At 40.8% G+C, this 133,855-nt stretch overlaps 1 protein-coding gene across 3 annotated transcripts; it reads right to left on the reverse strand.

The window, feature by feature from the left end:
• Positions 1–2,538: 2,538 nt before the first annotated feature.
• Positions 2,539–102,026, reverse strand: LOC136871778 (NADH dehydrogenase [ubiquinone] iron-sulfur protein 2, mitochondrial). Of its 3 annotated transcripts, XM_067145356.2 has the most exons (9): positions 101,913–102,026; positions 82,933–83,134; positions 59,837–60,024; positions 59,054–59,217; positions 54,889–55,008; positions 48,571–48,700; positions 28,838–28,934; positions 21,761–21,901; positions 2,539–2,717 (listed from the first exon to the last, which is right to left on the reverse strand). In XM_067145356.2, exons 1-9 carry the CDS (start codon positions 101,985–101,987, stop codon positions 2,680–2,682), a joined length of 1,155 nt encoding a protein of 384 aa, XP_067001457.1. In that variant the 5' UTR covers positions 101,988–102,026; the 3' UTR covers positions 2,539–2,679. The 3 variants fall into 3 exon arrangements, with proteins under 3 accessions (XP_067001457.1, XP_067001467.2, XP_068083313.1); XM_067145366.2 differs by lacking the exons at positions 82,933–83,134; positions 101,913–102,026 and adding an exon at positions 80,477–80,615; XM_068227212.1 differs by lacking the exons at positions 82,933–83,134; positions 101,913–102,026 and adding an exon at positions 78,399–78,422.
• Positions 102,027–133,855: the final 31,829 nt, after the last annotated feature.

Genomic DNA, 133,855 nt, shown 5'->3' on the forward strand with positions numbered 1-133,855 from the left:
CTCCTTATCGGCACGCTGGACAGTGGACACTGGCGGAGAGCCGGGCTTCCTCTGAAGCAATACATACATAGCCATGGTACACTGAAAGAATCGTACGCTAAATGGACTCCCGAGCTCAGCTCATTTGAAAATAATACCCACCTGCATTCACTGTCCTCTTCTTACAGGGAGGTTTAAATAATAGATGGATTTATTTTCAGTGTTAAAAAGGTAGTCAAAACATAATTCTAAAGTAGCTAGTAAGTAGGTAGGCTATTAGGTTATACTATTTATTAGTTTAATGAATCTTATTATTATAACTTAGTTGACATTTGACAATTAATTAAACTCGACTCTAGCCTGCCCTATAACTATGAGTCATGCTCATGACCACTCAAAAGTACCTGTTTTATATTGGGAAGAACGGCTCTGTATTGTCTCAGTTCGTATGTCACATCGTTGCACAAGACTTCAATAATATGTGGACAGTAAGTGAGCCGAATGACGCAATAACTTAACCAACAGTATGTTGAATCAGAAAACCAGCGGGCTACTGTAAATCTCGGGTAGCCTATACAAAATATGACGATTTAAAAAATACTCTGCTGATAGAAAAATACAGTACATTTCAAAAATGACTTAGCGAGTTGGATGTGCGGTTAGTATCGCGTAGCTATGTGCTTGCATTCGGGGGATGATAGGTTCTAATCCCACCATCGGCAGCCGTTAAGATGGTTTTCCATAGTTTCCCCATTTTTACACCAGGGACTGTACCTTAATTAAGGCCATGGCTGCTACCTTCCTAATCCAGGACCTTTCCCATCCTGCGTCCCCGGAAACCTTCGATGTATTAGAGTGACTAGCATTTTTTTCTAAGAAAGGAGCTCATAGTATGAAGACCAGATGGCAGCAGCGAACAATGAATCCTGTTGCTGCTGTCTTACCATTACATACTACACAGATGCAGTAGGAGCGGTGACTCTAATGTGCCGTGAATCGGATCACTGTATCGATTCAGTAACGTGAACAGAATCAAATGAATCGAATGTCCCATCACTATTGCATTTTAGGCACTGTGTTGAGTAAATGTTTGAGTGAATATTCTGTTTTATTTTGAAATCACATTCTGAAAAATGACTTTTTTTTCACATGTTTGACCCATTATCTCAGAAACTATACTGGATAGGCAGTTCATTGTTTGCAGAGAGTCACCTTGTGCCATGATACAGCTACTGAACCAGATAAAAGCACTTCACATGTATAGTTTCTGATTTACATATAAATTTAATGACATTTTTTGTAAAAAATTTGGAACTTATTAAACAAATTCATAACTTTACAATCATTTGCTCCAACCATTCCATCCTGGTTCAGTACTTATGAAAAGGGTGAAAATATAAGTAGTAAAAATATCAAAGCTCTAAACTTAATACTTCCTGATATAACGGGGCATCTTTTTTGTCAAATTAACGTTATCAAGATAGGGCTTTCTGACTGCCCTTAAATGTAGTATTATTCTATTGTACTTCTGATTCGAATAAAGAAGAAAAGAACTTGCTTGGTGTTAAGAGAGGATGGTTGCCCGGTTGTACAGTACTTCTTTTTGGAACAATAATCACGACCACCTGCTCCTCTCACAATGAGTGCATTTCTATAGTACAGTCAAAACCATTTATTGCTACATTGATTTTAACGACATGTTGGACATACGGGTGAAATCTAATGGTCCCATCTAAATCCTAAATAAACACCGTATTTAAAAAAATCACTTACTGCGTACACCCTACTACATTACTTATTATGACATATCGTTTAAAACGGCGTAATTTTATCACATTTTCATATAAATGTATCGACTATGATGTTGATTTTTGTTTGTTATGCGTTTGGGGATTGCTGACAACAATGTAAAGCTTATTTTCAAACACTTGTTTTCAGTAGATTGTAGATTACAAATTACAGATCAGTCTGTCTGTTAAATAGTAAAGGCAAGCATCGATGTAAAGATGTCACAAAAGAAAGGGAAAGTGTTTAACAGTGAAGAAAAGTCACGAATAATATAGCGATTAGAAAATAAGGAGACGGACGTCAGCATTGCGGAGGAATTGGGTGGAACACACTCGAAAATTTCTGGAATTTGGAAGGACAGAGAGAAATCTCTTTTATTAGCCAAGACTATGTGCGACATGATTGATTGCTATTCTTTCCTCGCCTTTTATTGTATATATTTTGCTGACATGTTATTGCTGTACGTACTGTGTAAACATTTCAAGAACAATTCCTCTTAGTCCCACTCCACAAATACCGTATTACAGATACAGTAGGGTACTTAAGTCACTATGTTTTTGAAATTTTAACTTTATTATGTTAATTAACCATCTAAGTAATACATACATGTAAATAATGGCATTTTAACAACAACAACAAAGACCGGTTTGTGTGACTATCGCCTATAACGACCGCTAATTGATGGTCCCTTCAGAGTCATTAAAACAGGTTTCGAGTGTACATGGTTATGGAGTCATGTGTTAAAGAATATTAACAATTTTTCAACTTAAGAATATTTATTCAAATTATAAATCTCCCTTACACACAAAAACATGAAATAATACGAACTTCATAGTGACAATAATCAACAATGGTTCATTTACAAAGAAGAACCCAATTTCAGTGAATTCATTTACAGCAAAAATAAATTCCTTAGCGGTCGACACTTCCAAAGACGACATCAAGAGTACCTGAAAAAAGAAAAGAGATAGTTTGCAAGAAGATAATACTTATTAGGTAGTTGTATATAGTGATGGCAATGTGTAGTTTCGTCTCCATTATTATCAATACGTATAGTTTGTCCTACTAACCCGTGACTCACTATGTTGGCTTACAGTGAAGAAGCAAGGAAATTCTACTTTGAAGGCTGTCAAACTCATTTTAATAAGCAAGCAAACAAGTTACCTGTTAGCATATTCCTGTTACTGTTGGTATCGTGTTCATAGCCATGGGATCTCACGTTTCCACATGCTTTAATGTATCAGGCAGATATTCATTTTCAGGTCATTGTAGTGCTCTTTGCTTTATGGTATTTGTTAATTTGTTTACCTACTTTTTTCTTAAAGGAAAGAAAAATTGCTGGGAAAAAAGGAATGAGTGCATTGTATTGTATGTCAGTAGAATAGTAAAGTAAGTTCTGAAACAATGGGTGCTGCATCAGCATTTTCCCATACTTTTGGCAGGGATTAGAATTTTTGCCAAGTCAGCATTTTTGTAGTGTGGGCAAGGTCATTGACCCAAGTCAATGACGTTACCATGATGCCACACCTTACGTACGTGGGCTGGGGCCCTCTCCACTCTCCCAAAACACCTCGGTCCCTAACCTAAGCCAATGAGGTTCATGTCCGTGGTTGCAGGGTAGGTTATGACGTCATCATGACGTGGAGAGGGTTCCTCTCCTCCCTCCCTGGGGCCACCTCCTAGCCCCCTACCAAAAATAGAGGAAGGGAGAGAGACTGCTCTCTCTCGCAGAGGAACACCTCTCAATCCTCGATCAAAAATATTGCCGGCTTCTTTGGCAAGAAGCCAGGCATAGCCACCATCCTTGCGGGAAGTGGCGAAGAGCGCACCTCATCGTTGTGTTTCATTGAGTGGTCGTAGGGTGAAGATGTGAGGGGTAGTAGGAAATAGCTAGTGCGCGTGCACGAGGGAGATTACACAGTACTCTTACAGCAACTTCATGAGTTACTGTAAAAAATGACTATCAGATCGCGCTAAAGACATAACATTGCGCTCCCACGCGGCTAAGAAGAAAAGCAGGGTTGCGCTGCCTAGCAGCTAGTTGCTAAGAGGGCTAACAGAACGCGGACTAGCAGTTAGTGCGCTGTGTTTCCGTTAGGTAGAGCATGCGAGCAAGATGGATGACACGCGCTTATCTAACACCCAATATTACACATTTGTATGTGTTTAGAACCCACGTGGTCTGTTGTTATCTTACCTCATTCATAAATTTAAAATCTAGACGTATTTTATAATGAACAGGACAGTTTAGAGCAGTCCTCATACAATTTGTTGTGTTCTGAACTGAAAAGAACATTATGCTCGTTTAGGGAGTGGAGTGTGATGTGAGGAGGGGGAATGAGGAGCGCGCTTCTTACAGTGCACTATGATGGGCGCGTATTATTTTATACGTACCGGTATGTTTGAAGCTTATGTTCCATTCCCAAGACTTCTCAATAACGTAAGTATAACAGACTTGTCAATGTTAAAAGAAAAAATAACCAAAATAGTATGTGCTCTTTGTGCATGAGTTTAAAGATTTAATTTTTGTAGGCTTCAGCTAATGTGTTTACCTAACCTCACACAGGGCCTTAACTGTCTGCTCTCAGTAAAGCGTAATCGGTTTGATGATATGTAGTTAAGGTTAGAATGTTATTATGACATTATGACCTAACCTTGCCTATAAACACTAACCTAACCTCACAATCTCCCTTTCAAAGTGTACCAATTACTGACTCCTCTTAGAAGTGTCAAACTGGTGAGGTTCATCGACAAAAATAAACATCTAGATGTTCTTTTCTGTTCAGAACACCCGAGATTGTATGCTGACTATTCAAATCTTTTCTGTTCATTACAAAATACATGCAAATTTGAAATTTTCGAACAAGGTAAGACTTTTTTTACAAGTTGCCTTACGTTGCTCCGACACAGATAGGTCTTATTGCGACGATGGGACAGGAATGGGCTCGGAGTGAGAAGGAAGCAGCCGTGGCCTTAATTAAGGTACAGCCCCAGCATTTGCCTCGTGTGAAAATGGGAAACCACGGAAAACCATCATAGGGCTGCCGACAGTGGGGTTCGAACCCACTATCTCCCGAATACTGGATACTGGGCGCACTTAAGCGACTCCAACTATCGAGCTCGGTGGTAAGATAACAACCAACAATGCATGTTCTAAACCCAGAATATAGGTTGTTCGCATTCAAAATTGCCAGGCGTGACGCCATTTTTTTCTCTTCCGCTATTTGCTAGATGATGCGTGCTGTCCGTTCCCTTCCACGCGCAATGCATTCCCCCTACCTCGCACACCTCTTTTCTCCTATGAAGAGGGTGACATAACATGAGGGAATGTGTGTGTTTAAACACACAATATTGGCAGGTGAGCCTACCATCTTGCTCAAATATGCAACCTAGCAGAAGATGCAGAACTATCTGCTTGTCCGATGTGTTAGTCATTTTTTGTATAAACTTTACTCCTTGACTGTTAGAGTGCATTCTATCTTGTTGTGCATGTATGCTACCTCTACGTATGTGCACTAGCCATTTTTAACTCTTAGCCGTTAAGAATAAGCAGAAGAGTCTGTTCCCACACGCGTCCATCAGAGTGCACTGTGAGAAGAGTGCTCCACATTCCCCCTCAACAACCACGCACCACTCCCTCAACGAGCATAATGTTCTTTTCAGTTCAGCACACAACAAATTGTATGAGTAATGTTCTAAAGATTCATGTTAATTATAAAATAGGTCTAGATATTAAATTTACGGATGAAGTAAGATAACACCAGACCACGTGGACTCTAATCACATACAAAGGTTTAATATTGGCGGTTAGGAGTGGCGAAGCGTGCTAGTATCCACTGTTACCACTGGTAAGAGTTTGAAAATATAAAAATCGAATATTCTTTAATATTTGTTCCGGGGTATCTGTGGAACGCAGAGAGGTGAAAGAAGGTGCGGGCTTGAATGGGTCTAACTACAATATCAAGAATTGAATTAAAAGTTTAAAATGTTATATTTCTTTTAGAATATCAAACTTAACAAATTTCCACTGAGTGCACATAACAACATAACAGGAACAATTAGCAATCTTGAAACAAACTTGGAAAAATCCCAGACTAGTGAATTTTTACAGCTTTGGGGCTTCAAACCCTTAGTTTACAAATTCTTATATACCGGATCCAGTTTACAAAATTTTACAAAATCTCTATGCTTAGACAGGGACGGAAATATCCCGATTTAAGAGCACTTGCTCCAGAAGTTACAATATTTAGCCTTCCAGAAGCACCCTCACTATTACAAAACTTTGAAAAGAGCTTACATGCTCTCTATTTCTTACAGCCCACTCAAGGCAACATTAGATCAAAACTTTACACTCTATGGCCGCACAAGGCACAATTTACAAATGGAAATAGTTTTACACAGGGGTATCTAGTACCCAACCTACTGCGTCTTTGCGGAAAAAGAACAGTTTAAATGACTGGCCCGAACACAAACCGAATGGAGGTGTACACTTGCGCTCCAAGATAATGAAATATTAAAACCCTAACAGGGCTCTAGGCCCAATGAAACAGGGGCTAGTCCCAAGCTACTGAGGTGATTCGCATGGAAATAAATTTAATACATTACAGGAAGGAAATAGTTACGAAGTCGTAGTCATCTCAAACCAAGATGAACGGGAGCTCGAAAGGGTAACTCACTCTCTATCCCCGATTTACAGTTAAAGACTTTATGAAGTTTTACATTAGCCAAAAGAAAATTTACATTTTAGAAAAGTTTTGTTACATAGTTAAAAATCTAACCTTCCCCTCGGATAAGTCTGCAGAGGTAGCTACAGAAAAGAGAATTTAGGTGGCCATTACCTGGCTGATGTACTGCCTGCCGAAGAATGAGGCGTCCTGCCTCCTGCCTTAACACACACACTCAGAAAGACGACGATCAAGAGACAAGGAAACTTGAAAAGCCGCAACTTATATACCCTCAGAGAAGGTTCGAGAGGATTCTGGGCTAATCTAGACACACCCTCTCATTTTTATTTTATTTTACACTCAAAACCGAACAAGAAGCCTGTGATAGGCTGAAAATTAATTACAGAAAATTTTCATTGGCCAGATTCAAAACTGGCGGAATGAGACAGAAGTTTTGCAAACCTAGAATTACATAAATAAAACAAATGAAAGTTGAGAAAACCTATAAACACAAAATGTCTTTCAATAACAACTTCCTTTACCTTGCACCAGAGTGCATTGCTATAGTTTTTTTGGTAGTGATATCTGTGGAAAAACGTCCAAACTTCTTGATGTACAGCAAAAACAAAACCAATAGAAATCCAATCAGTTTAGGAAACTTTACAATAACACAATTACTTAATGTTTCAGTAGTGACATCTTCTGATTAAAGTCTCAAGTTTATGTAGTAACAATTTCACATTTTGGTCAATACAGGAGTTCATTACGGCGCTTATTTTGAAAGTGCGGAGTTGAGATGTACCTCCTGGTGCAATATTAATATTTAATATTTTTGTTTCTTCACCTGGATGTGTCACGAGAACTCTACTGCATCAGATTGCCACCGTCAAAGCTGAACGAGAGGCTGTTACCACTCCATGCAGTGGTTATGCCTTGAATCTCTTCTAGCTGGTAGGCAGTATTACTGCGCCCACGCCAAGCAAAGCCCCTCTCCCCTCGAGACTGAGATGTAACCTGTAACGTTCTCCGGTCGTGTTACCACAATGGAAAGTGGAAACAAAAGCTTATTTACAATGTAGGAGCTGAGTTGGTCTGTCCGTTCTTTCCACCGCGCTCAACAGTGCACTGTTATATTATTGTGTTATTGTTTTCTATTATAACACGATATGACATTTCTTGTTAAAGTGTGAATTTATATTTAATTTATGTTAGGTAAGGATAGCCTATAGGACTGCACAACGTATTAAACATTAAAATGATTGCTGTCGCTCCCAATTCGAAAATAAGTGAGTTGGCGGACCCAGAATGTTCATGTATAATAAAAAGCTTAATGAACACGCCATTTACGTTAAGAACTTTCGAAGAAAAGAAAAACGTAATTAAAAAGGTAGACCCACGCCTTCTCTTAAAAATTTAGTCAAGGAATCGAAATGAACAGTACGATATTTTCATGACTCGTGGTACATAAATCTGGACTGGTTATGTGGTTGTACAAAAATGAATAAACTGTACTGTTGGCCATGTATTCTATTTTCCTCAGAAAATAATGCGTGGAATAAAGACGGTGCGGACAATTTAGATAGTTTCAGAGTTTTAAACAGACGCCATGAGGTGTCTCAAGCACACATCAACGCTGTTGTCGATATGATTCAGTTCGGAAGGTCCAGAATAGAGTTCTGTTTGAGTACAACTTACAGAAAGAAAATTGATGAGCATAATGAGCTAGTAAAAAATAACAGGTATGTTGTCAGCACTTTAATAGATACTGTGTGTTTTCTTTCAAAGCAAGGATTACCTTTCAGGAGTCATAGAGACTGAAGAATCTGATAGCAGAGGTAATTAATTACAGGGAGTTACTAGCGGTAATTGCTAAGAAAGATGACGTATTTCGGCACCACTTAGAAACACTTACAGTTTTCTCAGGATTTTCATCTGATATACAAAATGATATTATTGAAGCCATAGCTGCTTTTATGACCAGTGAATTTAAAGACGAGGTTAAGAAAGCAAACGTTATTTCCATTATTTTGGATGAAAGTACAGACATTTCTAACAGAACACAATTCTCGACTGTATTTACATATGTTAGTTCAAAGGTGAAATTCAAAAGAGATTTTTTGAGATTCACTGATGTAAGCGGTGACCGTTCTGGTGTTCCTCTCTCTAAACATCTCTTTGGAGTGTTACAAGAATTTCAGTGTGGTGAAAAGTTAGTAGCAGAAACATTTGGTGGTGCAGCACTGATGGCAGGGCAGCACAGAGGGTTGGAGAAGTTAGTCAAGGATAAATATGACCAGACTATATTTATTCACTGCTTTGGTCACTGGCTCAACTTGATATTACAGCAATCTGTTAACCACATCAAGGAATGCAAAATATTTTTTCAGACCTTGTCCGGCTTACCAGGGGATTTTTCATCAGCCCCTAACCCTCTACTGCATGAATTATTTTTCATTTTCGTTTGGTGAAGAAAATTTCAAGCTTTAGTGTTCAACATACTCTCAGTGTATTAGATGTACCAGCAATTCTTAACTGGGGCTAATAGCTTAACACTCATATATGATGTGGATTGCCATTGTTGAATATATATACGATTTTTCACGATTTTACGCTAAGCTTTTAACATTCAAAGACCGAACATTACTACCTACTGGCCATGGGTACGTACTGCAAGGCGCAAGTACAACTTGCAGAACCGTAGGTCGGTAATGTCTTTGAGGTTGAGCCAGAGGTACTCCTGAAGCCTTTGGTAATGTGATGGGGAGGGCCCACGTAAAATAAACGGTGGTTGGTTCGCGTGGATGTTGACGGGGTGGAAGGAGTACCTTTGGTTGTAGGGCTGTTTTGTCTTATGTTATGTATTTAAAAAAAACAAGGCATCACTGGGATATGTGTTTAATTGATTGTACAGTTTGAAGGTGTGCCGTAAAACTACCTCTGTCTACAATATTCATCCATTTATACTGGTGAAAAGTTATTTGTTGCCTAATGGCAGTAGAGGGCTAAAAGGGCCGCTGTTCTTGACAAAGTAATACAGAGACCATTACCAACAGTAGCGTCTACCCTATGGATATATGTTGGTAGGCTGGTTGAAGTTGTGTCCTCTGTATATACAGATCGCCTTGAATTTTTCAGAGAAATGAAAGATAATGCAGGTGAATGGGATGGTGGAACGAGAATTCAAGTTAAGGGTTATGCAAGACTTTGATTTCTATTTCCTATTCAATTTATTTGCTGAAATACTTCCTCAATCTGATCTTCTATATCAGATCCTTAAGAAGCAAATATGTGATATTGCCAAACAGTGCCTATCAGTCGTTAGTGAAGACCTATGGACGAAATTTTGATTGCATGAAACTTCAAAGTGAACTATCTGTCCTCTACACAAAGCCGGACCTTGTGAAAAGTAATGCAAATGACCTCTACCAATATTTTAACACCAGTGGTCTTAAAAAAGCATATCCAGAAGAAACGAAATTGATTGACCTCATTCTCACCTTGATATTACAGCAATATATTACAGCAATCTGTTAACCACATCAAGGAATGCAAAATATTTTTTCAGACCTTGTACGGGTTAACTGTCGATATCATAAGTAGTATCTTTTAGCCTAGTTTCAAACTACACTGAATTCAAGTTACATAAAAACGACACAGGCCTACTCATTTTGTGATACCTATGTAATGTTGCACTGGTACTGCCTTTTAATGGAAATTTTAAATAAGAGTACATCAGCAACAAGCACTTCTGCTGAAGGAAGCTTCTCTGTCTCAAAAAAGGATACACACCTTCCAAAGGAATTCACAAGTACAGGACAGGCTCTCTGCACTTTCTTTGATTGCGATTGAGAAGAAATTTCTGAGTGATTTAATGAAGAGGCCTAATTTCTACGATGCTATGATAGACATTTTAGATGCCACAATATGCCCGCCGTATTGGCCTGAAGTACAAATAGGAAATACTGAGGTAAGCCTTAAAGCTCCATTAGAAATTAATTTTAGACTTTATGTTTATGAGTGCCATACATTTTGCATGATGTGAACTATTTTCAATTAGTGCATGATCGAGACTGCTACTTTCTATGATGTTGATGCTCACTAGTGTTGAATATATTATGTACCATTTCATCATTTTCAAGTGATGTTATACAAAAGTAATACCAATTATCAAGTCTTTCACTTTTATGAAATGACATCTGTACTGCTCATAAAAATGCTGGGGAGCGAGCGACAATATACTCTGAGAAGGAGTGTGGTAACACTTTTCAAAACATCACGCGTCACCACTGGCATGTCAGCCATCTAGCTCGCATGCTTTACCTAGCGGATAAACAGTGAACTAGCTGCTATAGCGTGATCTGTTAGCCATCTTAGCAACTGGCTGCTAGGCAGCGCAACCCTGCTTTTCTTCTTAGCTGCGTGGGAGTGCTCTGTTGTGTCCCTAGCGCGATCTGATAGTCATTTTTACAGCAACTCACAAAGTCGCCGTAAGAGTACTCTGTAATCTCCCTCTCGCATACGCACTAGCTATTTCCCCCATTACCTTCCACAGCCCCACCCCCACGACCAGTCAATAAAACACGACGACGAAGTGCACTCTTTGGCACTTCCTGCAAGCAAGGTAGAAGCCGGCAATATTTTTGGTCAAGGACCGGGAGGTTAAGTCATAACCTCACCTACGTGAGGTTAAGCAGCCCACGTAGGTGAAGTCTGACTACATGGTGACGTCACTGACTATTTATTTATATATTTCTACGGTACGAGCATTTACAATAAATTTGCGTTACATTGTCATACAGAAAATAAAAAGTGAAGAAAATGTAATAATGCTCAAGATAGAATCAAAAATAGATGGAGAAAAAAAATGTAAAACAAATATGCTGACCTTTCATTGGACATGGGCTGATTCCACTACAGGCCGCCCCTAGATGGGCACGCTAAGGCAATGACGTAAGGTTTCAGATAAGTTGAACTGCATGTTCCCTCTTAGCAGTGATCGTGTGCAGTAGAGTGGACAGTCGCTGTGACGAGGTAGCGTGGACGGTATTGAATAGTGATTCTACGAGTGTAATTCGTAAACTATGGGGGAGCAAAGTGGTGGTGAGGAGTCTTCGGATCCTTCAACCCTCACAGTTGCTCGGGAAGAAACAGTTCAAATGGAACAAGATGCGGATGATAGTTCAAGTGAGAATAGCAGTACATTGAGTAATTCTAATACAACAGATGCGTGTGTGAATAATGAGACTGGTGCTACGGTTTCGAAGACTGAGACGCAGGAACTTTACCCTAGTACTCATTATGGACCCTTCATTATTTTTGTGGAGTCCACGGCATCAGGCAATGTTGGTAACATGCACCCCATGACCTTGGGTAGAATTTTCTATGAGAAAAACATTCCAGGAATTAAATCCGTGGCCCGAAAGGGTCGAAATAGAGTACAAATAGAATTTGTATATGCCGTGCAGGCGAATTCATTTTTGAAACACCCTTTATTAGTTGAGCTTAAGCTCCGGGCATATATACCAAGCTCTAATGTATTGCGTGTAGGAGTTATCAGGGGAGTAGAGAAGATGTTAAATGAGGCTACTATATTAAAACACTTAAAGTCTACAGCAGCCATAAAATCGGTACGGCGTTTGAACCGTAGAATTGTTAACGAGGCAGGAACTCAGTATGTCCCCACGGGATCTATAAAAGTGGTTTTTCGGGCGCAGAAACATCCACAGTATGTGTCATTATATCAGGTACATTTAGAGGTGGAGCCATATGTTTTTGCTCCCATCCTCTGTAAAAAATGCCAACGGTACGGTCACGTTGATAAACATTGCAGGGCAACAAGTCCAAGGTGTGGGAAATGTGCATTGCACCATACTACGGCAAACTGTACAGAAACTTTTCTGCAATGCGTGCATTGTCGCGGCACCCATTTAACTGGAGCCGTTGACTGTCCAGCTCACCAACAGCAAGTCCGTATTAAAAAGATCATGAGCAATCAGAACTTATCTTTCAAGGACGCTGTACAGAAAGTTCAACCTATTGAATATAATGTTGTGGACAATTCCCAAAATTTTCCCCCTTTAACTGGGGAGGAGCCGATTCCTACACAGGAGAATCCCCGTAAGAGAAAATTTACACAAGTAATTTTAAAATCACCTAGACCAGTACCAGCCCCAGGATATGATCGGGATGGTTATTATAATTTGGTTAGAGAGATTCCCCGTACGGAAATGGGTGCTTCACGAGTTACAACTTTTTCCAATGGCGCAAGCCGGAGGATGGAGGTATCGTTGGACGAGCCTGCTGCCACTAGTAGCGCCCCGATGGCACAACCGTTTTCATCATTTCATAGGCAAAGAGAACATCTCCAAAGTGGTCTTTATCAATCTATTCATCAATTGGTGCAATTGTTGGGTGATCACCCAGCGTTCGCTCATAATGTATACCAGTTAAGGGACAAGGTTTGCAGTTTCATTCAATTCTATGATCAGAATCACTCAATAGAACTCTAGAAGTCTCATGAACAAACGTCATGAGCTATTTAAATTAATTCAGGAAACTGTACCTCACTTTTTAGCCATACAAGAAACTTGGTTTGATCTTGCAACTCGCATCGCATATCCTAATTATAAAGTTTTACGTAATGATGGCCCCGGTTATGGTGGGGTTGCCTTTTTGGTTCACTCTTCAGAGACATATAGAATTCATTCGAATATTCAGGCCATACCCCATACATATGTTATAGGATTATATTATATGCATATTTTACTTGTGAACATCTATTGTCCTCCTGACGTTTCCATTAATGAAAGACAATGGGATCAATTTTTTCAACAATTTACTACAGAACCATATGTTTTTATATTTGGGGATTTTAATATTCACCATGCAGCGTGGGGAGGAAATTTGGATACACCTCAAGGTATGCAGTTCCTTAATGCAGTAAATAACCATTCGCTTGCTATTTTGAATGATGGCTCTCCTACGTGATTGACTGCGCCTTCTGCCCCTGCTAGCGCAGTAGATTTAACATTGTGTAGGCGAAGTATGGTGTCTATCACTACATGGCATACTTTAAGTGATACTTATTCCAGTGATCATTTCCCCATTGCTATTTCTTATGGTATAGGCCGACCTATTTCTCCACCGAAGTATACAGTTCACAATAACATGGTTCGTTCCTTGAGGAGATTTAAACCGCACATATATACCTCTTACATTGAGGATGAGTTACAAAAAATACCGGACAATATTTTTTCATATCGAATTTTACTTCAGATTTTAACAGATTATATTAATCTTCACCACCCCATCATTGCCACACCTCCTTTATCTTCTAGGAAACCTATGAATGTTAAATGGTGGGATGCGGAATGTCATTTACTGATTCAAACCCGCAAGGTGCTTTTCCGACAATATAGGCAGCACGCCACATCTGAAAATTATTTCCGGCTCAAACAACACATAGCACAGACTCGCAGAATTTTCCACAAAAAACATCGTGTCGCTTGGAAGAAGTTTATATTGTCCTTCACGCGTCAGGTTTCAATTGCAGCCTTGTGGAATGCCATTAGGGCAATCACAAGAGTTTCGCAACACTCCCCTGCCATGACCATCTCAGGTCAGGTCTTATCCGATTTTCTTGTTCGAGAGACGCCAGATTATGTCGTACCACAGTATATTCATTCACAAGACCCACAAGACGCACGTTTTTCCGTATTGTTACAACCATGCGATTATCAGGAATTAGAGGCAGTTCTACAATCGTGCTCGAATTCATCCCCCAGTCCAGATAATGTATCATATCAAATGCTTAAATTATTACCTCTTAGAGCAAAGAAGGTATTATTAAATATGTACAATGATATTTTTCGCAATTACAGTACCCCAGTTAGTTGGAATGAATTTTTTCTGATTCCTATTCTTAAAAATAAGCAATTACCCACTGAAGCTAATAATTATCGCGGTATAGTACTAGGTTCGTGCCTCCGTAAAGTCTTTTTAAAGATCTTACTTCGAAGAATTATATGGGTATTAGAATACTATAACTTGACGCCTCAATATCAATATGCCTTTTTTAAGGGACGTAGTACATATGATGCATTTAACAGTTTTGTTATAGACTTGTTATTAGCTCGTCACAGAAAATATAGTACCATAGCGGTTTTCCTTGATATACAGCGAGCTTATGATTCCGTACCTTTGAACATATTATGGGAAAAGCTTGCAACTCTTAAGATTCCTGAGGGATTTATTATCATTCTCAGACAACTTCTTACATATAGATCACTGAGATTTAAATCGACACATTATACAATCCAACCCCGGCAGGTAAGTAATGGGTTGCCGCAGGGCGATATTCTGAGTGGTATTCTTTTCGCTCTGTTTATGAAGGACTTCGAAACGGTAATTCTCCGGCATGCTCGAATACAGGCGTATGCTGACGATTTTTTGCTTTATTATACGCATGAGAATTTACAGCTCTGTAGGCAACATATTATTTACACGCTTCACGAAGCCAGAACATGGTTAGAAGCCCATGGGTTAAATCTTTCTATAGCGAAATGTCGAGCGATGATATTTACACATCACCGAACCTATGACCGATCACCACTTTCCTTTGATCAGTATGAAATCCCCGTAGTTAGTCACCATAAATATCTTGGGTTATTTATCGATCAGAAACTTACATGGAAACAACATTTTTTATATTTGCGTTCGAAAAGCGAACGGTATATTCAGGTAATACAAGCTGTAACACATAGGCAATGGGGAGCAGATCCAGTTGTGGCGCTATCTGTGTATAAAACCACTATTAGAGCGATATTGGACTACCGATCACATATTTCTGACTTGGCATCATATACGAACTTGAATACTCTTAACATCTGTCAATATAAAGCAATACGCTCATGTATTGGAGCTTTAAAGTCCACACCTACAAATGCACTGTTGGTAGAATCCTGAGAAGCTCCCTTACATGTGCGTAGAAAAATACTTGCTACGCAATATTTACTCAAGAAATTTTCTCTGACAAGTCATCCTTTAATTCCGAAGTTACAGTTACTCTCGGAGTATTATTCCTTACGGCGTCAGGGTTTGCGACGATTGCCAGTTCTGTATCATGCTTTTACCACATTGAAGTCGAAACAGTATACATTAATACACAGTGTTAACTTAATGCCCTATACCTTACCCTATCCGGTTTCTTATTATAAGCCTCAGATAATATGGCCTACACGTAGTAGCTCTACTAACGTAATTTGTTTGCAGGAGACCGAGATTCGTCCTGTTAAAAGAGTGAAACTTTCCAGTATCCCACAAAGCATAAACATTTTTACAGATGGGGCCAAGAATATTACTGGAGTTGGGGCCGCTTATTATATATCTTCTCTAAATGTTAAAAAAACAATATGGTTTACCTAGTGATTGTTCGATTTTTACTGCGGAGCTATTCGCTATACAGCAAGCTTTACTTTTTGTTCAGCGTCAGGGATATACGCGGGTTACGATCTATAAGGATTCGCTGAGTGCATTACAGTCGTTGGTCTCGTACGAGTTATCCTATAATTGGTATGTATACAATATCAAGAGTCTCCTCTATATGCTTGACAATTTCGGTATTTATATAACATTAGTATGGGTACCAGGACATGTGGGTATCTTAGGAAATGAAAAAATAGATTGTCTTGCAAAACAAGCTTCTCGTCTCCCTGTTCCGAATACTAACAATATTGTTCCTTCTTCTGACTATGTAGTTGTTATCCGACAAGCTGGTCGTCAAGAATGGCAGAATTACTGGCGACAGACTGCACAAGTCAAAGGTAACTTTTATTATCATTTACAACCAACAATTCTGGTTAAACCATGGTTTATGCGAGGATCATATTCTAGACGACATATTATCAACATCATTCGGTTAAGGTTTAATCATGCCCTTACCCCACAATATAGATCTCGTTTCCATTTAACGCAGGATACAAACTGTTCATGTGGTACAAATATTATTAATGGCGACCCCAACCATATCTTATTTTAATGTTCTTTATATGACAACACCCGTAAAACATTTATGACTAATCTCAAGCGACTCAAGCAGGTATTTCCAACCAGTGTTTCTTGTTTGCTCTGTAATCCTACAGTCGAGATTATTAGAGTTCTAAATTTGTTTCTGGATGAAGCCAATGTCGTGTTATATAATTCTGTCCGCTATATATGGTGAGATGTTCTCATGTTTTTGATGGTTCCATTTGAGTGATTCTTCATATCATTAGTGTATTCCTTGAGAGTGCATTTTCGGATTATCAGAATGTGTGACACTATATTATCTGCGCACTTTTTAGTGATAGATTTACACCCTAGTGCTGAAGTGGTCGACTTCGGTTATCTTCGAGATTCGTATTGGCAACCTTTGAAACACAAACTAAGAAACGCTTATCATCGCTCTGCGACATCTGGCGTACACTTTAAGTAGTCGTACTGTTGTTGTTTACACAGCAAAGCCAAACTATAGAATTCATGCTAGGAACACGCTTCGCAACGGGAAATGTTATATAGTATTATATATTGTGTGTGTGACACAGTTGTTTGCTTAAAATAATTAAGGTTTATAAAATTCATATTGATCGATCATATTATCGATTCAGTTCAGATTTAATTTCCATTCAGTTGGCAGTATTAACGGAACCCTTCTTACTTCTTCAACGAGTACAAAAATCTATCACTAACAAGTGCGCAGATAATAGAAGAAGTGTGATTGCAAGAACGGAAGTTTCTCGTATGGGATCAGTGTGCTGTAGCAAACTAGGGTTATTATGTGATTAGTGAAAAATAGTGTTTGTGTAATCTACTTGCAAGATCAAACATAAATTATTGAACAGAAGTTTTCATTTATACTAGTGCTATTACATAAGTAAGGGAGTATTGACTGGGTGAAATGTCGTAGACACAGCCCATAAGCATCAGCAAGCAAGCAAGTTGAACTGCATGTAAGCATGATTTGTTGCTATAGATTCGACTCAGGACCTTTTCGGTAAAGTAAATGTTAAATATGTAATTTTTAATGCCATACGCATGTATATTCAATTATAGGTTAGGTAAATTAGCTTGAAAATGATAGCCTGCACCAGCCATGTGTTTATTATCTTTGCTTTAAACCGAATGAGGGTAATGTGGTAGTTTAGTAGTTATTTTGTGTTTTATGAATGTAAATTTCTTCTGTGCCATGTAGAGATGCAAAATGTATTTTGATGTCAAAGTCTTAGGAATAAGTTGGAGGTCAACTTACTTCTAGAGGTTTGAACGGGGAATTCGGTGTCGAAGACGACTTAGATAAAATGTCAGGATGTGCATGATTATGCATGGGGAATGTATTTCAGGTTGTAGCGAGAGGAGAGTGATATATTTACACCGTTGTAACTCAGAGAGGGTCCTTTATATATGATTTTTTTAAATTCAAATGCGTTCACTTTTGTTCTTCTTTTTTACATTTTTATCTTTATTCTTACACTTTTTACTGATATTTTCTTATTTTTCACATGTTTTCCTTGTTTTTCGTTTCATTTTCTGCTTAAGGACGACACATACACCCAGTCCCCGAGCCAGCGGAAATAACGAATTAAGGTTAAAATCTCCGACTCGGCCGGGAATCGGAATCGAACCCGGGGCTCCTTGAACCAAAGGCCAGCACGTCCAGAGTCTTAGAGGCCATGGGATAGAGACAAGATCCAGACAATGACATCAAATGTACATATTTGTTTTCTCTTTCAGGCTGTGTTTATTTACCATCTGCATATTTTGTCCTGTGTGTGTTATGGTCTGTTGTTTTTATTTGTGTTGTTGATAGCACATACTGATTTTGGATTGTGAGGTTCTGTCCCTCTTCAAATTGTTCTTGGTTTGGACTCATGTTTTAAGCTTAGTGTCTTTTTGGAGGGTATATACCAGTCCCAAGCAAGTGTTTATTGTATTTGTTTACCGATTACCGGGCGAGTTGGCCGTGCGCGTAGAGGCGTGCGGCTGTGAGCTTGCATCCGGGAGATAGTAGGTTCGAATCCCACTATCGGCAGCCCTGAAGATGGTTTTCCGTGGTTTCCCATTTTCACACCAGGCAAATGCTGGGGCTGTACCTTAATTAAGGCCACGGCCGATTCCTTCCAACTCCTCGGCCTTTCCTATCCCATCGTCGCCATAAGACCTATCTGTGTCGGTGCGACGTAAAGCCCCTAGCAAAAAAAAAAAAAAAATGTTTACCGATTAGTTCGGATTTGTTTAAGCAGGCCGAGATGTTCGAATTTATAATTATAATTTCATATTAAGAGCCGATTCAGTATGTGCCATGTGCAGTTTAGCGTATTTGAACCTCCGTCAAAACTCAATAATAATAATAATAATAATAATAATAATAATAATAATAATAATAATAATAATAATAATAATAATAATAATAATAACAACAACAACATTCAGCCAACGAGTCGGACGTCAAAACTCAATAACCTCACCATATTCTACACACTGACTTTGTAATTGGGTTCGAGATCCATGTAAATATTTGGACCAGTGATGGCAATAATAATAATAATTTTGTATGGCTATTTCTAGCCTCCGATGAGGGTGGGCGGCATCGGCCATGTGAAGCCAGATGAGTGTTATTGTGGTGGAGGATAGTGTTATGTGTGGTGTGTGAGTTGCAGGGATGTTGGGGACAGCACAAACACCCAGCCCCCGGGCCAATGGAATTAACCAATGAAGATTAAAATCCCCGACCCGGCCGCGAATGGAACCCGGGACCCTCTGAACCGAAGGCCAGTACGCTGACCATTCAGCCAACAAGTCAGACGTCAAAACTCAATAACCTCACCATATTCTACACAATGACTTTGTAATTGGGTTCGAGATCCATGTAAATATTTGGACCAGTGATGGCAATTTATAATGTAATGCTGTCGATTTATTTTGGGAAGGTACATATTCTAACCTCGGGTTTTATTGGTTTTTATTAACCAATTTTCCACCCATTTATTTCTTCAAGTTCTCATTTACGAATATGTATTCTAGAACTTGTCCTATTATTTTAAGTTGATTTTAGGTAGACCATTTGACCCATACTTTATTTCACCGGAAGCACCACGCAGCATCTCCACTGAGCTAGGCCAAGCAGGGGACAAGGTAATGTACAGTACGTATTTAAACACTCTGTTCAGTAAAAAGAACAGTACCGGTATTTTAAATTTAAGAAATGCGAAGGTTATTTAGTACCGGTATACAAGATATAATGCTATACAGCATTAGGCCCTACACTAATACAGAATAACTAGTGCAGTACAGAATTAGAACATGGCAATCAAGGCACATCTTCATTGACCACACTTGACATGTTTACTGGTTTGAAGAAACTTCTGATCTTTTGCTGTCTTCCTTTGGTATTAATTTCTTTAATAACTAACTCATGCAAATGCCTCAAATGTTCGCAATATACCAGATATGTTTTAATCATTGTTTTCTACAATGTATTTAATGACAATGTTTATATGGTCTTTAATTTCACTAAGTTTTGGCTCAGGGTTAATAATATCACCTGCATCATCCTGGTCATATTCATCCATTTCCGAGCTTTCTGCAGCGATCATATTTTAATTGATCTCCTCCTCTGTATAGTTTACAATATTGTGCTCGTAGCTCAGCTTTATACTGTAATTGAATTTATGTATTATTATTATTATTATTATTATTATTATTATTATTATTATTATTATTATTATTATTATTATTATTATTATTATTATTATTATTACTATTATTATTATTATTATTATTATTATTATTATTATTATTATTATTATTATTATTATTATTATTATTATTATTATTATTATTATTAAACAGCTGTCTGGATTAGCAAAGACTGGATTAATGAGATTCTACTGTATTTAATACAGCTAATCCTTTCTTGATAAATGCTTTATGAATAATGTTGAAAACCGCATCCAAACCGATGGTTCTCGAAATTAGCCTGCACAAACACAGACAGACACCTTCTCAGGTCTCTATTTAATGTACAAAGGGCACTAGGAAAGTTTTGCAATACACAAAAATGGTTGGCTGGACACCCCTGTTATGGGATGAAAAGAGGGGTGAAAACCAGTCTAGAAGACAGCAAGGTGTGACCTTCACACCAGTTGTTACCAAGCAAGTTATGATGTCAGTCTGGTCTAAAGGTGAATATCGCAATTATCCGCTACAACTTTGCTCGTGGATTAACTGTTGACCAGTGCCTGGAGGAAATGACTCCTGTGCTGGGGAAAGACTGACCACATCGGACAACAATTTTCCGCTGGTACAAAGAGTTCCAGAGGAGAAATTTTGGCTTGAAGACCATCTGAATCGGTGACTAAAAAAACATCGAAGCTGTGAGGAAAATGTTGTAGCAAGAGAGGCGGTTGACATATCGGCAGGTAGAAGAGATCCTCCACATCCCTGCACCAGCTACTCATTCAGTTCTACATGACTATCTCCATGTTAGAAAGGTTTGTTCCCTTTGGGTGCCCCATTCACTTTCAGAGGAACAAAGGGCACATCGAGTGAAATGGTGCCGAAAAATGCTAAAACAGTTGAAAATGGGACTTCGCGTAACGTCTATAGCATCGTTACAGGTGACGAAACTTGGCTTTATTATTTACGATGTCTTAACAAAATCCCAGAACAAGGTGTGGCTGTTTGAAGATGAGGGTACTTCTGTGACTGTGCGAAAGTCAAGGTCAGTGAAGAAAAGGAAGATTGCAGTATTCTTCACTAAATGGGGCATCCTGACTCGGGTTGTGCTAGAAACACAAAAGATAGTTATTGCAAAGTGGTACAGTGAGATCTGTCTGCCTCAGGTCATCCAGGCTCTCAAGCAGCTCCGTCCAAGGTCACGGCTCAACACATGGCTCTTACATCACGACAATGCTCCAGCATATCGTGCTAATGTATGGATTTTCTTGCAAGATCAGGATTGACTGTGCTTGATCACCCTTCATACAGTCCTGATCTTGCCCCATGTGACTTCACACTCTTCCCAGAAGTGAAGATGAAGCTGAAAGGGTGGCATTTTGCATCTGACAAGGAGCTTCTAGCAGCATGGGATCAAGAGTGTGAAATTGTAACCGAAGATAAGTGGCAGAGTTGGTTCAGTGACTGGTTTCGACGTATGGAGAAGTGTATTGAGCGTGGTGGATATTATTTTTGAAAAAGTCTAAAGCGTTCACTCACGTTGCAAAACTTTGCGAGTGCCCTTTGTACAGTATAGAAGTGAAAGAAAGCCTCACTACTGCTGTTGTTTAAACACTTACCTATTATAGCTACCACATCCGCCAACATGTGATTCTTGGCCATCATTTGGATTCCTGCCAAATGAATGAAGTCTGGAGCCTTTATCTTGCAACGATAAGGTTTAGTGGAGCCGTCAGATACCAGATACACAGCAAACTCTCCTAGAAAGTGAAAACTGTTCCGTATATAACAAAATTATGCTAAGTTGGACAGCTCATCTTCTCAACATTAGAAGTTGAGAGGGCAGAGGGTAGGTAAATTATTCTAATCGGTGGGCAAACTTACAGGACTCACAGAAGTGCTGAAAACTGTGAATATCGTGGTCTGACATATCTTTTTTAGGCACTCTTATTTTTAACCTATGTCCATCATGGCATCGGTACAATCCTTAGATAGCATCACCAAAGGTTATAACAATGCAAAGAAGCAATGAAAACTGGTCACAGCGCTGTTATGAGACGTACTATTGTACACAGTATGAGAAAAAAGGTAATTTGTCATTGCTTTTCTCACTTAGCTAGCATGACTGGCCCTATGAGAACCACCTTTCACACAACAACGAGCCTCACTAGTGCTCTGAATGAATGTCATCGAGGAGCAGCCCAATTGAAGACCTCCCTGGATTAAGGATCTAACCAACAAATCAGTAATTTTTCAAGAGAGAGGAAGAGAGGGGAAATTATTTTGAGGGTTTATTTCATGTTATACACTACTTGAACCTATTGCTTATGCAAGTGTACAAATAAGTTCATCTATTTAAAACAATAATCTATTGTAATAATTTAAGGTTTTAAAAATAATGTACGAACTGGAAGTGATACAGTGGAAAATGATCTGTAAGTATATCTCACGATTGTATATAATAGAACAGAAATCCGGTGCATGCACTTGAAACAAAAATAATACCAAATAACATTAGAGTAATAATAAAAATAACAACAATAACAATAAAAATGTCAAAAAAAATATTTCAAAATATAGATGTGATTTTGTCTATGGCCTTTATGTAAATGATCTATTAACACCTGGTATGAACCAACACCGTCAACATACCGCCAGGTCAGGAGCAATCCTGCTATCATATGTGACAGTAGACGGTACAACCCGCAACCGTCTGGCCGAGGGTCAAGCGGCTAATACTAAACCTGGCAAACTAAGGATGAACCAACAACTATGGCTGGAGGAGAGGAAATGCCACATAAATTCACTAAAAAGCTGCTGCCTTGTAGATGTGGCAGGGGACTGCTAAAGGCTAAGGGAGATTTCCCTGACAGAAAAAATCCTTTTGTGCTAGGCCCAGCAAGTCAACAGGAGAGTAATTGGTGTCCACTTTCAAAACTACAGTAAAAGGAGCCTCAGATGCAATGAAATTCAGTCCCGAATATGAAAACATCTTCACATACTCTGCTAGGTATGATGGCTGGCAGCCCAATGATAATCAGCAAAAATATACTAAGAGGAAAATCTACATGAGAAAGAATAAAACAAAAGGACCTCATATAAAGGAGAAAGTTTGATATTCTAGGAATGAGTGCGACAAAATAGAAAGGGAAAGGTGTAAAATCATTGAGGAAGGGTTATGAGATCTATTGGCATGGACACGAAAAGGAACCCCGTAATGTCATCAGTAAGAACATTGACATGGTGTCGGATGTAGAACATGTCACTGATATAATACCCAATTTAGCTAACATGGAAAATAGGGAAAGAGGTCCTATCCATAATCCAAGTATATGCCCTTCAATCTGAGTGTACTCAAGAGGAGAAAGACACATTGCTAGATGAACTGGAAGAGCATATTGAAGAGAATAATATCATCATGGTGGGAAATTTGAATGCCCAAGTTGGTGTTGATAGAACAGGGTATGAAACTGTGATTCGTCCAAATGGTTTTGGAAACAGGACTTCGGTTTAAGAAATAACCTAATTAAGAACACCTTTTTCCAGTCATAAAGTAACAAGAAGCAGCTGGGATGGACAGCAGAAATCTTTAATCGATTATATTATCTCTGATAAGGAAGCTGGTTTGTTTATCACTAATGTGAAAGTATTGCCAGGAGAAAGCTTGGACAGCGACCACAGATTACTGATGGCAACCTTTAGAAATATCCCAGTTCAAAATGTGAAGACCAGGGGAAAACCCAAAATAAGGGTGTAGAAATTGGATGAACCTTAAAAAAGGGAAGAATACCAAAGAAGGATCCATGACCAGCTCCTGACAGATGAGATAGAAATGGGAGAAAAGGAATGGACCTGATTCAAGAAAATACTTGTGAGCTCAGCTGTTGATATTGCAGGAAAAACAAGTTGTATACCAAAAGAACAGGAAACTTCTTGGTGGAATGATTCTTTTCAGCAAGCCATAAAAGACAGGGATATGGCAAGACAAGAAGGAGATAAAGAGAACCTAAAAGGCGCAGATAAGGATTACGTAAAACTGAGAGAACTAGAACAGAAGTATAGAGACCTAAAACTCAGAGCAAAGAGAGTAATTAAATGTGAGAAAGAAAAAAATCTGGCTTGAATTTACTGACAAATTTGTAGAAGACTGTAAATGAAATAAGAAAATTCTGTACATAACTGTGAAAAACAAAAGAAATATTCATGTACCAATTAAAGCATTGGAAAGGGATGATGTTATTATAACGGGGAGAGAGGAAAGCATTCCAAAAGAGATGAGAAGGTATTTTTCTTCCTTGTATAATGGAACAGACCCAGCAGAAATCACTCAAGAAGATTTGGATACTGGGAAAAAAGGCTGGAAAAAGGGAATCCCCAATGACTTGGTTTGAGTTGAAAATGCTCTGAATAGTATGAGCAAAAGTGGATCACCTGGTCTTGATTAGGTGAGCTCAGACATGATTAAAGCTGCTGGAACTCATGAACTTCAGTGGCTATTTAGAGTGATCAAAGCTGTGTGGAATGAAGAAAAAATCTTCAAGAAAGGAAATAGATGGATATGTGGCAATTATAGAGGAATCACACTCCTGTGTCATGGACTTAAGTTGATGGAGAAAGTGATAGAGAAAGGACTACAAAAGATCATTGAACCACAGCTTGAGAAAGAACAATACGGGTTTCAATGTAACAGATCAACAACAGATCTCATTTTTGCTGTTAGGATGATAATGGAAAAACACTGAGAAAGGGAAAAATGTCATCTTTATCTTTCAGGACCTAGAAAGAGCCTATGACACCATACTGAGGTATAAACTTTTGGATTGCTTGAGAAAGAGAAATGTTCCAGTAACTCTCATCAGTAAAGTAAAAATGTTGTACAAACACTGCCAGAGCTGTGTAAGAATAGGAAATGGCTATTTGAACTGGTTTGTAACAAGTAAAGTAGTGCAACAAGGCAGCACTTTGTCACCTCTACTAATTATCACAGTGATGGATAAGATAATGAAAAGAGTGAAACAGCACAGCAAGAACAGTGCATTCAAGGCATTTGCAGATGATGTGGTGATTTGGGGAGGTAATGAGGAAGTTCAAGGAAAGATTAATGCTTAGAATTGTCATTTTAAGAAATTTGGACTTAAAATCAGCCTATAAAAAAAAAAATTGTTGTTACGACAGTCAACAGACAAAAGTTAGGAGCAAATATCAAAGTAGACAGACAGAACTTGCAAGAAGTTAACCACTTCCAATACCTCGGTAGTGTCCTGACTGAAGATAACCGATCAAATGCTGAAATCATAAACAGAGTTCAAAGAGGGACAGTCCTTTACTATCAGGTTAGAAGCCTTCTCTGGGACAGCCAGATTCCAATACTAGCCAAACGAACACTTTATCAAGCTTACTTCTTGCCCATAACAACCTTCGGCATTGAAACTTGTATCATCATCACAGGCAGAGATAAAAGTAGACTCCAAACTGCAGAAATGAAATTCCTCCGGACAGTGCAACAAGAAATCAGGGGAGATACGGTCTGCGACGAGATGATTCACCAAGAGATCCAAATAAGAGAATCGTTATGTGATACCATAATCAGATCAAATTGAAATGGTATGGCCATGTAATGAGAATGAATTCTTGCTCAGTAGCTAAGGAATGGTTGGAGAAAACCTTAGACGGCCAAAGACCTAGAGCCAGACCTCGCAGAAGATAGATCGAACAAGTCAAACAAGATCTAGAACATAGAGGAGTGGATTGGAACCAAGTACAGGAAGAAGAATGTTACCAGGCAACAAGGCCATCAATACAAGGAACACCACTTCTTACAGCCAAACAGCCATGTATCATTTGTGTACCAGGAATCATCAAAAGAGGCATTTTGCCTCTTCTTTCTGTTATTATAGGTGGTATACTAAGCATTGGTTTCCCATTGTCTACGATTTGTATCTAAGCAGCAAGAGTTGGGCTAGAGAATGAATGTGTTTGTACCGGAGGTATACCCGCCCTGTACATATAAATTAAGCGCCTTGGATAAGGCCCTCTGTAAAGTAAAGTTTGAAATGACTATTACAAGAAGTTTGAACATTTCTCAACAGATGTCGCTACTATAAACTTATGTTGTGCCCGCTGGAGTGAATATGAAGTATTAAAAATCAAAATAAATTTTGTATGTTAAGGTTTCCTAAACTGGAATGTTACTGTTTGTGTTGTTGATCAAAAGTTTACAACACTTCTATCTCTTCCCGCCAACTTAATATGTTGAGCCAATGAAATATTTTGTACATTTATTTTTTGGCCAATCAAAACCTTCTGGTATTTATTTGACTATCCAATGAGAATTGGGGGGAGGGGGGTGTCGGGCCTTAGCCCAGAGTTTTCTGGAACTTCCCCTATACTATAAAAGCTGGCACTTTTTGGACCAAGTTGTATTTGTGATCGCTCCAATCTACATCTAGTGTGTGTTTGTAAGGGAGCCGGGCGGAGGTCCACCAGCTCAATGTAATGGCAGATCCAGTTTAAAATCTAATTGTCTTTCAAAGCTAGCTCGAGGGGAAAGTTTCGAATCTCTAGTAATGTAACTTCATTTTCTAAAATGTAAATTTCAAACAAGCCGAAAGAATATAACCGAAATCAGGTAATAGAGAGTGATGTACCCTCTCGTATTCCCTCCCAAATTGATTTTGAGGTGACTATGATTTTGTAACCTTTTATATCCTGTAATTTCTGTAATGTAAATATTTTTCTCCATCTACTCACTTCAGTAGTATAGGCTTAGCCTCTGTAACGTTGGGCCATAAGCCCAAATAGGGTTTTATGCATTTAATGTAAATTTCTAGGAGTGCAAGAGTTCGCCTCCTTACCATTTTGGTCCTTGGGCCAGTAATTTAACCTTTTTGTTTTTTTCCAAAGGCCGTGTAAAATGGGTACTTTGTACCCCTGTTTAACTCCATTTATTTCATGTTAAAGATATGAGACTGTTGAGCGTCTAAGATAGTGAATACTGTTTAATTTTGTTAAATGTAGGTTGTGCCTTTGATAGGCCTGGAAAGTGTGAATTTTCAGATATAGATTCCTAAGGGTTAATTGACAGAGCAAAGATGCTCTTACTTTTGGTGTAAAAACTGGGAGATCCGTCTCCTTAACTGTTGATTGAATGGAGCAGTAGTGCTCAAGGAACATTTGCAATTGGGATCTTCAAGCTCAGCTTGTAAAATTATTATTTGATTATTCTAGATTGTATTTCTAGCTCAAGAGCTAAAATTGTACCTGATTTTGTCATTTTATTTGAAAAAAAGGGGGAAAGAAATAAAGCTGCCAATATTAAAGTTTTAATTCAATCTTTTAATTTTTGTATATCCACTCATTCATGCCCGCACCGTCTTACACCTCTGTAAACCACAGTATCCCTGGAACAGTGTTAATAAGTCCTCAATAACATAGCCACATTCGTCCTTCATCATAAGTGAATCTCCCTTTAACAACAAGAAAGCTACTACAAGCATAAGACACGCTTCTAACGATCACCACTGAAAACTGTATATGATTACTGTTAAGTTAGCCTAGCGACTGCGCCAAACACGCGAGCCTAGTTCTCAGCACAGTCAGCTGTATGCAGTGTTTCCGAGTGCATCAAATTCGCAAGCGCACCCTGACTGAATTCAAGCTCCTCGTGTTTGCCTCGGCAAAACGGCAAACAGAGCGCACAGTTGGCATATCTTTATCATGCCACATATGCAAAGCTTTCGTCACTTAAAGTGATATTTATGTGGAAGAGAATTAGGTTTTACGTTATAATATAATATACGGTATTAAAATAAAATTTATATGCCATATAATAATATTATATAGCCATATTCGTTGATCTTTCATTTTAGATGGTATTAGCCCTGCTAACACGGCAAACATAAGACCACCCACACCTGTTGTCAAAATATATAGTTTTATGGAGAAGGGGACTCCTCAAAACTCGATTAGAACGATATGGTCTTAATTGTATAGAACAAACTCGAAGAGCATAATCTCATATGAAATCCCCTATATTAAGTTGCTCTGCAGCCAACTCAGATAGTGTGCCCTGAGTAAGCAGAATTATGGGCTCATGCACCGAAAGACCAGATCAAGAACCAAATAAGAAGAAGAAAAATTGGAAATAGGACATACACTCAGGAAAAGCAGATGACGCTATTAATAATGATACCGTACTGCCTCCGGAAAGGCCTGGTGTACAGTTGACACCCATGGGTGACCTTCACATCTGTGAGAATGGGGTCCCACTTAGGATGAAACCTAGTATTGAAGATGGCACAAACACCTATTCCCCGAGTCAGAAGAATCAACCAATGAATGTACAAGATCCCGATCATCCGAGAATCGAACCTGGGACCGTTCAGCATGCTAACCAGGTAGTCACGGTGCGTATGACGCCACTAAGGAACAAGTACATGATTGGAATTCACAGGGTGCTGAAAAAAGAAGAAAGCCTAAATACTCGTGGAGACGAACCACAGAGGACGACAGTCAATCACAGGGAAATATCTGGAGAGTGAAGAGGCTTGTGAGCAATAGAGAGAGAGAGAGGAGGGGGAGGGAGGACACACATCTTCATGGATGCACTATGTTCCAGAAGGGGCTAAAGAAAATCAAGTCAAGGGAGTCAAGTTTTAAAATAATTTCTGTTTAATGTATCAAAACAAGTTACTTACCTTTCGGATGCTCCACTGCAGTGTAGGTTGCTCCAGGTGGCACAGTAAATCCCTGGGAAAATATTTTGAAGTGATGGATAAGAGCCTCCATAGAACTCTGCAATAGGAAAATGACGTGTTCAGGTGATAACAATTTCTGCGATGTGATAGAAAACATTTGAAAGAGGTAATAATAATAATAATAATAATAATAATAATAATACCCATGTGGGGATTTACCGGTTACCTCCATCGGGCGCGTCCCATTGGAATTGGGGAAGCTCGCTGGCTCTGCCGCCAGCAGAGTCAGAGGGTAGTAGGGAAATAAAATACCACCGTGAAAAAAAAATGGGTCCCTTGCCAGGGTTACGGCGATGACTGGTAAATGACCAGAAGCCAGAAAACATCTTGAGGCAACCTCTAGGGCTAACAACCCTAGTTGTAAAAGGATGGGTACCCGTCCAAAGCAAAGTCAAGTCAAAAAGCATGATGCACTACATTTCAAGAAACATACCCCAGAGGGTAAATCTTCGGATAAATCCCTCGTCGTGAACGCCACGGCGCACGAGTCACGTTCGGATTCTGGGGGAGACTCGACATCATGCAAGAGACGAGTCGGAGCGGTCTCGGTGTATCCCGATGAGTCAAAAACTCAGGCCAAAATCTAAAACCTTTCTAGCAATTTTCAACATAAATTCACTTACACAAACTGGCAAGCTGAAAACCCTCACCAAAGAACTTCACGAAAATCAGATATCCATAATGGCCCTACAGGAAACAAGGTACCCAGATGAAGAGATTTTTGAATCCGAAGGCTACCGATTTTTCAAGAGCAAAGTGCAAAGAGGAATCTTCAATGGAGCTGTGATGCTTGGAACCGCGTTTGCTGTTAGAACCAAGATCCTTAAATCAGTTGCAAATTTCGAACCTGTGAATGACAGATTGTCTATACTCACAATTAAATGCGCGAACAAAACCTACGCCCTAGTTAACGCACATGCTCCTACAAGCGATAAGAACAAGTCTGATCCAGACGAAGTTGATAATTTCTGGGACCTACTGGATGAAAAATTAACCAAAATCCCCAAACACCATGTCAAGCTTCTTTTGGGTGACTTCAATGCCCAACTAGGTCGTGAAAAGAAGTACAAGAAAGTTATAGGAAATTACCCTGCTCACAAAAGAACCAATCCCAACGGCAAAAGACTGGTGTCCATTTGCGAAAATCACAACCTGCAGGTCATGTCGACCCACTGTCACCATCTACCCAGAAAGCAAATGACTTGGCGTTCTCCCGTCCAAGCTCTCGGAGAGTTCCAAATTGATCATGTTGCAATCTCCAGGAGAAACAGCCCTGAGATTATGAATGTGAAGGTAAAGAAAGGCATCAATGTGGCCTCAGATCATTATATGTCTCTTATCAAATTCAAACCAATTCCCGCAAACACAAGGAAGACAACCAAACAGATCACACGCTTCGACAATGATAAACTTCGGCAAAGGGTCGAGGAGTTCCAAGAGAAGGCTAGACCAAAGGACTGTGACTTTAACAACGCCAAAAGTCTCCTTGTTGAGGCCGCCAAAGACGTTGCAGAAATCAAGAGAAGCAAAAAACATGCCTGGTGGAATAGTACCTGCGAATCAGTCCTCCAAGAAAGACTCAATGCGTGGAAACAGTACTACTCTACAAAATCAGAAAATGATTGGGAAACCTACAAAACCCAACATGCCCAAGCAGCTAGGGTGTTCAGAAATGAGAAAAGTAAATACGAAAAATCTCTCATTGAAAAGATAGAACAAAACTTTAGGAAGAATGAAAGCAGAGAGAACTACAGAGCCTTCAAACGCAAACTCACTGGCTATAAACCACCATCTCTATGCTTTGAGCGAAAGGACGGCACACTGGCGACGTCAAATGAAGAAAATTGCAGCATTCTGGCAGATTACTTCAAGAATTTACTTAATTGCTCTAAACCGCAAAGCCCCATCGAGACCAAGGAACCCTTACTCAGGTACCCAGATTCCAGACCACTTGACAGAGATGAAATCAAGCGCCACATTGCCCGTCTCAAAAATAACAAAGCGCCGGGGGAAGACTCAGTAGTAGCAGAACTATGGAAATATGCCCCAGAGGAATCACTTGATATCTTGCAAAAGCAAATAGAAGAAATTTGGAACAAGGAGACCCTACCCGAAGATTGGAAAATAGCTTTGATCCATCCATTACACAAAAAAGGCAGCATGAAGAACATCAACAACTACAGAGGAATATCTTTGCTACCCGTGACTTACAAAATTCTATCACTTGCCATCCTGGAGCATTTGGAAGCACAAGTCGAACATCAAATAGGTGAATACCAAGGAGGGTTCAGAAAAGGTCGCTCAACAGCTGAACAGATCCAAAATCTCAAAACGATCATCAGATATTGTACACTAAGGTCCAAGCAGTGTGTGTCTGTCTTTGTGGACTTTAAGAAAGCGTACGACTCCATTGATCGGGAAGTCCTGCTAAACATCTTAAATGAATTTGGAATTGATTTGAAACTGCTGGCACTAATTAGAGCCACCCTGACCGATACAAAATCCAAGGTGAAGTTCCATGGATGTCTCTCGCATTCCTTTGACATCAAAACAGGAGTCCGACAAGGTGATGGGCTATCCCCGATACTCTTCAACTGTGTTCTTGAAAAGATCATCAGAACCTGGCGGGTGAGATTACAGGAAACCAACTACAGTCCATTGAGAATAGGAACCAAATCCAAGGGGATTGCAACAGACTGCTTAGCATTTGCCGATGATATTGCTGTTCTCTCAAACGACATAGAAACCGCTAGAGCTCAAGTTGAAATTTTAAAGGAAATTGCCGAACAAACTGGTTTGCAGATATCGTTTGAGAAAACAGAAGTAATGACTAACATCAAAGGGGCTCCACCAAAACTCCATACAAAATACGGGGACATCACCCAAGTAGACAAATTCAAATACCTGGGTGAGATCATCATGAAAAATGGACTGGACAAAGAAGCACTTCAGGAGCGAGTACGCAAACTGGAAATAGCCTACCAAACATCCCGCACAATCTACAACAAAAAATGCCTTTCCCAAAACACCAAGATACGTCACTATGAAACAGTTCTGAAGCCAGTAGTTCTATGTGCAGCCGAAACCCTGTCTCTAAATGCCAATAAGGGACTCCTTGAAGAACTGGAGAAAAGAGAACGCAAAATTGTGAGAGGAATCTTGGGATCAAAGTACAGAAATGGAATCCACCAAAAGAGATCCAACAAGGAAGTGTACAGCAAAATAGAGAAAATTACCGACACAATCAGAAAAAGACGGGCACAATTTTACGGTCACCTGAAAAGAATGGACGGAAGAAAGTTAACTAAAGAAGTCTTTCACTTTTTTGATTCAAAACCCAAAACCACAATTCCCTGGTTTAGAAATACCAAAGAAGACCTGCAAATGCTACATATCTCAACTGAAGACCCCTTAACAGAGATCTCTTCCGCAAGAAAATATTGACGAACGGGCTAAACCGAGACGAGCAACCAAAGAGAAGACACGGTGCCCCTTGGACAGAGGAGCGTAAGCAGGCCCACTCACAAAGAATGAGGGAAATTTGGGCTCTAAAGAAGGCTAAGTTCAGTGTCAAATGCAACAAGACTTAACGTGGTCCTTGATGGCCGCAGCGAATTATATATAATAATAATAATACAGAAATCAAAGAAGATATGAAGGAACTACAAATCATGATAGATAATTTAAAAAACAAGACCTACAGAATCAAGACACTCAAAAACATAGACACCAGACTACAGACCAAGATCAACAGACAAACCATGGAAAGAGTGATTTCAGACGAGGAGAGAAAATCAAGATCCAAGTACTGGCTGAGAGAAAATTGAAAAATCCATTGTATAATTGACTAAAGTGGTCCAATGAAGGCCATAAAATTTAAAATAAATAAATAATAATTTTTTTAAAATCTTTCTTTCTTTTTTACTTAATGCATTTGCCATCCAGATTTGGTTTTTCCCTCGGCGCTAGATGAAAGAATCATGAAAATCACAAAACACTGCGAGGAAAACGGCGAAATGAAACAGTTTTTGAAAACAATGTAATATGTGCTGAATCAGGAGTAGTGCTGAAGATGTTGAGGAAAATTGTAAATGTAGATTTGTAAATATTGACTGCAAATATATCATTTATTTTAGTGATGGGTTTGTTTTATGTTAGGTTAATTAAGAATGACAAGGCCTGACGGCCGCTTTCTTTATTGCCAGAGTTGGTTTGTGAATAAATTAGAATCTCCCTGGTAATAATTAAAGTGGTCTTCTAGAGAACTTAAGAAGACTGTAGGTGCCTCTAGTGGTGCATACTGCTGCCACAATCCACCTAGGTAAGTAGCATGACATATATAAAATGATATATTCTTGCTCATTATATATTCTCGCTTAAGTGCCTCTATGTCTGTCCACAATCTGGACTCATTAATATGTGTCAAACCCAAATCATCCCCTTCAGGTACCCACTTGTCCTCAATCTGGACTGTTCCCTACCAGGATGACACCAGTGGAACTATTCGCTGTAGAACTGTGTGACACAATCTGTTACCTCAGCACGAGCGGTACAGTCACATCACCCGTGCAAAAAGGGGTGTTGCAAAATAATATCATCAACAAAATTTGTTATTTACTTGCAACAAAGGTTTATTTTCTTTACAGGACTGGCCGAAACGGTAAAGGCGAACTGGGTTCATGCGGAACGATGTACGTTCAATTCCGCGTCAGGAAGCTGAAAAAGTAAAGGAACGAGAATTCCACTTCTGCAGCTGCACATGACCCTGAGGTTCACTCAGCCTGCATCAAAAATGAGTATTAAGTTAATTCCTGAGGAATAAGGCGGCCAGGTATAGAGTTAACCATGCTATCTCACTTCGACTAACCAGTGTTTACGTAAAGACTGGTTACAAGGAATCGTGGAGCACCATTCTTAATCACTGATTATTTAAGAGCATTTTTAGCTGGCAGTGGAATTACACACTGGCGTGAAGCTTTTCTTGCAAACAGAGAATAATGAACACGCTGTGGTGATTTCATGTTTCTTTAGTTAGGCAAAGGATATTCTTTCCTTGCTGAAAGTATTTATTAGCTACATGGAAGAACAAAAGAGAGAAAGGTCGTAAAAAATTTCCGATTTTAACAGAATTAGTTATCAGGCCCAAAGACGTTATAGGAAATAAAAAGACAGATTGAGTCACCATAAAGCAGAAAGATGAATCATGGAAGAATATAGCAGAAAAACTAAAATATATTGATAGCAGATACAGAATGATTTCTCTGCATTGGAAATTGTGGGTTATTGTGCACCGTTTCCAGAAGAAATTATTTTTCTTCAAAAGGATCGCCTCTCTCCGCTATTATACCTTGGCACCCATTTCCATTCTGTTCCAGATATAACATATCATCTTCAAATTTGGCAGCCATTTTATATTCACTGCTAATCACTGTTTATATTTGATAACCGCATGAACTTGACTGTTAAACTTGTAAGAGGAAAGCAGCAGACAGGCGGGTTTCATACCAAGGTGGTACTCGTAGTAACCTTACGGAGATAATTTTACCATATGTGGAGGAAAGGGAGGAAAGGGAGGAAAGGGAACCAGGGTAGAATGTTATCCAGGAATTAGGTTGAGGCAGATGTTGAGGAAAGTAGAAGAGAGGGAAGAGGGGAAGGAGAAGGTGGTAGTGTTTCACGTTGGTACCGACAACGTAAGGCAAGCTGATATAAGTACCAACATAGTTGGAGATGTGTGGGATCTGGTAAATGCAGCACAGGTGAAGTTTAAGAAAGCGGAGATTGTTATTAGTGGAATACTGTGTAGGAGGGATACTGACTGGAGGGTGATTGGGGATTTAAATGAGACTGTGGAGTGGGTATGTGGGAAAATGGGAGTGAAATTTCTAGATCCTAATGGGTGGGTAGGAGATACGGATCTGCGCTCAGATGGCCTTCACTTAAACTGCAGTGGTACGTATAAGTTAGGAAATTTGTTTGGTAGGGTAATAGGGAGGTACATTCAGGGAAACAGGGTGGCCTAGGGAGTGGTGATAAGGGAACAGGAAGCTGGAAATCAAGTGGGGATGACATAAAATTGTTAGTGTTGAACTGTAGAAGTATTGTAAAGAAAGGAATAGAATTAATTTAATAGATATATATTTACCAGATATTGTAATAGGAGTTGAATCATGGCTGAGAAATGATATAATGGATGCAGAAATTTTCTCACGGCACTGGAGTGTGTATCGTAGAGATAGGATAGGAATGGTGGGAGGGGGAGTATTCATTCTGGTGAACGAAGAATTTCTAAGCTACGAAAAAGTTAAAGATGAGACACATGAAATTCTAGGTTTAAGGCTCATTTCTAAAGATAATAGGCAACTTGATATATTTGGAGTGTACAGACTGGGAAAGGGTAGCACTGACGTGGATTCGGAATTATTTGATAGGATAGTCGGCTATGTGGGAAACGACATGGAAAGAAATGTGATTGTAGTGGGAGATCTGAATTCGCCAGATGTCAATTGGGAAGGAAATGCGAACGACAGGAAGCATGACCAACAAATGGCAAATAAGTTAATATGGGAAGGACAGCTGATTCAGAAAGTGATGGAACCAACCAGAGGGAAATATATCCTGGATGTGGTGCTGATAAAACCAGATGAGCTCTATAGGGAAACTGAAGTAATAGATGGTATTAGTGATCATGAAGCTGTTTTTGTCGTAGTCAAAAATAAATGTGATAGAAAGGAAGGTCTTAAAAGTAGGACTATTAGGCAGTACCATATGGCTGATAAAGCAGGCATGAGGCAGTTTCTAAAAAGTAACTATGATCGGTGGAAAACGGCAAATAAAAATGTAAACAGACTCTGGGATGTGTTTAAAGAAATTGTTGAGGAATGCAAAAACAGGTTTGTACCTTTAAGGAAGGTAAGGAATGGTAAAGACCCACTTTATTATAATAGAGAAATAAAGAGACTAAGAAGGAGGTGCAGACTGGAAAGAAATAGAGTTAGAAATGGCTGTGAAAGTAAGGAGAAATTGAAGGAACTTACTAGAAAATTGAATCTAGCAAAGAAGGCAGCTAAGGATAACATGATGGCAAGCATAATTGGCAGTCATACAAATTTTAGTGAAAAATGGAAGGGTATGTATAGGTATTTTAAGGCAGAAACAGGTTCCAAGAAGGACATTCCAGGAATAATTAATGAACAAGGGGAGTGTGTATGTGAGGATCTTCAAAAGGCAGAAGTATTCAGTCAGCAGTATGTAAAGATTGTTGGTTACAAGGATAATGTCGAGATAGAGGAGGAGACTAAGGCCAATGAAGTATTAAAATTTACATATGATAACAATGACATTTACAATAAGATACAAAAGTTGAAAACTAGAAAAGCGGCTGGAATTGATCAGATTTCTGGGGATATACTAAAGACAATGGGTTGGGATATAGTACCACATCTGAGGTACTTATTTGATTATTGTTTGGTCGGAGGAGCTATACTAGATGAATGGAGAGTTGCTATAATAGCCCCTGTGTATAAAGGAAAGGGTGATAGACATAAAGCTGAAAATTACAGGCCAGTAAGTTTGACATGTGTTGTATGTAAGCTTTGGGAAGGCATTCTTTCTGATTATATTAGACATGTTTGTGAAATTAATAACTGGTTCGATAGAAGGCAGTTCGGTTTTAGGAAAGGTTATTCCACTGAAGCTCAACTTGTAGGATTCCAGCAAGATATAGCAGATATCATGGATTCTGGAGGTCAAATGGACTGTATCGCGATTGACTTGTCTAAAGCATTTGATAGGGTGGATCATGGGAGACTACTGGCAAAAATGAGTGCAATTGGACTAGACAAAAGAGTGACTGAATGGGTTGCTATATTTCTAGAAAATAGATCTCAGAGAATTAGAGTAAGTGAAGCTTTATCTGACCCTGTAATAATTAAGAGGGGAATTCCTCAAGGCAGTATTATCGGACCTTTATGTTTTCTTATATATATATAAATGATATGAGTAAAGGAGTGGAATCGGAGGTAAGGCTTTTTGCGGATGATGTTATTCTGTATAGAGTAATAAATAATTTACAAGATTCTGAGCAACTGCAACGTGACCTCGAAAATGTTGTGAGATGGACAGCAGGCAATAGTATGTTGATAAACGGGGTTAAGTCAGGTTGTGAGTTTCACAAATAGAAAAAGTCCTCTCAGTTTTACTTACTGCGTTGATGGGGTGAAAATTCCTGTTGGGGATCATTGTAAGTATCTAGGTGTTAATATTAGGAAAGACCTTCATTGGGGTAATCACATAAATGGGATTGTAAATAAAGGATACAGATCTCTGCACATGGTTATGAGGGTGTTTAAGGGTTATAGTAAGGATGTAAAGGAGAGGGCATATAAGTCTCTGGTAAGACCCCAACTAGAGTATAGTTCCAGTGTATGGGACCCTCGCCAGGATTACCTGATTCAAGAATTGGAAAAAATCCAAAGAAAAGCAGCTCGATTTGTTCTGGGTGATTTCCGACAAAAGAGTAGCGTTACAAAAATGTTGCAAAGTTTGGGTTGGGAAGAATTGAGAGAAAGAAGAAGAGCTGCTCAACTAAGTGGTATGTTCCGAGCTGTCAGCGGAGAGATGGCGTGGAATGACATTAGTAGACGAATAAGTTTGAGTGGCGTTTATAAAAGTAGGAAAGATCACAATATGAAGATAAAGTTGGAATTCAAGAGGACAAACTGGGGCAAATATTCATTTATAGGAAGGGGAGTTAGGGATTGGAATAACTTACCAAGGGAGACGTTCAATAAATTTCCAATTTCTTTGAAATCATTTAGGAAAAGGCTAGGAAAACAACAGATAGGGAATCTGCCACCTGGGCGACTGCCCTAAATGCAGATCAGTATTGATTGATTGATTGATTGATTGATTGATTGATTGAACAACTACAACAATTATTCTGAATTATTCTGTGTTTCATGGCAAGCTCATTTTAGTGTCAAATTGAATTATATGAAGCATGGGGCAATAGGAACGAACAGGACACAGATTATAGAATATAACAGGGCAAGAAAATTATTCATCAACAAAGGAAAAATACAGCAGTATACAATATGTCCTAAATAAATACATTTTCACGATTAAGTAACTAATGTTTTCAGAAACGTGTGTTTATTGAAAGATATAGGCTTGAACGCCCTGCGGTGTAAGAATAACGTGCATCACCACTGACATTCAGTACGTATTACATCATACACTTATCCTCCATGCTCGCTCAGCTGCTCTCGTTCCTCAACAGCGAGGAGGTGGTGGTGGTGGTGATTATTGTTTTAAGAGGAAGTACAACTAGGCAATCATCCTCTATATAACACTAATCAGATGGAAAAATGGAAGGGATCCGACACTTTGAAAAATGAAGGTATCGGTCAAAGGAAGACAAGGGCCACGAAGGGCGTGAAAATGAAAGACTCCCTATCCCTCGCAAACCTAATAGCGTCGGGGTCGGAAAAGAACAAGAGTTGACCAAGGGAGGTGGGATAGGATAGATAAAAGTGAGGAGCCTGGCACAAGTAAGTGGAAGCAATGCCAGGACTCAGCTGAGGGCCCCATGTTCGCCAACCCACGCTCCAAAGTTCAGGGCCCCTGAGGCCCCTTTTAGTTGCCTCTTACGACAGGCAGGGGATACCGCGGGTGTTATTCTACCGCCCCCCACCCACAGGGGGACAACAGCGGGGAGCAAACTGGCTCAGAAGTTGTTCTGCTCTGATTTGACCTTAGCTGCTTTAACATACAATAACCAGAAATTATGTTCTGCAGCTTAATTTAAACAGGGTTAAGGAAGAATCTTAAATGCTCATTACACTAAACAGGGTTCGTGCTCTTGGCCATTAGTAGCGAGGTTACGGATAGTGGAAGCTTTTAACTTCAGCTTCAACAAACTTACTTACTACTACCAATTTACACTGGATCGCTCGAAACTGGCTAAGAAAATCGCCAGGAGGTGAATCCGGGCCTCTTAGACTTATAAACAGAGTGAATGAGGCACGTCCTAAAAATAATAACATAATAACACAGATCTGGGCTTAATTTAAATGAAACACATTTATTAACATAAATGGGGAAGAAATCAGTTCAAACTGGCATAAAAGAACAAATAAATAGGGATATGGAAAGTCAGTTACTCACATACATGATGTTCAACAATGGTCCATCAAAAAGGAGTGTTACACAATCTCATAATTCCTTTGTATACCTCTAGAAAGCACGGTAGATGAATCTGATTTGCAATAGAATATTTCTCTCACCACACAGGGAGTACAGTGCTTAAGATTAGATTCCAAAGTATTTCTTTCTCGAAATAGGAAAAAAATAATCCCGAGGTAGAAGGTAACAATCTTTTTACATCATCAGAATCTCTACTCTCTTTTCCTTTTTTCTTTTGACAATCCCCACGGAGATTAAATCCCCAATAAAATCAAAGACGCCAGCGATATCAAGACCGGCTGAAAAGAACAATCATAGAACATGAAAGAGTGAAGGAAAGGTTTGCCACAGCAACAAGAAATAAATAAATACGGAGCAGAAAGGTGTAAAACTGAGGTTAAAATCAAAAACAAACAGATAAGTTAGCTAGGAAGGCCAGAAATGAAAGTAAGACAAAATGGGAACAATGATAATAATAAATAACTAGATACTGAAAAGTAGCATAGGCGCAGTAATCACACCACACTCATGCACACACTCAGAGACCAGCATACGAAATATAAAGTACTACAGTACAATGGCACGACACACAACTATAAGAATCCTGCAGCATAAAATACTTCGGTCAATGGCTCGTGAGTTCGATCTGAAAGCACAGATCAGAAACCTGGATTGCGGCAAAAGGGGGTATGGCACACCCAGTCCAAACACACAATGTAAACAACTTACTCGCTGCATAACACGTATTCATATCATGCAGAAAGGCGAACATGAATCGAACAGTATCAGCGACAAAACACAACGTAGAGCAAGAACTCGAGCCAAGACCTCGAAGATAAAGAAAAATTAATGGTCTTCAACCAAATACAGCGAGCAAACCCACAACGCACATGAACAATCTAGCCGATGCCACCTTTCGCTCTTAGCTGAAATGAGCACACATAAGCAGACATGTAAAGGAAGGGAGGTAATGGAAAATAAGTCTGCAACAAGATATAAAAGATATAACACACAAAATGAGAGACCGCCTAAAAAAACAGGCATATATAACTATGGCAAAACGAGAATGATAGGAACAAACATTACCTCAAGAAGAAGTAGTCATAGTTCCAACTCCAAACTCTGAGAGTCGTACAGAATAACATTTTAAAATATTATTTTTTTGCTAGTGGCTTTACATCGCACCGACGTGTCCTTAATTAAGGTACAGCCCCAGCATATGCTTGGTGTGAAAATGGGAAACGACAAAAAACCATCTTCAGGGCTGCCTACAGTGGGATTCAAACCCACTATCTTCCAGATCCAAACTTACAGCTGCGCGCCCCTAAACGCATGGCTAACTCACCCAATTTAAAACATTATAATACCTTCTGTAAGAGATGAAAGCCACATCACAAAACACAGTTTGCATCTTATTTTTCTTTCTCTCAAAGATCACACAACATGCAGATAAGATAGAAAGAATGATTTGGCGATCCCCATGACATGAGCTGTCATCTGTCTAAATAGGGATAAAATACACATCAGGCACAGCATACATGATGCCAAGCAGCCATGACAGTGGTGGTGGTGGTGATTTTTGTTTTAAGAGGAAGTACAACAAGGAATCATCCTCTCTGAACAAATTAGTGGAAAAGAAATTTAAAATATAAAACAAAATTATTTATTCAACAAAGGAATTTTGAAACGCAGTACAAAATAAAACAAAATACAATTATAGAATTAGGCCAAAAAGGTTACTAGTGTATCAAAAGGGAACGTACATTCCCTGAGTAAAAGTACACTTGTAATTTATATACCCTTGATAAGTCCACTGTCGCACATAAAGCGGATGACGAGATCAGCAGTAGTCGCGTCATCAGCTAGTATGCGTTCGAGTGTTTCCTGCAGGCCGAGGGTCTGTCTTAGGCCAGAGAGATCGGCACACTCTGTGAGGATGTGGGCCATGGTGAAGTCGGCACCACAAGAACACACTGGGGGGTCTTCCCTCTTCAGGAGATAAGAGTGCGTGGATCGTAAATGACCTATCCTCAGCCTGCACAGTACTATGGTATCTCTCCGTGAAGGTCGGAAAGAGGACCACCACACGGTAGTTGTCTTCTTAATTGCTCTCAGCTTGTTGGAATTTCGGATATCTAGCCACTCTGATTCCCAGGACGTCAAGATGGTTCGACGTAGCTGAGAACAAATATCCTTAACAGGTACATTGACTGGTCTTGGAGGTAAAAGTACAGCTTCCTTTGCAGCTTCATCCGCAGGCTCGTTTTCCGCAATCCCAACGTGGCTTGGTAGCCACACGAAAGTGATTCTGGTGCCAGCATCCATTAACCTGGCTAGAAGACATGTATCTGCTGTACCAGTGGGTGTTGCAAGAAACGGGTTTCAATAGACTGCAGAGGGCTTAACGAATTGGTACACATAAGAAAGTGGCTTCTTTCGTCACGCAGTGCAAACTGCAGAGCCTCTAAGATGGCGTAAAGCTCTGCAGTATACACGCTACATACTTTAGGAAGCAAGATCTTCGTGCTCATATCATCAATGACTTAAGAGCAACCAACATTATCTCCAATTTTAGAACCATCCGTGAAGATCAGTCTCGCAGCCAGATATTGGTGAACGAAGTCCTGGAAATACCTCCGATAAACAGAGGAATCCGTGTTCACCTTGGGTCCACGGAGCAGATCTAGACGTATATCTGGTCGTGGAATCAACCACGGAGGTACCTCGCTAAGCGTTTGTTCAAGACAACCATCGATATTGATATTCAAATCATGACACAAGCTATCAATCCGAAACCCAACCGGCCGTGTGGCATTCGGCCGGTCTTGGCACCTCTGGTGGTATTGGGTACGATAGATGCATTGATAGCTTGGATGTAGCGGCATTTCACAAATTTTGGCAGCGTACATGAGAAGTAACTGCTGCCTCCTTATCCGTAAAGGTGGAACTCCCGCATCAGTGAGTAAGCTGGGAATGGGGCTAGTACAGAAAGCTCCCGTTGCCAGCCTTACTTCACTATGGTGAATACTGTCTAAAAGGCTCAGCATAGATTTTGATGCTGAGCCATAAGCCGCATTTCCATAGTCTATTCAGGAGAGGACCGTCACCGTGTAAAATCGTAGCAGTATCCCACGGTCAGCCCCCCACGAGGTGCCGCTGAGAAACTTAAGCATGTTCAGTCTCTTCATGCAGGCAACCTTCAACTGATGGATGTGGGGCTGCCACGTTAGTCTCTTATCAAAATGGAGACCCAGGAATCTGCAGGTATCAACCACTGGTAAGACACTGTTTCGCAAGCGGAGCTCTGGTTCGGGATGCACAGGCCGACGTCGACAGAAGTGTACAACTGAGGTTTTCGCTGCTGAAATCGAAAACCATGTTGCAGGGCCCAACTGTCAACTCGGTTAATAGCTTGCTCTAGCTGTCTCTCAGCAAAGGCCACCCTTCCGGACCTGTAATGTAGAGCTAAGTCGTCTACATACAGCGATGGAATGACTGCGGGCCCAGCAGCGGCAACTATGCTGTTGATGGCGATTGCGAACAGCGTGACACTTGGTACAGATCCCTGAGGTACTCCATTTTCCTGGACGTAATATTGAGAAAATGCATTCCCTACTCGGACTCGAAAGGGACGGAGGGACATGAAGTTCTCAATAAAGGTTGGCAAATTTCCCCGAAATCCCCACTGGTGTAGTGTGGAGAGAATCCCATATCGCCAGGTAGTGTCGTAAGCTTCCTCCAGGTCAAAAAACACAGCGATTAGGTGTTCCTTCCGGAGAAAGGCCTCCTGAATGGCGCTCTCTAGTCTCACCAGATGATCAGTGGCAGACCGATGAGAGCGAAACCCACACTGGTAGTTAGAGAAGAGACCTTCCTTTTCCATGGCCCACACAAGACGCCGGTTAACAATCCTTTCAAACAGCTTACAGAGGAAGGCATATTGGCCTATAACTATCCAGGAGTTTTGGATCTTTACCTGGCTTGGAAATTGGTATCACAATTCCCTCACGCCACTGAGATGGAAGTACTCCCTCACTCCATATTCTGTTGAACAGGGTGAGGATATCCTTGAGACATCTGTCACTCAAATGTTTAAGCATTTGATTATGGATTTTGTCCGGTTCATGAGCCGTATCCCTGCATAGCGCGAGGGCACTTCGCAACTCCCACTCCGTGAAGGGCATGTTGTAGGGATGCGAAGCATTGGAGGCGAAAGAGATATGGTGTGCCTCTGCTTCGCGCTTAATTTGTAGAAATGCAGGGTCGTATCTTGCAGAGCTGGATGTATCTCCAAAATGTGACGCGATGTGGTCGGCAATGACAGAAGGAATCGTAACTATATCTCCATTAATGGAGATTCCGGGTACTGAGGGCACATTCTGTACACCGACAATACGGCGGAGTTTCGTCCACACTTGTGATGACAGAGTATGTGCCGTCATAGAAGACACATACTTTTCCCATGAAGCTTTCTTACTTTCTCGAATCAAAAAACTGGCCTTCGCGCGCAGACGCTTGAATGTGATATGATTGGCCATCGTAGGATTCCGACGATAATGCTTAAAAGCCCGTCGGCGATCACGTATTGCTGCTGCAATTTCGTCCGTCCACCGTGGGACCTGTTTCCGGCAACGAATACCGGACGAGGAAGGAATTGTTTCCTCTGCAGCAGCCAAAATTCCCGTAGTAATGGAAGAGACGTGGTCGTCAACAGACTCCAGCATATCATTGGCCATCACTGCGCGTTTTGAAAATTCTGGCCAGTTTGCCCGCCGAAGTAACCAGCGCTTGGGTACTTCGGACTGTCTTTGATTCAAGATAGATAGAATTATCGGGAAGTGGTCACTGTCACAGAGGTCATCGAGTACTTGCCATCGTAGCAGGGGAACTAGCGCACGGCTGCACAACGTGACATCCAGGTGTGAGAATGTGCCATGTGCGCTGCTGAAGTGTGTCAGTTCCCCTGTATTAAGCACGCAAAGATCAAACAGATTGATCAGTCGCTCGAGCATCCTCCCCCTAGCACAGGAAGACAGAGAACCCCATAATGTGTTACGGGCGTTCACATCTCCCAGCATGAGGAAAGGAGGAGGCAACTGAGCGATCAAATCTTGTAGTGCATGCGTTTCAAGATCGTAGTCTGGTGGAAAGTACACATTGCACACCGTTGTCATTACTGGCAATGGAGTGTGAACTGCAACTGCATCTAGCTGAGTACGGAGCGGTACTTCTTCGCTGAAGATGTCGGAGCGAACTAGGGTACAAACGCCCCCAGTTGCCGCGCCATCCACAGCTAATCTATCTTTGGAATAAAGACAATATCCTCTCATAGTCATATCGTGTCCAGGTCTCAAACGAGATTCCTGTAGACAGACTATGGAGGCCGCATAGATGGATATCAATTGACGTAACTCAGCTAGGCGACAGTGATAACTACTGCAATTCCACTGCAATAGTGCCATTGTGTGGATAGGTAGTGTTAGGAAATTAGGACAATTGCTTGCCCTTCTTTCTATCAGCTACCTGCCAATGTCCGCCGTCTTTGTCGGTGTCCGTTATGTCATCGTCACCATCTACAATAATAATGTCTTCAGTCTCCATTGTGTCCCCAGCAGGGGGTGACTTGGAGGCTGAGCCCTCCATAGATGGCGTGATCTCTGATTTTGAATGGTGGGCCTTCTTCCTGGGAGAACTGAGTTCCCCAGAAAGGGATCGAACATGAGACCTTCGGGGCTTCTCGTTTTTACCCGCCGTTTACTTATTCTTTGAAGGAGAACTGGCAGATTGGTTGCCGATCTTCTTCGGGGATGCTGTGATCCCCGATGGGGTTGGAGAAGACTTCTTCTCCAACTTCTTAGGGGAGCACTGTGGCTTCCCTTTCTCCTCCTCCTTGCCCTGTGCTTTGGTAGGAAGGCTGGAAGAAGGTTTTCGAGCCATATTTTTGGAAATTGTTCCCACCCGCACTTGAACTAGAGGACTTTCCAGCCGAAGGTGTCTGAGAAGTGCCCTTTCCAGAATTTTTTGGCGATAACTTGCTTACCGATGCTTTTGTTGGGATTTGTTCTCTCTTTTCTTGGTTACTGGTGCTGTGAGGAACTGTCTGCTTGCTAGTTGATGGTTTCTCCGGAGCGGTTGCTACAAAACTTGTTGGTGTTATTGGTATTTTCGCTGCCTTCTCAGCAAAGGAGACGGAGAATTCTTTAGGGGCCATTGATTTAAATTTCCTCCGGGCAACTGGATAAGATAGTTTATCCAGTGTCTTAATCTCCTGGATCTTCTTTTCTTCCTTGAATAAAGGACAATTCTTGGATTGCAGGGCATGCTCACCTGTGCAGTTTACACACACGGGTGGTGGTGTGCATTCTACACCGGTATGTGCCCCTTTTCCACATTCCCCACAAGTTGCTGAGCCTTGGCAGTGCGGTGATGTGTGACCAAACCGTTGGCAGTTGTAACAGTGCATAGGTGCTGGAATATACGGTCGAACTGTCAGCGTATACATTGAAACTTTAATTCGTTCGGGAAGTGTCTGTTTGTCAAAGGTGAGTATGAAAGCACCTGTGTCGTGAAGATTAGCTCCGACACGCCTCTTGAGCCTCTTGACGTCGGAAACTCCCTGACGTGCAAGGCTTCGGATGAGATCATCATCAGAGGCTTTGACTAAGTCCCTGTGAAAGATGACTCCTCTAATGGAGTTCAGGGACTTGTGCTTTTCCACCTTAACAGGTATTGCTCCGAACATTGTAGCTTCCAGTAACCTCTTACTCTGTACAACCGTAGTAGTCTTGATAAGTACGGAGCCGTCTCGTAGCTTCCGCATCTCATCAATCTCTCCACCAACAATATCCTCCACAGCATTACTGATTAGAAACGGATTTTCTGGAAGGTAGCTCTGTCCATCGACTCTGGGGGCAACCAGGAATCGAGGCAGATTTTCCTCACACGTTTCCCTATTGAACAAATCATCAGCTCTGTTGAAGCATTTACGTTTCTTTGCGGAACAATTTAAAGACGCAGTTTTAAGGTCTGCAGCCTTCGATGAATTAAAACCAAAATCAAACTCAAAAACCATACATGTCCCACGAGTACCCGGGATAAAAGGTCAACCTTCGGCAGAGCCCTGACGTACCGAAGGCAAGGCTATATACTCCAGAGGGCGCCCGGTATCTGGAGGGGGGGTCACTAGGAACTACTCTCCCAGTAGCCATTCATCACCTCGCCATGACCCGAAACTTGTGATTGGGTTGGGCCGCTAAGAACTACTCTCCCAGAAGCCATGCATCACCTCGCCACGACCCGAAACTTGCGATTGGGGGAGGATAAAACCTCCATACTATCCTATTCTACCCGAGGCAGAGAGGTTGGCTGGACAGGAAGAGGAAAGAAATTTAAGAATGTGAGTATAGAAGGGTAGAAATAGTTATGAAATCTAAAGAGCACAGACACCTCTCAGGCAACTCGGGAGACACCTTGTTAGTCTGGCCCTACACCGAGGCCAATCCAGCATGGGTAACCCTGAGCTGGCACAGCTCTCGGGATCAACAAGCACTCAAACCCCCACACCGACGTCAAGGTCATGGTGTCCCTAGAGGGGGGCAGCCATGACAGACATAAGACAGTGCATAAAAATGCAGTATCTGAAGAATATGAAAACAAGACAAGCAGGTTACGAGGTGTAAGTTTGCTTTTCTAAGGACATTCATGGCCTGTACAGGAAAAGCTTTGCTTCACATTTAAATAATACAGAATAATTTATTTTGTATATATCTGAAAAAAGTAAAAAAGTAATCATAGTGGAAAAATGATAAGATCATTTCATTTTAAGGCCCTGCAAATGAACCTTTTTCACAGCTACCTGAAACATATGGTCATACCCTCCATCAGGTTCTGTAACACAGAAAAGTTAATCTTCGCCCATGCAAAAATTATAGGTATCTTAAATTCTTTAACATTGTTGTACTGCTTCTCTCCTTCGTATATAGTCTTGAAAAGGGTTCCCCACAAGTTTTCTATAGGATTAAGGGCTGGAGAAGTGGCTAGCCACTCAATTACTTTAACATCTTCGCACTGAAAACACTTCTCGGTAAACTTGGCACGATGGATTGATGCATTGTCTTCTGGAAAACCCAGGGCTCTATGCTAATCTCCTCTGCAACTGGTAAATGATGGTCTTCAAACGGTTTCTGATAATTTGTGGCTTTCTTGTGGACTGGAGGGGGGGAGGAGTCCAACTTGATTTTCCTCGATAATCGAATCCACTCCATATCATCGGAGACTTTCTCCCTTGATGTCTTCTAAGGTATCTGCTCTTCCTTCCTGAGATCATACCAGTAGTATAACCAACCATCAGGACCCTCCAAACTGAATTGCATTTCATCACTGAAAGATCACACATTTCTTCCAAGTCACACGCTCTCTAGTACAGCTAAATCTATTCTCGTTATGTGTTATCGTCATAAGAGGGTGCTTCTTTTCTTGTATTTCAAAACGTTGTTCTGATTGACCATCCTGGATATTGTAGACTTGTAGACCTTGTGGGAGTCATCATAACATTGTTTTACTAATAACTTGGTCTTTTTGTCTGGGTGTCAACTTCTGTCCCGGTGACTATTTTCCATAGCATGTGTGAGAATGAAGTTGTGTATTTAAGCAGTGAAATCATCGCGGCCTGCTAATAATCGCCAACAGTGCTTTGAAATGTGTGAACAAAAAAGTGAATAATGCTTGCTGTCGTGCTCTGCAAGCTGCTCAGCAAGCCGCTCCCATATCGCTCGCTCGCTCACTAGTGGTAAAGCCTGATCAGACAAGTACAGGGAGTATAATTTAAGACTTCGCACTTCTGGTCACATGCGGCGGGAATCCCCAACCCAGCACCATATGGCTTATGTCCAGTTTGGCGTGATGAGAAGTGTTGACAGCTGACGCAGCAGATCCTTAGCTCTCTCACTCAGTTCGCTAGTAACTATTGGAATTTTAAGGTGTATTATAAGGTTATTATTGCAATGGTTAAGTACACTACAACACAGAGAATATTTTTGGTTGAATTTTATTTGCACAAGAAGAAGAAGAAGAAGAAGAAGAAGAAGAAGAAGAAGAAGAAGAAGAAGAAGAAGAAGAAGAAGAAGAAGAAGAAGAAGAAGAAGCCAGTTAAAATGTACCTCCGAAAATGTTGTAGATAGTTTCCCTGTTCGTCAGTACCATCAAAACGTTACGTGAAACAACTCTTTCACAATTGTCATGGTAGTGGCTCCGTACTTAATAAGAAAAAACAGGGAAGGAGAACAGCTCTCACACAGGAGAGTTTAGAAACGTCTTAAGGAAGCGGCATGATTATGCCTATAGAAACTAAATGAATCTGAACTCACCAGTTAAATACAGTACATGCTCGGGACAAATACATATGTTAATAAGGAAATACAAATAAAGTTCGGATCAACGCTACCATCATGAACACTATTCATTAGCCAACTGCAAAATTACACACGTACCTTCATCTCCGCTCTTGACGGCGGACAGACTTTGGCATCGTCACATCTGACCTCTCCTTCTGGCATACAATTTATACACTGTTGAATAATAGATGCACTCTCACGCATCTCAGCCAAACGAACCAGATACCTGAAACACACCATGGCACAAATTAAGAAGAGTGATTTGATACAAATCGAAGATTTTTTTCTAGATCTAGTTAGCAGACCGGAGATGTCAAACTACTTCTACAGATGTAAACCTCTGCCTAAGCACAATCTCCACACTTGTACTCAAATGAAAACCAATATACCTCAAAGGACCTGTACTTATTCAACATAGCACTGGATGAAGTTATCAGACAATGGAGAACAACAAATGAAAAGATGGTGATACCAAGGATACATACAGGGGACACGAAGGATAACAGGGCACAGGTGAACTGTCTAGCCTTTTGGGATGACATAGCAATAGTAAGCAAGATGGAAGAAGGTGCAAAAGAAAACTGACTTAACAACATGAGCATGATAGTCAGAAGGGTGGGGCTAAGGATCGCCTACGAAAAGACTAAGACTCTGAACACCACTGGGGATTGGAAAACACCAGAAGGCACCATGCAGAAGGTATAAAAATTACCTTGGAGAATATATAGCAGGAAGGAACAGAAGCAGCGATGGCATAAAAGAGAGGTGAAAAAGATGAGGATTACCTACTCTGCGACCAGAGAAGTGGACAATAAAAGAAACATATCAAGAGATGCAAAGCTCAGGCACTACAAAGCAACAGTGAGGAACGTGGTACTATGCGCAGCCGAGATGATAACACTAGAAAGGCATGGGGCAGAACAACTGAAGAAAGAAGAAAGACAAATTCTAAGAAAGATATTGCGACCAAAAAGAGGAGGTGAAAGATGGTAAAGAAAATCAAAAACGCATGGTCATACCCTCCATCAGGTTCTGTAACACAGAAAAGTTTGTACCGAAGCTTTGTACTGAAACATGAGGACTAACTTCGAAGAAATAAGACTCAAAAGAGCAAGATTTTTTGGGCATGTGGTCAGAATGGACACAGAGAGAATGACAAGAAGAGTACGGGAGACAACGGGCAAGGCGAGAAGACTGGACTGAGATGAGGATCAAGGTGGAAGGGCATAGAACTAGAAAAATAAATATGCACGAACCAATATGCCAGAGCTCAATGACAGTGAAAGGTACAGGAATAGGACAGAAAAGCACCAATAGGGGAGGCAAGAGAAGAGGATACTGAAAATATCAGCTGAAGAACAGGAGAGAGTGCGAGAGAGGATGAAGAGGTTCTGGGAGAGGAAGAAAACCTAAACCATGACAAAGCTGCCCGTGGTCCTAGAGAGGCCATAACAAAAGAAGAAGAAGAAGACCTGCACATTTACCTTCTAGCGGAAGCCAGAAAGCCAAATCTTCATCACCACTATCGTTTACCAGTTCCAGCAAGCTAGGTAGGTTATAAATTAGCCTCTTTCAATCTGTTCTGTCAAACCAAAATTGCTGCTCCAGTTTTTTTTGTTTTTTGTTTTTTGCTAGGGGCTTTACGTCGCACCGACACAGATAGGTCTTATGGCGACGATGGGATAGGAAAGGCCTAGGAATTGGAAGGAAGCGGCCGTGGCCTTAATTAAGGTACAGCCCCAGCATTTGCCTGGTGTGGAAATGGGAAACCACGGAAAACCATTTTCAGGGCTGCCCAGTTTTTGCCATCCTGCAGATCTATGGTTTCAGAGACAATACATTCTGCATACTTAGACCCGATATAAAGATCACTAGATAACATTTTATCTTCCTTGAAATTTGTTGCTTTGTTCAGTATTATTTAAACTTGCAGAGCGTAACAATATTTTCCTAGTGAGCAGTTTCATTACTCAATATTATATACCATATATACATTTCTTTCTTTCTTAATCGGTTTACCCTCCAGGATTGCTTTTTTCCCTCGGACTAAGTGAGGGATCCCACCTTTACCGCCTCGAGGGCTGCATCCTGGACCATGAAACTTTGGGTAGGAGGATAAAACTGGGGAGAAGGACCTGTACTTTGCTCAGGCGACCTCACCTGCTATGCTGAACAGGGGCCTTTTGAGGGCAATGGGAAGATTGGAAGAGATAGACAAGGAAGAGGGAAGAAAGTGGCCATACCCTTAAGTTAGATACCATCCTGGCATTTGCCTGGAGGAGAAGTTGGAAACCATGGCAATCCACTTCTAGGATGGCTGAGGAAGGAATCGAACCACCCCACCCTGACCTCTCTACTCAGTTGACCTCCCGAGGCTGAGCGGACCCAGTTCCAGCCATCGTACCACTTTTCAAATTTCATGGCAAAGCCGGGAATCGAACACCAAACTGTATTTTGTAAACGCAAACAATCCCGAAGAACATAAATCGTGAGCAATCATAAGAGTATAACTTTTTCTAAACCCCGTATGGAGTTGTAAATCCTTCTCAGATGTATCTTAGGCATGGTCATCGCTATTATCATTTAATGAAATGATGTAAATCTATTTTGGCTGTTTTTCTACAATTTTCATAATATTGTTTGAATTTTAAAAACCAGAGGCCAACATAATATTAATTGGAAGGTTGAAAACATTCACCTCACATCCTTGCTTTAACTTTCATTTGTCGTTCTGCGTAACTTTATTTTCTTATGGCTCTATGCATGTATTCAAACCATATGTTTACTCTTACAGGAATGAATTAACTGACATTGTCTAAAATGTGGTTAGGATAATTAAATGGGAATATGATTGAGAATAATTTCGCTCTATAAACTACTCTAACTTCTGATCAGTTATGTTACTGTTGTTATTTCAGTCAGTAGCAACGATTGGAAATTAGAAGTAGGGGGGGGGGGGGGGGACATAAAATGTATAGACAATAAAACGTCCCCGGATCCAAGGTATATTGCAGGGGAAGGGGGAGGCCGAAGACATCAAAACTGAAGGAAATTGCTATAAAACGGTAAGTTTTTGGTGCTTTGTGAGCGAATTTCTATAGAGGGTTGACAGTCTACCAACTTAAGTGCAGTAATAATAGTACTATACAATAAGAATTTTACCAAAGGAGCAATAATTACACAGGTATTACAATTAAATAGGAGTACGGCGTGATTATAGAATTTAGTGTTTGACTACACACTAAGTAACAGACACTAGGTAGAACTGAACAGACAATGACTGAGTGAAACTGCCAGATTGACGAAGGCAAGCGGATGGCCTTGGCAAAAATATACCCCCTGCTACCCTTCGTCACAGAATATTGCTCTGCGGGTCTTCATTACTTGCTGTGGCGATGTACAATTTGGTTAGCCGCGATGAACGACATTTTCTGCGTATTTCCGCTAAGTATTTTTAAAAATAATTAAATTATTTAAAGGAAAGAAATAGCTGAAAATACAATAGGGTTTGTACAACTTGCGTTTTTTTAAATAATTCCCAGTTTCAGGCAGCTAAAATGGAATAAGAATTAATTCCCCTTCCCCCTAATCGCTGCTACTGATTTCAGTTATTAGCCTGATTTTATTATTTTTATACACAGTAGTTTATTATTTGACATTTTGGCATATATTAAAATTATTTAAATGATACAGGAGTTATGAGTAAACAGTACAAATAAAAGAGTTAACCACATAAGTCTCCAAGGGCTTTGGGGTATTTAATGGGCAGATGAATTTTATTCTTTTGTTCCACGCTTTGGTTGTTCTGTTAATTGATTAATTAATTTACTAATCAGTACGTTACTGGAGGAATTGGGATTATTTCATTCGTTTTCTTGCTCGGAGAATTTGCTGTCTCATGAGGCTCAAGCTGACAAGGGCACTGTTTGGGTTGAACCAAAGAGTTTTCAATAAAACTTGGTTGAATAATGAATCAACATGTCACTAATTTAATGGTAGTAATCACTTTTCATTAAATCAATGGTTGTGTTATAAAAAATTGCTGAAAGATAGCTAATGAGCAGTTAGTTAATGACTAGGGTTGGAATTCTTATGTAATTACATATTCCATTCATTTACTTCTAGACAACTGAAAATTATAAATGTCAGCAAATTGTGGTTCTGATATGGCAGGGCTCGAAAAACCTCATGCGCCTGGTTCGCCATGATGACTGGAAGTACGAGGCCAGTACCTGGCTTATTCTGACATTGGTATTCCCAATTTCTACCTGGCAGTACATTCGATTTTATGCGGATGGATGAATTTTTTTGAACAAATTATAATATATTTGTTACCTGATCAAATTCAGTTATTCAAAGATATTTAATTCTGTTGAGTTACGAGTGTGCAATTAAAAGGATAAAATAGTACTACCAGTTCTTCTCTTCAAGATGCCAGAAAAGAGCTTTGGTGCAAGATGGAATAAAACACCTAGAAGAAGGGTCTTCAATAGTGAACATAGCATTGAAGTGTTCTCCAGAGTATTTGATACTTTCACTTGGCCAGAAGGGAAGGAACTAGAGAATTTTGGAGAAAAGGAGATTGAAACATTGGTGCAGCATTTTAAGAAACAAGTAGGAGATTCTAACATGAACATTAAAAAAAAAAAAAAGGCAAAGTACTCACAACCTGATCTAGAAAGCCAAGAATAATGGCCGAGAGGATTCTTCGTGCTGACCACACGACACCTTGTAATCTTCAGTCCTTCGGGTTGAGCAGCGGTCGCTTGGTAGTCCAAGACCCATCAGGGCTGTAGTGCCATGGAGTTAGTTGGGTTAGTAAAGTACTCACAAAGTAGAGTCAAAACAACGTTTTTAGGCAAGTTGTATTGTGTCAGTGTTATCTGCATCAAGTGTTCCTTATAAGAGTGTGTGTTAAGTTCAACAATAACAATTTGAGGTAATCAGTGGGATTGGACAGCCTTAATCATTTGATGTTTATTAACATGAATGCCCCATCATGAGAGAATTTTCATCGATCCAAAACAGTGAAAGAAAGATTTTAGTGCGAAGAACAATAATTTCATGTGGCTATTTCTAGCCAGGTACAGCCCTAGTAAGGCAGACCCTCCGATGAGGGTGGGTGGCATTATGCCATGTGTAGGTAACTGCACGTTATTGTGGTGGAGGATAGTATTATGTGTGGTGTGTGACTTGCAGGGCTGTTGGGGACAGCACAAACACCCAGTCCCTGAGCTCAGGGAATTAACCATTTAAGGTTAAAATCTCCGTCCTGGCCGAGAATCGAACCCGGGGCCCTCTGAACTGAAGAGTACGGTGCTGACCATTCAGCCAAGGAGCCGGACATTTCAGCGCTGAAGCTACAAGACAGGTGCATGGACATAAAACACACGCTGCTGCTTTGTAAAACTACACTTATATTACCTTCATTTTCTGTAATATTCATGGGCTGGCCTGTACACTGGATCTGAGAACTGGCGCCTAGGTCAGAAGAACATTTTTTGAGCCCTGTGATATGGTTATACCTGTGTTTCATTTTATATATTTTTACATATTCTTAGTAATATTACATATTTTTACATATTACATGAAGAATGAAACATTTTTATTGATAAAGTTAGCTTTAAAATTCCTTTAAAATAGGGATTTCTATAGCTTTTTTCTGTGAAATACAGTAGGTCCGAGCACATCAACTGCATATAGCAACACTAACCTTTCATTGGTCAGAGTTTCTAACAAACTCAGTGCAGTCTTGAAACGAAATCTAGGTTATTCAAGCTCTCTATCTGTTTGCAAGTTCATTAGTGGCGAACAAGAAGAGCCCCTAGGAGATATTTCACCCAGCTAGTTTTATTTCTTTAATTATGCACCGGTGACTTCCTACGATGTTGAATGGTCCTTTTTAGCCTACAAGAGAATTTTATCGGATCAGTGCCAAAACATCACAATGGAAAAAATGGAGATGTACTTGGTGATACACTGCGAATCATGATAAAAGAAGTTACTGTGCTATTTATGTTACTTAATAGGGGGTTTAAAAACAGTTTCTAGACTAACTTGATTTAGTAACATTTATTCGTTTCATTTTCAGGGCATGAGAGCAACATTGTGTAATATACTCGGCGATTTACAGTGCCTAACATTATTTTTAAATATTTGAAGTATTTTGATTCTGCCTTTCATTTTATTATTTAACACTATCAAAATAAGAAAACAGTAGACTATATAAATTACCTAAAACAACAACGATGACTTTACCATAAAATATGGAGGTATTTAAAATAATATTTTCTCATATCAAACGTATGAGGAAAGGGAGAAGGCCTACAACATGTAATGCCAAGTCCTACTAAAGTCAAGATGAATATCCTATATACTGTAATAAATAATTCTAGAAGCGATTTTAATTCTCACCTGTCGTAGCAGTCGCCTTTGGCGCCAACTGGAACATTGAAATCCAGCTCATCGTATACCTCGTAGGGTTGACTCTTCCGCAGATCCCACTTGATACCTGATCCCCGCAACATCACACCGCTTAAAAAGAGAAGAGTTCAATGAGGAATGTTTTGAAATTGAAAATAAAACATATCTGATGCTGGTAGCCTGTTCCTGTGAAATATTCAAGAAGGAATTGATAGAGCTATCATTACAAGCATTATTGAACTTTTCCATGAAAAGGAAAGCAAGAATTTGTGTATTGTTTTCCGTGACAATTTCTTTTGTGATCAGGGTCACTGCATTTCTATATTTCTCTGGAAATGCTAAAGCACCCGTTCTTCGTGCAGATTTATGAGCCAGGATTGGAGTGGTTAACTTAAGATGGCCGCAAGTATACAGTACGTGTGAGGGTTGCCATACGTCTCGGATTTTACGGGACGGTGCCATATTCGTGTTAAATGTCCCGCGTCCTGGACAGTTCCTACCTGGGACGGCAATTGTCCCATATTTTGAACCTCGAGAGAAATATGCCAGTTTCCACCTCTTTCAAAGAGGATAGATATCTTTACTGCTTGGTTTCTTTATCTGGTGTGAGTTCGTAGATTTTTAAATATTTTTTTTTATTGTTTACAGTTCTCGGGTTGTCTATTCTGGTGAATAAAACGCATAATAGCGGACAGCTACCTTAGGTAGTAGTCCCAGTCCACCACATGTTCGTGTGAAATTGTCAGCTGTGAGAAATATTATGTTCTGTTGACTTGATTAGGTCTGAGCTGTTCATTTCTGTAGTTTTTTCTTCAATGTCATGCAGAGAGTTTTATGAAATGGCTAAGAATGACAAAAAACTGTTAGCAGCACTTCAGAGAAGTGAAAATATATTGAAATGGACTACAAATCATCGAACGTGGACAGTAGCTGACTGGCAAAACATAATGTGGTCTGATGAATCACATTTTTGCCTGCATTCCAATTACGCACGTCGTCGAGTGCACCAAAGGCCATATGAAGCATTTCATCCTGGATATGTATAAGGTGAGGTACAAGCTGTAGGTGGGTCTGTGATGTTTTGGAAAGATTTTTCATATCATGGATTGGGCCCGCTCACCAAGGTGACAACTAACATGAGCCAGCATCTTTATTTAAAGATTCTGGATGAACAGGTGTTGCCTTTCAATCAACATCTGCGTGATGTGTATGCTACTGATACCCCGACTTTTCAAGATGACAACAACAAAATTCATCAACCTGGATGCATTATGTGACGGGATTTATGAACACTCCCCCACCCTATTACCCCTCGATTGGCCTACAAATTCATCTGACTTGAACACCATTGAAAATTTGTGGGACATGTTGGAACAGAGGGTAAAATGCCGACATCAGCTTCCCCACAATTCGGTGGAATTGCGCGATCAAATCCTCAGCGAGTGGCTTAACATGGATGCAACATACCGGCACAACCTTATGCAATCACTTCCTGACCGAATCCAGGTGGTTAACTAGTCCAAAGGCGGAGTTACACGGTATGGAATGATGCTTGTAATGATTTCTCGAGGGGGGATTTATTCTTTGTCCAGTGAGCTTATATATGACGTCTCTTGTAGAAAATTTAATTTCAAGGTCACTTGGTATTCTTCATTTTTTGATAGGACCAACCATTTACCCATTATTTTATTTGATGTAGAGTAAAATTAGCCCAAATTTGGGACATACCCATGTAAAATTCCCCACTACTACGAAACAGTGAAATGTATCAAAATCAAAAGTATCCCTTGCGTGAATGGGGATTTCAAGCTGTATCCTTACCAAATTTCAGCTCAATTGGTCTTGTAGGTTTCGAGCATGTCCGGAACAAACAAACATCACCTCATTTTAAAATAGTATAGATATGGACCAATTGACAAGAATTTCAATCCCATAAGTATTGGTCGGTATTCGAACCACGGTCACATTTGTGAGAACCCAGTGACGTCAACCAAAACCACGCCCCCTGATCTGTTCAAAAGGAAGGTCGATTACGATCACAATCCTGTCCAATATTAGACTTAGTAGACTGTTATGGTCTCTTGTCATCTCTTTTGGAGTCTTCCAAAGGATATCTACAAAGTGGAAGATCCTAAGGGATCAAATTGGAAGCTGTTTCCGTTGTGGTCTTTGTTATTGAGTAAGACTATTTTGGTCTGGCGCAAATGGTACTACCGCCAAAATGTTTTCATTCCTCGCCTGATGGGGGAGGCGGGCCTCTTAGACGGTAACGCCATCTCTCAGGCCAGGAGATTTGTTACGGTGAAGGAGATGCTCGGAGAAGGTGAGGGGGTTGGCAACCGTGGCCTATACTAGGAACTGTCCTGGCATTCGCCTTAGTGCAGGAGAATGGAAAAACGACGGAAAACCATTCTCAGGACAGCTGACGGTTGGAGCCAGCCGTGAGGTCCAGCCCTGTTCTGTCTCCCGAATGCAGAGGCAAAGAGCCACGGGACTCAAACCGGCTAACCACGGTATCAGACCACATAGACTTCACGCCTTAACAATCATAATAGATCACTTTTAAAATGCCTAACAGTGCGGTTCAGCATGTTACTGACCTAGCCACGGCAGGGAGTGTGGCGGAGGGTTAACGGACTAACTAGCCAGCTGGACTTACGCCAGCGACAGAGAGACAGTATTCTATCAACAAACCTACTGATATTTAAATTTAAAAAATGAATATTATTTGTTCTTTTCCTCAACCCAAAATCGAAAAAGAATAAACCTGCCCTGCGTAACCTAGTGTGCATAATCTACCATACAACAACGGAACTCATAGACTCATAAAATTAAATGGGATAAACTACGAGAGGAGTGAAATGTTTAAGTATTTAGGAGTGCTGGTGATGAAAGATAATGACATGAAAGAGGAAATAAAAACGAGGACTGCTGCAGCTAATAGGGCTTACTTAGTTTTACTGAAAGTGCTCAGACCACACAGCCTTAGTAGAAGAGTGAAGCTGACAGTTTATTGAATGGTAATATGACCAGTTAACTTACGGTTCTGAAGCATGGACAATGACTAGAGCAAATGAAGAACTGTTGAACGGATGGGGGATAATAATACTGAGAAGGATTTTTGGTCCAGTGAATGAAGGGGAACAGTGGAGAATAAGGAACGAAAGAGAACTGGAAGAGTTCTATGGACAACCAAAAATTCTATCTGAAACAAAATGTAACAAATTAAGGTGGTTGGTACATGTAGAGAGAATGCCAGATTATAGGTCTGTCAAGAAAATATACAAAGGAAACCCAGGTGACAGAAGATGGAAAAGAAGACCTGGGATGTGGAGGAGGATCTAAGAAAGATGGCAATAAAAAGATGGAGGAAGCGAGCTGAAGATCGTGAAGATTGGGCTACAATTGTCAGAGAGCTCAAGGCCCTGCATAGGCTGTAGCGCCAAGGAGAAAGTAACTACTCACTGTAAAATTTCAATATACAGTATATCACTAATCTCATTTTTTATCCACAAACACTAGAAACCAATATTTGTAACATTAAATGTATCACACACGCAATTAACCAAATCTCTTTATCACTATGATAATACAGAGTTCTTGGAACATCCGTCCACTCGCTAGAGTATCCAACAATGTCCTATTTTTTAACTTTTTTTTTTTTTCAGATATACACCAAATAATTTATTCTGTGTTACTTAAAACACCTGTAAAGAAACATCACATGCTCGAAAGGAAATTCATACCTCTTTCTTTACCAGAAAAAGCAATTACCACTTGAGCAAGTTAGATTTGCAGTTAAAGAAATTGCCAAGAAAGTTTTCTCCTAGCCCTCGTACTTTTTAAAGCTTGTCTATCATAAAGCAAAAACATTTTCTTTCACTCGGAACATTTTTCATTACAATTTTTCTTTTTGCATTGCAGCTTGGTAGGAATTATTTTGCCTCGCTAGAATCATTAATTCAGCGCACAACAAATCGCATTTCTTAATAGCCATGATACCTATTTTCTTTATTAAATATGAAAAATTTTATTCAGAATTCATCCTTGAAAAAGTAACAAATTATATAAAAATGATGGAGCTCTGAAAAACAGTCAACTGAACAAGAAGAGAAAGAGAGAGAAATAAATATATGTTTCACAGATTACTATTTACCTAAATCCATAGTTCAGTGCATCTTCAGCAGAAATGACACCAATGTCTTCAGTACGTGTCCTCCAGATACGATTGGCTGTAAGCACATCCTCCACTTCATCTAGCCTCGCATGGAAGGAGGTAATAAATTGGTATATATCATCAAGCAGACCCAGTGGTATATCCTGAAACATTTCAGATAAGATTGAATGATGGAACTAACTAGTTTAGTCAGGTGGAAAGGTGATGCGCTTTGTAAAAATCATCCCTCATAAATGATATCACAATCTGCCACTGTAAAATGAACCCACAAACAAAATGATCAAAGAAAACTGTACATTCTGGTGTAGTGCACTGTTTATTTTGCTGTGTGTGTGTGTGTGTGTGTGCGCGCGCGCGTGCGCGCGCGTGTGTGTGTGTGTGCGCGCACATTAATCTATACATTACGAATGGAATACACTGTATAAAGAAAAACAGCATGCAGTCGGCTATGCAAAAGCAACAGAAACGTCACATGCTCGAAAGGAGATTCATACCTCTTTCTTTACCAGAAATACCAATTACCACTTGCGCAATTTAGGTTTGCAGTTAAAGAAATTGCCAAGAAAGTTTTCTCCTAGATCTCGTATTTTTAAAGCTTGTCTATCATAATGCAAAAAACACCTTAGTAAGATGTAGGTCAATTATTGTTAGCTGCAAAATGCCATTTTATTTTTATAGCACTCATAATTCAAACTGTGAAGAAATAATTACATTCCCAATCACTTTTTTGACAATGACAGTGTGTCAAGTGAGATGGTATACCTGTGCAACTCCCCCAGGTCTGAAGTAAACCGCATGAACCCTTGCTCCACAGGCTCGTTCATAGAACTCCATCAACTTCTCCCTTTCCTCAAACAGCCAGAAGAAAGGAGTGAGCGCTCCGATGTCCAAAGCGTGACAAGATGTGACTAATAAGTGGTTGAGGATCCTCGTCAGCTCCAGGAACAGAGCTACACAAACAACAGAACATGAATTTATATATGATGATGCTGAATTTAGAATGTTTAACTAGTAGTATTTCTTGTTATATTTTCTTTCCATGGAATTGCTTGTTGTACTCTTGTTGTTATAGGTATTGTTGTTGTTGTTGCTATAGTAGTAGTAGTAGTAGTAGTAGTAGTAGTATAATTATGTTCTAACTTTACTTTATTATCACCTGTAATGTTAAGCTATGCAGTAGTAAGTTCAACCTACAGTATTGTAAGCTGTAGTGTTAAGCACTGGAAATACTTAAGTTGTGTGTGAAATTGTATATGATGATAGTGGATTTAGGTAGTTAAACTAGTCGTATTTCTTTGTAATATTTTCTTTCCATGGAATTGTTTGTTGTACACTTGTTGTTGTTGTTGTTGTTGTTTCTGTTGTTGTTGTTTTTGTTGTTGGGTAAGTATGTTTTAACTTTATTATTACACTACTGTAAGTGACTATTGCTACCGGGATATTTCCAATTGCAAAGTATTTGTTCATAATAATAATAATAATAATAATAATAATAATAATAATAATAATAATAATAACGGTGTATGCCCTCTGGAGAGTCCTGGTGCAGGTCTTTTTCTAGTAGATGGCCCATTAGGTGACCTGCATGTCTGTGAAGATGGGATTATTTCTAATGTTGAATACGCCACACACACCCAGCCCCCAAGCCATTGGAATTAACTAATTAAGGTTAAAATCCCCGACCAGCCGGAAATCGAAGCCGGGACCCTCTGAATCGAAGGCCTGTACACTGACCATTCAGCCAATGAGTCGGACAATAGTAATAATGACTCTCTTAGATTCTACAGAAGGAATAGAATTAATCTTATTATGAACCACCACAATTCCCATTCACTATTAACTTAAAATAACAAACTCCTATTTCTGTCGCTCTTCCCTGACCCTAGTGGGGTTGCAAGTGTGAACTGTGACTAATACATGTGACTTGGTTCTGTTTTACGGCTGGATGCCCTTCCTGGAGGCGCCAACCTTATGAGAAGGAATGTATTCATTTCTATGGTAGTGGGCAGTGTGATGCGTTGTGTATACAGAGTGGTCAGAAACAACGTGAACCAGGTATATGGGCTTTAGAACGTTGGTCATACTGACAGGTACTTTTGGAAAAAAATATGTCGTTATCTCGCGCCGTTGTCATTTTTATCAGATGTTGAAGTTAGCCAATCAGATTGCTTTGCGGGTGATTTCAGATGGGCTATGCGAGGCGGTGTTGGTAAATCCGCACGTGGCTTATGACCGGCTTGAGAGCGCCAATAGAAGAAATAAACTTCTCCAGGGGAGGTACTTGAACAAGGACCTCCATGCTGATAGGCTCGGCCCACAGCAAGCATGCTATGGTGGCACTGGCTGAAACCCACGGTATGTTAGTGATTGTTGCTCATTTCTCGGCATGGCACTGAAGGCCGACCGAGCCACGTGCAGATTTAGCAACAGCACCTCGTAAAGCCCATTTGAATTCGCCCGCGAAGCGATCTCATTAGCTAACTTCACCAGCTGATAAAATGACAACGGTACGAGATATCAACGTAATTTCTTCAAATTACCTACCAGTATGGCCAACCCTCTAAAGCTCATATACTAGGTTCACGTTGTTTCCGACCACCCTGTAGGGGGTGTATCCGAAATGTAACCAATATCAGGATGGTCATCTTTGAAAGTATAGCAGTGCTAGTGGTGCATCTGGGAAGTACAGTATTTCATTTCAAAAAATATATATATATGGTTATGAAGTGTTACGAAACCTCCGAAATAGGTGGTGAGAAGAACCTCAGGTCTCTTTCACACTTACCCGGCTGTTAGATAACCGACATCTGGCCGGCTCCGATAAGAGTGTAAATACTTTTAATGTATGCTCCACAAGCACCCGACAGCACTTGTGTACACGTTGCAGGTTGGAATGGATCGCAATAAATCACTAGCGTTTATGGTCTTGCATATGCGTTTGAAGAAGACGAGAAGAAATAGACTGCAGTGGGTTTGTTTCATCCAATCAATAAGAGAAGAGACTTCTTTGGAGATTAAAGAAATTACGGGAACAAGTTTTTCAACTATTTTAGGATGGGCGTGCAAAACCAAAACCAAAACTTCCATTCAGTGCCGCAACACATCCATCAGAGACTGCAGACAGATGCCGTGCTAGCTGGAAGTGTAATCCTCCACTGATTCACAGCTTCCACTACCCTCACAATACAATCTGGTTTTGCCAGCACCGACAGCCGGTCCGCACAGTGGGAACTGCCAGCTTCCTACCGCAATAACACGGCAGCCGGGTATCGTTCATAGGACAGTGGCTTTCATCGGACAAGTATGAAACGTCTCGTGCACTTCTCTTCCTGACAATCGTGCACCCGGCATCGGTTACCCAACAGCCAGATAGAAGTGAAATAGACCTCAGACGTCAGACAGTGAGTGTGTGACCGTTAGTGGGAGCGAAGCAGGTAGCGGTAGGGACCACGTACAATTGACTGAGACATAATGGGTATATGTGGCAAATGCTTGTTTGCTTCACAAGCAGAGAGCTGTAACATAGTGTAGGGTTACACTGGCTGTTTGTAGCATTTCATAAATTCTGACTCGTCCTTCCTAGACAGTCGGCATTCAGAGAAGTACTCACATCATGTGCTGCCACACTGGGACTCTCTCAGTACCTTCACGATTTATAAGCCCTTGACAGAGTTACAAATTTGTCTATCACAATCCAAGGGCGTTTACAGTGCATGTGTAATCCAGCATTTTATGATCACATTCATTCCTAGAACACATTTTTGCAATGTTGAAGGATGCTCCAAAGCAGAGGTGCTCACGCTGGGCGTTTTGCTCCACGGGCACACCAGCACAGGCGATTAGCGTATGCTATTCAGACACAAGGGCGCCCATACCCGGGGGCAAGGTGGGGCCGCGGCACCCTCTAGCACTCAGGGAAAGGGAAAGCTCTAGTATAGACACGTGTTTTCTTTTCAAGAAAATGACTTACAAGTCAGTATTACGTAAAAGCAGTAGTACCGTCCCCCAACAACAGGCAGGGGATACCGTGGGTTATTCTACCGCAGAGTAGAAGTCGCCATTTATCTTCCAAAATATTAAAATTACTATGTACCCCCAGGTCTGGGCTCTCCTCTAGAAACTGTCATATGGGCGCCCATGTTCAGACACAGTGACGTGGTTACATCACGGGCCGTGAAGGTTGGGCGAACTTCTCCCAGACACTCTTGATTACTGCAACGATACCCGAGTTTGAAATGGAGCCAGAAAATAATGGAAGAAAAAGGGATGAAATCCACGTCATTTTCAGTTTCCTCTATAAGAAATAAGTTATTTATGTTTATTGCAGTTTATGTATTTTGACCGGATACAATAAAGAGTTAGGCCTACAACCTCAAATAGTTTTTGTACTTTATGTAATGAATTACAATTTTCAATATTATATTTTAAGTGGTGTTTTAGAAACATTTATAATATAATACGGAATTAAGCTGTAGCTTGTGGTTGCTTGGGTTTAAATTATCTTATAAACTCACCAACAATCCAATCATGCTTACTGGCGCATGGCTTTTTGTGACGGGAGTGTCCAAGGACAAGTTCGGCTCGCCAGATGCAGGTCTTTTGATTTGTCGCACGTAGGCGACCTGCGCATCGTGATGAGGATGAAATGATGATGAAGACGACACATACACCCAGCCCCCGTGCCAGGGGAATTAACCAATTATGTTTCAAATTACCGACACCACCGAGAATCAAACTCGGGACCCCTGTGACCAAATGCCAGCATGCTAACCATTTAGCCATGGAGCCGGACAACAATATATCTACAAGGTAGATATACAGTATGCCTTCAAATAAATAACCTAACTGATGTTATTCCCAGTAAGAATGATTGGATTGTTGGTGAGTTTATCAGATAGTTTAAATCCAAACAACCACAAGCCGCAGCTTATCCACCTTAACTCCGCATTATATTAGAAATGTTTCTAAAGAACCTCTTAAAAGTTAATAGTGAAAATTTTATTTATTTATTTATTTATTTATTTATTTATTTATTTATTTATTTATTTATTTATTTATTTATTTATTTATTTATTTATTTATTTATTTATTTATTTATTTATTTATTTATTTACATGGCGGGACTCAGACTATGAAGCCTGCTATTATGCCAAACCATATACTGTAATTGTACACCTGTGTAAACAGAACAATATAACTAATTAAAATTAAAAATAAGTTTAATATAATTTACAATTAACGTTAAATGTAATTTAACTGAAATGTAAAGTATCATAATTTGTTTTTTAACATTTTAAAATGAATTTATAGTATTTAGGCTACTATTATTAAAACTATGGCTCGAAAATTGTGAATGTTACTAATCTTACATTTACATTTTATTCATTTGACTTAATCTAACATTTGAGGGTAGGTACTTATTGGAGTAAATTATTCTGAATGTAGGTAAAAGTTCCAGCACATTCTTTTGAATACCGTACCTTTAGGTTGCTTATGTTTCTAATTTCAGCCGGGAGGGAATTCCAGAAACGTATACCGGTAGTCCCCGGTACAAATGAGTTGTTGTACATCCTGCTGTGGTGAATGGGGATGGACAACAGGGATCGTGTTGATGACCTTGCGGGTGTTCTACCTGAGGGAGAGAGGTAGCTGAAATCTATTCTCAGGTAGTCTGGTTTACCTGTTCGCAGTATTTTGTGCAGAAGAAAAACAGCATGGTGCTTACGTCTATCGCATAATCTTAACCAGGACAGCTGATGGAGGAATGGGCTGATGTGGAAATGGAGCGGAACATTTAGAATGAATCGAATGCAGGCATTATGCGCCCGTTGAAGTTTAGAACCAAGTGAATAACTTATGTTATTATAGACTACGTCACCATAATCAAATATTGGTAGTATTAGTCCTTGAACGAGCAGTTTCCTGGTTTTGACAGGAAGAAAGTCCCTCATTTTGTGCAGTGAGTGTAATGAGCCGAATACACGTTGACAAAGTTTTGTTACGTGCTCTGACCAACTTAAATACTTATCAAAAATTATTCCAAGGTTCTTAACGGAGTCTTTCAGTGTTATGGGTGTTTCATTGATCTTGATAACCGGTATATTGATACTTTCTAACTTGGCATGCGTTTTTTTAGATCCTATTATGATGGCTTGCGATTTTAATGGGTTTACCTTCAGGCAGTGGCTACTAGTCCATTCGTTAATGTTAAATAGGCCTTCGTTTAATTTCATGGTTGCTTCTTGTATGTCATTCGGCTTGGTATGAATATAAAATCGGATGTCGTCTGCGTATAAGTGGTATTTACAGTTCGTCAGTTGTTCTGATAGGTCATTCATGCATAGGGAGAACAGAAGCGGTGATAACACCCCACCCTGTGCTACCCCCATCTCAGTATTTAGCCATCTAGACATATTGTCTCCCACTGACACACATTGTTTACGTCCACTGAGATAGGAACGTACCCAGCATATTACATTATTAGAAAATTCCATCGTTTCGAATTTGGCTAGTAAAATGTCTTTGTTTACGCAGTCAAATGCCTTTGTAAGGTCGAGAAGAATTAGAATTGTCATTTGTCCGTTATCCATTGCTAGCTGAATGTCGTTAGTTACTTTTACTAATGCTGTGTTGGTACTGTAATTCGATCTAAAACCTGATTGATAACTATCGAGTAAGTTATGATGTAAGAGATAGTCTGTCATTTGTTTGTGTACTAGTTTTTCCAGTACTTTTCCTAGTACAGGGAGGATACTAACAGGCCGGTAATCGTCAAAGGTTATAGGGGTATTATTTTTCGGCAAGGGTCTGATGATGGCATTTTTTCAGTTCTCAGGAAAGATTCCCGTCATAAGAGAGGTGTTAATAATGTGCGTTATTGTAGGAAGAATGATGTCTAGAATTTTTCTTAAAAGGGACAGGTTTATTCCGTCGTTTCCAGTAGACCCTGATTTTATGTCATTGAGGGCACTCTTTACATCACCTGGCGTCACATGAGAGAAGTAGAATGTTTCTCCACCATGATTTATCTTTGAAGATATTTTGTCAATAGTGGCTCTCTTGGTATTTCCGTTCGTCTGGACGTTTCTTGAGCTAAAATAATTATTCAGATCGTTCAAAGGTACATTACAGTTACTATCCTTTGTCTTTGTTTTATTTAGACCCATGTCGCGGAGAGTTTTCCATACAGCTGCAGAGTTATGTGTATTTAAAACTTCGTACGAGTAGCGTATTTTAGCGTTTCTTATCACCTGCGTTGTTTTATTTCGGAGTCTTTTATATTTCTCAAAATTGTCCTGTGTTGGATATTTCACATAGTAGCTATAGGCTACGTCTCTGTCTTTCATTTGATCACGAATTTCTTGATTGAGCCAAGGGTTAGAGGGTCGCTTTACTCGAGCAGTACGTAATGGGGCACGTCTGTCGTATAAGGTTAAGAGAAGTTCGAATGAGATACTTTGTCGTCAATGCCCTTTATATACTGAACTGTGTGCCATGGTGTGCTCAGAGCGTCCTCAATGAGGGCTTCTTCGTTCAAATTTTTGAAATCTCTGTATGTGATTATCTTAGGCTTGTATTTTGGACACTTCAAAGAGTATGCAGCGTAAATCATATCATGGCGGGAAAGGCCTGGCACAGGCATCTGCCCATGTGACAATATACGGTCTTTATTGTTTACAACGATTAGGTCAAGGAGTGTGTGCGAGGTTGCAACATGGTGTGTGGGTTGTAAGGGCAGAATTGTCATATTAATGGATGCAAACATGCATGTTAGTCGCCTAGTTTCAGTAGTTGCATTTGTCAGGTCAGTGTTAAAATCTCCCATTAAAACCATGTGTTCATATCTGGATATATTAAATCCTGTAGGGCTTCCTCTAGATCCGTTGTTTCCGGTCTTCGGTGGGCGATACACTACATCGAGTACCTAAACACTTCATACCACGAATTTCAATTTCTACGAACAAGAACTCCGGCCTGTGAGAGTATTCACTTGGCGATTTGAATATTACCTTGTATTTCAAATCGTCACGTATGAATATTCCGACTCCGCCTCCAGGCTTTCCTTCTCTATCGTTCCTAATTAAAGTGTATCCACTTATTTTAACCAGTGCTGAAGGGATAGACTGACGCAGCCATGATTCTGAAATCATTATAGCATGCAGATTACAGGTTGAAAATATTTCGGAGAATTCTGAGAAATATCGGACAATGCTCTGTGCATTGACATGTGCTATTTGTAGAGAAGTAGGGTAGGGCGCAAGAATGTCTTTGAGACGGTTAGCGGTATTCTTCGAGGGGGCTGGCACGACGGGGTAATGACCTGCTTGGGACAGTGGTGAAAGAAGGCTGAAATTAGAGACATTTATTTTCTGGTTGCTTAATGCTGCCAACTTGAACGTTAAATTATGACAACTGATAGTAAGAAGTACCTACTACAACTAGCACCTAAATCAACACTACAACTATGTGGAAAATTAACTTAAGTGAACTAAAATAACTATGGCGGGCCTTATATTGCAGAGAGTCTGCTCATGGCTAGTGAATAATGTTCAACTCTGAACGATTAGTAATGGCTATTTTTCGGTTCCCATGTTTTACATATATGATCCCATCTCTAGACCATACGTTCTGGACGGTAAATTTTGCGACTGCGTCCTGAAGAAGTCGGGGTCTTGCTGGAGTAAGGTCCTCGCAGATGGTTTTATTCGAGCCCTTAAGTTTCTTTTTGTTCTCAAACATAGCGTTTCTCTTACGGTATGATACAAACTTGACAATTATAGGTCGCGGACGCCCGTTCTGGTTTTTCCCAACCCTGTGAGTCCTATCAATGTCATCCACGGTAAGACTGACCCCGATTTCTTTCGCAATGTCTAGAACTAAGTTGTCAGTGTTCTCATCCGCAGTTTCAGGTATACCGAACACACGTACTGTCCGCACACTTTATCTTGATGCATTTGTGTACGGGGTGAGGAGTAAGGAGGGAGCTGTCCCGGTATCGATAGTGCTGCCAACTGAATGAAAATGAAATCTGAATTGAATCGAGAATATGATCGATCGATATGAAATTTCTAAACCGTTATCATCTTAAGCCAACAACTATGTCACATACACATTATATAACATTATAAAACATATATCTCAATGCGAATCTTGTTCCTAGCATGAATTCTATACTTTGACTTTGATGTGTAAACAACAACAGTACCAGTACGTAAAGTTTACGCCAGATGTCGCACAACGATGCTTAAGCGATTCATAGTTTGTGTTTCAAAGGTTGCCAGTATGAATCTCGAAGATCGCCGAGGTCGACCGATTCAGCACTAGGATGTAAATGCACCAAGATAAAGTGTGCGGATAGTAGGCACTGCCTTCTTTGATACTGTTCCAGACAGTCAGTTTTATCCTACAGTTCAGTTTTTAGATCACTGATTGTTTTGTCCCGCTCCTCCAGAGCCCTCCTAAGTTTTTCAATTACACTCGTATTAAAATTAATAGTCTCCTTTAATTGATCAACAACTGACTTTGTTACCTGGGCCTGGATAAGGTTGGCAAGCGTGCCAAGTGTCTCCTTGCTGCTCAGCGCTTCTTGTACGGCCTGCTTAACTATGGCTTCCATTGGCACTTGCTTCACCTTGCGTGGCATTATTACATTATTACATTACATACATTGTAAAAAATATATTTGGTGTTGTAGGCCTAACTCTTTAATGTATCCGGCCAAAATACATAGCCTAAACTGCAATGAACATAAATAACTTATTTCTTACAACGTAAATTGAAAATGACGTGGATTTCTGTCCTCTCTCTCATTATTTTCTACCTCCATTTCGTATTCGGGTATCGCCGCAGTGATCGAGACCCGAGAGTGAGCTGGGAAAACTTCGCCCAAACTTCACGGCCTGTGACGTAGCCACAACGTCACTGTGATTGAATAGCATACGCTCATCACATTCTCTTTGCAGTGCTGGGCGCCCGCGGGACGGAATGGCCAGCGTGAGCACCTCTGACAAGGGGGCATTCCCTACTCGTCACCACCGATTTCGCTTAAATTTATAAAACATACAGGGCTTGGCTAGAAATGAAAGTACCCGAAGTGGGAACTCCAGATGGCCAAGCGTATAGAAAATAAAAATAAAAATGTTGACCCAGCTCTTGCACCGTATTAAGAACTTACGTTAACACGCACGCCGAGCAGTTGTTGGCGTAGCGGTAAGAGCTCGGACTAGTAATTCGAAGGTCGTGGGTTCGACTCCCCGTGCGGAGACTGTCCTTTTTCCTTCTCAACTTTTATATTATTCATTTTCCAATTAAGCAAAGAGGTGAATAATTCATTTCATTTATACGCAAAAGCATAGAAAAGATAAAAGAAATTGGGATTTCACTGTCAGACTTTCTTCTATCTGCACCAAAAACCTATTGTTTGTGTACAGTCGCCAGGAGCAACCTTCACTTATCAGGTGAAAACGAATCGAAGCGAAGCGAAAACAAGTTATTTCATTCCTCTCCTCAAACGAGGAGGGGCGGGCCATCAGCTCAACTAGGGAGCTCTTCGGCCTTGTAGAGGAAAGAATTGGTGGAGAATTTATAATCTAGGGGGTGTGTGTCGTACACACCAGAGGGGGAAAAGAGTGAATGAATCTGGCGTAAGGGTACCGTCACAAAAAGCCGGGACCCAGGGCGAAGCCCCCAAAGCACCCCGCGCAGGCAAACCCCTACGAACAGCAGAGGAAGAGGGGACAATTGACTTTATTTAAAACTGATGTATCTCGGGCGCGCATTACAGAAAGTGACATTTATTTACAGATATGTAAATGATGCTGGTAGAAATTGGGTGTAAGGTGGAGGGTAGTATTGTGAGAGAAGGTAGGAAAGGGCGGTAATGTTGGTAATGGAAGTGGCAAGAAGGCGGAGAAGGTCTAGGGTCGGGAGGGGCGGTATGAAGAAATTAGGTTGTGGAGCGGGTAGGGGGACCGCTTGCGGTGGTGGGGTGGGTGGCGGGGCGGGCGGCGGACTACGAGAAGAGGTAAGAGAAGGGGAACGATCGGGGCGGGGTGGGGAGCGAGAAGGCTCCACGCGATAAGTTCGCCCGCGAAAACGGACGCCGGTGGTGATGAGATGGTCGACGTCGGCGGCAGAGGAGAGTTGGAGACGAACCATGAAGGTCGGGCCGCTGGAGTCAAAGATGCGTAGCGGTCGACGGGCAGGGACGCCTGCAAAGGTCAGTTCAGCCAGGATGTCTTGCTCGGTGAAATCAGGTTCCAGGCCACGGATGACACAGCTCGGTGACGAAAGCCGGTGGTGAGCTGGTACGGAGGTGTCTTCAGTGTTGGGGGAGAGTGGCGGAGCTGCGACGGTGGCATCGGCGAAGGGAGCAGGGGGCGGCTGGGAACTAGCAGGTAGGGAGAGTACGGGTGCAGACATGATAGAAGAGGGGTGACTGGACGTAACAGTGCAGGTGGAAGTGGACGGAGCAGAATGGACAGAAGTGGTGATGGTGGTGGTAGTAGTAGTAGTAGTAGTAGTAGTAGTAGTAAACGTGGGTGAGGAGTGAGTAACGGTGGGAGGGATGGTCGGAGAGATGGGGAAGTCAGGAAGGGAAATCATTTGCCGTAGTAGATGCTCCAGCGTAGGGACCGCAGCATAGTCAGCATCATAGAGGCGTATACCGTTTTCGATGATGCCAATCGGTGGCCCTGGTAAGCGGAAGAAGGCGACGACGTCTGGAGAAGGTTGTCCTGATAAACCATCCTGGAGGCGAAGAACCGCTTCAACAAAGGTTCCGCTGCGGCGAATTTCATCACGGATGGAGGTTGGAGAATAAGAGGTGTCCACGCCCTTGATTAGGCACGAGTACATAGTGGAGAGGGGAGGCGACAGCCAACTAGGCGTCTGCCCGTTTGATTTTCCTTGGGCCGACTGGGTAACAGTAGAGATGAGCCCCACCCAGCCGAAAAAAGCGTGGACAGGCGATGTTCGAAGAAATGAAAAAAACGAATCTTACAGCGAAACGACTATTTACGTTTATGGCGCATTCTCCAAGGAGGAGAGATGGCCAATAAAGGAGAAAAAAGAATTATTTCTGTTTGAACACGTCGGGAAAGTTCACAACTGCAAAATTTTCTACAATTATGCGCTCATTAAAAATGACGTCCTTTTGCATATAAATAAATAAATAAATAAATAAATAAATAAATAAATAAATAAAATGAATAAATAAAATAAATCAATAATATAAAAGTTGAGAGGGAAAAAAAGACAGTCTCCACACGGGGAGTAGAACCCATGTCGAATGTCCTTTGAATTAAGTAACCTGTGGCGAATTATTGACTTAAGATTAAATATTTGTTCTGAGCATGATCTTCCTTTCCTGAAACCACCTTGATATTCGCCTAAATGATTGTCTAGTGTTGTTTCTACTCTGTTTAATAAAATCTTGGAAAATATTTTATATGCCACTGCTAATAAAGATATTCCTCTGTAGTTATTAACGTCCTGTTTATTACCTTTTTTGTGGAGTGGATGTATCAAGGCTACTTTCCATTCCTCAGGATTTTTTTTCAGTTTTCCAGATTTCTTCAAAGAGTAATTGTAGCTCATTTGCTATATTTGGCAAGGACCACTTCAAAAGTTCCGCTGTAATAGAATCTTCTCCGCTAGCTTTGTTATTTTTGAGGGTTTTAATTACTTCTTCAATTTCTTTTATAGTTGGTGGTATGTCTTCTTCCAAATTTTCATCAATATCTTGAAATTCTAATTTATGACTTGGTTCAGGACAGTTCAAAAGTTGATAAAAATATCTTGCTAATATCTCACAATTTTCAGTATTGCTTAGTCCAATTCTGCCGTTTTCATCCTTGAAACTAACATTTGTAGTTTGGTAACCCTTTAATTCATTCTTAAAAGTCTGATAAAAGTCACGGGTGTTATTTTTTATAAAGTTTTTGTCCATTTCTATAAGTTTCTCCTTTTGAAAGGCTCGTTTAGTACTTCTGATTATCCTTGCTGTTTCCTTCCTTTGTTGTTTAAACTGATCAAAATCTTCAATTTTCTTTGAGCATTTCCATTTTTTCCATGTTTTAGCCCTCTCTGCTAAAGCTTCTTCACATATTTCATTCCACCATATTTTCCTTTTATTTTTTATTGGCCCAAATGTTTTCTGTGCTGCATAATTAATTGCTTTGGATATTTCTTGCCAGTTGCCTTGTTTAGCCACTTTAATTTCGTCTTGGTAGTTTTTAACTGATTCTTTTGTTATAGTAAGTCTGTCTACATTATATTGTATTAACCTCTGTGGCTTTCTTTGTTCTTTATTAGGTAGGAGTTTGGCTTTAATTTTAGAGAGATAATGGTCAGAATCAAATTCACCATTCCTTACTACTTTCACATTCATAATTTCTTTTGTACTTTTTTGAAACAGCCACATGATCTAACTGAAATTCTCCTAACATTGGGTTTGAAGATATCCATGTTTTAGCTTTTCTGGGGAGTTCTCTAAAGAAGGTTGACATTAGTTTCAGGTGATAGCTTTGACACAAACTGATTAGCCTAATACCATTTGTATTTGTTTTTCTGTGGGCTGGGTAATGTCCTACTACATTTCTAAATTTATTTTCTCTACCTATTTGTGCATTGAAGTCACCTAATAGTAATATGGTGTTCATTTTCGGAATTTTGGATATTTCATTTTCCAAACGAACCCAGAATTCCTCTGTTTTTTGAGGGTTTTTCCTATTGTCTTCATTTATTGGTGCATGGCAATTAACAAGTGTGTACGTTTTGTTTTTGCATTTAATTGATAGGAGAGATATTCTTTCTGAGTTGGATTTAAATTCTGTTACATTTCCTATTATACTTTTATGAATGTAGAAAGCTGTACCAAGTAGTGGCATCCCCTTCATAATTTTGATTGCTGGTTTGCCTTTAAAGATCCTGTAGTTACAAGTGTCTATTACATTTTCATCTAGGAATCTAGTTTCTTGAACTGCCAAAATTTGAATTTTGTTTTTCTCTAGAAGTATTTCTAGTTCTTTTTGTTTACCAGTCTTGAGTAGAGAATTTACATTTAAAGTGCCAAAAAAGAATTCCTTTTTGAATTTTATTTTAGAAGGATCCCAAGGTTGCTCCGACTCAACCGTCCGATTGCAGTTGTTGGGACTCCCCAGAACCTTTAGTGCCAGTGCATTGCGTGACGCAATGGTGGATTTCTCTTTCGAGTTACCACCTGGGGTAGTGCCTTCATTCAGCGGACTTTCCATACTGCAATTGAAATTGTATAAAATACAAAGTGAGGAATTAGATTCCAGGATAAGATCGGATTGTTAGTCCGAAATTTGATTTTTGTTCGTGGTTCACTCCACTAGGCTCTTCCGGTCTCTCCACCGTTCGGAACTAAAGCAGAGTTCCTCTTCCGCCTTCAAGACCCTAGGCAGGGGCCCTTACTGGGTGCTACCACCCGGACCCAGATGGACCCAGGTTTTTTAACGAGGTTGTTACTCCTCCCCCTCCTCACTTCCCCGTCTCTTGATAGACGAGGCCCCGGGCTTGGGACCGGTAATAGCGGAGTCACTTTTTATAATATGTATTCTTGGTAACATGCTGTGCTGTAATCAGTTTATCTATTCTATTCTGTCATGCTGGTTTGTCGTCCAGGTTATATGTGATTATTTCACCTAAATATTTAAATTTTTCTACAATTTTTATTTCTTGCTCTCCCAGCTTAATTTTGTTTGCAAGCGGAAGTTGAGTTAGCATAATTTCTGTTTCTTTAAATGAAATTTTCAAACCAATATTTTGAGCCATTTCATCTAAAGATTTTATTTGTTGTTTTGTTTCCTGAATATCATTGGCCAGAAAAGCTAGATCATCAGCAAATCCTAGACAGTTCAAATGTTATCCTTTTTGAGTTGTTCTTGTATCATTCCCTCATAACGTAGGCCTACTCTAGTGCAGAGTTAAAAAGAAGTGGTGACAATCCGTCACCCTGTCTTAAACCAGTTGTTACCAAGAATGGTTCATAAAGTTCTCCTCTGAACTTAATTTTAGAAATCGTATTAGTTAGAATAATAAGTTCAATTTGATTAGCTTTGGGAGAAGTCCGAAATGTCTTAAAATTTTTAATAATGTTGGTCTGTGGATGGAGTCTTAAGCTTTCTTGAAATCTGTTAATGTTATTGAAAGGGGCTTGTTTTGTTTTCTGTAATATGCCATGACTAGCTTCAAAGTTATTATTTTTTTCAGAGCAGCTTCTCCAAGGTCTGAAGCCTCCCTGGTATTCACCTAACTCTTGATCAAGTTGTTCTTTAATCCGATTACATAGTATCTTGGAGAAAATCTTATATGCGCAGTCAAGGATGGAAAACCTGTACAGTTGTCTAATGAATTGGATTAATTATAACTGTTGTCCATTGTTCTGGGAATTTTTCTGATATCCAAATCTTCTGTAATATCATATGGAGGGATGTTTGAGTTGCACTGCCGGCATATTTCTACATCTCTGCAAAAACTTGGTCTTCTCCACACGCTTTGTAGTTCTTCATTTCTTTAAGCACTGTTATTTTTTGCTGTAGGTGGGTTTATATATTTATGGTTTTGTTTTTATCGCAGTATGTGTATCAGTTAATAAGAGCTTTTCACTTTCTTCACTGTTCAATAGCTTGTTAAATGCTTCCGCCATGATTTCTGCATTTTCCTTATTGTTACATGCTATTTTTCCATCTTTATTTTTCAACAGTAATGTGGAGGGGTTGTATTTTTGCAATTGTTTACCAAAGGCTTTGTAATAATCTTTAGAATTGGTTTTGTAATAATTTTCCTCAATAGAGTTTATTAAATCTTTTTGGTATTTTGATATATTGTATTCTTTTATTAAAACAAACTGTTATTATTATTATTATTATTATTATTATTATTATTATTATTATTATTATTATTATTATTATGGTGGTGGTAATTGTTGTTTTAAGGGGATGTAATGAATTTAGTATCAAAAATCGAAATTTGAATACATTTTTTTTGTAATCTACAATTTTTTGCTAGTTGCTTTACGTCGCACCGACACAGATAGGACTTATGGCGACGATGGGACATGAAAGGGCTAGGAGTGGGAAGGAAGCGGCTGTGGCCTTAATTAAGGTACAGCCCCAGCATTTGCCTGGTGTGAAAATGGGAAACCACGGAAAACCATTTTCAGGGCTGCCGACAGTGGGGTTCGAACCTACTATCTCCCGAATACTGGATACTGGCCGCACTTAAGCGACTGCAGCTATCGAGAATCTACAATTTACAATCTACAATTTACATTTACATTTACAATTTACATTGTATACATTTTATAGTAAGTTATAGAAGACATATATTAGTTCTTAATATTAAAATGTTCAGCTTATTACTACAAAAATAAGACATTTTTGTCGCATAATACCCAATAAATAAACATTTAAATAAGTAATCATTACAATTATAGTTCCATATGTTCCACAATGTGTAATGAACAACTCGTGAAAAAATTATAGCTCCGGGATTAATATATTTTTTGAAAAGGCAAGCATTTATCATATTTGAATAAGGTAACCAAATTTTTAATGCATATATTGAATATTTGAAACCAATTTCAAATTAATTGCATGATTAGAATTCCTGCTATAGCTTTCATGGAAAAAGGGCATAACTGTTAAGTATTTTATAATATTTATTTACATACCTTACATATTTTTTTCATTTATTACATTTATCGGTACACACACTCACAATTTCATACCTTAAATTCAATAACTATGGTTGTAATGGTTTTTCTTTAAATAATAAAGCTTACGTTTCCTATTGCATCCCCACTTAATAGGCAACCATCTTCTCTTAACTAAATAGAAACAAAATTTTAAAAGAAATATACATTATGTTTTCAACGACGGAATTTTGAAAATGAAGGAAAGAAAAACACATGAATGGTTAACAAAAGACCGAATGAAAACGAACATGTCAAAAGGGAACACTCCCTGAGTAACATATTACTTGAAATTAAAATGTACTTAGTTAATCCACTCTCACATATACAGCGAATGACGCGATCAGCAGTATTCTCATCATCGACTAATATGAGTTCGAGTGTTCTCTGCAGGCCAAAGTTCCGTCTTAGTTCATGGAGATAGACGTACTAAGTGAGGAAGTCGTCCACGATGAATGCGGCCCCATATGAACATGCTGGGTGGCCTTCCCTCTTTATAGAAGGTTGCACAGATCTTCTATGACCTAACCTCAGCCTACACGAAACTACGGCCTCTCTCCGTGTAGACCGCAAAGAGGAACGCCACACCACAGTTGTTTTCTTTTTGTTGCGAGCTTAGATAGCCACTCCGATACCCAGGACGCCAAGATTGGTTCGGCGAAGCTGAGATCAAATACCCCTAACAAGTATATTCAAAGGTCTAGGTGATAGAAGTACAGCTCATTTCGCAGCTTGATCCGACAATTCGTTGAACTCATTCGTCACACAAATTACGATTAGTTGAATTTATCAATGTATGTTTATTATACTTTTTGTTGTGTATGATACGTGTTTCAGTTTCAATCTAATTTACCTAATCGCACTAGTGATGTGTAATTATTAGGCATACTTTGATCTGGGGCACCTTGCGATATCTTAATTTAGCAAGAGCACCGTGAAGTGAGAACGTTCTATACCACTCCTCGACGTCCCTATGGGGCAACCACAGCTTCAAAGGCGCGGCGGCACCACACAGGAACCACTATTGTTTTTTAAAAATGTATACTTGGAATTATTTATACAGTTCCATATACTGTACAAATATTTATTCAATAGTTTAATGTTAAATAAAATAATTTAACTATTTGAAATGTATTATGACTTATTGTCTATCTATTATTTTTATTATTTACTGGTATTATTATTAAAATTAACTTGAACTTAGATTTTTTAAATATCAATAGGGTAGACCTATCATAATTTTATCAAAGTGCTTAGAAATAATCTCTTGAAATTAAGCGAATTTAAGTCAGTAGAATCGTCCATAACTCAAAACATTAAACCACTTAGTTAACACTTGCACCACAGAAACGCGATCACCACTGCACTATACATGTCAAAAAAGTGACTGAAGAATGTTAAAACGAAAATCCGTTGATATAGTTCATGCAATACTGAACCTTAGATAACAGAATCTTTCTGGTCAGAGTTCTAAGCTGAAATATTATCACATAGAGGTTTTTCTAGACGCAACGACGCTATGACAAATGTATATTTAAAACACCCTCCAGTCTTAGATGCTGAGTCTTATCCCACTTTTGCAAGATAAACCTCCTTTCCCTCAGCAAGCAGGTCGGGATAGTAGAAAAGATAAACTTATCTCCTATAAATTGAACTTCTGTAACTCGAATTTCCTATATATCTCGAAGGAATTTTCGCTTCGCGACGGAATCCTATATAATTCATGAGTTATACAAGACCAACTCCAATCCTCAGACCGTAATATTAAAAAAACATGGCGGTCGAAGTAGCCGGACTCCTGCTATTGGGTAACACGAAAGTATCACGTACAGATTATACAAACGGCGGTAATTTAACATGATAAATATAACATCATAGGTAAAAATCACCTTTCCAAGTATGAAAACCCTTCGCCGGCAAATACGCGCCACATATAATCAACTAGAATCACATATATTATACTAGAAAAGAGAACAACAACCTGATTGTTTAGAAATTTCAATTAATCAAATAACTTTTTCTCTTTGTATTTCACTTCGCTGGATAGATGAAAATACATTATAAAACTGTTAAAATTATGTTTATAACATCATTTTGAATATTTCAAAATAAAGTGAGGTGCGAAATTCTTCAATGTATTCGCTCTCATGTGAACTATGAAACATAATTTCTTGTCTCAGTTTTGAAGTGGTGGAATTACTTATGTTCAGAAACCAATGAAAGACGAAATAATAATTTTATTGGCTTCACGTCCCACTAACTACCTATTTTACGGTTTTCGAATACGCCGAAGTGCCAGAATTTAGTCCCGCAGGAGTATTTTTACACGCCAGTAAATCTACGGACACGTGGCTGACGTATTTGAGCACTTTCAAATATCACCAGATTGATGCAGGATCGAACCTGCCAACTTGGGGTCAGAAGGCCAGCGCCTTAACAGTCTGAGCCACTCAGCCCAAGTATACCCGAAATGATTATGTTAACCCAATGAACGGCTCTGGTAATGCTAACATAATGTTGACATATGACATAGCAGCACTACTCACAATGATGGTAACCTTAGTAATGAAACGTTCAGACACTAAAGATATAATAGGTGTTTACCCATTAAAGAACATCAAGTGCAAAAACTATTGCCTCTTAACATGGATGTTTAACCATATGGAAGAGCTGCAGTTCGGTGTAGTCTGCTTGAAAACAAACACAGCATGAATCGGAAGTTGTTGGTAGTTTAAAACCCTGCGTGACAAACCCAGCTAATCCCTCCAAGTCACTATTTCTTCTATGTAACAGTATACAGATTGCTCCATCTGTTACACTTATAAGTATTGTTATACTCCAAGATCTAGCCAAACATTTTTGCAGACAAGCACAGATTATTGTAAAATATACTTGCATCTAAAACACTCGACACTTTGAAGCACATAGACACTGACGGAACATTGCCATATGAATTATATTCTATCTAAATTAATCTTTTTCGAGGAACACGAATAAGTTCATCGTTTGGAATTAGGGAAAAATCTTCCCTAACCCTAGACTTATTTTCAAAATGATATATGCACACTATTGTTTGTTATCGACTTCAAAATAATCACGATGTACATTCCTAATCCATTTCTCTCTTAATGTTTTATTCCGTAGAAAACTTAAGAATAGTTGTATGAGAGGCATTGCCGTAGTTCGACTTAAACCTGGTTCACAACACGATCAAAACGAACACATTCTCACATTACTGCGTAAAATAACAGATCCTACGTGACCACTGACTCATATAAATACACTCGCATACTTATATTCTGCATGTAAACTAATATTTATCTTCAACTTCATGAAATTACACCGACTACACACGATAACAACAAACCAAAACTAACCCACATTTCCAACATGTCCGGCTACTCGATTCGCCATCTTTGGATGATCGAGAGTAGCATTAAGGTCTGAGGATTGGAGTCGGTCTTGTGTTATATATTTTCGATAACTCGACGTTCTACTACTCGAATGTTTCGATATCTCGAACTCTATTTCAAGCCCAGGTGTGATTATTTGTCTGTAACTCAAACTATATGGAGAACATTACGTTTATGCGTATTTGATTATCCCAAGACAAAATTAGTTCCTGCAGGAGAAACTTAAATCGCCTCCTTATACAAAATTAAACACACTTTACATTTTAGACAGAGTGTCTGACCAGCCGTATGAACTTTGCGACGTTGATTAGCCATATAACACAGTACCTTTAAAAAAACTCGTTTTGGCCACTTTTTAACCCCCAGCACGTGGTTTACAGTGCGGGGGTATACTCCTCTATTGGCAAGGACGCATAGGTGCGGTTAATCTGTTAAATAATGTTTTTTAATTGGCTTTACACGTCACACCGTCCCATAGCGACGATGGGATAGGAAAGGCCTAGGAATGGGAAGGAAGCGACCGTGGCCTTAATTAAGGTACAGCCCCTTGCTTGGTGTAAAAATGGGAAACCACGGATAAACATCTTCAGGACTGCGGACAGTGGGGCTCGAACCCACTATCTCCCGGACGCAAGTTCACAGCTGCGCGCCCCTAACCGCACGGCCAACTCGCCCGGTAATAATGTTGTTGAGAGCACACGCTTCCCAGAAAAATTTAGGGTGAACAAATATTTTTGAAGAAAATAAACGAGATTCCTACATTCTTAACCAAAAATAAGGGAGATTTAGAACACAGCAAAAGTTCACGAAAAGAAAAAGAAAAAAAGCAATGCAGGTTTGTAAAAAAAAAAAAAAAAAAAAAAAAAATTTTTTAATACTTCAACAAGACCTAAATATATTTTGTAATAGATTTTGCACCGGGCGAGTTGGCCGTGCGCGTAGAGGCGCGCGGTTGTGAGCTTGCATCCGGGAGATAGGGGGTTCGAATCCCACTGTCGGCAGCCCTGAAGATGGCTTTCCGTGGTTTCCCATTTTCACACCAGGCAAATGCTGGGGCTGTACCTTAATTAAGGCCACGGCCGCTTCCTTCCAACTCCTAGGCCATTCCTATCCTATCGTCGCCATAAGACCTATCTGTGTCGGTGCGACGTAAAGCCCCTAGCAAAAAAATAATAATAAATAAATAAAATAGATTTTGCTTCAGACAATGGTTTGCCATCGCGTTTTTTGCAAATTGTACAAATTTGTACAGTTTCGAAAGATATGTACACATATACTTCATTTCCATTTTTGGTGGCGTTTTAACTTCGTCATCACTGCCCATTATTATATTGTAAACTCTTGCCCCTATACGGTTCACTAGTGATGTAGAGCAAATAAAACCACCGAAACCAAATCACACCAAAGCACCACCAGCTGAGCAACACAAAGAAAGAAAGAAAGAAAGAAAGAAAGAAAGAAAGAAAGAAAGAAAGGAAGGAAGGAAGGAAGGAAGGAAGGAAGGAAGGAAGGAAGGAAGTACGTACGTACGCGCTCATTGGTTTAAGAGATAAGGAGGTTTTAACTCATTGGTTGGTCATTTCTAAACGAGATAATCGATAGAAAAAACTCGATACAGAATCAAATACGTATGCTCTCGAACGTTTAAACGAATTTCGACCGCGTGCGCAAAATTTAAATGATTGAATCTGAATGGTTTTACTTGACGAAAAAATACGGGAGAAATTCACCCAAAGAGACAGAAAATACGGGAGCCGGCAGATCGTGAAAAAATAGGGTCAAATACGGGAGATCCTGGGAAATACGGGAGAGTTGGTCACCCTAGGAAAATTACAGATTTATTTCCAAAAATATGAATTTGTAAGTATTCTAAAATAAGAATGTTGCTTTTATTGCAAAATAAAACTTTTAGTGCGATATCGAATAATATTAAAGTTCTAGATCATGCAAAAATAAAGGACAATGTCCAGAATTAGGAAGTAAATAACAGTCCTGCTGATAATTTTTATGGGGCCGTAGTAGTATGTCGATAACTCGAAGTATTTTCAGACTCCGCGGGCATTTTGAGATATCGAGGTTCGACAGTATCTGAGACTGCTACCATTCCAGTCTCGACTCGACTGCATTGCTGAATCGTTTAACTTCAAGGTTGCCTAAGCACAAGGCACCAGTAGACAATAATACGAGGGGGATCAAATATTTTTTTATTTTTTTATTTAAATTCATTCATTGAAAAACACAAGGCAATACAATTTATTTTTCCACATAGTTTCCTGCTTTGGAAATGCATTTTTCCCAGCGTATGGGCAGCTTTTTAATGCCCTCATCGTAAAAAGAACAGGGTTGTGTCACCAGCCAGTTGCGCACGAAGTCTTCCACACTCTCGTCATCTTCAAATCGTTGCCCTCCTAGAACTTCTTTAAGCGGTCCGAACAAATGGAAATCGTAGGGCGATAAGTCCGGACTGTAAGGTGGATGATCCAGTGTAGTCCAGTGCATTTCCTGTAGCTTGGAGACAGTTAGAGCTGCAGTATGGGGCCGCGCATTGTCGTGGAGGAGGATGACCTGTAGAATCGGTTGATCTCGTCTTTTGCGGCGATATGCAACCCTCGTCTTGATCAACAGCTCGCAGTAGTAAGGAGCATTGATTTTGCGTCGCTCATGCAAAAAATCTATCAGCAAAATGCCTCGCCGATCGAAAAAAAAACGGTTCCAAGAACCTTGCCAGCTGACAGTCGAGTCTTGGTTTTCACTGGTCCTACCTCCTCTTTCCTCCGCTACTCCTTACCGGCTTCTTTGGATTTGCGAGTGTAGTGGTGGACCCATGTTTCGTCTCAGGTGACGATCCGACTCAAAAATCATCCCCTTCTTCCGCAAACCTTGCTGTAAGCCTCTGACAGACCTCCGAACGTTTCAACTTCAGATTTTCGGCCCATCTGGAACACACTTTGCGGAACTGTAGGTCGTTTGTGATGATTGCTTGACAGCTCCTATAACTGATTCCGACATGTTCTGCAATTTCTGATACTGTCGCCTGTCGTCAATAATGCCTTTAATCGCACGAATGTTTTCGCTTGCAATGTTGGTCCGAGTACGGCAATCATGTTGTTGACTTTCCACACGTTCTCGTCCTTCCTTGAACTTTTTATGCCACACAAACACATGCGCCCTTGACAATGTTCGATCACAGAAGTGGCAAGTCAATCTCTTGCAAATTTCCTTCGCTGTAACTCCTTCACGAGCAAGACATTTTATAATTATGCGTTGCGCAATGGAGGGGTGCACCTGTTGCTCCGACATCGTGAGCGTTACTGATGAAACGACGGGAAATATCTAACAGCACGCTCTCCCCACTCCTAACGGTCCCACCTAAGCATAGCAGAAGCGCGGGCCAATCCTACCAACTGTTGATGTTCAGGAACAAAAATTCCGTTTATATTTGATCGACCTTCGTAGCAACAGTTTTATTTTGTTTCGTCGCACCGACACAGGTCTCATGTCGACGAAGTAGTAGGAGTAAGAACAATAATAGGTCTTTTTTAATTTGATAGACACTATATGTATTTATTTATTTATTTATTTATTTATTTATTTATTTATTTATTTATTTATTTATTTATTTATTTATTTATTTATTTATTTATGTTGGTGGACTCAGTATCAATGTCTCCACTGACGCTACGCCAGTGATTCACTGAATTCAACTTAAGTTACAACATACTTACTGCGTATGTACTTGCCCCTCCGAGGTACCTCTATGTTCAGCAACTTCTCGATAGCCATGCAGTACCCGTGTTCGTTGCTCATCGCAGACACATAATCTAAACGGTCCATGTAGGGTAATCCCTGCGTGTATGTCTTGTATTCCATGAGCTTCTCCGTGCCACGGTGAAGATGGCCAATGTGTGGGTTAGCACTCACCACAGTCTGAAAGTTATAAAAACACAGTGATTATCGTCCGGCTCCATGGCTAAATGGTTAGCGTGCTGGCCTTTGGCCACAGGGGTCCCGGGTTCGATTCCCGGCAGGGTCGGGAATTTTAACCATCATTGGTTAATTTCGCTGGCACAGGGACTGGGTGTATGTGTCGTCTTCATCACCATTTCATCCTCATCATGACGCGCAGGTCGCCTACGGGAGTCAATTCAAAAGACCTGCACCTGGCGAGCCGAACATGTCCTCAGACACTCCCGGCACTAAAAGCCATACGCCATTATCACATTGTTCTCATCTTATGCTTAAGTGGCAGCTCGTGAAGTTTCATATAGGGAGGTCATGTTATGGTGTAAATACAGACATGGACAAAATGTCTAAAATACACACACACACACACACACACACACACACACACACACACACATATATGTCCACATGCGAGTATAAATATTAAACACATATGTCAAAATACATCTAGGTTTACCTTATCATTAACACTTATGTCAGATTTACCCCTCCTTTCTTTACCTGTAGCAAATCTCTCAATCACAGCGAGCGCATTTTTACCGTTCTTCTCAGGAATGTCTTTAATTTATTTAATATAGAGAAATACCTGTTTATAGTATTATTTTCAATAATAGCACATTCGTAAATACAAGTCAGTGAACTATGCAGCGTTCTTTTGCCCACAGACCCCTCTCGGTTACAGTTTGCTTGTGCCCGGGGCTCCCTCATTACAGCAGGTCTCTTCACCAAGCAACATTGCCAAGATCCGTATTTAAACGTCTTCTCTAAGTTCACATGAGAGCTGTGACCGGTAGCTGATATATACGATTTTACCCTCTATCTTCAAGCCAGATTTCACACTTTAGAACTACTAGTCACCTTCCAGTACATAATGTATTGAGAAGTAAAAAAAGAAAAAAAAGAAAAAAGTTATTGGGAGAGCATGCGACCCTTTGACCTCAAGGGCTGTCCGCCACTGTATCTATGGTTAATCCACACAATAACTGTGTTTTCCAAGGATTTCAAAGCAGTCACTCAAAGAGCACATCTCAGTAACCTCACTTGACACTAGGGATGACCCGAATTTGAAGCCAGAAAAAACTTGTCCCGTAATGACGCCACCATGGACAGCCAAATCCCGTCCTTATAGACTACATGTTATTTCCATTCCTTATTTCATCCTGGAATTGATGAGTGAGTCAGGCCGGGAAGCTCCCAGCCGGCCTGAAGACAAGTGACGCCTCTCCCTACACAAGGTATTTCATAACTATAACCAAAAACCAAACCCCATGGCAGTGTACGCCCTCGAAAGGGCTGTGACCTGCACAGCGACCGCTGCTCAGCCCGAAGGCCTGCAGATTACGAGGGGCCGTGTGGTCAGCACGACGAAACCCCTCGGCCGTTATTCCGGGCTTTCGAGACCGGGGCCGCCATCTCACCGTCAGATAGCTCCTCAATTCTAATCACGTAGGCTGAGTGGACCTCGAACCAGCCCTCAGGTCGAGAGAAAAATCCCTGACCTGGCCGGGAATCGAACTCGGGGCCTCCGGGCGAGAGGCAGACACGTTACCCCTACACCACGGGGCCGGTGTTTCATAACTATACCGACAAAAATCAGGGATGCTCGTCGTGTTATGTTAAGAACCGATGGTGCAATCGGATTGGTGGAGAAGATTTTTCTTTTCGAAAATATGAGGTTAGTTACTTCCGGGTGGGCGATTCAAATTTACAAAATCGCCGTACGGTATTTGCTATGCCAGAGTACAAGCCGCTGCCGTGTTTCAAGGAAGAGGAGGGGAGGGAGGGCAAGTGGGGTATATGATGGAGACAGAGATAATGCTCTACACGTATGCACAAGTTTCCTCCTTCGATTCATACAGCATTGTCCTTGTCTCTTGCAGAAAATATCCATAGTTCGTTTATTAAACAGCCGTAGCTACACACAAAGTATAAGAACACGCTGTAATTAAGACACGCTTGTCTGTCAAGGAATGCACCGGATTGTTTCGCCTTTCGTCTGCTGGCCGCAGTAACGTTTTTTATTATTTAACATGCTCGAAGATGCAGCGCTGCCGCCCCACGATTGTGTATACCTTCACGCACAACATTGTAAAGTGGAATGAAATACTTAACGAAGGAAACTATACGCCTAATGGTTTGATTACAATAGATGTCCAATATGCGCCCCCCCCCCCCCCCCCCATCCCCCTACTTCGATGCACAATTCACAACGGTATAGTAGTGACCTTTGGATTTGTAATGTGTTACGCATTATCTCGGTCTCCCCTTCTCTCCTCTGACGCATAGCAACAGGCAGCGACTGGCTCTCTGGCATAACAAATACGGCAAGATCGTCAATCTGAATCGCGTGCCCGGAAGTAACAAGGTAACCTTATTTCCTCGAAAAGTAAAATTTTCTCCGCCAATTCGATTGCACCATCATTCTTAACATAATACGAAGAACATCCCCGAGTTTTTGTCGGTATAGTAATGATACATCCTGTATTGTGCTTTTCGTTTGGTGTTTCGGTGGATTTTCTGGAAAGCGAAACTAGAACGTACCTATTCAGGCCGCACCCCGAAGATTCTAGTACTTCGTCACCAGGGACATAAAAGCAGGCTCGCCGCGAACAAGGAGTCATGGAAGGTTAGAGTTGATGTTATCGTAGTAGTGTTGGAGCAGTTGTGTCGGTGAGCAGTGTTGGATTGTTAGTGTTGAGAAGCAGCCGAGTCTCTGTTATGTTATTGTCTTGTCGAGTGTTATGTATGTCAAGTAGTTCAGTGTGTGGTACAGGCACGTGTTGAGTTATCGGCCTTGTCTGGAGTAGAGCCAAGTGTACAGTCGAGCGTCGTGACAACCAACGTTCGTGTGTTCAAACCCAACTACAAGGAATCTGTTGTGAGAAGTGACCGATGCATGTGTGGCTACGAAGCCAAATGAAAGGTGAGACCTCACGATCAAGATTACAGACGGATCGCCCGTTCCAGGTAAATACCGGTAAGCAGGAGACCTGCTGTGAGGACAAGAGAGGTTTGTAGATGGCCACTAATTAGTGAAGTGTTGTCATTCATGGATGAATTTATTGTATTTGTATGAGTGTGTACTGACTGGGTCATCCTAGAGTAATTGGTCCAATAAAACAGTGTTTTATTCGTAACACTCTGTCATCGCCCTCACTTCAGGGATTATTTTAATTACTTCCTCGTTATTCGTAGGTCTTAAGAAGATACATGTTGAAATTGCTATCCCTTGATTGTTGATTTCTTTTTTTTTTTTCTTACACTGGCACTAATATGTCCTATTAGAGTCCTAGCTATGTTTAAAAAGTAACTATTTACAACGTTTTTTTAAAGATGAAAATCGTGCTGTTGAATGCGAGATACAAATTTGAAAAACACTACTGCATAGCGGGAAAAATTGTTTATTACATTAGCCAAGCTGAGTGGCTCAGACGGTTGAGGCGCTGGCCTTCTGACCTCCATTTGGCAGGTTCGATCCTGGCTCAGTCCGGTGGTATTTGAAGGTGCTCAAATACGTCAGCCTCATATAGGTGGGTTTACTGGCATGTAAAAGAACTCCTGAGGGACTAATTTCAGTCACCTCGGCGTCTCCGAAAACCGTAAAAGTAGTTGTGGGACGTAAAGCCAATAACATTATTAATTTATTATATTACATTTTTCGTTCTATTACGAACACTCTTAGATTCTTTCAAATCGCTTATTTGCATGCATATTGGGCTAGGCGCTTCTGTGGTGTATTGGTTAGTGTGATTAGCTGCCACCCCCGGAGACCCGGGTTTGTCTCCCGGCTCTGCCACGAAATTTTAAAAGTGGTGCGAAGACTGGAACCGGGTCCACTCAGCCTCCGCGGGTCAACTAAATGGGGGGAGGGGGGTCGATTCCCTCCTCAGCGATCCTCGAAGTGGTTTTCCATGGTTTCCCACTTCTACTCCAGGCAAATGCCGGAATGGTACCTAACTTAAGACCACGGCCGCTTCTTTCCCCCTTCCTTGTCTATCCATTCCAATCTTCCGACACTCCCCCCCCCCCACACGGCCCCTGTTCAAGCATACCTGGTGAGGTCACCTGGACGAGGTACTGATCCTCCTTCCAAGTTGTATACCCCCAACTCAAAAGTCTCACGCACCAGGACACTGCCCTTGAGGCGGTAGAGGTGGGATCCCCGCTGAGTTCGAGGGAAAAACCAACCCTGTTCCTTTCATTGACCTGCCGCTGCCTCATACTTGGTTTTTAGGTGGTGGAAAAAATGAAATAGCGTATGGCTTTTAGTGCCGGGAGTGTCCGAGGACAAGCTCGGCTCGCCAGAAGCAGGTGTTTTGATTTGACACCCGTAGACTACCTGCGCGTCGTGATGAGGATTACATAACGTTGAAGACGACACATACACCCAGTCGCCGTGCCAGCGAAATTAACCAATTGTGGTTAAAATTCCCGACTCTGCCGTGAATGGAACCCGGGACCCCTGTGACCAAAGGTCAGCACGCTAACCACTTAGCCATGGAGCCGAACTAGGTGGTGGTGACTATCGTGTTAAAAGCAAGTTATTTATTATTTATCGTTATGACTTTTAGTGCCGTGAGTGTCTGAGGATATGTTCGGCTCTTGCAAGGCTTTAGTTCGGTATAAGAGAATAGGAATGCGAGGGATGTTAATCGGAGGTAATAAAACAATGTTACGAGGATTATGATTAATATGATGGTTACGATAAATTGGTCATTTATAACAGCTAAGGTTTGAATAACCATTCATTTAGGCAAAAACCCGAGGAAGAGAGGGTTGGCAGCATCTGCCGTGGTATGGGAACTGCGTGTTTTTGTAGTGTATGAGTTGCAGAAATGTTCGAGACAGTACAAACACCGCGTCCCCGACCCAGGGAAATAACCATTTAAGTTTAAAATCTCCGACCTGGACGGGAACCGAACCCGGGGCCCTCTCAACCGAAGGCGGCTACGCTGTCCATTCAGCCAAGAAGCCGGACTTAATAGGAAGTACAACTGAGCAACCGTCCTCCCTTAACACTAAAAGGAAAAAAAGAAGTGCGTCTGCGTGTGCCCACCGCCTTTCTTAACATTTATCTGACTTAATAATCGGTAACAAGTTTACACAACGTAACAATCGTGTACAGGCTGTTCCCAAACATGTGAGAAGTAATCGTAAGATGAAATGATAGGATTCCTATGAACATTTGTCCTACAATCGATTGTTTACGAACTACGCCTGTTTTAATTTATTAGCCGGAATTGAGGGGGGGGGGGGGGGCGGGGAGTTCATATGTAGGATTACAGTGGAGTCAAGCATGCTGTTACGGACAATGCAGCAATAGCGTGCATTGTGGGTATGCAGGCTAAGCCGGGCTTACCCGTTGGATATGAGATACAAAGTAAACAAACTAATGCAACTGTAAGTGCAACAATTAAGTTTATCTTGTCACTTGCCAAAATTTTTTGTAATTACTCAGTTGCTGCAGTATGGTTTTCTGCAGTATGTAACAGGTAAGTTCTGCAGTGCGAATTTCTGCAGTAGCGAGGGTACGCGACACACCTACCGCTTGGCTTGTCCAGCGTTGATTTCAAGGTGACGCATGCGTAGTAACCGCGCCAGTATGCGAGCTTGGTGAGCCGACAACTCAACGCTGCCCGGCTCGAGCGCATGTTGCAGCAGTGTCTTATTTACTGTGATTTAGCTTATTGCAGAAACAGCTCTTGCAAGTGACAACTGACAGTAGCGAAGAACTTAAAAGTACGAATATTCAGTGCCTTTTAGAATTAAACATTAGATTTTACTTAAATGTAACAGTGTGAGAAAAATGTGCCTACTAGTAGGTATCAGTGTTATAGTGGAGCATGTGACGTGTTTGAAGGAGCGTACATTCTAATTATTTTCACAATAATAACATGAAACGATGCCTTTGCTGGCGGGACCTAGTGTTTACACTGCACTAAGTCTTCTGGTATGGGCTAGAGCAATTTTGTTACTTTCATTGATCTGTCTCTGTCTTATCCTTGGCTTTGACAAAATGAAAGTGACTGAGGTATGAGCGATGCTAGTAATGCCATTCCTTACGCAGCCAGTCCCTGCCATGAATGGTGTGAAACTGTTGCTCATAGGGTCGGTTGGTGCTTGCATTTCTGTGGGCTTGGCAGACTGATATGTAATAGCAACTTCTGGCTCGGTGAGGAAAGCAACGGGAAACTACCTCACTCCTCATTTCCCTAGTACGCCTCTTCAGTGATGCCTAGGCCATCTATGACAGGTCATGGCAGAACTGTTGAGGATCCAACCAGCCTTCGGGCTGATGACTAAACATACATACATACAACATGAAACGTGGACAGTGCTTATAATTAGCCTGTGTCGTGAGTGCGAACATGCGTATTTATATAGAAGTATTAAGTGAAATATAATTTCTTCTTACTTTCAACTACGGTATCGTAATATTTACGATAGCTGACTCAGCTTGTGTGATTGAACAACTGTTGGAAAAATAGTTTTGTTCTAGGAGCTTATGTGAGAAACTAGAAATTGTTCAATTTGGAAAACCTTCTCCAGATATGTCCAACCTTAAAAACGCATAAAAACAAAAATCAAGAGTACGTTCGTCGTTTCCAAACTTCACAATATAGTAAAACAGAATGGATTGCTGGAAGTTCGAAATTTAATAAACTGTTTTGCTGACCATGTTTACTCTTTGCAAGAGAAGGAAGTGTGTGGTCCCACACTGGTTATGATAACCTGAGTAACTTGCACATTGCTATTCAAAAGCATGAGCGATCGTAGTCGCACATTTCTGCACTGTTACAGCTGAGAACGTTTGTAAAAGCTAGAAATGATATTACGCTTGATGCGCAATTGCCTGCAAGCACTGTACAATATAATGAAACCGTCCGGAGAAACAGAGAGGTGCTCAAACGATTGATTGATGTTGTGGTTTTTAGCTACTCACAAATTACCATTGCGAGGACATTCTGAGGGTGAAGATTCTTTGACCAGGGGTGCTTATTTGGGTGCATTGAACTTAACCCGCCACTTACGATGCGACGTTAAGTACACACCTAGAAGCATCGACCGTGTTTCGCGGAACTGCAGTGATGTCAGTGATGTAGTTTTGGAAAAAGTGAAGTCAGAAATAAAACACGCTATTTTTGTTGCCCTTCTTCTTGATGAGACTCCAGACATTATGAATTTGTCTCAACTATCAACCACTCTGAGATACGTTGATTCAGAAAGTGGTAAAGTTCACGAAAGGCAAATTTATTTCATTGATGTTAGCGCAGATCGAACAGCCAGTGGTTTGCTTGAACATCTGAAAAACATTGTTACTGAGTTTGACTTAAACTACAGGTTGGTTGCACAAACGTTCGACGGAGCAGGTGTGATGGCCGGCCACACAAGTGGATTAAGAACCAAAGTACACGAACTCTTTCCGAAGGCCATGTTTATCCAAGCTTAATCTGATTTTGTCACCGTCAAATTCCTGTGTCAAGGAATGTAAAATATTGTTCAGACCTTAACGTGATTAGGAAAATGTTTCCACAAGTCCTCTAAACGATCTCATTACCTGAAAGAATTTACAGCAAAGAGTATGTCTAAAAATACTCCAACACGGTGGAGTTTTTCATCTCGTCTTGTTCACATAGTGAAAGGACATTGCACTTCATTCCTTGAATTCCTTCCGAGTGTTTTAGATGAAAGCTCAAACTGGGGCAGTATACAGTAGAAGCAGCACAAGGACTCATGAAATTTCTAACTAGCATTGAAACTTCCTTTTTGTTACTGATTTTTAGCAATATTTTTACCTTCACTTATATCCTTTTCAAAGTCCTTCAATCCAAGCATTTAGACGTGCTATATTGCTCCCAGAATGTTCAGGATATCTAAAGAGAGATACTAAATCTCGGGAATAAGTGCGACGTAACTTGGACCGAGACTCTGGTCTATCATGGTGTCGAAGACTCTCCACCAACTAAACGACAATGTCGGGAAGAAGATCCGATAATTCCAAGGAAATTCCTATACCACTCTATTTTTTACAATATTGTTGTACAATTATACGAATGATTCGGGTCATTAAACCAATTACAGTTTACATCCTTGTTGGATCCTCTGAAGTATGAAACGTACTAAGGTAATTTTCCTCATTCTGCTTTTGAAAATCTTAACTGTCCTATAAAGACTTGTTTGATTTTATCCGGTTGAAGAATGAATTTACCATGCTGTATTAGTTTGACGAATTTGATGGTCAACACCCTCATCAGTTAGTGTGTTCCCTGAAAAGCAAACAATTAAATACAGTACTGCCTGAAGTGTACAAGTTGGGTTTACTTATAGTAACTGTTGCAAGCACAACAGCGTTAGTTGAAAGATCGTTTTCAGTTTTCAAAAGGATTAAGACTTATCATAGGTCAACACAGAATCAAGAGCGAATTTCAGACTTGGCAGTTCCGTCCATAGAAAAGGAAATTCTTCACCAACTGAAAAGCACAGACACATTTTATGATAATATCATCACAACATTCACAAAACGAGAGAGACGACTAGATTTCACATTCAAGTAGACTCAAAGCAACAAAAAATCTTGCGGAGGAACTTAATGCATAGTTTTGTTAGTAGTGGAGCATACAGTGGACAGTATAAGAACTACTGACAAAAACGTAGCAAGTAAGTTACTATCAATTTTGAGATAGGCCTATTTGTACAATGTAATATGAATGATGCTGTTGCATCAGTGTCAGAGGTACTTCAAGTCGACTTCCAGGCTCAAGGGTGAAAAGTGTAACAGGTCAGAGAGTTTTCTGATACATACATAAGAGATCAAGGAGATTTTTAACATAATAGTGACATTTAATTCATGAAATATACGTGATTTCTACTCATCTATGCACTTTGATGTAGGAAACTGAATAAAATAACAATTATCAGACAAAAAACGCAACAATGACACGCTTGTTTTCGTTTTTTACGGATTATGCACTGTCATTGGAAATAAATAAGCTATTCCCATACATCTCACTAAGTTAATTGCAGCTTTAAAATATATATATCGGTTTTTTAAATCTACAGATGTGATGTCACTAGTTATTTAGTGTTTCCTGAAAAGCCAATGATATGACATGAAACCGTACGCTCTGGTTAGAAATCTTTCAATTTTCATGAGATTACACTTGAGTCTATATGGTTACAGCTTGATTACATTCTTTTATATGACGTACGTTAAATTGTACTTCCTACCTTCGGTAATTAGTAGTCCTATTTTGGACAGCATACTCACTTTTCAAAACCACCGCACGCCACTGCAATGCAGCGTGTGGAACAAGTTTTTTATCGAACACATGCAATGCCTGAAGTGTTGAACATGTCCGACAATGCATTCAAGCGATTGTGCGATACAGCTTACAAGGGGAGATGGGGGCTGAAGTGTACAAGCCAGGCTGTGTGGCTCAGACGGTTGAGGCGCTGGCCATCTGACCCCAACTTGCCAGGTTCGATCCTGGCTCAGTCTGGTGATATTTGAAGGTGCTCAAGTACGTCAGCCTCATGTCGGTAGATTCACTGGAACGTAAAACAACACCTGCGGGACTAAATTCCGGCACCTTGGCGTCTCCGAAAACGGTAACGGAGGGTTTCTCCCATAACCTGCTGCTCCAGATTTCCAGGTGGGGTGAATGAGCATTCTCCATTTACTTCTGCCCATGGAGAGGTTTTCTTCCATAACCTGCCTCAAATCCAGATCTCGTCCAGCTAGATCATTTCTAATCCGATCGAGTCATCTCTTCCTTGGGCGACCTCTTGATCTTTTGCCTTGGATTTCCTTCTCAAGCCACACTCTAGCTGTTCGTTGTAGGTCCATTCTTTTGAGATGACCAAACCATTTCAGCCTGGCTTCGATACAAATCTCACCAAGATATTATTTCTTTTGGACAAGATGTCGTATCTCGTCGTTTCTTATTTTGTCCCTACTCGTTTTCTAAATCATAGTACTTAAGAACTTCATTTCCACTGCTTGTAGTTTGCTGATATTTCTGTTGGCTTGGATGCAGGTTTCTAGACTGTATGTGGTAACTGGTACAAAAAGCTCTTGTAGAGTACTAATTTTGTTCTTAATGGAACTTGCTTATCCCAAACAAGTTTTCTCACAAGATGAAAAAACTGTGCTCCATTCTGTACTCTACTAGTGATTTCTGCAGATGGTCGGCTACCTGTTGTTTCTACACTGCCAAGATAACGAAACTGATGGACATGTTCAAGCTTGGATCCATCTAAACTGATGTCAGTACGGATGTTCTGTCGATTAACAGGCAATACTGTCGTTTTGGACTTGCTTATCTTGAGACCAAATTGCTTGTATATAGCATTCCAGTCATTCATCTTCTGTTGTACTTCATCTCATTATCGCTCCATATCACCACATCATCTGCAAAGGCAAGAGCTTTAAACTTAGAGTTGTTGTTGAGTTTCTTAACTCTTTTTATTATTTCATCCATTACAATGATGAATAAAAGTGTGGATAATGCGCTGCCTTGTTGTACACCCTGTCTAGTCTCAAAGCACTCCGAATATCCATCCCCAAACTGGACGCAACTCTGGCAATGGTCATACAACATTTTGACTCAAGGGCAGTGTCCTGGAGCGTGAGACATTGGGTCGGGGATACAACTGGGAGGTGTGTGTGTGGGGGGGGAATATTGGAAGTGATAAACAAGGAAGAGGGAAGGAAGCGGCCATGGCCTTTGCCCGGAAGAGAAGTGGGAAACCACGGAAAACCACTTCGAGGATGGCTGAGGTGGGAATCGAACCCCCTCTACTCAGTTGACCTTCCGAGGCTGAGTGGACCCCGTTCCAGCCCTAGTACCACTTTGCAAACTTCGTGGCAGAGGCGAGAATCGAGCCCGGGCCTCCGGGGGTGGCAGCTAATCACACTATTCTCCGGGCCACCTTTTGAACAGACTAAAGCGGAAGAGAGGGGATAGGCCAGGGGAAGACGCGGGTGAGAATAGATACACCTACGGTGTTGTCACATGGTAAGAGAGGGGCAAGGTGGCGCGCGTTTCATGCCTTCTGTCAGCACGAGTTACGGCAACGGTGTAGCCAATGCGGAACTGCCATACTTATTCAGTAGATGTCTTAACCACATGGGTGCAGTTACTATCATATATTGCGTTTAAAACAGCAGTGGCTGCATTGTACTCCACTAATATGAATACGGCAATGAATTAATTCTTTCAAATGTGCTCACGTTACAATCGGTGAACTGTGCTGTGTCGTAGTGCTGCAGCACAATAATAATCGCGCGCCGGTTTATTTGGCAGCCAAGGCGTGTGAAGAGGCGTTATTTCCGCTTTAGTCTGTTCAAAAGCTGGCCCGGAGAATAACCACTACACCACAGAGGCGGCAAACATCATATCAAAATCAAATCAAAATCTCTTTATTTGCAAATGAGGTGTCTACCTCGGTGGCAAATGGTACACTAAAATACATTATTGTCAAGCACTAAATTTTAAATTAACAAGAGACGAAGAAAATTTTCCTAGAAATTTACGCTAATAATTTGTTCTATTAAACACACACATCATCCTTAATAAATGTATATTGTTTACAAAATTCTACTTATAATATCTTACAAACATAGTCAACTCATATACAGTATGTGAAATTACTTCTAATAATAATATACAACTGGTATAAGATTAAAATTAACATTAAATTTATTTACATATTTATATTTTACCCATTTTGGAACCTAAGTAGCATAACGACCTGCTGCGTCTTAACCAGAGCCCCTTTTGCCACCACTTTTCAGAGTTCCTGAAGGGCCTTCACAGCTACCGTAGCGGTCCCAGGGCCCTCGAAGTCCCCACTGTACTTCACCCCTACAGGCAGTCCCCTACTTGGGCTGTCCAAACTCCATAGACCAGGGGATGGAATTAATTTAATCACACACATTTTTTTATTTACAATATCCTGCACTGGTCGAATGCCCTCTAACATTTCATTTATTTTCTCTGTTGTTGTTTATTCTCTTCTTGAATATCTGTACAGATTTTGGAAAAGGATCAAACACTACCCCTGGTAAACTGTTCCACTCGTTCACGCCCTTCCCAATGAATGAAAATTTACCCCAATCGCTTCTAAAAATTCCTTCTAATTTTGTACTTGTGGTCAGTTCTACCAATATAATTATTTTCCAACTGGAGCCTCTCACGGATATCTCTCCATGCTTCTTCTCCTGTATAGACCCTATATAATCCTATAAGTCTAGTTTTCTCCCTTCTCTTACTTAACGTTTCCCAACCAAGTTCATTTAACATTTCTGATACACTACTCTTTCTCCTGAAATCCCCTGTTACAAACCTTGCTGCTTTCCTCTGCACACCATCTAGTTCTTTTATTAGGTATTCTTGGTGAGGATCCCAAACACTGGTTGCATATTCCAATAATGGACGAACCATACTTAAGTAACTTTTTTCTTTTAATTCTTTGTTGCATCCTTTAAGTAGCCTCATTATGACATGTAACGATCTGTATGCTTTCCCAACAATGTCATCAACATGACCCTTCCAGTGCAAATTACTTTCAAATTTCACACCTCAGTATTTGCACTTGCCATCTTTAGCGATAACTACCTCATCCAAAGTATATTCAAATTCAGTTTTAAAGCTCCTGTTTGTAAATGTTGTAACAGTTGATTTGCCTCCATTAATCTTCATATTATTTTCTTCAACCCATTCTTGGATACTCTCAAGGTCCCTTTGTAATTCTGAGCAATCCTCAATGTTATTTATTTCCCTATAAACAATTATGTCATCTGCATACAATCTTATTTTCGATGTTATATTGTTCCCTAAATCATTTGCGTATATTAAGAAAAGTAACGGACCAATTTATACTACCCTGTGCAATTCCCTTCCAAACTTTATCTTCCTGTGATATATTATTTCCTACTTTGACCTTCTGAACCCTTGAATTTAGAAATGTTCTTATCCAACGTATAACCCTTACGTCCAATCCTATTCCCTCCAATTTCTTTAATAATATTCCATGTTCCACTCTATCAAAGGCTTTGGAAAGATCTATGGCAATGCAATCTAACTGGCCTCCTGAATCCAACTGATCTGATATGTCCTGCTGAAATCCCACCAGTTGTGCCCCGCAAGAAAATTTCCTTCTAAATCCATACTGGCTCCTCATGAACCAATTTTTATCATCACATATCCCTCTGATGTACTTTGCTATTAAACTCTCCAGTATTTTACAAACTATACTGGTCAGGCTGATTGGTCTGTAGTTCTCTGGTTTCCTTTTATCACCCTTTCCTTTATAGATTGGTATTATTATGCATTCCTTCCATTCCTTTGGTATTACACTATTATACTGACTGACAGTGACAATGCAACACCAAGGAGGAGTGGTTCGAAAGGGATGAAAGTTGGGGAAAAAACAGAGACGGCACGGATGAATAATTGATGTTTATTTCAAACCGATATGCAGGTTACACAATGCGCACGGCATCGACTCAGTAGGATGTAGGACCACCGCGAGTGGCGATGCACGCACAAACACGTCGAGGCACAGAGTCAATAAGAGTGCGGATGGTGTCCTGAGGGATGGTTTTCCATTCTCTGTTAACCATTTGCCACAGTTGGTCGTCCGTACGAGGCTGGGGCAGAGTTTGCAAACGGCGTCCAATGAGATCCCACACGTGTTCGATTGGTGAGAGATCCGGAGAGTACGCTGGCCATGGAAGCATCTGTACACCTCGTAGAGCCTGTTGGGAGATGCGAGCAGTGTGTGGGCGGGCATTATCCTGCTGAAACAGAGCATTGGGCAGCCCCTGAAGGTACGGGAGTGCCACCGGCCGCAGCACATGCTGCACGTAGCGGTGGGCATTTAACGTGCCTTGAATACGCACTAGAGGTGACGTGGAATCATACGCAATAGCGCCCCAAACCATGATGCTGCGTTGTCTAGCGGTAGGGCGCTCCACAGTTACTGCCGGATTTGACCTTTCTCCACGCCGACGCCACACTCGTCTGCGGTGACTATCACTGACAGAACAGAAGCGTGACTCATCGGAGAACACGACGTTCCGCCATTCCCTCATCCAAGTCGCTCTAGCCCGGCACCATGCCAGGCGTGCACGTCTATGCTGTGGAGTCAATGGTAGTCTTCTGAGCGGACGCCGGGAGTGCAGGCCTCCTTCAACCAATCGACGGGAAATTGTAATTGTTCTGGTCGATATTGGAACAGCCAGGGTGTCTTGCACATGCTGAAGAATGGCGGTTGACGTGGCGTGCGGGGCTACCACCGCTTGGCGGCGGATGCGCCGATCCTCGCGTGCTGACGTCACTCGGGCTGCGCCTGGACCCCTCGCACGTGCCACATGTCCCTGCGCCAACCATCTTCGCCACAGGCGCTGCACCGTGAACACATCCCTATGGGTATCGGCTGCGATTTGACGAAGCGACCAACCTGCCCTTCTCAGCCCGATCACCATACCCCTCGTAAAGTCGTCTGTCTGCTGGAAATGCCTCCTTTGACGGCGGCCTGGCATTCTTAGCTATACACGTGTCCTGTGGCACACGACAACACGTTCTACAATGACTGTCGGCTGAGAAATCACGGTACGAAGTGGGCCATTCGCCAACGCCGTGTCCCATTTATCGTTCGCTACGTGCGCAGCACAGCGGTGCATTTCACATCATGAGCATACCTCAGTGACGTCAGTCTACCCTGCAATTGGCATAAAGTTCTGACCACTCCTTCTTGGTGTTGCATTTGCTCTGTCAGTCAGTGTATTTATGACATAGTCAAAGAGAAATTTTAAATAAGGCACTATATACCACCCCATTGTCTTTAATACCTCCCCAGTAATTTGATCACTTCCTGCTGCTTTTCCTTGCTGAAGCAGTTGGATTTCTCTGAAAATATCTTCATTTGTGAATGAGAAGCTTCTTGTTTCCCTATGTGTCTCTCCCTCTCTATCTTCCGTTATGGTTTCCAAGTCCTGACAATCTTCTACTGAATCTCTGAATTCCCTACTAAAGAGGTTTGCTTTCTCAGTATCTGTTAAATAGTGTTCACCCCCTTCTCCCACCATTGTAGGAATTTGGATTCCTTTTCCTTTTTGATTCCTAATATATGAATACAGCTTTTTCCATTTCCCTTTGTGGTCATTACCCTCTTGAAGAATGCCATTCATATAATTCTCTTATGCTTCCTTTTTCACTATATTCAGTTCCCTCATTAGCTGTTTTCTAGTTTCTCTATTCTCCCTACCCTCTTTGATTTACCTGTTTACTATTCTACATTTTATTTTTAATTTTCTTATTTCCCTTGTATAATAAACAGGGTCTGAGGTCATTTTACCCTTCTTAACAGGTACAAATCTCTTCTCTCCTTCCCAAATGATTCCTTTAAATTTAGCCCAAAGTGTATCCACATTACTCCCTTCACTTATCCAACAACTGAATTGTGATTTAAAGTAAGTCCCAAATTCATCAACTTTAGTTTTTCAGTACAATTTCTTGTCTTGTGTAACCCTCTTATTAAGCCTTTTTGGTACCAGTCCTACATCCATTATTACAGCCTTATGGTCACCTATTCCTTCAATTACCTCAGTTTTATCAACAATTTCCCATGGTTTAACCAAGAATACATCTAGTAAGTTATTGAGACGAGTTGGTTCTTGTACTACTTGTGTAAATCCTCCCTCCCAAATTAACTTATTTGCCAGTTTCTGTTCATGGGCTTCACTTGCAGCTCCATTCCATTCAACTTCAGGCAAGTTTAGATCTCCCCCAATTATTACCATATCATTATTATTGTTTTTATGAGTATAATCTATTATTTTCTCAAATATTTCCATGTCTCTTTCCTCTCTTCCAGGCCTGTATGTTCCTATAATTCCCACCTCCTTCATATTATCACAAACTAATTTTATCCCTAATATTTCATCCCTTTCATCGGTAAACCATTCATGTGAACAATAAGTTTCCTTCACCAGAATAAACACCCCTCGTCCCTTTTTATCTCCTCGGTCTCTACGATAGACTGTGTACCCTTCTGGAAATACTTCTCTATTACCCACCCCTTCTCTCAACCATGATTCTACTCCTATCATCACATCAGTCTCATAAGATTCCATCAATGTACCGAATTTTAATTGTTTATTTACTACACTCTGACAGTTTACCAAGAGCAATCTCAGACCTCCTTCCTCCCTAAAACTTGACTGTTGCAATTGGGTAACGTTTGACTCATGAGTTGAGAACGTCTCTGGAACCCAGATCCTTGTACATAGATCTTGATTGAAGGGTCTGGGTTTTCTGGCAAGTTTCCCTGTATGTGCCAGTTTAGTGGTATGGGTTTTCTTAAGTACAGATTAGTTTGCAAATCTCTGTTGATAATTGTAGCAATTTGTCTACAGAGATTTGCTTTTCCATTACCATTCAGATGTAACCCATGCCTAGTGAACATTTGCCCGCCAAGACCTAAAGTATCTACTACATAGACATTTCTAAAACTCTTACATAATCTCTTGATTTTTATATTTACATCATGTACAGCTTTGTTCACACATGAGTCCTCTAAAAGGTCATACCTATGTGGCACATTAACTACAATTACTTTTGAGTCAGGTAGTTTGGAAATCTTACCTCTGAGAGTCGTAATTAGTTCCTCACCTTCATTTGCAGCAATGTCATTTGTACAACTCACAATTACCACATAATTGTCCTTCTCTAACATAGGATCACAACTTGAAAGGACGTCTTCAGTTTTGGCACCTGGTTTTATTAGTCCTAAAACCTCAGTTTCTGGATTCTGCAACTCATCCTTGATGCCTTCTGCCATACCCCGCCCTTGACTGTCTGCGTAGAGATGAATCTTTGGCGATCTTGACTTTCCGTTGGTTTTCTTCTTCTGTAGTTTACCTCCACTGGATTTAAAATTATTTGGAAAACTTGGTGTGTCTTCTTCTGGAACTTGCTGCAGTAACTGAAATCTATTTTGGCGGCACTGCAAAGAGTTTTCCCCGGTTTTAAGTTGTACGTAGTTTCTCCCATATGTTTAACATTAGGCCTAAAATGGCTACGCGTCACTTCCGTCCGCGGCGATCTTTCTTCTCCAATGTCTTCTTTATCTTCCAGTTTCTTTATTCTGTCCTTTAAGCTTTCGTTTTCATGTTTCAGAGCGCATAAGTCTTCTTGTAGCACTCCTAAAATCTTAATTATAGTTTCGTATGTCTCTCTTTCTTGTTGTTCTGCCTCACTATCAGTTTGTTTACACTCAGGACACAGCCACTCACTTTCTTCAATATCAGTCCTATTTACAATATTTGCACAACGAAAATGGTACCATTCATCACACTTACGACACAGAATCCCATTTTTAACTACTCTTCTGCATTTGCCACATTTTTCACTGCATCTTACACCATTATCTACTACGGATATCACAGACTCACACACAGTAGTCGCCATCATATGCTAAAAAAAAAAATCTCTGAGAAAAGTGTACCTCCGAAGAACTTCTTTTTGACCGAATGTACTAGTGGTTCGTAAATTTGTACTTTGTGTACGACAGACTGAAAAGAATTATAAAAGATGAAGAAGAAGACTGAATTGAAAACAAACATTAAATTACGCTGTACAAAAAATATATTAGGTTAAAGAATGTTGTTATCTGGGTAGTGTTATTACAAATGATAATCAGTCCCTGACAGAAGTCAAAAGAAGAATTACTATGGCAAAACAAGTGTTTCAAAGCAGGAAAAATCTATTGTTAAATAAGCAGATATGAATTGAAATCGGGAAGAAGTGTGTTAAGACTTTTGTTTGGAGTGTGCTAACTTACGGTTGTGAGATATGGACTTTGAGAAAACAAACACAATCAAGACTAGAAGCTGCAGAAATTTGGTTCTGGAGAAGACTGACAGGGACGAGTTGGACAGAAAAGAACACTAATATCCAAATCTTGAATGACGTTAATGAGAAACGGACATCAATTTATTCAGTAGGGCAGAGGAAAGCTAAATTTCTTGGATACGTCCTGCGAAATTACACCTTTCTCCAAAATGTCTTCGAATGCAAGAGAAGAAGTGGAGAGGAAGACCGCGTCTGTCATACCTTAGGAACATAAACACTCAGTTGGGTTTTGCTTCCTATGTCACGATGAAAAGGACTGCTGAAGACCGGGGGATGTGGCTGCAGCGACAAGTCTTAGCCTTTAGATAATGGATGGATAATATGTACAATGATACACATATTTTTCGATTCATTTATACAATTATTGTCTTCTCATATTAAGTGGTCTATACAGGGTGGTCGGAAACAACGAGAAACGGCCTGTTAGTCGAAAACAACACCGCCTCTTAAAGCCCATTTTAATTCGTCCGCGAAGTTATCTAATTGGCTAACCTCAGCACCTGATAACATGACAACGGTGAGAAATATAAAATTATTACTTTCAAATTATTTATCAGCATGATCAACCCTCTAACGCTCATAAATCCGGTTCACGTTGCTTTCTACCACTCTGTATAATGCTGAGTTTTGTCATAGGATGCTTCTCTCAGAGCACCATAAAAAATAGTAGACAACTATGTGACCCTGAGGCTGATATACTCGTGGCTGAAATACCTTACTCTGATGCTAACATGATTTCTTTTAAAGAAAGCAGATGAGAAGATATACCGAGGTATCACTCCAGGGTCCTTCAAAAAAGGAATATGAAACGTATACAGTACCTCTCCTTCTAGTTCGAGAACGAGGCGAAGCACTCCGTGAGCCGACGGATGCTGAGGACCCATGTTGATAAACATGTTTTTGACCTTCCGTTCCACAGGGTAGACTTTGCCATTATACGGTGGCACCTTCCATCTGGAAATAGTTCACAAGCACAGGAACATTAGTGGTGTCTTCCGGTGAGCGGCCATTCCGCTGGGGGTATCCGGATATTTGCGGTCACGGAGATTTGTGTCACCAAAAATCACGGACATTTGCGGTCACTGAGATATTTTTGGTATCCGGATTGTGTCGGCCGAGATGCGAGAGGTATCTGCCTCCGGAGAATTGCGGTCATCTCTCTAGTTGACCAAAATATTATGTGTACTCGAGTTTGGAGGCTGTTTATGAAATAACCAATAGACTTACAGAGAATTCAATAATACCATCATTGTCCTAGTTTCATTTCACGTTAGGTCGTTTAGGTTTGGAATGTGTACTTTATATTTTAATATTTTTTATCGCAGGTGGAACGCAAAACGTGCCTCTTTTTAAACGTGGTTCAACGATGCATCAACTTTTAAGACATTGTTTCCATAAATAGTGCGCAAGAAATAAGAAAGTTCTTCTCGAAGCGAGCGAGCAGGAGCCCAAGCAGGTTAGCGGGGATACCCCGAAATAAGCTAATGAGGTCCATCCCCTGCTGGTGTGACCACAAATATCCTGTGACTGTTTGGGAATTTCTGTGGGTCGGCACAAGTACAGAACATCTCAGTGACCGCAAATGTTAGGTGACAGCAAATCACCCTGACCGCACATAACCCGCAACCCCGCTGAGCGCCGCATCTTCAGCTGATAAGGGTCGAACGAATTTTACAGTTTTAAGGACTTTCCGGTGAGCGGCACATTTGTCTGCTGTACTAAGTTAGCATAAATGTGATAATGGTTCTGCGTACAGAAATAAGAACTCGATATAAGAATAAGCACTTTATACCATAGTAAATATGAAAAACTAGTTTATGAAAACTGATTTGATAAAATCCTTTTTATTTTGTTTTATCAACTGTGTTTGAACCCTATTTCTACTTACGTGCTTTATGCCTTTTTCTTATTAGCACTAATTGTGGTGTTTTTGATCTACACCGGTGACAAATAGTCGTACGTCATCAGATTCTGTAATACGATATACAGTACAAAATCCTCCTCGGCTTTTTTCCCGGTTAACAGGGTAGCCGTTAGCGCGCAAACCCACGGAATTTTTCCACCGAATAGCCTACTCCAGCCAGAAGTCTCATGGACGGTCGCCAGTAATTGAAGTGACGGTACTGAGTTATGAGTTTATATAGTATGAGACACACTGCCAACATTTTGACTTCGATTCCATATTGTATTTGTCAAATGTCTACCGCCGAAGATCAGATATACATCTCTTGCGTTATTACCAAGGCCAGGATTTTGATGAGGTAAAATTGTTTAAAAAATGATCTATAAAATGACGGCAAAAACTAGTAAAATGATCCGAAAACCTTAAAAGATGACATAAATTTTAAATGATATTTTACAATAAATTTACTAATCGAGTTGGTATAGTACAGTACCTTTATTTTCTCCTGATCCATACAGAACTCTCTCACTTAGATCATTCCTTGGAGCAAATATATTTAAAAAACACAAAAACAAACAGGTACCGGTAAATAAAACTAATCTACATCTTACGTCACGTGTACCTGCATGGATGAATTTCCCCTTCCCCCGTTGCAGATAACCGGCAACCTGGGGATGGAGCCTCTCGTACAAGCCGCCCATCTCACTCTCGTATCCCCTCTCCCCTCCTGTCTACGGTATCCATTAGCAAAGGAGTCCATCATGAAAAAACGCTTGCTTAACGTTACCTGTCCTATCCCAACACTCTCAGGCGGATAGGAACTCACCTGTCTAATATCACCCATGCAGACACACCCTATGACTTCCCCAGCTCGGATATCCGTTAGCTAGGGGAACACACTCCCAAACGTCTTTTATTTTGCTGAGTTAAAGCACCTAAGTGACACACACAGTCCTTCCAGTACTTTCTACTACAGTTCCTTAATAACACTCACTCCTGATTTTTTTTAAACACTCGATTTATAGTTTAACATTTACATCTGTTACGGCAACTAACTGACATACACAGTCCTTTTACCATTTACCAATTGGTTCGGCACTCACTCATAGTAACTGGAGTATTCTAATGCTATACAGTTCCTTACACACTTTTAACGTTTACATCAGTTAAGGCAACTAACTGATACACACAGTCCTTTCTAACTACATCTAAGATTCGTTTCTTACCATTTAACAATCTAGACACTGGAGTTTTCCTTACACACTATTGATACACACAACCCTTACCTCAACTTTTCCATGACACTCTTTACACAGGCCTTCCTCACTACATCTAAAAATCTACTTATATTAGTCGTTAAAGCACGCAATCCTTCCAGTCCTTTCTACTAACACTCACTCTTGATTTTTTTAAACTTGACTTATAGTTACACCTAGACACAGGAGTTTTCCATACACTCTAGTGATACACACAACACTTACCTTAACTTTTCCTTTACACTCTTTACACGTGTCTTCCTCAGTACATCTAAAAATCTACTTATATTAGTCGTATTTTTCCATTCCTTAACCAATCACCCTATGATTTTATTATCCTTACCGTCCTGTTTTAAGGCGGCCAACTGACTCTCGCCCATGAATTTTCTTCTAATAACTAGGGTTCCCTTACAGGCTTTTAGCAAGTGAAAATCTTCTCGTTTTTCACCACACAACATACATATCGTGTTGTTCTTTTCCAATGACCATCCTTTATTCATATGCATACCAAACAACAACCATATCAGGCCTCTTCTTGCCGTTCTGTTAACGTTTCCTATCTGCATGTTAATCTCTTGGATTATTCCACTAAACGTTCTGAGGGACACTCTACTCCTGCATTTAGCCTCCAGCTCTTGCTTTTGAATATCTTTCACACTTCTAACAATATTCTTCCAATTTGTTCCTTTATTCATTACCCAGTCTCTCTCCAAGTAATGTCCCAAACCTAGCTTCTCTAAATTACTTTTCACCTTATCTACCTAAGATTCTCCATACCTACTTTTCATCTGATGCTGGTATGCTATCTGCAGTAGTTGACCTCCCTCCCTTCTTTTCAATCTTAACCAGTAACTTACCACTCTCTATAAAATATGTATGTTCATACATTCATTGCACATTAGTCTTTCCCCCGCACTGGCGGCACAGTATGGGAGACTCATTACAATTTTACTAAATTTACTAACTACCTGATTCAATACTTCACCTTCCTTCTCTAGTTCCCATACCTCGACCCCATATGAAACTCAACCGCCGTTTGAAAAACCATTCTCTGGATCTTGTACTCAATGTTCAGGAACTTATTTTCTAATATCCTTGTTATCGATAGTGCCGCTAATCCTTTTCACTTACATTGTTTAATTTGGTCGGACCATTTCCCGTTCCTACTTATAGAATATCCAGATACTCTAAGGTATCCGATGCCTCAATTATCTCATCTTTTATTGCCCATTTCTTCTCAGTCTTTTTTCTCTTATCTTTTGTACACACCATCACCTTTGTCTTACTACTATTGATTTTCAACTACCAATTACTGGCAAACTCCACCACCTCATTAACACTTCTTTGTAGGCCTCCGGCTGTCATCGCCAACGAGAGGACATCATCCGCAAAGATTAGGCCCAGAATCTCTTGCTCCCTCACACAGGACAAATCAATTTCCCCCACCATGTCCGTTTAAATATATCGTTAATGAATATCAAAAATAATATGGGAGATAGTTTGAAACCTTGTTTCAACCCTTCTTCAATTCTAACACTACAGTACACCTCGCATATTGCCTCAAGCGCTTTTCTCATCCTTTGTAAACCCCTGTCCGGCCCAATCTCTCGAACATTGCCCCCCTGCTCACTATGTCGAAGGCCTTTTCAAAGTCTACCGCAGCCACATACACTTTACCTCCTTTTGACTTCACTTGTTTATATATTATAGTACTCACTATCATGATATTATCCATAGTCCTTCTTCCTTTCCTGAATCCGCCCTAATACATTGTGAGTATGGAAAAACCCTCCACCCAATTTCTCAACCTCCTCCCTAAAATGCCAGTATGTACTTTACTCAGTGAGTCTAACAATGTTATACTCATATAGTTAATTGGATTATTCCTGTCTGCTTTCTTTTTATAAATTCCTTTTCTTCATTCATGCGGGAATTTAGCACACTCAAATATCTTATTGCATAGCTTCACCAAACTCTCCAAAACGCTTTTATTTTTACTGCCTCTTTCCAAATCACCAATGTTATGCCATTTATTCCTCCTGCAGACCCAACTTTCAATTTTTCCAGCACTACCAATACCTCATCTTCTGTTATCTTTCCATCCAAGACCGCACTACCTAGCTCTGACTCCCCCCGCCAGCTCTCTCATCAACCCCTCCCTATTCCATATGCCTCTTCCCTTAATAATCTCAGGAAATATTGGATCCATCTTTCATAATTAATATTGCCCTCCCCCTGCCTCCTGTCTCCTCTATATATTCTGTTTATTCTCTCCCACACCTTATCACTTTGGTTATTTTTACAATCCCCATTTATTGCCTCCGCCTGTTCCTTCCGCCATAACATCTTCGTTTCTACTAACATGTTCTTACACATCTTTCGTAGCCTACAAAACTCCTCCCTCTTCTCCATACCCCCTTCCACCTATACACTATTAAAGCCTTCATTACCTCAATTCTCATCCCATATATTCCTTATTGTACCACCCATCTCCTCCTTTGTTTCTCTGCTTCTTACCACACCTGCTACACTCTTGATCGGTTTGTATAATAATTCTAAGGCCATATCCGCATTATTACCTCCCAACGCTACTTCAATCCCACTCCTGATGATATGGAAGTTCTCATGTAAATAATGACTTAATTTCTCTTTTGTCTCGTCTGACCATTTGTATTTATCAAAACTCGTGCCCTTCCCTCTTCCCTCCCTCTCCATACCCCTCTTCTCCTCTCGTTCATCTTTCTCAAAGTAATATATGCCAGCGCTTGGGATGATTCTGCCCAATCTACTTCTTCTATTTTATTTATTCTATCCAGCATGTCTCTCGAACTAATCACCGATTCAATTATCCTCCCTCCTAAAGTCGATATATTAAAAATATACACATTTCCTGCCGTACATAAACCCAACAATTTATCACCATAACAATTCCTCTCTTTATCCTCGCTCTGTCTCACTCCTCTCATTACTTCCATACCCGCCTTATTATATGATGGACTTAAAGCACCTATCCTCGCGTTCCAATTCCCCATTAAAATCATCCCATATTCTTCATATTTTTCTCTAAACATACTTATATCTTCTATTAATTCCTCAAAAAGTTACTAACTGCATATACCGATCCTATCGGATGATTATACAGAAAAGCCAACATACATTTTAAAACTCAACCCTTCCCATTTTAAACCCTATCCAAACAATATCATCTATCTCATTCGGAAATATTCTATTAACTTGTTCCTTAACTAATGTCGCTATTCCTGCTGGATTTCTTCCCTTCATCTCCTTTTTTCTCTTCGCTATATTCCTTCCTACAAACCCCTTCCATACTAAGCTTCTCCCTACTGCTAGCCACGTCTCCAAAAGAGCAACAATATCAAATCTCTCTACCAACTCCGCCACTTCCTCATTGCCCAACGTACTAGAAACCCCTTCAATATTTACAAAACCCTCTTTCCAGAATAGTAATCTCTTACCACCTTCTCCTTCTCAGCTTCCTCTTCTATTCTTACTGCCCTCTACTGTATTTGTGGTCTTAATTCTAGTTACTCTCTCTTCCCCAATTTCACCTGCAATCACAACCTTTTTTTACCGTTTCCACCCTCTCTTTACCCCCTTTCTCCTCTAGCCCCTTATTCTTCTTCCTCCATGGGTCTTTTAAACTTAAAGCTCTCCCTTACCCATTGATTCACGTCTTCTTTCTTCTCACTTTCCTCACCTTCTCTTTTCTGCGTAGTCTTCTGGCTGCCCTCCAATCTTGCAATCCTGGCTCCATGTGCTCCATATTCAGCAGTTCTCCACTTCCCGATCTTGGTATGCAGTGGACTTCGTTCACTTCCGTATTATCACTCTCCTCGACTTCATATCGCTACTTCTTCTTATCACCTTCCTCACTTCTCCCTCTGCCGTCTGGATCGCCTTCTGCTTGTGTTGAAGTTCTTCATCCATTTCCTTTAACCGACCCCCCGCCCATGTGTGTGACTATCTTCCATCCCCAACAACCAGCTGCTGTGCCCTCTAATATATGCTTTAAAGCTTTGTTTTCTTGTCTCCCTTAAATATCTGCTTAGGATTCTGTTCTCCTTAATGGTTTCACTGTCCATCTCTCTTCTTATCCACACCTCCTTGCCTTTTAAATTACTCGCATTCCTTATCACAATGTCTGCAATCAATGTAGATAATAATGTAACTCTAATGGGGCTCCCTCCTTTAACTTTCCCGACCCGATGCACATGGCCTTTATCTACTTCACTAAAGTTAATCTTCATTCTATTCTGCACCACTTCCACCACTTTATACACTAATTCCACTTTACTCTCTTTTTCTCTTCTTGCACACCATGAATGAACATATTCTTCTTCATAATTTATTGATCACCCCTCACTACTAATCGCTTCGTCTCCCTCAGGTCTTGCTCTAAACATCCTACCTTCTGCTTTAATAATTCTGGCTCATCTTTATTACACCCTTTCTCCTCCATTATTTTCCTCACATTTTCCTTAATACTCAGAAACACCTTAAGTAGCTCTCAAAACATTTCCCTTATTTGCTCCATCTGGCATGCCTCTCTTATCATCTAGTTTATCGCTTCAAACTCCTCCCGTCCAATGGAACCCACTGGACCTGGACCAGGATTAACTTCAACTCCTATTATCAACAGCACAAGCACCGCTTACTCAAATATAACTGTGAATCGAGCTGGTATAACCTATGTTTATGTTATAGACATTATAATAAGCGTTTGGGCTTTTGTCGTGTCAAGAAAGCAAGGTGAAATTCTTTACGTTTCGCAAAAAACGTCTTCAGAAGAAAATATCAACTTTTCACGAGGAAGACTTCTCCAATTGGAGGTGAACATTTCTAAGAAGTAAGTGGTGAGCAAACTTTCTTTAGTCCCCAGATTGACAAGGCGTTGTGAAGATTCTTAAGTCGCCATATTCATCATCACATAAAGTTGCGATAATATCCAGTACCACACGCGTAAATGTTTCAAAAATTTCTCAAACATGTCAGAAAATGACTCAAAATTATAAAATAGTCTCAAGTCCGAAGGTCAACCGGTTACTCTGCTACATTTTCCCCAGCGGCGGCGTTGTCTCTTCTATCCTCTTTGGTTGTCACTCAGTTCTTCACTTAGACTATAGGTTGCTCAAGAGAAAGGTTTTGACAAATGCGGTCGTGACGAGAACTACTGCGAGAAGAATGGCGCGCTGCGTGCGAGGTATCCATCAGCTGATTTGTCACTGAATCTCCAGCAAGCATATCTTTATGTCAGCTTCCATAAAGAAACTTTTATTTCGCTACTTATACTTCCTAAGCTACGAAATTCACAGATTCGACCAACGAACAGTATGCGTTCGTAGCTCTGTAACTGTACTGAAGTTATATTACAATATAATTCAAATATTAGGTGGAAAAAATAAATTACCAACATATTTCTTGTAATTATTAGGTTTCGATTTGGGAAAATTAAATGATCATAAATATTCTTATTGTAGTGCCTTCTCAATTACTGGAGGCGTCACAATCACAGCGAACTCTGCACCATGTTCGGCTGTGTTCATCGGTCTACTCGAATCTAGTCCTGTCCAATCCCGTAAGTTCCTCAAGCAAGAGTGTTTTCTTTGACCGCGACCTCTACGTCCATCAATTTTTCTCTGCATGATTAATTTTAGTAGGTTGTAATTTTCATTCCTCATAATAAGCCCAAGCTAGGCATGCTCATGAGTACGACAGCATTAGAGGTATGGTCACTCCACGAGATCCGTAACATCCTTCGGAAAACCCACTTCTCGAAGGCATTTATTCTCTTAATGGTGTTACATTTCAAAGTCCATATTTCAGCGCCGTACAGAAGCACTGAATATACGTACATAGCATCTGAGGAAGCGGTGACGTATCTCCAAGCTGAGGTTTTTGTCACACAGTATATTCTTCATTTTCAGAAAGCTAGCACGAGCCATTTCTATTCGTACACGGATCTCTAAATACGAGTTTAAGTCCTCTGTAATCCAGCTGCCAAAGTACTTAAACTTCCGCAATTGTTCAACTTGTTCCACATAAATATTTATAAGAGTGTGCATGTTACGAGTTTTTGTAATGGCCATCATCCGAACCAACAGAAGAGCCCAACCTAGCACACGAGGGCGAAACGCTGGCTACCAGGAATGAGTTAGCTGGAAAATTTATAATGTCCAATAACGGACCATTTATATTGGTATTATAAATTTACTCATTCGGGACAAATATTTCAGATTCCCTATGGGAATCAACATCTATATCATCTGATAGCCAAGCAGGCATCATTTTTTGGTAAAGAGACAAAGTCTCTCATAGTGCATTGGCACTGCCGGTGGCTCCGAGTAGCCTACGCAGTGGGCTCCACGGTATGCACTAGCCAGCGTCTTGGTAGGTGCGCTAGGTACCAACTGATGAGCCCAACCTAGCACACGAGGGCGAAACGCTGGCAACCAGAATGAGTTAGCTGGGAAATTTATAATGCCCAATAACGGACCATTTATATTGGTATTACCTCTCGGCATCCAATTGAATAATAACATAACCAAATCAAAACAATATGTTCTATTCGGAGATAAGAACGGCAACACGGCACCCAATTAGAAGATAATAACCTGCCTCTTTTGACCTGATAGCGTCAACAAGCCTTGTATTACCCACTATACCAATACCTGCTGATTCAACCATAACATTTCGTTAACCGCTGAGTTTGTACCCCCATTTCTCTTGCATGTCCACTTGCTGTATTCGCAGTTTATTATGCTACAGACACTGTTTTCATTTAAATTCATGACCACTTGTATGTCCACACAACCGTTTCTTATCTTTTTAATACAATCTTACCGCTGTGAATCCTCACAACCATTTCTTATTTGATACACTCTTTATAAATTGATGTGCCCACTTCTTTTAATTTATTAACACATAGCATTTTGACCGCACATAAGTATCGATTCAAGTTCCCTCCCCTGTTCCATTCTTTAATCACCCACCCTAAACATTTGTGTTCATCCCCTGGCTTAAATATCTCTTGATTACTGGCACTCAAAAGCTTCCCTCTTACCATTTCCGTTTCTTTACAATGGCCTATCAAGTGTAGGTCATCACTCATTTTTCTACATAATATACATTGTAAATTATCTTTTCTCTTAACCCACCCCTTATTTTTGTGTAATCCCATAAGCCACAACAATAGACCCCCCTCTCCCGTCGTTCTATCCACGTGCCTGATAACTATCTCTGAAATTTGTATTACCTTAGTAATTATATTAAGGGATGCTCTGTTCCTGCTTTCTTCTACCTGTTTTTGCCTTTGTATGTCTTTAATCCTCTTTGTAATCGTCCTTAGACTGCTACTACCCGTTCTGTTCCAGACCTCTTGCCAAATGTAGCCCATTCCCACCCTCTCCACATATATTTTAAATTTTTATAGCCAGCACTCTGTATACATACTTTTCCGTTATTGTTGGAATGCCGCTTGCAGCACTTCACCCCTTCTTTCTTTATAAATGAATCCAGTAATTGAGTACTCTCTTAACCCATTCCACTTCTATATATTGTCCACACATTAATACCACACCGCCGTCGCTGTGCACTGTGGTAGTCGCATTACCGCCTTGCTAAATTTACAAATAATTTGATTTAGTTGTCGTTTAATACAACACGTCATATAACGGTCTTTGTATGATTTGGGCTAAGAAGAGCCACTCCATTGTAGCACGCCAAGGGAACATTTCTCTGCTGTGCTGCGTGTTATTTTATTTTTTGAGTTGTACCAACTGGAAGCCGGAACGAGAATCGGACTAGAATTTTTCTTCTCCAACATGGGGCCACAATCAATACATAGTGCTATGAAGACACGTTGCAGAAATTGAGGCACGCCATACAGTTATGCATGCTACTGAACGGAATTATCCATCTTCGTGACAATGCCAACCCCCACACTGCCAACTCTATGAGCTATACGCTTCAGAGATTTGGGTGAGAAATTCTCAGTAACCTCCTTACAGCCGAGATCTATTTCCATCCGATTTTCACATTTTTGTGGAGCTGAAGAAAGACATTCGTGAACATCAGTTTGCATCGGACGACGACATATATCACTGGGTACAAACGTGGCTCCGTGGACAGCCCACCAGCTCTTTCAAGAATGGAATCTTCTACCGTCTCGTCACCCAGTGAGATAAATGTTAACGGTTCTGGTGATTAATACTGAGGTAAGAAATGTTCTACTATACATTTGTTGTTTGGGTCATCAGTCTACAGACTTGTTTGATGCAGCTCTCCATGCTACCCTATCCTGTACTAACCTTTCAATTTCTACGTAACTACTACACTCTACATCTACTCTAATCTGTCTGTCACATCTTGTGGTGCCGGTATTTGAATGCCGCGCGCAGCGTGGCTTGTATCCATTTCTCACCTTCAGAGCTGGCCAGGTGACCAGCTGACACTCCACGTCACAGCTCGAGACCCTATATAAGCGAGTGAGCCGGGGAAGAAGGCAAAGGAGCAGCTGACTGTCGTAGCGAGAGGCCGTACGTGCCTGTCGCTCCGCTGTCTCTCTCCTCTCACCGAGACCTTCAAGACCACGAGAGACTACACTACCTGTCCCAATCGGTTACCGCTTCTCGGTACCTAGGGTTAGATAGGGAATCTGTAGGCCAGGGACCCGCTTAACAACGGATCATCCCGCGTCTACTAGCTCGATTTAGAATGTCCCCACACAAAAACACACGGCAACAGACTTGTAATCTCCAAAAGGGCAATTGTCATGCACTTAAGAAAGAGCAATTTGTCAGCGAGTCTGGAGCCACTACAGACATATGCGACGAACTTCAAGAATTGACGGAGAGTGAGGAGATGCCGTTATCACGGCTCCCTACCCACTCTACGGCCGTCAATCCATCAGCGGAGGGTACAGCGCTGTTCTCACAGCGCAATCCCCCGCCAACCACTCACAGTACGGTGGCGCTGACCAGCCCCATATCACTACACAAGGGCACTTTTAAGGACTACCTCCATTTCCTGCCTTCAGGTAGCCCTACCCAGGCCGCCAACGGCCATACCATGTTGTGCTCCACGGTGCTGTCACCGCAGTTGAGCGACATAGGCCTTGGTCGGTGTTTGGATGGGTGTCCACAAGCGCGCAGCTCAGCGCTAACGGCCCCCGCTACGGCCACGGACCCGGCCGAGCGGGGACTGGTGGCGACCCACCACTGCGTGCCCCCCGTGAGCAGTGAGCGAAATGCGCCAGAGGAGCACAGAACAGTCACCCCTGATTCTGTGCAAGTAAGCCTGACGCACGAAACTCACGTAACGGGGTGCGCCATGCAGTAATTTGCGCTCACCACCACCACGAACACAACAACCACCACCACTACCAGGACAACCCCCATAGCCACCCCGTCAGTAGCCACTGGCAAGCACATACCTGTGCAGCTGCTGCCCACTCGGCCGGCTGGCTCAACTCGAGCTGAGCCCCGAGAAAGGAGCGCGCAGCGCGGGGAAAGCGAACCAGGAGGCCTGACGTTATGTGCGAGTGAGCGGGAACCGGGGTTCGACCCTGAAGTGCCGGAACTCGCACTTGGGAAAGTGACTGGGGAGATACCTGAACATAAACAGGAGACCACCTCTCCCCCTAACACAAATCTTGCCCCCAAACCCAACCCAGCGGCAAGCCAGCCGGACGCCGGGAAAGCGGGACCCAGTTCCGCCAACCTGTGTGATGAGGCGGCGCCCAAGGTAAGGAGAGAGGGCAAGAATAAACGGACTGGGCGAAAGGCTCAACATAAAGTTCAACCCCACCACCAGCAAGCTGGCAAATCGGACTCCGACTCAGATGAGGAACAACTGGTGATAGATGCATCAAGCACATCCCAGGATGCCGACTCTGAAGGCTCGGAGGGAGAGGAACCGTGCGAGCGCGTGGCGACCGAACCCGAGGTCCCAGCTACCCGGCCGGGAAACCAGGGCGACGGCTTCAGGGAGGCAAAAGGGAGGAAGAGGGGGAAGGGGAAAGGCAAAGTAGCCAAGTCCATGAGCCGCAAGGCTCAGAAAGGCGGGGTACGTAAACCAAGTACCCAAGCCGATAGCAACACAGAAACATCTATCGGTCCAACCCAGCCCCAACACGCCACCCACACGAGGCAGGCTCGGCTGAGCCCACCTCAACCACCACCACCACGAACACAACCAAACACCCGTAAGGTGGCAACCCCCCCACCCCTTACGGTGTACACCAAGAACACCAAGTCACTTGAAGAGGAGCTCCTCAAAAAGCTAACGCATGACCAGAGAAACTACTACTTCTCTAGGCCGAGAGTAGATGCGCACGAAGCGATCCGGCTGCACATGACTAGCTTTGAGAGCTATGAAATCGCTATCGAGGTGCTGAAACGGCTGAATATTAACTTTGTAAGAATATTGCCCAACAGCACTATGAAGCGATTCGTAGTGAGGACTCCCATTAACGGAAGTAATGCGGATGAAATCCAACTTGCCCTGAAGGCGCAGGATATCCCCGCATTCTCCGTGGTGCGAATGAGACCAGGAAATAGGCCTGCCAAGGGCAACCTTTTCCTAGTTGCCGTGGCGGATACCCCAGGAGCGGACAACATGCGGAAAATGAGGATGCTCGCGAACATGCTGGTGTGAGTCGAGCCGTACCGCCCCCCAGCCACTGGCCCCCAATGTGGAGTGTGTCAGAGGCATGGCCATCCAGGGGCGGGGTGCCGACTGGAGCCCAGGTGCCGCAGATGCGCCGCCTCCCACTTGTCTCGCGACTGCCCCCATGGCAACGACCCTGCGTACTCCAAGTGCGCAAACTGCGGGGAAAAACACGCGGCTAATTTCAGAAACTGTCCCAGCCGCAGGACCCTCGAAGCCGTCAATCAAGGCAAAGGGCCAAAGGGTAATAAGCGTGGCAACCCTAAAGCCGAAGCAGGCCCTTCAGGCAAAGGCGCATCACGCAAAAATAAACCAGGCCAGTCAGGCAAAAAGGACCCTTCAGGTCCTGCAGGTCCCTCAGACACAAAGGGCCAAGAACAAGGCCCTTCAGGCACACAGCGCCCTCCAGGCATATGAATATTAAATTTTAAACCCCTAAGGACGGTGGGTCAACACAACCCCGGGCCCTCAGCCCAACCAGCCCCCACCACCGTTCAAACCAAGAACTCCAATCTAAACAAAAAGAAGGCCCAGACCCAAGCAAGAAATCAAAGGCAGGCTAAGCCCACGCAAGCTCATCCCGAGCAGCCACAGGGCCCCACCCAGGCCAGCTCCACCCGCCGCAGTGAACCTGCCACTAGTAAACCGGCATTCGCAACACCGCCCCCAACGCCCGCCCCCTGCACCACACCAACCACAACACCTACACAAGAACAGGCACAGAAGCCAGAAGGGAAAATGGTAGTAAAGGCGTTCAGGGAAAGGATCGAAGAAATCCTGAAAACCTTCTTCCCGAACCTGAACCTCACGGCAGCCATAACCACTGGGGCTATGATGGCCAACATGCTACCATTCCCCTGGCTGAAGGACCTGATTAATGCCATTGCTGACCTCCTGACCCTAGATGGCTGAACAACCAAACGAGGACGATAATAATAATAACAATAATAACACGCAGGAGCTTCGAGTTCTAATATGGAACTGCCAGGGTGTCAGGTCTAGGAAATACGAACTCGAAGCCTTCCTAGCCGCGAACACTATACACGTAGCCCTCCTAACTGAAACATTCCTCCCTCCGGGGAAGAAGTTCACTATAAGAGGCTACAAAATACACAGAAGCGATAAGGCTAATAGAGTCGGAGGAGTGGCAGTTCTGGTAAGGAAGGACATCAAACATATGGAAATAGACTTACCAGAACTGGTCGAGCTGGAAGCGTGCGGAATTGCCATGCCAGTGCGAGGAACACTCGTCAATGTAATATCGGCATACTCCAGACCTAAACACCTTAACACACAAGATATAGAATCGGTATTAAGGCAAAATCGAAACACGATCCTAGGAGGCGACCTAAATTCGAAACACGCCAGCTGGGGGTGCCTGAAACCTAACGCAGACGGCGAAAGGCTGTACAACCACATGCTATCCCAGGACTATGTGGTAACAGCCCCCAGCGATCCCACGTTCCTGGCACCAAATGAACAGGTCGACGATATATTGGACATCCCCCTACTGCGAAAAATTCCTCAAAGACACACCATAAAGGTCATTAACGACCTAGGGTCGAGGCATCAACCAGTAATATTTACACTGGAAGCGAACCCGGAGGAATATGAGAATAACCCCAAGCGCCGACTCAACTATAAAGCAGCCAAATGGGGTAAATTCGAAAGAAAACTAGATTCACTCCTACAGGGGACTGAGGACATACAAATAGTAAACCCAGCCCAAACGGATGAATCCCTAAAAACACTCGTAAATGCGATCCAGGCAGCCACAACTGCGAGCATTCCGGTACACAAACCTAGACAAAACACTAACATTGAAATACCGGCCCACATTAAAGATCTAATACGCCAGCGCAACAGACACAAGCGCAACTGGGCCCGACACCATCGCGATGAAGACCGGATACGTAAAAATGAACTCAGGGTCGAAATCGAACCCGAAATAATGGAGTATAGGTCACGGATCTGGAATAACAAACTGAGTACGTTCGACACAAATACCAGACCGGTGTGGAACTTAGCGAGATATTTCACGCGAGAACCGCACGTGATCCCAACAATTAAGGGACCTAACGGACCAGTATACGAAAATCAAGACAAAGCAGAGGTGATAGCCGACTCACTCGAGGAGGCCTTTAAGCCCAATGACGAACCGTCGGACCCCGCCTTCATTAGGCAAACAGAGGTCAAGGTAGCGGAATTCCTAGCAAACGCACCTAAGCCCGAGGTTAAGAAGACTAATATCCACGAAATTAAGTGGATAATAGATCACCTTAACCCGAAGAAGGCACCCGGCCCAGATGAGATTCAAAACATAATAATCAAAAAGCTAACACCGAAAGCCCTCGCACTACTCACTAAAATATACAATGCAATGTTCCAATTGCAGTATTATCCGGAACAGTGGAAAAAGGCGAGAATTCTTGTATTCGGCAAACCAGGCAAGGACAAATCTAACCCTAATAATTATAGGCCCATCAGTCTCCTGGACGCCCTCAGCAAAGTATTTGAGAAAATACTGCTGAAAAGGCTCATAGCACATATCAAGGAAAGAGGAATCATTCGAAACGAACAATTCGGTTTTAGAAACGGCCACTCCGCCCCGCAACTGTTTACCCGGGTCCTAGAACAAGCGACCATCGGACTAAACAAGCGGAGGGACACAGGCACGGTATTCCTTGATATCCAGAAGGCATTCGATAAAGTCTGGCACGAAGGTCTATTAGCGAAATTAATAGACCTCGAATTCCACCCAGGGTACATAAGATTAATTAAATCATACCTGGAAGGCCGAGAGTTCCAAGTAGATGTTCATAACACACTGTCAAGCACGCGACCAATCAGGGCGGGCGTAGCCCAGGGGTCACTAATAGGGCCAATCCTGTTCATTCTATTTACGAATGACATGCCGACAGCGGAACTCACTACCACGCACCTCTACGCGGATGACACTGCTATCACAGCACAACACTTTCAGCTAGCATGCGCCCGAAAGAGACTACAAGTAGCACTGCGAACTCTCGAGCCCTGGCTAACCAAATGGCGTATCAAGGTCAACGTTGACAAATGCCAAGCTGTGATGTTTACTAGGAAGAACAGACGCACACATAGGCCAGCCAACATAAAACCGCTCAAACTATTTAATCGAGATATAGCATGGCACGACAAGGTCAAATATCTAGGAGTAGTCCTAGATAGAAAACTAACCATGCTATATCACATTAAAGACATCCAGCGGAAAACAAACGCACGACTGGCACAGCTCTATCCGATACTGAATAAAAGATCCAGTATTAACAAGCGAGTAGCAATAAACATGTACAAGGCCCTAATTAGGCCGATAATAACGTACGCAGCTCCCGCCTGGGGCTACACTGCTATGACAAACCTGGATAAGCTGGAACTAATACAAAACAAATGCATTCGAGCAGCGGCTAGACTCCCGTATGACACACCAATACACCACCTACGCGCAATTGCGAAAGTCAGCTCGATAAGGCAACACATACGAAATCAAACATTCCGAATGTACAAGAAGTCATGGGGTAGTAAGGTCAACCCACTAGTCAGTGGAATAGGACGCTATGACGTCGACCTATACACCAAATACCCCACACCGAAACACATTCTGTTCAGGCACAGGGCCAGGAGGCCGGGGGCCCAAAACCGCCCTCGCTCTTAAACTGACACCAACTCACTACACCGCACCACTTAACACTATGCACACACACCACAACACCTGTATATATGTGCATGCTTGTTCACAGCATACATCCTTTCCCTAGATTATGTTACTACTATGTTACAGATTTAGCCAAGCGAGCGAGGATTGAGAGAAGAAATACAACACGACGAAGGCAACACAGCCAAGAAAGAGACGATCCAATCCAACCCCGCTCCCACCAACGACAAAGGAGTGGACGAAAAACCCACGCCTGCTAATATCATTAACTATTAATCTACTAATTGTACTTGTACTTGTTCTACAGACACGAGAGCGGAAAAGCGGCCCGCACTCTAAGGAAGGAAAGTAATAATGTATATATAATAGGATGTGTGTATATTTGTGTATATATTTACAGCGACAAGTGTGTGACACCAACACCGCAAAGAAGGGACGTCATCAGGCGGGAAAGAAGATGCCCCTTACAACAAGTAAGGCTTGGCACTAATCCCCTTCTCCTTAAAAGGAGACTTGGCACCAGGGACTGCTGGCTGCTGGACCAAGGGACTAACCTGTGGCCCAAAGCCCAGACGCCAGCGGACCCGAGCCGCACCAGGCAGTGACAAGTAGGACTGATCCCCCATAATAATTGACAAAAGCTAGGTAAATGGTTATGATTGCATGACACATATTCCTAACTAACACAACCTCTGGTCTTTTTCCAGCCCACATCCTTGCATGTGCTATCAAAAGATGTCAGGTTTTACATGTAGGCTCTTTCTTCTTTCTGCCTATGTGGTTTTTCCCTGACCCTTCAATACCATACTTCAACACCATATACCTAACACAATCTCGCCTGGTAACGTGTCTGACATGGAAACAGGCAGATACTCCTTGTATCACTTCCCACTCTACCCAGCTATCTCTTTTCTACTTAGAAATTAATAGCATGTCGGAGGCCATGTAGATTGAGTCGATGGTCACGGCGGGGGAGCGGGCTACGGGGGCCCCCCGTATAAAAAAAAAGGGAAGAAGGCAGTCAGTCGTCCAACGGCTAGCACCTTACTTCAGAAGCAGCTGTATATGCAGCTTACTGAACAGGTGGACTGAAGCTAGCTCGTGAGGTTTCTATCTCTAGACCCGCTGACATCTCTTCAAACTGTACATTCTGAAATCTTCAGCTCTTGAATGAGCACTTCCACTTTGCAAGTCAGTTGCTATGCAACGTTTCTCCCTCACCGAGTCTTAATTTAGTTTGTGTACTGGCAACGTGTAAATATTGAACATATCTCAAGTATTGTAGTAATCTGCGTATGTGACAAAACCGTCCGTTCTACGAAAATACTTTTTCTTTAGCAGAAACTGAACTTAGAGTTTAACGTGCAAGTGGCACATATTTCGCAATACTGTATCATTTCAATTCTCCTTTAATAAAATTGTGTTTCATGCGTGTGAAATAACTCTCTCAATACACAACACCATATTCATACCTTGGTCTACCCCTGCCGTTTTTACCACCTACACGTCCAAGCTCATGAAAGAATTGTCGCGTTGAAGTCCACTTTTTCAATACACTTTGTGATTTATTAAAAATCAAAATAAAAGTCACATGCTAACATATCCGGACATGTTTCGTCTATGATGTAGGTAGTTAAAATTAAAGAGGTAGACATGACTTAAGGCTAAACTTAAAATACTAAATAAACTGGCTTATAACATTTTAAAAACTATCACAGAATCTCACTTGTTGAGATGAAATACGCACTTGAGTGAAATTAACATACGTCCAGTCATTAAAACATCGTAATGTATAAAATAACATTGGCCGTGTATGGCAATTAATATTTATGAGCATAAAGGTTCACTTGTATGTATATTCTTAAAACTTGTTTCTTCCTGGGATAAGACCGCTGATTAAGACCGTAATTGTGGCTATTACCTGGACTTGATTAATGTGCATCTTGAAGACAGAGTAGAAGAGGGGACTCCCAGAGAAAGTTCTTCCTATGGTTGGATATTATGTTTAGTGCAAAAGATATTTCGGTTGTGGTAGGGAATAGTCCGCTTGTCGTCCACACTTTGCTGCTGACAGCCTAGGTGCAACTTACATTTCCCTCACAAACTAACCGAACACGTCTTGGATGCCTTAAGAGTGTCCTATCATTCTGCCTTTCCTTCTGGTCAAATTTCGCCAAATCGCTCTCCTCTCAGCAATCGATTCAGTATCTCTTCATTCGTGATTCGATCTACCAATCTCACCTTCAACATTCTGTAACACCACAATTCAAAAGCTCCTATTCTCTTTCTGTCTGAGCTAGTTATCGTACATGTTTCACTTCCATTAAATGCCACGCACCAGACGGAAGTCTTCAAAAACGTATTTCTAATTCCTGTATCAATGATCGAGGTGATCAAATGTCTTTTCTTAAGAAAGGCCTTGCATGCTTTTGCTAGTCTGCATTTTATGTTCCCCTTACATCTGCCATAATTAGTTATTCCATTACCCAAGTGACAATATTGATCTTCTTCCTTTAAGACTCCATTTCCTTATCTAATATTTCCTGTATTACCTGACTTCATTCGACTGCACTCCATTACTTTTGTTTTGGATTTGTTTTCATCTTGTGCTCCTTCTCCAAGACTGTATCCATACAATTCAGCAGTTCCTCCAGATCTACAGACTCAGATAGAATAACAATATTATCTGCAAATCTCAGAGTTTTGATTTCCTCTCCTTGGATTGTGATTCCATTTTCCAAATTCCTCTTTGATTTCCTGTATCGCCTGTTCTATGCAAGCATTGAAAAGGAGAGGGAACAAACTGCAGCCTTGCCTCACTCCTTTCCAGATTCCTGCTTCTTTTTCATAGCCTTCTATTCTTATCACTGCAGACTGATTTTTGTGCAGATTGTAATTAATTATTCGTTCTCGGCATCTGATCCCGATCACATTCAGAATCTCGAATAGCTTGATCCAGTCAACATTATTGAATGCGACTGCTCCTTATGAAAGTTATATAGGCCTCTAATAGAATGCTGATGATAGAAAACACGTTCACTTTTAATATCTAGAGCAGGGGCTTCAAATGGCGGATCCGGACAACAATGCCTTTCTTCCCGTACTTGCAGTGTTCATATGATGTCAAGAGTACAAAAGATACCGGTACGTTAAAAAATACAGTAAAAACAGTAAAAATTGGGAGTATTGTACGATTGAAAGGCTGAGTTCCCTGGCCTAAAACACTATTTGCTCAACACGTTGTAGTTGGAAATTTTGAAGATATGAGAGTAAACATGTTTCCTATTAATGGCAGTGATTCTTAATCTTCTTTGCGGCCTCTTTTCTGTCTCATTTAATAATTAGCTGTTGCTTGCTTTTTAAAGTCATGAGTGACTAGAAGAGACGTAAAGTGGACTCAAAAAATCGCATCTTCATATCCGAATGGGAACTGCAATTCTTCTTCGTTTTTCTTGAACGTACAGACGCAAAACCTACAAGTTTAATTTGCAGTCAGACAGGTGCTTTGATTGCGGCATTCCAATAGTAAGCATTTAATTTACGTCCAATCATTTTCACTTAGCAGTGAAGCAAGAGACCGGAAAGTTAATCATTTGAAAACCTTCATCGGAAGCAGATCAAAAACACATGAGAACATGAGATGAGCTTTGCACAGAATAAGAGAAGGCAACATAGACGTCTTCAAATGTATCCTGGATTTTAGGTAGGGCAAAAACAATTCATTTGTCGGGTCTGTGAAACTGTGAAAGAAAATGTCTTCTCCAAGTGATGCGAAAGTGATTCAAGTCGCTGTCTACTGCTACAAATGTGCGTAGGCTAGAATAAATTGTTACCAGTAGATGTTCGTACCAAATTCAAGCAGGAAATGAGTGATGTATCTGTGTTTTCTGTGGCTCTGAACGAATCTTCTGTAACCAGGAACCAATCACAGTAAGACTAGCACCTGTCTTACGCAGATCCCCGTTACTTCAATATTAACATAAATCCGGGCCCTAGGGAAATATAATTGAACACCCCTCATATAGAGTATAGTTGAGCCCACGAGATTGAACTCTGACGTTCAGCGCCACCGGTGAGGAAAAGTTGACTAACGCTGGTCGAAAACAGTCTGTTGCTATGGCAACTATAACAGAGATGCCTCATTTAAGAACGCTGTCGCCACGTGGGTTAACTTGCTCTCAGTCGCTTATGTGATATTATTCGGAGTAGTACTGTGTTAGCTGTGTCAGTTGTTGCTGGTTTATGCAATAATTTAAGTGTTTGTTTCCTGAATATTATTTTCGTTGTTATTTTATTTTTTGTAAGTTAATCAGTGGCTAGTTATACAGTTCTATTTTCTATTTGACATGTGCATTTGTTGAGGTTATTGTCGGGTTAGTGAATATGAAATCTCATATTTATCGTCATTGGCGTATTCTGTCATAAATATCGGAATTATTAGCACGAGCTTAGGAACGGGTCAAAATTTATTTAATTGCATTAGGCCAACATATTTGATTAAATATTCAGCCTGTATGAAAGAGTGATATTCCGTAGACTGAGGCAACTATGGCAACGCAGCTTACTTTGTAGCTACTGCTTTCGCCGCTCAAATGTCAGACTTAAGTTCTCGTGGGCCCAACTATTGACGTCAGAAAAGTTGGATGGCGCAGCCACGCGGTAGAATGTTGAAGCTGCAACATAGTGACTGGTGAGATTTATTTACATGGCGAAGCATTGACGTCGTGATGGAAACAGAAAGAAAATTGTCAAATTTGAGGAGGTACTGCTCTGTATACGGTTGCAAATCGTATAAAACGGATGCGAAATCTCTTCACTACTTTCCTGTACAAAAAGTTCAGAGAGAAAGATGGGCTTCCGCGCTGTTAATTGGAAAACGCGTTACGCGATACATGACAGTGTGCAGTCTGCATTCTCGTGAAGACGACTTCTTTCCACAGCGTAGGTACCGGTACTGTTCATTGTACTCATTGATAGTTATTGTCTCTAATTTGTATTCACAAAGATTTATCTACATCAAAAATACTAATAAACTTGTAGCCTAATACTCCTGTGCCGCACATAGAATGTAATCCGCTCTTTGTAAACTTCTTCATATGTGTAACAGCAGACAGTAAATTAACTATCTACATGTGAGTAATATCTTTAACTGGTAGTAATTAAGCGCTGCATTAAAAATGCCTATAAAATACTTCTAACAATGAAAGAAAATATGTAGTATTTTTCCATCATAAATTAACTTTTCTTGCTATTTGTTTTACGTCACACCGACACAGATAGGTCTTATGGCGACGATGGGAAAGGAAAGGTCTAGGAATGGGAAGGAAGCGGCCGTGGCCTTAATTAAGGTACAGCCCCAACATTTGCCTGGTGTGAAAATGGGAAACCACGGAAAACCACCTTCAGAGCTGCCGACAGTGGGGTTCGAACCCACTATCTCCCGGATGCGAGCTCACAGCTTCACGATCCTGACCGCACGGCCAACTCGCCCGGTCATCTTAAATTAGAAGCCATAACCTAATTATTTGGTAGAATTGGACAAACCAAGTATTCTTCAACCCCAAACAGCTGTGACTGTAGAGGTTATAGTACTCTTAAATTATAATTTTCCAACTTTGGTCTGCATATTCTGTAGGTAGTTATAATTTTTTATACTTATTATTGTCGGTTCTAAGTTCTAAATTTTGTGCTGATGGTAAAAATGGACGAACATTAAGTTTATGTGGGCTGTTCCAACACAAGCCTGTATAAAGCTTAGGATTTATTTGCTTTACAACATTTACTTAGTAGAATTATTATTTTCTTTCTTCCCCAAGATTACAGTTTACAAAACAGGTAACTCCCCCGTCACCTGGCTAAGGCTTTGGCATGGACCAAATCAACAAGAAATTACTCCATAACCTCTAATAGTGGAAAATTACAGTAGCTTAACTGTTAAGGTGAATCAGCGTGTCAACGGTAACATTTCTCTGACAAACCCGCTTTACATATACAGTTGCACTTCACATTTTCACCCCCTTATTCAAGACAACATTAACTTTGTGCGGTTTTGAATCGATGTGGGATGATTGTAAACACAACGGTACAACACCAGTTTCATCTTCGGTTTCAAACTTTTTACCTACACATATCAAGTAATTACGCTTGAATATTTCTTCCCCTTCCACCAATGGACGCGTGAAATCTCCGACAACTCTCAACAGTTGCGTATACGACACCAAAGACATTTTGAATACTTAATAAATCCTACAGACGCACACCCGATCACTGTCATGTTTACTTCCCGTCACTATCTCGCCGCCATATTGGAAACAGCTGACCGTAAGCTCCTCCCCCGTTTCGGACGTCAATAGCAATAATTTTGTAAAGACTAATGGTAAAATGCTGGGACATTGTGGTTTTCTTGTAGGGACACAACCTAAATAGAGTTGGCAACACTGCAATGAAGGTTATTGAAAAGGACTAATGAGCTTGAATACTTGAATATCTAAATTATTATTTCTGTTTGTTACCTCGCCACGGTAAAACGTCTCATACGATGAATTTTCGTATTTGTGCTCTTAGTAGTTCTCTCAGTCCGTCAATCACTAGTCTTTGTCCACTGAATTCTGTGTTCAAACCTCTGTTAATCAACGCGGCATTTGTGCTGGACAAAGCGAATGCTAGGAGGTTGCCGCTAACTTCTTAATTGGTGGAGATTATTGTTTTACGAGGAAGTATAATTGGGCAACCGCTCTCTCTCTCTTTCTTAACACTAACAGAAAATAAAAGAAACAGACCCAAAACTTCAAAGAATGTGGGTATCGGCAAAAAAGGGAAGGGCCACGAAGGGTAAGAAAATGAAAGCCTTCGTAGTCATCACAAACCAAATATTGTTGGGATTGAAAGAGAATAAGAGTTGACCAAGGGAGGTTGGATAGAAAAGGTGCAAGTTAGGAGCTTGGCAAGTGAGCGAAAGCAATGTCACCGTGGTCTGTGTCCACCGGCACACGCTCCCAAGTTGAGAGCCCTTGGGGGTTCCCCTTTCAGTCGACTCTTACAGCCGTGGGATGTATTTTACTACCCCCACCAATAGGACAAGGGGGATGGTGAACTTTCATATTTCCCACGTCATTTGCAGGCAGCATCACAAGGCTATCAGACAACTGTTCTGTGAATGCGTTGCTGATACGGCAATTAATCGATTAGGATAAAATCGTACTTACTTAGAAGTGACTTCGTCAGGATATAGAACTGCCCCCGCTGTTTGGGCAATAAATTCGTAATCGGGAAACCATTTCTTTGCCTTGGGGACATTGCTGTAAGAGAACACAATATAATTTCAGATCATAAGTTTCTGTACATCCTTAAGCCACAATAAATATTAATTTTCTCACAATAAAATAGTCTAAAGCTGTCCATTTGTTTCAAAGGACACTATACTGAAAACCACAGCAATGGCTCCTCTAACATGTTCTCTGTAATAATAATAATAATAATAATAATAATAATAATAATAATAATAATAATAATAATAATAATAATAATAAAATGCCCTACTTTTTGGCTGAATAATCAGCCTTTTCTTAGTGTAGATAATCAATTGTTAGTAAAAATATAGAAACATTTTCATGTTTACGAGCCGCTGGAAGCTTGTTCAAAAATGTATCAAACTTGTAAACATAATGATGGTGGAAAACATTATATTGGGTATCATGTTAAAACAAAGTAGCCCAGGCTCCAAAGTTGGGAGCCCCTGGGTTTAGTCGCTTTTTACGATAGGCGGGTAAATCATATCGCAGATGTAATCTACCGTCCCCACCCACAGGAGGGATAGGGGAAGCGAATCCAGGGCGTCCGAGCAAGAGGCAGGATCGCTACCCCCTAGAACGCGGGACCAGCTTTTAGGTTATGACTAGGATCAGATTTCTATGACATGTCATATTTTTATCCTGGTCTCCCTTTACAACAAATTATAACCACCACGGCGCCGTTTTTCTTAGTCATATAAATGCATAGGTCTATATATTATACTCCATAATGAAGTCATATTTGACCAAAAACGGTAGGTATGAAAGCATAATTTTTATCATATAATAATTGTTTTAGCCGTTTTCTCCAAGTAGGCCTGTTATTGCTATATTTTGTGCCGACAATGCCAAGCGATTTTCTTTGTGTTTGGGAACTTTGGATGTCCTTTCCTTAGAAAGGTTTTGTAGCTAAACCAAGTTGGAAGGTGCCCAAAGGAATTTACGAGCAGTGAGTTGCTGAAATAAGGACAAAATAATTTTAGGAATGTGGTCAGTTTGCTGCAGGTGTTGAGCAATTTCCGGACAATATTTAATTTCCTTTGCATCATACCTTCATGTTATAGTTTTGTATATATATATATATATTTTTTTTTGCCATTGGCTTTACGTTGCACTGACACAGATAGGTTTTATGGCGACGATGGGACAGGAAAGGGCTAGGAGTGAGAAGGAAGCGGCCGTGGCCTGAATTAAGGTACAGTCCCAGCATTTGCCTGGTGTGAAAATGGGAAACCACGGAAAACCATCTTCAGAGCTGCCGACAGTGGGGTTCGAACCCAGTATCTCCCGAATACTGGACGCACTTAAGCGACTGCAGCTATCGAGCTCGGTAGTTTTGTACTTTTATGGCACAAGTACAGTGCATGCATATTTCCAGAGTTCTTAGGTTATAGAAATCTACTTGATTATTGTTTCCGTAATGACCACTATACTCCCAAAATAATTTGAAATCCCGCGAAGGATTGTAAAAAAAATTAAATTCGCGCCCTCGTTCCCCAATGGAGATAGATGTATGCACCTTTCAACCACATATCAGCCCTGCTGCCAATCTTACATTTTTGGCAGTACCTGGAATCGCACCCTGTCCTTTAAGAACGGCGGCTAATAGCGCTAACCACTCCCCTACGAAAATGCAATTTATTAACACGGCCATTAAAATAATCTACCGGTACCTACATGGGGAAGATGAGAATTATAAAATAACGTATCGATCGAAACTGATTACTGAACACAGTATTGCTCTTATCATACAGTAATGCACAGCCCACTCCTTTCCTTAGAATCCGCGTATTCCTACTCGTCAAACTCGACGAGATTAATCAGCTGTTCGACTAACAGAATTTATGATGATAAACTGCCACTCCATCTCTGTCTCTTACAAGAAAATGAAGAAACTTTTCACTTATATAAATCTGAAAAGCAGGAGCCACTCTCAGGGCCTGATAGAGTGCCGACGTAATTACTGTATGTTGTCCAAAATCCTTACCTCACATGGAAGAAACGTTTAGTAGGCCTGCTCCGTAATAAACTTGAGAGAGAGACTCTAGAACGATACAGTCTAGGAACATATTTCACAACCAGATCTAACGAATACATTGCTATAACTTTCTACAAGGTAACGCCTTCTTTAAATGCACTCAGCGAATTAAAATTAAGGTCATTCGTCATTTTCAAAGTAAATAAACACACGTATCCTGACAGACACACGCCGTTCGTCTTTTCCAAACGCTAAGATAATGAAAGATTTAACCAATCAGCATCAAGTGAGAGCACAGGATTTGTTGACACAGTTTAAAGAAGGCTGTGCATGAATGATCGACCGATTGGAGAAATCAGAGATACAGCCTTTTTTCTGATAACCTTAGATATGGCATACCGCAGACGTATTGTAGTCGGTGTTGGTATGACTTTATGGAAGCTACGTTCGGTATAGTTTCAAAGCCCTCTGTGACTTCCAAGCCGTGAGATTCATAGAATTAACAACGTACCGTTGGTGTTCTGTGGGCCTACCTACAGGTAAGCACTTCTTCAATATGAAGTAAGGATACTGGACAACATAGGCTACAGTAAATGAGTAGAAACTCTACCATGTTCTGAGATTGTCTGCTAGGTGCTTTAAATATCTGAATATGTGAATAAAGCTTCATTTCCTTGTGAGAGACAGAGGTGGAGTAGCAGTTTATGATCATGAACGTTTAAACAAGAAAAGTCCGCGTGTTAATATAGGCCTATGCGTAAATACATCGATTAATTATAATTGAAACTGGTGATGCCTAAAATCAAATTGTTACGATATATGCTTACGCTACGGGCGTATCTACCGTTCTAAAAATGGGGTAAAATCTCCCTTCAGGAACAAATCACATTTTATTAAAAGCATTACGTGCATTAAATATTAACAAAGACCTTATACCAGAACAAGACAGAATAGTGCTATGTTAAAGCCATTATTAACAGTGGAAAACTGATTGTGCTGCCATCTAGCGGATGTGGAGTGATGTCAATTTCTGAAGGTTTTATAAATAACTAGCAAGATACCCGTGCATCGCTACGGTATTATACTGAAATTTATAACTGAATGCTTACAATTGTATATATAATCCGCCAATACTCGCGATCTGACTCGTTTTCTGAGAGATTACGACATAGTTCCTTCCATTTTTCAATCTTTCTGTCCAGCAATCGATTTCGTACTTCCCGGGCTAGCTCCAAGTTTTCCGCCCAATCAGTTGGGTCCGTAAATTTTTGCATCTTTTCCTATAAGCATTTTGAATATGGATCAAATCCTTGAGGAGGTCCGGTTGGTGTCGTCTTGGGTGCCTTGGTGATACTGAACCCGCGGCCGGACTGCATTGGTAGTCATTACCCAGAACCCGTTTCCAGCGCGGTCAGCACATTTTGACGATGTTCCAACATTATTATTATTAGGGTGGGTGATATCAGTTGTACTGTATTTAGGTTATTATTATTATTATTATTATTATTATTATTATTATTATTATTATTATTAATGTTCTGGATGCCGCACCAAGATGCAAGACCGCTACTTGGCGGTAAATTACATCTGCTGCCATTGTCATTGCTGACAATGTGACCAGCCCCATTGTCGCCCGTAGGTAAATGCGCGGGATTTCTGACGATACGAATTATATAATTCTGTGCATTATTGACCTTATTATAGAGGTGAACAATTGCACAGTTAATTTCATTCCTATCGTTTATTTCAAATATGTATAAATTTTTATTTTATATGCCAGGAGAATCTACTGTAAGTTCTCCGAAGGAAAAGATGGCTCTTGAAAACGGACCCAGGAAAGATTAAAAATGATCAGTTTATGATCAGAATCAAGTAGTACATTATCAACAGTAAAATCAATTGGTCTCAAAACTTTTTTCACCCCACCGCCCCCCCCCCCCCAAAAAAAAAAGACATGTTTTTTTTTTGTCCAAATACCAATGTTAACGTCTGTTACCTTCAGTCATGAACTCCTTTTCACCCCCGCCCCACAAGATGATTTCCCCCCCAAAAAAACGCGTTTTTCTTTGTTTTTAAAGGAGATCCAAATACCAACATTCACGTCTGTAACAACTTTAGTTTTTATTAGATGTAAGTATCATCATACAATTAATTCAATTAATTTTTTATTTCTATCACACACACACCCTCTTCATTGGATTTTCCGAGAATACGTGCTTCTTTACTTTTAAAGCAGATTCCAAATACCAATTTTCATGTCTGCAAAATCTCTCGTTTTTGAGATAATAGTATCTTCATACAAATAATTCAACTAATTGTTCAATTCCTCTCCTCCTTTAAGTGGCTCTCCAAAAACAAAAAATATGTATTTTTTTTTATTTTAAGGGACGTTCCAAATACCAAATTTCACGTCTGTAACATCTTCAGTTTTTTGGATAAATTAAAAGAATTCAACCCCATTTTCAGTCACTTTTACCCCCCCTCCCCCCACTGCCAAGGTTTTTTCCGAAAACAAACAATACATGTTCCTTTATTTTCAATAGAGAAAAAAAATACCGTTTTTCACTTCTGTAACATGTTAAGTTTTTTAGATATACTGTAGACATGCTCATTTTAAAATTTCACCCCCTTTTTCGCTCCCCTCAAGTGGAGTTTCCGAAAACAAATCATCTACGGTATGTTTCTTTACTTTTACAGGAGATTCCAAATACCAATGTTTATGTCTGTAACATTTTACGTTTTTGAGATATAATATAGATATATTCTTTCTAAAAATTCACCCCAATTTGTCACTCCTGTTTAACACCCAACAATTGGATTTTCCAAAAACAAAATACTTGTTTCTTTATTTTTAAAGGAGATCCCAAATACCATTTTTCAGGTCTGTAATATCTTCAGTTTTTGAGATATAAGTATCCTCATTATAGGCATTCAACCCCTTTTTCATCCCTCCTATTAGGATTTTCCAAAAACAAAAAAAAATGTGTTTCTTTATTTTTAAAGGAGTTTCTAAATATCAATTTTTACATCTGTAAACTCTTAAAAATTCACCCCCCGCCCCTTTTCACCCCCTTAGTGACGGAATGTCCAAAAATCCTCTCTTAGCGAGTACCTACATTGTAATATAAATGTATCCTCAAAATTTCATTTCTTTATGTCCAGTAGTTTTGGCTCGGCAATGATGAATCAGTCAGTCAGTCAGTCAGTCAGTCAGTCAGTCAGGACATGTTCTTTTATATTTAGAGATGATAATTTACAGATACAGTATTAATTACAAAATGTTTACCATAATTGTAAGGGACTTGGAGATATGGCAGAAGGGGAACTGATGGTATTACAAATATATTTTAGCCGCTCCTGCAGTCTATGGGTACCGTGCCTGTCTCTCCTCCGGAGGCCCCGTGTTCGATTCCCGCCTAGGTCAGGGATTTTTACCTGGACCTGAGGTTGAGATTCACTCAACCTACCTGATTACAATTGAGGGGCTATATGATGGTGAGATGGTGACCCCGGGCTAGCAAATAAAAAATAATGGCCGAGAGGATCCGTCGCACTGACCAAACTTAACCTCGTAATCTGCTGGCCTTCGGGCTGAGCAGCAGTCACTTGGTAGGCCAAGGCCCATCAGGGCTTTAGCATCATGGGTTAAGTTTTTATTTTATCCACTGTAATTTCATGAATAAATATTTATTTCTGCAGTGGTAAAACCAACAGATTACTTGCTTTTTTCCTGGACTGTGCTTTTTCATTGTATAGGAAGAAGTTATTAAGTCTGTCTCCTTGATTCAATGGTCAGCTTAGTGAACTTTGATTCAGAGGGTCCTGTGTTCAATACCCGATTGGGTCGGGATTTTAACTTTGGTTGATTCCTGTAGCTTGGGGCTAGGTGTTTTTGTTCATCTTATTTATTTATTTATTTATTTATTTATTTATTTATTTATTTATTTATTTATTTATTTATTTTATTCATATTACATCACACTTCAGACTACCACAGAATAATATATCGCTTCACCCACTGCTAACATCTGAAAGAGCAAATAGAAGAAACAAATAAACAAACCCCAAACCCCATAACACATTAGCCCTGATGGGCCTTGGCCTACCAAGCAAACGCTGCTCAATCTGAAGGCCTGCAGTTTATGAGGTGACGCATAGTCAGTGTGACGAATCTTGTCAGCCATTATTCTTGGTTTATGTAGACCAGGGTCACCATCCTACCATCAGATAGCTTTGCAACTGGAATCAAAACTGGGACCTCCAGGTGAGAGGCAGACACGGTACTCCTAAACTTTGGGGCTAGCAAAAAAAAACAAATAAGTTCATAAAATATAAATAAAGCCCACTATCAGTCACTCAGGAATAAAGATAACATGTATGTGTACCAGTACCTATTCAAGTCTTTTGAAAAACAAAAATTAGATTTAGATTGATTTATCACACTATTGAATGTCAACACATTGCACACATATGGCCAGCCATGCTGTGGTAATTTTATATTATACTGAAACTTCTGATACGAGCGACTTTAATTATTATCACCACCCATAGGAAACTGCAGTCAGTCTAATACTGTCACTCCACTACAGCTAGGCATGCTGAAAACAGTTTTAATGCATTTTTGTCAAAGCTGTCCTGTCTTGTTCTATAATAAGGTTCTATAATTAGGTGCTGATAAGTAATTAGTTTACTGCAAGAAAAGTTTTCATTTCCAACACGTTCTCTCGACGAAGGACCAGATGATTCAGCAACCTTATCAGGTACTTTCACCTTTTTCATCCATTCAGCAGGGACTTCTAAGGGATAAACCTTTTGGATTTGTCTAAGTAAGGTAGATGTTGCAGTCCACAAACATACTAGGTGACAGTAGCGGCGACTGGGAATTTAAAATGCGGGGGCAAAAATATATACAGACAACAAACAGTACTTGGGTTTGTGGAATTGAAGAAAGAAAAGCTTCTTAATGCTCTCTGAGCAAATTTCAACAGAGAGGTAAAGACTGACAGTTTACCAATTTAAGTACGGTAATAATAGTTTTTTGAGATTCGGATTCAATAATATAGCGTACAATAAAACTTTCACCAAAGCAACTATATTATGCATTTATTACAATTAAATATAAGTATGCATAATTATACAATTAAAAATCATTACCTATGCTATTTGACTGCCCACTAAGAAACTAACAGACACTAAAGAGATTGCCAGACTGACAAATGCGCGCAGCAAGCGGCGAATTCATACCTCAGTGTCCATGACCTTGGCAAAAAAATACCCCTGCTACCCTTCATCACTATTTGCTATGGCGCTACAGAAATCTGTTAGCTGAGACAAACAGTATTTTGTGAGTAATTCCGCTAATAAATTTGCTAATAATTAAAGGAAATAAAGGAAAGAATTAGCTCATAAGACAACAGGCCTTGAACAAATTGCTTTTTTTAAATAATCCCGCCTGAACTCACGTGACCCCACAACTCGTGTGTCCAACGCCACCGTGAAGCTCTTAAGGCAATCTTCAGTTCCAAAAGAGGAGGCTAAACATCTGTCCCTGGGGGATGCAGTGCCACCTAGATTATATGGACTGCCTAAGATCCATAAAAACGATGTTTCCCTCAGACATAATGTTAGTGCGATAGGTTCTCCTACATATGCTCTGGCTAAATACCTAAGCAAATTGCTTCAGCCAGACATAGGACGTACTGAATCATACGTCAGGGACTCTCGGTATTCCGTCAACAAGATGTCAACCGTAACCCTTCAAACTAATGCACTTTTATTGAGTTTCAATGTGAAGTCCTTGTTCACTAAAGTCCCGATTGACTCGGTCATGTCTCTCATTGAACACCTGTTGCCCGAGGACGTTACTAAGCTATTTTACCACTGCATGACTTCCAGCTATTTCTTGTGGGGTGCGAATTTTTACTAACAGATGGACGGAGTGGCTATGGAAGGTCCACTTTTGCC

The sequence above is a fragment of the Anabrus simplex genome, chromosome 1 (assembly GCF_040414725.1).
Source record: "Anabrus simplex isolate iqAnaSimp1 chromosome 1, ASM4041472v1, whole genome shotgun sequence".
In the NCBI taxonomy this organism is placed as follows: Eukaryota; Metazoa; Arthropoda; class Insecta; order Orthoptera; family Tettigoniidae; genus Anabrus; species Anabrus simplex.

What these genes read in the sequence shown, in the direction of transcription:
- LOC136871778 (XM_067145356.2), bottom strand. Translation starts at nt 101,987, where the DNA reads ATGTTTATCAACATGGGTCCTCAGCATCCGTCGGCTCACGGAGTGCTT. An exon ending in TTCTCGAACTAGAAGGAGAG is followed by an intron (nt 83,135 to 101,912) that starts GTACTGTATACG and finishes TATAACTTTCAG; the next exon opens with ACTGTGGTGAGTGCTAACCC. An exon ending in GAGGGGCAAGTACATACGCA is followed by an intron (nt 60,025 to 82,932) that starts GTAAGTATGTTG and finishes TTGTTTGTGTAG; the next exon opens with CTCTGTTCCTGGAGCTGACG.